This window comes from Vipera berus (assembly GCF_964194415.1).
Source record: "Vipera berus genome assembly, chromosome: 13".
NCBI classification, from domain to species: domain Eukaryota; kingdom Metazoa; phylum Chordata; class Lepidosauria; order Squamata; family Viperidae; genus Vipera; species Vipera berus.
The window spans coordinates 17,555,702-17,677,597 of record NC_138216.1 but is presented as its reverse complement, the minus strand read 5'-3'; the positions used below and the strand labels follow the sequence as shown (position 1 = coordinate 17,677,597).

Below are 121,896 nucleotides of genomic sequence, written 5' to 3'. Positions count from 1 at the left end.
CCTTCACCTCCATGTATCAGCAGCCACACAAATCTTGACCCAGGGAAAGGAGGGGCTGGCTGGGAACACTGTGGCTCTGCCGCCACACCCCGGGCTGCTTTCCCACCATTCGAGGATCTTCCTCGGGACACAGGCGGGACAAGGAGCCCCCGGAGCAGCTTCTGCACTGCATCCTGCCCAGTCTCAGCTTGGGGACTTCTCCTCGCTGCAGTAGCAGCCTTGGCTGAGTCCTCTCTGCCCAGGGCTGCCCTTCGCTTTTCCGGTCCGTGGGCGTCTCTGCCCGAGGCGCCGCTGGACCTTTACCTGTTGGTTAAGTCTTGCGGGAGGCCCCTGACCCGCCCCTGCCGACCACCGGAGCCGCGCAGGGGCTGTTCGGACTCGGGCAGATGGCAGCCGGCAGCCCCAGTCTGAATGGGCGGCAGCCCGCTGCGGGGATCCCGCTGCGGGGAAGGGGGGCCGTGGGCTGGACTCCTGGCGGGGGAGTCCCGCGGGCTTAGCGGCCTCGCTCCTTCTGCGCCGCCGGCTCTTCCCCTGCCCGTTTCCCTCGCAGCCAGGCCGGGCAGCCAGAAAGCCGAGCCGGGCAGGCGGAGGGGCGGGAGGGGCGGGGCGGCGGCTCCAGGCCGGGGCCGGACGGGAGCTGTCCGTTTCAGCACCCGCGGCCGGGAGCGCTCCTCGCCCGCCGCCTGCGCAGGACTCCCGGGGCCGGCCGGCTGCTGGCGCGGGAGGGGCTGCCGTGACGGGCTTCCTGCCTCCCTCCTCCCGCCGGCCGCGCCGCCGCCGCCGCCGCCGCCGCCTCCCCTCGCCGCCTGCTGCTCGGGCGGGCTGGCGCTGGCTCCGGCACACGCAGACCGCGCGCCGCGCTCGCCGGAGCCCTCCTCGCCTTCCCTCCCGCCGCCGCCGAGCCCGCCCGGGGATGGGGCTCCGGCGCCGGGCTGCTCCTCAGCCGCGCGCCCCGTCCCAGCGGGGCCGGGCGGGCAGGGAGTGCGCAGCGGGGCCGCGGCTGGCCGGCGCGGCGCCTACTCGGGGCTGAGCGCAGCCTGGCTCGGCCGGCCGGCTGGCCGCTGCCCGCCCGCCCGCCCTCGGGGCCATGCGCGGCGATGAGGATGTGTGAGCGCGGCGTCCAGATGCTGATCACCACCCTGGGCGCCTTCGCCGCCTTCAGCCTCATGACCATCGCGGTGGGCACCGACTACTGGCTCTACTCCCGCGGCGTCTGCAGGACCAAGTCCAGCGGCGACAACGACACCAGCCGGAAGAACGAGGAAGTCCTGACGCACTCGGGCTTGTGGCGGACCTGCTGCCTGGAAGGTAGGCATGCGGGCGGCGCGGCTCGGGCGAGGGGAGCCGGGCGCCGGGAGGGACAGGCCGCCGCCTCCTGGCCTCCTCCGGGCGCCTGGCGTGGCGCTCCCGGGCGCCATCCGCCGCGGAGCCAGGAGCGGAGAGGGCGCTCCTGGCCGCGCTGCACCTGTTGCCCCCGCGCGCGTGTCCGGCCGAAACCAGCTCGAAGCCCCGAGACGGAGGCTGCCTGTCGGAGTGCGGACAAGGCTTGCTGTATGGTGTGTGTGTGTGTGGGGGGGGGGGACTCAGCCTCTGCAGCCGCGGGAAGGGAGGGCAGCGGACGCGCTTAGCCTCTCTCCTGGCTCCTGGGCAGCTCCCCCTTCGTGCCAGTCTGCTGCGGGAGGGAGTTACAAAGGGGCTAATGCAGTGAGCCAGAGATCCCTCCTTCCTTTCTTCCTTTCTTCCTTCCTTCCTTCCTTCCTTCCTTCCTTCCTTCCTTCCTTCCTTCCTTCCTTCCTTCCTTCCTTCCTTCCTTCCTTTCTTCCCCCAGTCCTCCCCGTAGGCATCTCCTATCTGAGGGAAAAGCAGGGATTCCTTTATCTGTATGTTACCTGCTTGAATTCTCACAGTGCAAACAGCTACACACAAACAGGCACCACACAGCCAGACAACAGGCAGAGTGCGCGAAGAGGTGGAGCAGCAGGTTTGCAGGTCTGAAGCAAGCCCCTCGTGGCGGTTTGGTGCCTCCCTGTGAAGCCCCTGGCAAAGCAGGTTGCAGTCTTTTGTTTTAGGCTTCCTTGGAAGGAAGGCTGCTGTGAGCTAGACAGCCTCAACGTCCCCAAAGCTGAGCCTTGAAACATGCTTGTGCAGGTGTGTGTGTACAATATGTGTGTGCGTTCCTGTGTGTGTACGTCCCCCTCTGGGAAGCAGTCCTGCCTCTGCCCACTGGTCTTCCAAACCCTCCAGACAGAGGAGGTGATTCATCTTCCAGACCCAGACCTGGGGAACTTCAGTAGGAATCAGGCTGGGAGAAGAGGTCTGCTTCTTCCCACAGGCTCTTATGGAGGCAGCCCCCTCCCCATGGACCACCACCACATGGCTCAGAGGCCACTGGGCTCTGTTTCCAGTGAAACAGAACCTTCCAACCATCTTTTACAAGCGGCTCTTGTTCCAAGAGAGGAATGTTTGGGCAGAGGGAGGCACTCAGCCCAAAGACAGCCAAGGAAGCACAATAGGAGGCTAGCTGGGGAGACACGGAGGCTGGCAGTCCCTCATGCCTGGCCAAAGCATGGAAGTCGATGGGCAGCTGTAGAGAACCAGTTGAATATCAAACCTTCTGTAGAGGTGCATCAGATCCTTCAGCACATCCAGAGAGTGAGTGAAGATGAGAATGGCTCCCATTGAGTTAGAGATAATTCCACTTGTCACTTTCTTTCTTAACAGAGTCTTTAAATAGAATCTGTCTACTCACCTGGGCCTCACATTGTGTTCAGCTGCTTCTCCCCCCCATCTGCCCCACCTGAGGGGGGGAGGTTTTGGGTAGTTCAGTCCTTCAATTGCTTCCAAGTCTTTGTGACCCAAAGCATCGTTTCTTCAAGATTGTTCATCCATAACTACTTCTTAGAGTTCTTGAAAGCTCCCACCATCGGTCATAATATCAGCCACCTGGTCTTCACTTGGCCTCTTCCATTTTTCTAAGCATCAGAGTCTTTTGTGATTCTCGCCTTCAGACGATATGTCCAAATATTTCAGCTTTAGTGTCATTATTCCTTCTTCTGGTAAGCAGTGAGATTTTACTTCACCATCTGGTATTGACTTGCTTGTTCTTCTGGTGATCCAACATGTTCCCGACTATTTCTCCAGAACCACAGTTCAAAGGGTCGGTTTTCTTTGTTTGGCTTTTCTCATGATCCAGCTACAGATCCATACGTTACAACAGGGGAAACTGCAGCCCTGACGATATATTGACAGTGTGATATCTCCACTGTTCCATATTTGATCTAGATCTATCGTAGTTTTTCTCACAAATAGCAGATGTCTCTCTATCGGTGCTACAGTCAGCATCACAGTACATTTTTCTGCCTGGAAAGATAAAATGTGTGATCATTCTGCCTTTTTGAATTGGCATGATGCTTTTCCCCCACCCCCACCCCCACCCCGCAGCCCCATTAATGTTGAGCAGGAAAGTCTGGCTTTTGCACTCTCTTCATCTGCAAAAAAAAAACACCTCTTCCTCTCCACTAGTCATCAGCTTATCTCTGATTGTGGTTTCTCACAACCAAAATCAACTTCAATTGCTTCCAGCCCAGCATTTCTCATGCTTTATTCTGCTTATCTTTATGTGCAACCTAGACACATCCTTTTTGCAACTTCGGGCAGTTTAGTTATTCTGCATTTCATTCTAACTGTTGCTTCCTGGGCTATGATTCCCTTGCCATCCCCTTGGCAAGGGAATCATAGCCATGGGGCTTCAGGTACCCCTGTCCCTTCTATACAAGGCTTAAACATCAGGCAATTTTCATTCTGTACATTGCTGAAGTTTGAGTTGCAAAATCTTGAGCATTATATTACTAGAATGGGAGGTAAGTGTGCTTCCTTTTCATGCTTTGGGATTGAAGTGGATCTTTACTGATCTCTTGGGTACAGCTGCGTTTTTCATACCTGCTTACAAACAACATGTATTACTGCAAGCCCTAAACCTCCCTGCACCACAGTCATCGTGAGATCACCAGTACATCTCTGTCTAGCTAAGCGGCTTTGCATCACACCTGCTGCACCAGCTATAACACAGTCCTGGGTCTCATTTGGCAAGAGGCCAGAGGGAGGAGGGAGGCATCTCTGTTGCCTGAATCCAAGGCAAAGGCCTTCTTGCTGAGCACCGGCTGAGACGGGCCAGGCAGTTGGACGGGAACTTTTGTCTGCTTCCAACGGCTATTTCTTGGGGCCACCAAGCACAGTCTGCCTCTGTCTTGGCTGCGAGGGGCTCCTGGCTGTTTCACTAGTCTCCATGTTGTACACTTTGTAATGGGGAATAATCCTGTTCCAGAGAAAGGCTCGTCTGCTTGCAAGGGAGGGGAGAGGGAGCTGAAAAAAGCCAGCCAAATTGAGCTACGAATGGGAATGTGGGAATGCAGCCTTGTTTGTGCATGTGGCTGGAATAACTTTATGGACAGCACTGCAGATATGCTCAGAGACCGTGTCATTTGGGAAGCCAGCTGTTGATCGGCAAAGTAGGTACTTGCTTATGGCTGGGAACAAATCTTTTCTCACAAGGGGCTTGTGCTAGAGACAGGGCTGGTCTGTCAGAAGGATTGTCAGAAGACTGGAAAGGGCAACTTTGTGGAGGAATCTAAGGGCCTTCCTGGTGAAATGGGTGGGAGCAAGTGCTGGGGGGGGGATCGTGGGCGCTGAAGAGCTCTCTGAGCTGGGAATTCTGTTTCCAGGCTGTGAATGGCGCTCTGTGCAATTATGCCTAGACTGTTTCTAAAGAGCCCAGCCCTGAGAAGGCAAGGTGCCAACAGAGGAGGTTCAGGGGTTAGAGCTACTCAGAGGAGAACAAGGAACAGTGGAACAAGGGCTACCAGATTGGAGGGAGGGGAAGAAATCTAAGCCACTAGTAGATACTGGGCAGGAGAGACAGGAAAACCCAACTGTGCTGCTGACTAGGGAAAGGTTGCCATTTTGCAGCCTGGTGTGTAGGAGGCTGTCCAGGGGAAGCACGTAGGAGCATCCAGAGGAAGTCCGATCAGTGCCTTAACCCAGGGCAGCTTTGGCTCTGATGGATTGATTAGATTTTTATCCTTTATCGCTTTAGAAGTAACTGAAGGTGGTGAACATACCTAACACTCCTCTTATTTCCCCCCCCCCAACAAAAACAATCCTGTGAAGTGGGTTCACCTGAAAGAGAGTAACCGGCCCAAAGTCGGCTTGCATGCCTGAGGCAGGATTAGAACTCAACACTTCCTGCATTCAAGGCCAGCAGCTTCACCACGAGACCAAACCAGTTCTCTTACTTGTCTCCCTTCCGCTTGCCCAAAGGTTGGGTGGAGACTAAAAAGAATGTTTTGTACAGGTTCTTAATTAAAAGTAAATATAATAAAAGGGGATTCGTCTCTTGTGTTCCCACATTTACCTTGTCTGTTCAGTCCTGACATTTAAGAACCCCTTTCAGAGGTTCCCCAGAGCAGTGCCCAACACTTCCATCTCAGGTCTTCGGCTCTCCCTGAATGGAGCCCTAAACCGGACTCTGCCCCAGCCTTCCCAATGACCGGCCCGAAGGCCTGAAAGAGAAGCGCAGGGCAGGTAATCACCACCAATCCCACAACGTGATTTCTCGGCCAGGTTGGCCTACCAGGGGTCTCTGCCAGGGACTGGGCAGCCGACCCAAGGCGGGCACTGCAGCCTCTGTAGGCAGCTGGCGGCCCGGCCAGGCTCAGGAGCTTGTTCTGCAGACAAGGATATCGGTCCAGCATTGGGCAAGCTGGGTGGTGCTTCTTCTATTGTAGGCTGTAACAGGGCTGCCAACTTTTGAGGTAGCCTCTGCAGCTGTGCTCTGAAGAATGACGTTTGCCAAGCAGACAGCTGGAAAGGGCAGGTGAGGACGTGCAAAGGCCAGTTGCCAACAGGGCAGTGGTCTGTCGCAAGATGCGGCACCCCCTCCCCTTGTTCTCTGCCTCAGAAACCAGCTTGTTTTGTGGCCTGTTCACTGAGCCATTCCTTGGAAAGCCATGTTTGCCTCCAGCAAAATGAAGAAAGCAGGGCAGCGGTACTGCTGGAAGGAGGAGAGAGAGCAAGGGGGAGCTGGGAGCTGGCCAGGATTTTGCACGGCTCACCTGAGCTTCCATAAACAAGTCGGGATGGTGCTGGGACCCAGAGCCTCCCCAGCAGGCAGGCAGGCAGGCAGGCAGGTGGAGGTGTAGCTCTCTGCAGCTGGCATTTGTCCCTGCTCATTCCTAAGATGGGCCAGAGGAAGGCGCTTTCCCACAGGTGTTTCCCCAATGAGGTTTCATCAAGTACCACTGCTGTTCTGCAGAGATCTATGAACAATTGCTGGCTGTGAGAGCCAGGAATAGCCTCCTTAAACAAGATGGGCATACCTGGGAATATTATGTCACAGGGTCCAGTACATGCTGGACACATCCCTTTTCAGCGGTCCTTCTGCCCAGGTAGAGATGCTTATGTGGTATCCCTAAGCCTTGCGCCCTGTTGCTGCTGTCTCCATAGAGCAGGGTCTCCAAACTTGGCAACTTTAAGACTTGTGGACTTCAACTCCCAGAATTCCTTCCAGCTGAGGAATTCTGGGAGTTGAAGTCCACATCGTGAAAGGGCCATTGTTCCCCACCCCTGCCATAAAGAATGGCGTTCCCAGGATAGACTCTAGCTGTTCCATGGAGCCATATGAAGACTGTGGCTCCCTGTGGATGGAAAGGCAACCTATTTATTTTATTTATTAATTTCCTTATTAGTTTTATAAATGACTCAAGGTGGTTAACATACAGTACCTAATACTCCTTCTTCCACTTTTCCCCATGACAGAAGATGGGGGGAGAGAGAGGACTGGCCCAAAATCCCCCAGAGAGCTTTCATGTCTAAGGCTGGAGTCACCATCTCCCAGTATCTAGCTTGGCACCTTCACTATTACAACAAGCTGTCTCTAAAGTAATGTTCTGTTCTCAAGACCATTATTTGAGAAATAGTATTTGAGCTGAATTCCTTCTGAATTCCTTCGAATCTGCTCTGTCCAATGAACATGTCAACCATCCCACCGGCATGCACAGCAAAAGAAACTCCTGGGCATTTTTCTTTACCAAGAGTAAAACTTTACTGAGAAACCCATACAGACACAGAAGAAGCAAAGATCGTTCTAAGTTTCTGGTGTGAAATGCAGCATAGCAAAAACCCCTTTTCCTTCTCCGCCTACTCTCCACGGTCCACCAATCCAGGTTGAGCATTTTATTTCGGGGAAAACAGTCTGCACCTTTCAAAAGTCTTCAGGGTCTGACCTTGGGGTTGTAAGACATGCCCAGCCTGCAAATGGCTCACCTAAATTCCTTTTCTCCCTCCCAGCTCCCCACACATTCCAGTCACACCCCTATGCCCCCCTCCCTCCGCTTCTTTGTCGAGTGGACAGAAGCACCTTGCGAGTCAACCTTGAAATAAACCCTCTTGCACAGTCTGGTTCAGACCACCTGTTTTGCCAGCTGCATTCACATAGGAGGATGTCACTTTAATTCTTGCCTTTTCTTCTGCTTAGGAGAATGGCAAATCCAGCCAGCTTGTTAGGTTATGATTCATGATATTGTGCAATCCAGGAAACAAACCGGTTCAGTGGACGAGCAAAGCGTGTTGTGTAAACTCAGGGCTGTCAGTAGCCTGAGTAGCGCGAGGCAATGAAGTTTCATTGCAAATCGCCTGGCTGAGAAAAGAGCCAGCGTGATCTTGAAAAGGAAAAGTGTGGAACTCAAGTGGGACTACTTTGGACTAGGCAGACAAGAGATTCTGCCAAAATCAGAGTTCAGAAGACTTCATTTGGCTGCTTCTCAGTTCTGTGTCCTTCCGTGGCATTGTCTTTAGGTCCTTCCAAAATAGATGCATTTTGTAATTAATTTAATTTTAATTTAATTTAATAACATTTATATACCGCCCTTCTCCCTAAGGACTCAGGGCGGTTCACAGGGCAGAATAAAATAGCAAATACAAACATTAAAAAAGATTAAACAATTGCCCTAGTTAAAAACAATATAGATACAACGCTAAAAACCCCCAGAAAAATTAAAAAGCGAAAGATAAAACAACCCCAACACAACCCCCCTCAGGCTAGGCCGGCTTGTACAAACAAAAATGTCTTGAGATCGCGACGAAAGGAGCGAAGATCGGGCGCCGTCCGGAGCTCTACCGGTAGCTGATTCCACAGCTCCGGAGCGCCCACAGAGAAGGATCTCCCCCTGGGGGCCACCAATCGACATTCTCTGATCGGTGGCACCCTGAGGAGGCCCTCTCTGTGGGAACGCACAGGGCGCAGGGAGCTTGATGCCGGCAGCAGATGTTCCCTGAGGTACTCCGGCCCCATGCCATGGAGTGCTTTGAATACCGTTACCAGTACCTTGAATCTCACCCGGAAGACAACTGGCAACCAATGCAGCTCACGGAGCAGAGGTGTAACGTGGGAGTATCGGGAGACTCCCAACACCACTCTCGCGGCTGCATTCTGTACCAGTTGGAGCTTCCGAGTGGTCCTCAAGGGCAGCCCCATGTAGAGAGCGTTGCAGTAGTCCAGACGAGAGGACACGAGCGCATGAGTGACCGTGCATAGATCATCCCGGCTAAGATAGGGCCTCAACTGACGCACCAGGCGAACCTGTGCGAAGGCCCCCCTAGTCACGGCTCCTATATGATCTTCCAAGGTGAGCCGTGAATCTAGGAGGACCCCCAAGTTGCGAGCCCTATCTACGGGGGGCAATAATTCACCCCCCATAGCTAGAGGTGGAATGTCCGAATAAACCCGGGATGAAGATATGCAGAGCCACTCAGTCTTGTCGGGGTTGAGCTGGAGTCTGTTCCTCCCCATCCAGACCCGAACCGCCTCCAGGCAACGGGACATCACGTTGAGGGCATCACTGGGGTGGTTTGGGGTCGAAAAGAAAAGTTGGGTATCATCAGCGTACTGATGATACCCAACTCCAAAGCCACGAATGATCTCACCCAGCGGCTTCATGTAGATGTTGAACAGGAGAGGCGAGAGGACCGACCCCTGAGGAACTCCACAAATGAGAGACCTCGCGGTCGACCTCTGCCCCCCTGCCAACACCGACTGCGAACGTCCCAAGAGATAGGAGGAGAACCACTGTAAAACTGTGCCTCCCACTCCCAATCCCCTGAGACGCCGCAGCAAGATACCATGGTCGATGGTATCGAAAGCCGCCGAGAGGTCTAATAGGACTAGGACAGAGGAATGCCCCCTGTCCCGAGCCCTCCAGAGATCATTCACCAGCGCGACCAATGCCGTCTCCGTGCTGTGCCCGGGCCTGAAACCCGATTGGTACGGGTCTAGATAATCCGCTTCATCCAGGACCAGAGGGAGCTGATGCGCCACCACACTCTCAACAACCTTCGCAAGAAAGCGAAGGTTGGAGACAGGACGAAAGTTGTTCAATACAGCCGGGTCCAGAGCAGGCTTCTTGAGGAGAGGCCTCACCACCGCCTCCTTCAAGACGGTGGGGAAGATACCCTCACTCAAAGAAGCCGATATAACTGCCTGGAACCAGCTGCGTGTCCTCTCCCGGGCTGCATAAACCAGCCAGGAAGGGCACGGGTCCAGTAAACATGTGGTGGTGCTCAGCCTCCCCATGATCCTGTCCACTTCCTCCGGAGTCACAGAATCAAACTCCTCCCAGATGATATCGACAAGACCACCCGTGTCCTGATCGTCAGACTCTGCCCAGTCAGAGTCCAAACCGGTCCGAATCCGAGCGATTTTGTCCGACAGATGTTGGTTAAACTCCTCGGCACGTCCCTGCAAGGGATCCTCCCTCACCTCCTGATTTAGGAGGGAGCGAGTCACCCTAAACAGGGCAGCCGGGCGATTATCTGCGGACGCAATAAGGGTGGCGAAGTGGTTGGACCTCGCCTCCCTAATTGCAGCGAGATAAGACCTAATAAAGGCTCTTAGTCGCAATCGGTCGGGTTCGGATCGGCTGGACCTCCAACCGTTCTCTAGGCCCCGTCTCCGACGCTTCATCTCCCGGAGCTCCGCAGAAAACCATGGAGCCCGGCGGGATCTGCACCGGGTCAGGGGCCGCAAGGGTACAACTCGGTCAAGGGCCTCAGTGGCCGTCCTTTCCCAGGCTTCCACTAAGGCCTCGGCCGAGCTGTGAGCGAGGGAGGCAGGTGGGGACCCCAGCGCCGCCTGGAACCTCTGGGGATCCATTAAGCGTCTGGGGCGGTACCATTTAAGTGGTTCCAAACACCCACGGCGGGGGGTGGCAAAACGGAAGACCAGCCGCAGGAGATGATGATCGGTCCATGACAGGGGCATAATAATTGGAGAGCCCCCACCAAGATCATCTAACCACCGTCCAGACAAGAAAACAAGGTCAAGGGTGTGGCCTCCTTCATGAGTCGGTCCCATAATTACTTGCGTCAGGTCCATGGCCGTCATGGAAGCCATGAACTCCCGAGCCAACTCAGATGATCCTCCCAGCGATGGTAGGTTGAAGTCCCCCAAAACTATAAGTTTCGGGAACTCAACCACCAGCCCAGAGAGGACATCAAGCAGCTCAGGCAGGGCTGCTGCTGCGTGACTAGGCGAAAGGTACACCAGCAGCAAGCCCAACTGCGCACCAGGGCCGCATCTCAAAAAGAGAGACTCACACCCGACTGTCTGGGGAACGGTGGCCTCCCGCGGACACAAGGTCTCCCTCACAACAACAGCCACTCCCACAATTAACTTCAGTAGTATTTGCTTGTTTTACATGCTGGTTGCATTGGTTCTATTATTATTCAAATCAGTTTTATAATACATTCAACTGAGAGAGTATCAGCATCTATTTGCAATTTAACAAAACACAAAAGAATATAGAAAATAAAGATAGAAGACTTGACCAAAAAGAGGTGGGCTTTTTTCATAAAGTTTACTGGGAAATTGAAAGCAGATTTAGGTTTTATAAATTAGCCTGTGCAGAAAAATAGATTCTAAAGCTTCACTTAAACTATGTATATTCTTTACATAGGGAAATAAAACTATGGCTTAAACTTTTGTCTTTTAAAAAAATTGAATCTCAACATATGGTCACAGTGTATTTCCACCCCATACAGGGGTTGAAAAAGTAGGCCTACTACAGGTGATCAACAAAGAAATAAAACATAACTTTGTCAAACTGATGGCATTTTTATTAAAAGTACCACTTCACTCCACTCCTCACATCCCAAGGACCACGCAGCCGTATAGATTTGCACAAGACCTCGGGGAGCCCCAGTGCCAGAAGGAAACAGGCAATTCCAGAAAGAGAACTGGTTCCCAGGGAGAAGCAATTAGGGCCCAGGTCCTGGAAAAAGACACACACACACACACACACACACCCAAATAGCTGCAGGTGGAGCTAACAATCATTTAGGTTATTGTGGAGAGGGGGCAGGAGGCAGAATAACAGAGTTGGAAGGGACCTTGGAGGTCTTCTAGTCCAACCCCCTGCACAAGCAGGAGACCCTATATCACTCCAGACAATTGATTGTCTAAACCAGAGGTCTTCAAACTTGGCCCTTTTATGACTTGTGGACTTCAACTCCCAGAATTCCTCAGCCAGGTATGCTGGCTAAGAAATTCTGGGAGTTGAAGTCCATAAGTCATAAAAGGGCCAAGTTTGAAGACCCTTGGTCTAAACATTTCTTGAAAGCCTCCAGTGATGGTGCACTCACAACATCTGGAGGCAAGCTGTTCCATCCCTGCCTCCCTCTGTCTCTCATATATCTTACCTCTCTGTCTCAGAATCATAGAACCCCAAGACTGAAAGTGAACTTGGAGGTCTCTAACTAGTCAAACCCCCTGCTCAAGCAGGAGACCCTATTCCATCCCAGACAAATGACTATCCAGTCTTTTCTTTAAAACCTCCACTCATTAACTGTTCTCACTGTCAGGAAATTTCTCCTTAGCTCCAGGTAGGGTCTCTCTTTAACAAGCTTCCACCCATTGCTTCTTGTCCTGCCCTCAGGTGCTATGGGGAATAAATCGATGCCCTTCAGGTGTTGGAAGACAGCCATCATGCCTCCCCTAACCCTTCTCTTCCTTAGGCTAAACGTACCTAGTTCCCTTAAGCGTTCGTGATTTAGCCTCCAGAGCCCTTATCGTTTTTGTTGTTCTCGGAACTCTTTGTAGGGCCTCAGCATCTTTTTGAATCTGGTGACCAGAACTGGATGCAGTATTCCAAGTGTGGTCTCACCCTGTCACTTCCCGTGATCTTTATGCTATTCCTCTGTTCATGCAGCCTAGGACTATGTTGGCTTTTTTGGCAGCTGTAGCACACTACTGGCTCATACTTACATGGTTGTCCAATAGGACTCTAGATCCCTCTCACAATTGTTACTGTTGAGCCAGGTACCTCCTATATACCTATGCACTTGGTTTTTCCTGCCTAACTGTAGAAATTGCATTTTGTTGGATAGGCCCAGTGTTCAAATCTGTCAAGATCTTTCTGAATCTTGAATCTATCTTCCAAAGTGTTGACAATTCTCCCTTGCTTAGTGTTGTCTGCAAATGTGATGAGCACCCCTTCAATGCCCTCATCTAGATCACTTATGACGATGTTGCAGAGTACCTGCCCCAAGACCTGAAGTACCCCATTGCATGTCCCCTCTATGTAGATGTAACTCCATCGGGGATCACACAATGACTGTAGTTGGTCAGGCAACTGCAAATTGATCTGATGGTGATGCTATCTATTCCACACTGTTCTATCTTACCAAGAAATAGGCTGTGATCTACTTTGTCAAATGCCTTAGTGAAGTCCAAGTATACTATGTCCACTGCATTTTGCTGCTCCACTAATTTAGTCACTTTGTCAAATATGGCAGTAAGGTTTGTCTGGCATGATCTGTTTTTGACAAGCACGTGCTACTTCTATTACTTGCCTTTTTCGTTTCTGGGTGCTCACAAATGTTTTGCTTGATTATCTTTTCCAGGATCTACCCAGGCATTGATGTCAAGCTGATTGGTCTGTAGTTTCCTGGATACACTTTTTTTTTGTAGATTGGAACCACATCACCTTTTTTCCAGTCCTCTGGTAGTTCCCTAATGCTCCAGGATCTTTGAAAGATTTTTTTCCGTGGTTCTATGACCATGTTTGCCAGTTCCTCCAAAAGCCCGGGCTGCAATCCCTCTTGTCCTGGTGATTTGAACTCATCTAGAGTGGATAGGTGTTCTCTTTCCATTTTCTTTCCTATTTTGACATGTATTTCTATTCTGTCTTCTGCAGCATTGCTTTTGATAGGTTGGACTATATTTTCTTTTTGCATAAAGACAGATGCAAAGAATGAATTAAGCAGTTCCACTTTCTCCCTGATTTAAGTCCAGTATAGCTGACCCTCTGGTTCCCTCCTCTATCTTTGGGATGGCAGGTTTATCAGGAACCTGTTTAAGCTCCCGTTCTGTGTGGAATTTGTCTCCCAGTTGATGTCAGGATAAAGTCCCCCACGACTACTGTAGCATCCTTCCTGCACACCTTAACTAACTGATTAGCAAACAGTTCATCTGTTTCCTCTGTTTGGTTGGGTGGCCTGTAGTACGGCAAGGTCGTTCCATTTTCCTTTTATATTAACCTATAGGCACTCAAGAAGGTTTTTTTCATAGAATAGAATAGAGGTGGAAAGGACCTTGGAGGTCACCTAGTCCAGCCCCCCACTGAAGCAGGAGAACCTATACCATCTCAGACAAGTGACTGTTCAGTCTCTTCTTTAAAAGTTTTCGTCCTTAGTTTTATGTATTTCTGTAGAAATAGTTATTTCTTACATATAGTGTTACTCCACCTCCTCTTTTGTTAGGTCTGTTTCTTTTGAACAATTTAAATCCTTATATCAGTATGTTACAGTCAAGGATTCCATCCCACCAAGTTTCAGTAATGGCAACAATATCATACTTGCCTTCCTATACTGGGACCTCAGGTTTGCCTTGTTTGTTCCTCTTACTTTGAGCATTAGTGAATTGGCATCTGAATCCTTTTTGATTGATCCTGTGTTTGCACCCCACATCCCTGTTTTGTATCCGAGTTCCACTTCCTTCTCACCACTTGATTGTTTGTCTTGAAGTTTATGCATGGAATTCAGTCCTAAAGATTGTCTCCCTCCCCTTCCAATGTTAGTTTAAAGCCCCTCATATATGCCATGCCAGTTGTTTCCCAAACATATTCTTTCCAGTTCTTATGAGGTGTAGCCCATCTACTGCCAGAAGTCCTTCATGGGGGTAATGTAGATCATGGTCTAGAAGTCTAAATATCTCTTGATGGTTTCACCCTTTAAGCCAGTGGTTTACTTCTAAAATCCTCCATTCTCTTCATTGGATGTTGACCTTTCATTGGAAGTACAGATGAAAACACCATCTGTACCCCAGTGTCTTTGGCTTTCATGCCTAGCTGCTTACAGTCTCTTGATATTGTTTTCAGGTTCTTTGTTGTACTGTTTGTCCCCACATGAATGAGGAGAAAGGGATAATAATCTGTGGGCTTAAGTTTTTTAGTAAGCCTCAGTCGCATCTTTGATCTTTGCTCCTTGGAGACAGCATGCCTCCCTTGGTAGATTGTCTACAAATTGCTGATTCCATTCCTCCGAGATGAGAGTCTCCTAGCCCCAGGGCACTTTTTACTCAACATTTTATATTCCTGTTATTGACCTTATAGACTGATATGAAGTTTGGGATGTGTTCCTTCAGATAGTGTGAAAAAATACAAAAAAAATTAAAATAAAATAAAAAGAAAGTGCATGTTTGTGTATATGTATGTGAATATACCTAAATGAATGTACAGTGGATTTCTTTCTCAGCCAGAAAGACTCAGGATTCGTCTTCAGTGCCGGTACTCCATTGCACTTACAACCATTCAAAGTTAAAACAGCACTGAAAAAGCTGACTTGCAATCAGTCCTCACCCTTACGACTATTATAGCATCCCCAGAGTCACATGATCAAAATTCAGACACCCGGCAACCGATATGTTGCAGCATGCCAGAGTCGCGTCCTCCCCATCTGCAGTCTTACTAGCAGGTTTCCAACAAGCCACGCTAATGGGTGAAGCCAGATTTGGCTAACCACAACCTGATACACTGAACGACGGTGGTGATTTGCTTAACAACGGTAGCAAAAAAGGCAATGAAATTGGGCACAACTCCCTTAACAACCAGCTTACTTGGTGAAGGAAATTCTAGCCTCAGTTGTAAGTTGAAGGTGTAGTTCAGTTCTCTATAATGTTTTTTTTTTTAAAAAAAAAATTCCTCCTGGTGTAGACTTTAAGAAGAGGGATCTCCAACCTTGGCAACTTTAAGACTGGTGGAGTTCAACTCCCAGAAGTCCCTAGGTTGGAGACCCTGTTTTAAGACATGAGGATATATACAGGTCGTCCTCCACTTATGACCACAATCAAGCCCAACATTTCTGTGGCTGTTCGAAACATTTGTTAAGTGAATCTTGCCCTTTTGTGAAATTGTGACCTTGCTTGTTAAGCGAATCACTGCAGTTGTTCAGCAATTAACACAGTTGTTCAGTGCATCTGGCTTCCCCATCGAGTCTGCTTGTCAGAAGGTCGCAAAAGGTGATCAAATGATCCTGAGGCACTGCAGCCGTCATAAGTATGAGTCAGTTACCAAGCATTGGAATTTTGATCACGTGACCACGGGGAGGCTGCAGCGGTCGTAAATGTGAAAAACAGCTATAAGTCACTTTTCCCGGTGCCGTTGTAACTTTGAATGGTCGCTAAGTGAACTGTTGTAAGTTGAGGATTACCTGTGCATAACAAATCACAGGTCAGAAAGTGCAGATGACAACGAGTGAGATTGCACAAGAGGTCCAGTAGTTTGGGAAAATTCTACAAGCAACGTGCCCTTTGAGTCCTTGAGGAGGATGCTTCTGCTGCAAGGCGCTGCTAGAGATTAAATCAGACAATTTGCTTGAATGAAGCGCCTGGGAAGGAAGCTCAGGGATGTGGGAGGCTGTCTCTGACTAAGAAAGCCGATTTATTCTGTCCGCGGTGGGCCAAGCCTTTGCTCATCTTACTGAGATTCCTTTCCAAGCACAGACTCTTCGCTGTCTCTGCCCCCAATTTACTAAATATGTGGAGAGATTTCTGATGGGGAAGTTGTGATCACCATTAGCTTAATCTTACAGGAGACTGAATGTTAAATCCCCTTTAGGCTAAAAAAGTAACTACCTTGCATGTAGAAATCTAGCACATGTGGAAATGGATGCGCTAGAATTGATAGTCATGTGCAGGAAGCTGTTTTGTTTCTTTTTTGTTCTTAATGTGAAGGATACCGGAGATTTTTCCAAACAGCGACCCAATTCAATCCTATATAAAGCTCCCCTCAGGTCAAGTAGATCTTCCACATTGGTTGCGGAATGAATTGTCCTCTTAGAAGACCATCTTCTTTGCCCAACTTTTCAGATTCTGCCTTCCTCTTTTCTGGGAAGGCAGATTGGGGGGGGGGGCTCTATTCACTTTCAGTGCCAGGATTGCAGCCCACAGGAAGAAACTACATCCATTGCATCTCACCCTTGACAACAGTAGGGAGAAACTGCCCCAGATACAACCCCATATTTGGTGCAATTCTGGGGGGAAAAGACTGTGGTGGAATCATCCAACATTGGCAGTGCACAGTATGGGCACAAAACTCCAAGAGCCCCAGTAGCCATGCCCAGGTATTGAAAATGCTGCCATGGCTGCAACAGCCCACAAAGAGAAGGCAGTTGGTAGAAACCCCAAGCCAACATTTAGAAGCAGTAACGGTTGCTGGAATTGGGTGTGTGTAGTTTAACGAAGAGAAGGGTGAGGGGTGACATGATAGCAGTCTTCCAATATCTCAGGGATTGCCACAAAGAAGAGGGAGCCAAGCTATTCTCCAAAGCACCTGAACGCCGGACAAGAAGCAACGGATGGGAACTAGTCAAGGAGAGAAGCAACCTAGAACTAAGGAGAAACTTCCTGACAGTTAGAACAACTAACCAGTGGAACAACCTGCCTCCAGAAGCGATGAATGCTCCAACACTGGAAGTTTTTAAGAGGAGACTGGACAGCCATTTGCCTGAAATGGTATAGGGTTTCCTGCCTGAGCAGGGGGTTGGATTAGATGACCTCCAAGGTCCCTTCCAACTTACTTATTATTATTATTATTATTATTATTACAATATCATTATGCTGCAGGAAACTGTTCCTGAATGTTGTCTTGCACTGTTGTGCATAGGCCTCTCCAGCATTGTTGGTTGTTGCCTGCACACATGAAGGGACTCCTGAAGATCAAGTCTCTGGAAGGACACAGCAGCTACAGGAGAAGGATGTTGCAAGGAGACCTTATACTTGAGCCTTCTCTTCTTTCCTCCTGGTTCCGTAGTTGCCCCTCCTGGGGGCTAAGGATCCTGAAATATTAATTTGAGTTTTAACTTTATAAAATATACAGGAAAATGTCACATCTACCTCTTAGAGTCAGGCACCATCTACTCTCTGGCTCTACTACACTAGAAAATCCCCATTATCAAGCATTGCTTGATTAGAATTAGTCACAGCCTGATACGGATCTTGGCTTTCGGGAGGGGAGGGGAGGGGGGGCAGGGCGGGGAAGAGATGTGAGGGACCAGCAGGAAGCTGGACGGAACCTTCTGATCAAGCAGCATCATGCTGGGCTAAGCATAAAATCCTGCCTGCTAACTGGGGTCTTTCCTAATTCGTCTCTTCGTATGTATTGGCAGAACTCAGCAATGGCTCAATAATCAGCGGTCTGTGATTATAAGCAAACATAGCATCTTAGCTCTCATTATACCATCTGAAATTCAGACATAATGGCAAGCCACAAACTGGGAAATGAATTGCTCTTACCTGAAGAGCAAAGGACTCCTTGGCCATTTGAGTTCAGATCCTTGAACCGATTGCATTCTTGTGAACAAGGACCAGGAAACTCACCAAGATTGATATTTCAATAAGGACAGCCACAATTGCGCATTTCATTAACTGTGATCACTATCAGCATTACTCCCGTTAATTGCAGACTCAGAGGTTGAAGTGTTAATCATTTTGTGCGTGAGGTGGATTCATTTACAATCAAGGGGGCATTGCAAGGCTTCAGATTCAGGCCAGCCTTAAGGCCTGGGAAGAATACCCTGCAACATTTTGTTTGAAAACTTGTAGGAGATCCTACAATCTTCAAAATGTTCAGGATTTGTTACCCACCTCATTTCATACTCATATTGAAGTCAACGGATAATACATGTCAGACCTGCCCCAATGTGATCCCTTAGGAAAGAAACACACTGGACTCCATTAGGTTGAAGCAAAAGGTTCTTTTACTAAAAAGATGTTGGCTGTAGTAAGTTCAAGCTAGCTATGGTTTTCCCAGGCTCAAAAGATACAGAAAGGTCTCCCTTCATCCCAGCCTCCCCTTATGACCAGTCCATCTTCAGCCAATTGCAACTCACCGTGATGAGCCTTGGTGGAGCAGTGGGCTAATGCCTCCTTAAGTAACACCAGCTGCCTGCAATTAGTGCAGGTTCGCATCCCACCAGGCTCAAGGTTGACTCAGCCTTCCATCCTTCCGAGGTAGGTAAAATGAGGACCCAGATTGTTGGGGGCAATTAAGCTGACTTTGTAATAATGCCGCTTGGGGTGTGTGTGAAAGCCCTAATAAGCAGGCATATGCATAGAATGAAGGCTACTGCTAAGCTTGTAAGCCGCCCTGAGTCTTCGGAGAAGGGCGGGATATAAATGGAATTAAAATAAATAAAAAAATAAAAATAATCAGTATTCTTTCTCAGGGTGCCTGGCCTTGGATTCCAGTGCCAAGCTTCTCTGGTCTTTATCACCTGTCATTCGCCCCTCCCTATTTTGTACACACACAGCTTTATTTTCCATCTATCCTCCCCGCTTCTAGCCTTTGGTGGCCGGATGCCTGTGAGGCGCCAAGCCAAGCCTAGCAGACCTGACCCTACAAATGCTGTCCTCCACCCTACCTCATCTGCAGGTGAAATGAAGGTCAAGACCTGACACTGAACTCTGCTGGTGCCAGAAGAAGCGGCTGGCAGAAATGGAGCCTGGCATCCCCCTCACATCTGCAGAGCTGTGAGCACAGAAATGGCATGAGGCTGGAGAAGCAGCTCCATGTCCATGGGACACCCGGGGGTCTTCTGCAGGCCAAGAAAACCAAGGAGCAGCAAAGGAACCTTTGTGTTCCCAGAGCCTTCACGGGCATCCTCTGGGAATCCTGGTCCGAGATCATCATGAATCCCAACTCCTGCTAACGCTTTCTCTGGAGACACCATGCCCAACGTGGGCAAGCTGCAAGAGAGACCACATTTCAAAACAAAGTTTTTACATATCCTCTTTAAGCCTCCGCTCTGTGCATGTGATCCCAGAAGGTTTTTCCTTTCCTACACCATGAGCAAACAGCACAATTATCCTGGCTTATCATTTCCCTGTTACTCAAAACGTTTTTTGTCCTCTGGGTACTAAAGATAGGTGGTAAGGGAGACTCGGCCATCAGGCAGGCCAGAAAGATACAGAGCTTTTGGACATTTTGTTAGGACTTTGGAGCTGTTTTCTATCCATAGCAGAGAAGAGCAACAGGAAGTAGCAATTCCAGCAGAAAGAAAATTTCAGGTTAGGCCACTGTGGTGCCTACAAGTGATCTTGGTAAAGGAGTGCCCATGCCGCACCCCTGGGCAGACCCTCAGCAGGAAGAGAGGACGCTGAACCCAGCTGTGCTGCTTGCCAAGGACCAGTGAAGGACATCCTCGATCCTCTGCTGTTCATTCATGAGGATCTTCTCCCTGGAACTATCTTCTCCACAGTCCTGCCACTTCTCTTCTGAAGGAACTGGGCCACCATTCCACAGGAGAGACAACATGCTCTGGTTCGTCGTGAGGAGAGGCTGCAACAGGAACGCAGGTTTAAAGGACACTCTTCTTCTTCAGCCCTTTCACCAATCCCACTCCTGACTAAAGCTTGACAAATGGAACCCGTGCCACTTGATCCTACTTGGGCAGCCTCCAGATGAGTGTTTTGGCTTCCAGGATTTCCTAGCCAACACGGCCTAGGCCAGGGGTAGGCAACCTCGGCTCTTTTATGACTCATGGACTTCAACTCCCAGAATTCCTGAGTCAGCTGACTCAGGAATTCTGGGAGTTGAAGTCCATGAGTCATAAAAGAGCCGAGGTTGCCTACCCCTGGCCTAGGCAGAACATTTGGGGAGTTGCTGCATGGTAGGGAAGTCTACAGCAGGCCATCGCTACTCTCTTCTGCTGTCAGATCATGCCACAAAATGGATGCTAGTCAAGCAGAGGCTGTTTCGTCTTTGTCTTTGCTCTGATAACTGATCCCTTTAGCTATCCCTGCTTCTGACTCAGGAAACAAAAGAAGCGATAGACGTTCTACCAGCACAACACAGCTGAATATCACCATAGGAGGCAGGATTCCAACACCAATTTCATTTGCTGATGTGATAAATCAACCAGTACTACCGTAAGGGGACTGTGGTGGATATGATTGCCATGACTGCTACAAACTCACAAACATTGGCATGAAAATGGTAGAAAGAAGCAGGAGGGGATGAAAGCTGAGAAATGTACAAAGAGATTCTAGGGCAGGGGGGTGTCTGGCATGGGACGTATTCTTGCCAGATGGTTGTGATACGTTGTGCTGTGACACTTGACTGCTATCCGGATATTCGATCTTTGCGTGGATCTGCGGATCTCTCCCCTCTTTGTTCCATAAGGAGAAGCCATGCCAACTGTACACTTTGTAGGACTGCAAAGGCTGAAGGTTGCTGCTTCCTCACGCTTTAATCCATTCTCCCAGGCCAAAGATGTTGGAGAAGAAGACAAGAGGCTGAGTATCTCTTTAATACCTGGAGAGGCTCCTCAGTAATGGGGTTCTGGGGTTGTTGAGAAAACTGCCTTATTCAACCTAAGTAAAACATGATGCACCACACACACACACACACACACCGCATCCCAGGGCCAAGCATGTGTCACTTGGACAAAACCCACAAGGGCTTAACTGTGAACAACTTTTTGGTCAACCTGTTTTTCAGCAACCTATTCCTAAAATGAGACTTTAAAATATTCAAAATTGTCTAAGTGCCCTCCGATCGGGTCTCATCAGAAACTAACTGTCAGGACCCACCTCAATCCACATCTTAGGAAATAAGAACTCTTGGATGCAAGTTTAGTCCAAAAGGAAAATGTTTACTAGGATGGAATCGATTGTGAGAATACAAGACGGAATCTGAGAAAAGTTACATTTCAATCCTATATAAACCATTCCCATTCCAGCCCCTCCCCTCATCCATTTGGTCAGGCTGTCGTCAGTTGCTAGGTGTCAGGTCCTTCCATGGGAAAGGGAACTCTCCTTGGTTTTATGGTTATTGCTTTCCTTTTCAGTTGTAAATGAAGATACAATCCAGACCTGTCTGTCCCCCCTCCCTTCCCCAGTAAAACATCCCCTGTTGTTTGAAAATCGCTTTAGTAACCATCCTCTCCCCCCCCCTCGGAGAGATGGCAGAATCCCCAGAAATAGCACGTTGTTCTACCTATACAATTATGAAATGTGATATAAATGGATTCTGACATTCGGCTCTCCTTTCAGAAAAAAGATGAGTCCATCTGTGGGGAAAGAAAACATATAAATGTTAGCCTGGTTTGTTTGGATATTCTGTATGAAACCTCTTAAGCAGCTTAGGTGCTTTAACATGGAGTTTGTTAACCCACTCATTTTCTGAGGAGGGGAGGTGTTTCCATGCCACTAAATATTGTATCGTTCCATGGTGTTTTCTGGAATCTAAGATTTCTTTCACTTCAAAATGTTGTTCTCCTTCCACCATGATGGGGGGTGGTGGTGGTGGGATTTTTTCTCGTAGTGGTGATTGTTGTTCTCTCTTTAATAGACTGCAGTGGAAGGTTGGGTGTATTCGTCTAAGATTTTTGGGTAGTTCTAATTCAACTGTTACTGGGTTTATGATTCTTTTAATTGGAAAAGGTCCAATATATTTTGGTCCTAGTTTTTTACAGGGTTGGAGTGATTTCAGGTATTTTGTGGATAAATATACCATCTCTCCTACCCTGAATGGTGTGGGATCGGTTCTTTTTTTGTCTGCCTGTGTCTTGTATGCTTTTCTGGCATCTTCCAACGCTTTCCTAACGATCGGCCATGTATTTTGTAATTGAGCAATCCATTCCTTCAGATCAGGGATAACTGGTTCTTTTGGGGTTAGTTCTGGTATTGGGTTGAAACTCTGGCCTGTAGCTACTTGAAAAGGAGTGTAACCTGTGCTTGAGTGGACTGCATTATTATATGCTACTTCTGCAAAAGGCAGTAGGTCCGTCCAGTCGGACTGCTGAAAATTAATATAGCATCTCAGATATTGTTCAAGTATATTATTAAGTCTTTCAGAAGCTCCGTCTGTCTGAGGATGGTGACTAGATGACAGTCCTTGGGTGGTTCCTAAGAGGGATAAAAATTCTTTCCAAAATGCCGACGTAAATTGCACCCCTCTGTCAGATATGATGCATTGTGGTACCCCGTGCAATCTGTAAATATGCTGTACAAAAAGTTTTGCTAATGCTTTTGCAGTCGGGATTTTTTGGCAAGGTATGAAATGTACTTGCTTAGAGAACAGATCTGTGACAGTCCAGACTACGGTGTTTCCATTACATTCTGGCCGTTCTACGATAAAATCCATGGCTATTTCTTTCCATGGGGCTGAGGGGTTTGCCACCGGTTGTAACAGACCTGGCGGTTTCCTTTGCAGTCTTTTGGCCATCGCGCAAATTTGACAGCTACCCACATAGCTTTCTATGTCCTTTTTCATAGATGGCCACCAAAATTGCCTTTTAGTTAAGTGTAAGGTTTTTACAAAGCCAAAGTGTCCTGCTGATTTTGTATCATGGCACAGTTGCATGAAATTGATTCTCTGTGTGGCAGGTATATATAGCTTCTCCCCCACCCACGGCAGTCCATCTTTAATTGTGCACACATGTCTATTTTTCTGGAACCATTCATCACTTTCCAAAGATTTCCTGAATTCTATTCCAGTTTGGCTATCTACCTTCGGCTTCATTTTTTCTTGTGCCCTGGTGGTGACTGGTGCTGCCAGTTGTTGTTCCGGTACAAGTGGTTTAAAGTCAGTAACTCTTGTGCTGTTATATTGGGGCATGCGGGATAATGCATCTGCCAGGAAGTTCTTTCCCCCCGGTAAGTGTTTGAGAGTGAAATTGAATCGGTGAAAAGGTTGGGACCAGCGGGCTTGCTTAGGAGTGAGCTTCCTGGGCGTTTTTAGTGCTTCCAAATTTTTGTGGTCTGTCCAGACCTGGAAAGGTATTTTATTTCCTTCTAAAAATTGGCGCCATGTTAGTAATGCCCACCTCAACGAGAATGCCTCTTTTTCCCATATTGGCCAGCGTTGTTCTGTTTCTGTGAGTTTTCTGGATGTGTATGCGCATGGTTGCAATGTCCCCCCATCATTTTCTTGTAATAGTACGGCTCCTACCGCTACATCACTCGCATCTGCCTGTATTACAAAAGGTTTGTCGGGATCTGGGTGTTTTAGGACAGGTTCAGCAGAAAAAAGTCTCTTTAGCCTCTCAAATGCTGCTTGACATTCCATTGACCATTTCAGAGGCTGGCTGGGTTTCACGGGTGACCCCCCCATTCGTTTTCAACAAATTTGTGAGGGGCATGGCTATTTGGCCAAATGCGGGGATGAATTGGCGGTAGAAGTTTGCAAACCCCAGGAAACTTTGCAATTGCTTCCGTGTGCGGGGGGGGTGCCCACTCTAGTACTGCCCTGACCTTCTCAGGGTCCATTTCGATGCCCTCTGGAGATATGCGATATCCCAGGTAGTCGATTTTTTACTGATGGATTTCACACTTCGATAATTTAGCATATAAGTGGGCAGCTCGCAACTTCTTCAGGACTGCTCTGACTAGTTTGATATGTTCCTCTTTGGTTTCTGTGAAGATAAGGATGTCATCGAGGTAAACCAGGACCCCCTTATATAGGTGCTCTCTCAGCACGTCATTAATTAATTGCATAAAGACTGTGGGGGCCCCTTGCAGTCCGAATGGCAATACTTTGAATTGATAGCACCCCATTGGGCAGTTGAATGCAGTCTTCCATTCGTCTCCTTCCTTAATCCTAATACGGTAGTATGCTTCCCTCAGGTCTAGTTTGGCAAAAATCTTTCCTTTCGATAGGTGGGATAACATATCCTTCATTAGGGGAAGGGGGTACAGATTACATTCACTAATTGTGTTCAAATTTCTATAGTCCACAACCAAACGAAAGGACCCATCCTTCTTCTCCCTGAACAGAACCGGGGCGGCCACTTTGGGTTTGGCAGGCTCAATAAATCCTCTTTCTAAGTTTTTCTTTATCAATCTCTCCATTTCTGCCATTTCCCTTGGGCTCATGGCATACATCCTGGGTTTTGGGAGTTTTGCCCCAGGTTTGAATTCTATGGTGCAGTCTGTGGGGCGGTGGGGGGGAAGCTCATCTGCTCTTTCCTCACTGAAAACCTCAGCCAGGTCCCTGTATTCCTCCGGTATCTCTGGTAATCCCTTCTCTTTCCCCACTGCTGCTGTCTCCTCCCTCTGGGTTGGGGGGGTGCTTTTGGAGTCTACGTTCTTCTGCCCCCCCCTTTGGGAAGTTGAGTTCTGCTGTCCTCCAGTTTATCCCGGGGTTCCATTTCTTCAGCCATTCCAGTCCTAGGATCATTGGGCATTCCATGCCTGGGGCCACTATAAACGTTATGTCCTCCTCATGGGGCCCCAGTGATAGGTGGATTGGTAAAGTGGCTAGGGTGGCTGGTCCTCCCCCTGCTATTGTCCCATCTAATTGACTAAAAGAGATTGGTTGTTTTAGCCTCCTCACTGGGATGCTCAATCTCTCCACCAGCGTTTGGCTGATAAGGCAGCGGATGCACCCAGAGTCTATCAGAGCTTTTATTTTGGCTGCTTCAGGCATAGGGGAAGCTAATATAGTCACTGTCTTAAGTATGGGTGGAAGGGGTCCACTTACCAATGGTTCTCCCTCTGAGCTGTCTTCCGAGTTGTCCACCGTCCCTGCGGTGCAATTCCTGGCAGGAATTGTGGACTCTACAGCCTCTGTCCCCTTCATGGAAGATTCTTTTGTGTTGCCTTGGGGCTTCCCCGGCTTCTTGGAGGATGATGCCTCTGGTTTTCGTGGGGGGGCTTTTGAACGACATTCTGCAGCACGGTGGCCCTCTCTCCTGCAGTTGAAGCAACTTGTTGATTTTTTGGCTGTGGCTGGTGGTTTTTCCCCCTCGCGTGTTTGCTCGGGTGGCAGGCGGCCCCATGGTTTTCCTCTGCGGTGTCTCTTCAGTAGGTCTATTTCCACTTCCTCCGCCAGGATGTACCAGTCGTCGAGGTGGGGTGGGTCTCCTCGAGGCAGGCAAGCATCATACAGGTCGTAGTTCAGACCGTCTTTGAAGTGGCTAAGGAGGATGTCTTCTGGCCAGTTCAGCTTGCTGGCAATGGCTCGGAATTCTTGGGTATAATCAGCCACTGCTCGCCTGCCCTGCCTCACCGTTTTGATTCTCTCCCGGGCCTTACGGTCAGCCAAAGGATCCTCGAACCGTCGCCTCAAAGATGACATGAATCGGTTGAAGTCGTTGAGTTCTGGGGCGTTGGAGTCATGCAAGTTCACCACCCAGTCTGCAGCCGTCCCGTCCAGGGCAGATTGCACAATTCGGATGCGTGTTTTGTCACTGGGGATGTCCCATCCGTACTCTTCCATGTAGCTAAGGACTTGGGTTAGGAAACATCCCAGTCGTGATGGCTCCCCCTTGAATTTGACTTCCAGGGGCGGGAGTCTTTGGCTGGAGCGTTGTCTGCGCCATGGCCGGTATCGCTCCTCATCCTGGTCCCCATCTGTGGTTCTGGGGGGGGGGGTACTGCTGAGGCAGCAATTCCTGTTCCATTGGATGGCCCCGGGGTTTCAGGTGTTGGATCCCATCCGTTATCTTTCCAGTTGCGTCCCCAGGCGCTGCCTCGGTTGCGATTTTCAGCTCTCTCCTCCCTCAGTGAACTCAGGGTTGCTTTCATCAGATCAATGGCCTTTTCCAGGATCCGCTCCTCCTCGCTGGCGTGCAGGGAACTCTCCATCTCTTGCCTCCATTCCGGTTGGTGGTTACTACGCCTCAGGGTCGTTTCTCCCGAAGCCTTTTCCCACTCACTTTTCCTTCCAATGCCCATTGACCACCGGGGTTTTCGGTCGTACTGCTCCACCGCTTCTTCCCTGGGGGAATATGCTGCTTCAGCTTCCCATTGTCTCTGGGATTCCATTTGGGGGGAAGACTCCCCCTCCATGGGGCTTCCCTCCTCTCTTGCTTCGTCGCCGGACATTTTATTTGTTGCAAAGTCCCCCGGTAAGGTTTTCCCTTCCAGGTTGACTCTTAAAGCAGATTCCGTCTACTGTCAGGACCCACCTCAATCCACATCTTAGGAAATAAGAACTCTTGGATGCAAGTTTAGTCCAAAAGGAAAATGTTTACTAGGATGGAATCGATTGTGAGAATACAAGACGGAATCTGAGAAAAGTTACATTTCAATCCTATATAAACCATTCCCATTCCAGCCCCTCCCCTCATCCATTTGGTCAGGCTGTCGTCAGTTGCTAGGTGTCAGGTCCTTCCATGGGAAAGGGAACTCTCCTTGGTTTTATGGTTATTGCTTTCCTTTTCAGTTGTAAATGAAGATACAATCCAGACCTGTCTGTCCCCCCTCCCTTCCCCAGTAAAACATCCCCTGTTGTTTGAAAATCGCTTTAGTAACCATCCTCTCCCCCCCCCCTCGGAGAGATGGCAGAATCCCCAGAAATAGCACGTTGTTCTACCTATACAATTATGAAATGTGATATAAATGGATTCTGACACTAGCCTCTCGGTTCGAGCCCCTGCCAGATGTGCCTGGGGAGGGTCACCAACTGGTTGTTAGAAGAGTATTTTTTGTGTGAGTCCAGGTTGTTTCTGCAGCTGGGGCTGGGGCTTTCCTCTGAGCTCGTATAAACTGATATTAAACTTTTTTTTACAGATCGTACACAATTCTGTCAATAATTTCCAAGGTGGACAAATCATACAGTAACAAATTTTGGAAATGCCGTGAAATAGGAGTATTTTTCCCCCCACATGTGGTGGACATATAAAAGCACTCAAAAGGATTGGAAAGACGTACATGGTACATCCGGAGAATTTTAAAAATTAAATTTGAAATTAAAACACATTTTGCTAAGTATAATCCTAGAATGCATTAACAAGAGACACCATTGGAGATACATGCTTACAGCTGCTAGGATAAATTTTGCCCGGCATTAAATAATTACTTTTTTGAAGCAAGTCCTTTTACTTTTTTAGCATTACAAATAACCGTGCAGTGTAGACTTTTAGGAAGATCCAAAGCTTTTCATTATAAACCCTTTCAGGCTGACCGCGAGAGGGACTCCCCAAGGCCAGCTGTCCTCTGGCTCTCCTTGAAGGCAAAAGATGCTCCTCTTGGGATTACGCCACAGAGTGATGCTCAGGGCTGCTGCTGCAGCAGGCAAAACGTGCCATTATGCTTGGATTTTATGATTTGGGGCGGTAGGGTGGGGGAAAGGCAAGGTGACCTCCACCTGTCTGATGCACCCATAGTCATCCAGCTTGGTCAGCTCCCATCTGAAGAGCTGCCCCACCTGGTTTAGCCTGACTGAATACTGATAAGGGCATCCTGGGATTCTCCAAGAAAAAGCAAAGCAAAAAAGCATCCTAGTAAAGATATGGGGAAGCTCAGAAGATGTTTTCATGGCCACTATGAATCAGCTAATTGGGATCGGTTAAGCGAGACCCTCTCCGGCCATTCCTTAAAACCGGTCTTACGCCCAGTGAATGGGGCCAGCTGGGACCAGTGGTGACAAGTGCACATCCTACTCACCAGGGATGCCTGCAAGACATGGTCAAAAACATCAAGATGTTGGCCATGACGCTGGGGTTGAAGCTCTTCCCGCAAGCCTTTCTTCCTTTTTCTGCCTCCTGATTACCAAGGGTGGGGGGATCCTGAGGCCGTCTCTGGAAGGTGGGAAAGGCTGGCTGGGCAGTTCCTGCTGATCCAGTTTGGCTTTACCTGCATCCTGTGGTGCAGCTCGGCTACTTTCCCCTTGCCTGAACAGAGTGAGGGGTTGGAGGGCCAGGAATCGCTGAGTTATTCCTATGTGAAATCATCACCTCCTGCCCTCGTTCTGCTGCTGCTGCTGCTGCTGCTGCTGCTGCTGCGATTGGCAGTCCAGGTCACCCCTTACCCCAACCCAAGGGGAGCGACTTCTTTTGGCTGGGAAGCTGCCAGGAGGGCCAAGAGGTGCTCAGTTCTCTGAGGGAGCCACAGTGCACGGCAGGCAGGCAGACAGCAGCCACCTCTGCAGCTGCCAAAGACCAGGCAGAAGAGCAGCACTGTGCCAGAGCCGGTCCCCACATGCCTCACATACATCAAGGCTGTTTAAAAGGGAAGAAGGCGAAGCTGGCCTTGAACTGAAGATTGATTGGGTATTTAATCCGATCTTTGCTTGTCTGTCTGAGTGGCTGCAGGAGGAGGAGGAGGAGGAGGAGGAAAAGATGCCAGGAAAAGCCAGACGATTCCACCTTCTCCTCCAGCCTCAGCCATCTTGGCAGGGCTGCTAAAAGCTCTTCCGTGATGCTTTGGCTGCTGCAAAGGCCACCAGAGAAGAAGGGTCAACATCTCGGGTGTCCCTTCCCCATCCTCGGGACAAGGGAGACAGAAACCCTGCCGGCTAGGATGACTTGCATTCCTTCCACGCTGTAGCAGCCAAGAGGGCAGGGCAGGGGTTCAGCCAACCCAGCAGGGGGGAGCAAAGAAGTCAAGTGGGGGGGGTTTGTTTCCCATCACCAGTTGGGCTCTGCTATCGCTTCTTTGCTCCGTGGAACCCAGCTAAAAGAAAGGAAAAGGATGGGGAAAGGGGTGCTCTCTTCCATTTGGGACCACACCTGACCCCCTGCGTTTGTACTCTGCATGCTGTGATTTGGCCTTAGGGACATGGTGGCTCAGTGGGATAGGACGCTGAGCTTGTCAATCAGAAGGTAGGCAGTTTGGCGGATCAAATCCCGAGTGCCGTGTAGCAGAGTGAGCGCCTGTTACTCGTCCCAGCTTCTGCCAACCTAGCAGTTCGAAAGCACGTAAAAATGCAAGTAGAAAAATAGGGACCACTACGGTGGGAAGGTAACAGCGTTCCGTGCGCCTTTGGCATCTAGTCATGCCGGCCACATGACCACGGAGACGTCCTCGGACAAGCGCTGGCTCTTCGGCGTTGAAACGGAGATGAGCACCGGCCCCTAGAGTTGAAAATGACTAGCACGCTTGTGCAGGGGAACCTTTACCTTTACCTTTTACCATGGTCTCCAAGGAGACTGCCATGGCCTTAATCCAAGTTATGGGGTGGAAATCTTAGCCATCTCTATCTTCTAGGATTTCCAGAACAACATTAACCATCTAGGTCTCTTTTTCTATTTAACATGTTCTATGTTTGTTTATTATATTTATATGTCACCTTTCAAAAGATTGGCAGGTTGGTCTACCCAGCAGCTGTTTTATCTTATGGGATGCAAAGTTGGAAGAGGTGCTTGAGGCCATCACTTCTGTAGCTCATGGGTTCCATCATCCTGCTTCTCTTGCTGATCAGAAGCCTTTCCAAAAATTCAGTTCATTTCCTATAGCTTAAATCCATTATTTCATGTCCGGGAGTGTGGAACCATGAGATGACAGGATCTTTTTTTATGGAATAGCTTTGCAAATGTTTGAAAAGGGACCTCATAATTTATCTTGATCTTCACTCCTCCTCTCCTCTCCTCTCCTCTCCTCTCCTCTCCTCTCCTCTTCTCAAACATGCCCAATTTCTTCACAATGCTCTTCTTTGATAATCCTGACTGCTCATCCCTGTCAAGTTTATTGGAAGCGTTCTTAAGTGTGTGAACAGAATTCAAGAATATTCAGTTCAGTATGACAAATGCAAAACAAAGTGGAACTATATTTGCAATAATTTCGTGCAACCTACAATGGCACTTGACTTTTTTGCAACCACAAGAAATGGTTGGCTCATATTCAGTTTGCCATCAGCCACTGTTCCAAGAATTCTTGCTAACAAAGGAATCTCTCATTTTACAGTTTATGAATATACTTGGCATTTATCTCTGCTCAGTTTGATTCCATACTTTTTTAACCTTTTACCTAATCTGCCAAGATTACTTTGAAAGTGATTTCTGTTTTCTAGGGCAGTGGCTCCCCATTAAGAGGAGGATTTCCAGGGGAGAGATGATGACAGTCTCAACTGAGGCAGGGGGAGGGAGGGCAGAGAATTAACAGAATTAATAGAATAACTGAGTTGGAAGGACTTAGAGGTCTTCTAGTCCATCCCCCTTGCTTGAGCAGGCGACTCTAGACCATTTCACACAAATGGTAGTTCAGTCTCTTCTTAAAAGCCTCCGGCAATGGAACACCCACAACGTCCGAAGGCAAGCCATTCCACTGATGAATTGTTCCCACTGTTGGGAAATTTCTCGGTTCCAGGTTGCTTCTCTCTTTGGTTGCTTTCCAACCATTGGTTTCCTCGACCATGATCCCAGGGATGGAGAATCCACGAATGGGACATACCAAAGCTGCCCTGTCCCTATGGGAGGGAATCAGTATGGGCCTGTGTCCCACCCTGTGGCACTACTTGCTGCAGCACTCTCCAGCTGAATGAGGCGTCCGCGGACACAAACCTATCCAGTTTATAATGCCTCACGAAAGGGGAAGGCGAGGACCCTGTCGCTGCCTTACAAATGTCCTCAGTGGACGCCTGTGTTGCCCATGCCGCAGAAGTTGCGGTGCTGCGAGTGGAGTGAGCAGTGATATGTCTTGGAACTGACCGTGAATGAGATTGGTATGCCCCTGCAATACAAGCCCTGATCCACCTGCCTATAGTGGAGGCAGAAACCTTCTGCCCCATAGTAGAAGGCTGAAAGGAAACGAAGAGGGCTTCCGGCTTGCAAAAGGATGTTATTGTTAACTTTGTGGTTTAAAAACTGCATCAAAAATTGGGGGGAGTTCCCGTACAGAAAAAACAGCTCCAAAAAAACAGCTCTATCAACTAACAGAATACAGAATAATACAGAATACAAAGCTGGAAGAGACCTTAGAGGTCTTCTAGTCCAACCCTCTGCTCAAGCAGGAGAGCCTATACTCTTCCAGGCAAGTGGCTGTCCAGTCTCTTCTTGAAAGCCTCCCAACGACTTCTGGAGGCAAGAAGTTCCATTGGTTGATTGTTCTTACAGTCAGGAAATTTCTCCTCAGTTCTAGGTTGCTTCTCTCCTTTTTCAGTTTCCATCCATTGTTTCTTGATTTGTTTGTGAGGGACAGCAGGCCTGCTTGCTTCCTTCTGCTTTCTGGCGGGCAAAGGCTTTGAAGAGCCGCCAGGGCCAGGCGCTACAGCGCATGTCTTGGCGCCCACTTGCTCTTCTCACTCAGACACCCTCAATCCCAGGACAGCTCTGCCCGCTTTCCGCTGAAACCCACCCAGTCTGAAGGAAGGATTTCTCTTCCACATAAAATGCGAAGGAGCCTTCCGTGCCCCTGGGAGAAGGAGACAAGGCTGTTCAATTTTTGATGTTCAGATCTTTCCTTGGTGCCCCTCGGGCGATCAAGAACAAGGGATGTGGGCAGTTTTTGCCCTGGAGGCCTCTCAGTCTGTGGGGATTCTGGGGGGCCTCCAGAAAGGCTCAACAAAGGCCCTTCTGCTTCCCTCAAAACCTCCCCCCCCCGCATTTGGCTTGAGAACCCAAAAAAGGTCATAAAATGGGGCAAAATTCACTTAACAACTGTCTCAGCAACAGAAATGTTGGGCTCCATTATGGTCATAAGTTGAGGACTGCCTGTAGTCCAGTAGGACACCTAGATCCCTCACAGTTACTGCTACCTGTCAGTTACTGAGACAGGTACCACCTATTAGTTAAGTCGTTTTTTTAAAAAAATACTAGTGCTCCTTGATCTTCATTACTAGAGTTTGTTGGCATTTTCAGCTATCAGACAAGTGCAGCATTATCCAAGTTATGGGATTTCTGCCTCCAGATTTAAAGCATGCTCATAATCTGAGCTTCCCTCCAAATGCATTCTGCATTTAGGTTGAATGAATAAGAGACTTGTTTGATTGCGTTGCCAACTTGGAGTCAATCTATTTTGCCATGTTCCATCCAGACTGTGGCTTCCTGAACAAGAAATATTGTTGCTAATGCATGCTGGATTACAGTGAAATCAGCCTGGGCTTGGTTGGTTCTAGAAATGCATTGGATGCGTTGCTCACCTATGTTTACATGTTTCACAAGAGGATATAAAGATTCTCACATGCTGCATCACATAGGTGAGCAATGCATAAAAATGCAAGTAGAAAAATTGGGACCACTCCGGTGGGAAGGGAACAGCGTTCCGTGCGCCTTTGGCGTCTAGTCATGCCGGCCACACGACCACGGAGACGTCCTCGGACAAGCGCTGGCTCTTTGGCTTTGAAATGGAGATGAGCACCAGCCCCTAGAGTCGGAAACGACTAGCACGCATGTGCGGGGGAACCTTTATATATTATTTTGCTATCTGGTGAAATTAAGGATGTTATACATCCTTTGTTATACATTCGTTTGCCTGCTCTGTCAAGCCTCCTTGCTTTGATACTAAATGTAGATTTCCTTTCCCCAGCCTGACGGTCATTGTAATTCTCCAAATTTAGTGGTATAGTCTGATTAGAACCTTATTCATTCTTATCCTGTGAACCATATTTCTATAGATATTTCATCAGTTTCTACAGCCTTCCAATTTGGTAATGAATAGAATAGAATAGAATAGAATAGAATAGAATAGAATAGAATAGAATAGAATAGAATAGAATAGAATAGAATAGAATAGAATAGAATAGAATAGAATTAGAGCTGGAAGGGACCTTGGAGGTCTTCTAGTCCAGCCCCCTGCTCAAGCAGGAGAACCTATACCATTTCAGACAAGTGACTGTCTAGACTCTAGTCTCTTCTTTAAAAGTTCCAATTTTGCTTTTAGTATTAGCAAGAACCTGTAGTACTAATTCTTGTAAACAAGGAATATCTTATAAGGTATCTTGGTTGTTGACAGCTTGATTGTAGAGAGTTTCAGTACAGTCCTATCTTTTTATCTTTTTGAATCAGTTTGTGATCTATCCTTTAGCATGCCAATTTGAGACTTGAGTTTGGAGATCTCTTTGAAGATTTGTTCCATATCTGCCTCCATCATTGATGCCTTTACAAATGCTGTTGTAATACCGCTTTTCTGAAATTCTGTTGCATTACAACTCTCTGAAATTCTTTTTTAAGTTCCTTCCTGAGTTCTTGATCTTCTCTTCCTGGCAATTTTCCTCCTCTAATCTGCCATCCAGTTTGCTTCCTTCTATTTCTTGATCTTTGGCAGTTTCACAGTCACCCCTAACAACCTTGTTGATAGCGTTCCACACTTTGTCTGGTTCTCTACCGTCAGTCCCAGGTTAAGAACATCCAACTGAAGGGGAACCGCTGGATACGAATGCGCTGCCAGCGACTAAGAAAGGGCTGACAGCATTCTCTTTCCTGGAGTCTGTGAAACAGTGAAGCCACTCAAGGCTTTCAGGAACCATGGAAGTAGCACTTTAAATACACAGCCTGTTTTCAGCCGTTCGTCAGCTCGAGGAAGGACAAGACCATCCACTTTTTTTTAGTCATAGGCAGTCCCTGTGTAAGAATGAGTAAGAATGAAGCAGAAATCTGGGTAAAAGGCAGAGTTAGGGAACAAGGGATTGCCTGTATCTACAAGGCTCAGGACTTGAAAGCGATTCCCGGTGGTATAAAAATGGAGTGTTCTAGATCCTATCATGGGGATGGGGGAGGTCTTTCTCCTTCTGCTTTGCCTTGACCAGGAACCTGCACCCAAGCACCTGTTCCCCAGCGAGCCCCCAGCAAGCTCTTCGCTGTTAGAACTGAGCTTTCCACGTCCAATATTTCTGTGTGCTCTGCCCGGTGATGCCCATGTCTGAAGACATCGTTTGGGTTGTTAGCAATGAAAAAGTTATTAGCTTGGCAGAAACTGTTGAGTCATTTCTCCGCTTCCTGTCTGTTTCTTGGGCCACACAGTCCAACTACATTTTCCTCTTTCCAGCGTTGGCATTTCGGTCTGCAGTCAAAAGCAGCACATCTACTCTAGTAAGTTGGGGTTTGTCTGGTCTAGTGAAAAGAAGGATCAGGGGGGACATGATAGTAGTGTTCCAATATTTGAGGGGCCACGTTTGAAATGGGACAGGGTCTCCTGCTTGTGCAGGAAGTTGGACTAGAAGACCTCCAAGGTCCCTTCCAAGCCTATTGTTCTGTTCTGTTCTGCTTTGCTCTGTTGTGTATCATGCAGTCATTAAGCAAACCCAGCCACCCCATTGATTGGCTGGTAAGTTTGTGAATGATGACTATGGAGTCTGCAACCATCACAAATACATGCTGGTTGCATGTATTTGTCCATTTTCTGTATTCTGTTAAGAGGCGCTCCAGGTTGGGTGTGAAGGAGACCCCTCCTCTATTTGTCAGACAGCAGATTGCCTGCTGCTAAGAGGAAGGGAGCAGGCAGGAGAAGGAGCTTCTCCTACTAGAGAGAGAAATCGGGGAATGGGTGGAGGAAGGCTCAAGGAAAGAGAATGCTGTCTGCCATTTTTAGTCACTGGCAGCGCATTCATATCCAGGGCTTCTCCTTCAGCCAGATGTTCTTAACCTGGGACTGACTATAGAGAACCAGACAACCCAAACGGTGCCTTCAGACATGGACATCACCAGGCAGAGCACACAGAAATGTCATCAGCTATATTAGAGGTGAAAAGCTCAGTTTGAACAGCAAAGAGCTGGCCGGTGGCTCCTGGGGAACAAGTACTTGGGCGCAGGTTCCCAGTCAAGCCAAAGCAGAAGAACAAGATGCTCTGGAGCGAGCAGAGTTATAAAGAGAAGTAAATCTGGGGGGAGTTCGTGGGGGCAAGAGGAGGCCTCTTCCCACCCGCATGTAGGAGTCTGCACTGCAGCAATGAATCATGTTCCCAACCTGGATTCTGTGGGATAATTACAACCTACACAGGGTCGTTTAGAAAATTGAAAACAATCTAGAATAAGAAGGCACCAAACAAGAGGCAGAAAAGGATGGGCAATTTCCAACATTTGCAAGATTGGCATTTTCCATTCAGGAGCTCATGAATTAATCTCCAGGTTGGGGAAGTTGCTCTCTCTCCTTCCTTCCCCAGGACGGGCTGCCACAGGATGTCCTTTGGCCCCTTCCCTGCCTGCTTCCTTGGCAGAACCAATTTGCAGTGGGGGAAAAAACTGGCTTTCAGCTTCCAGCCTTGTCTGAATTCTTAATTTCCCTTTTTTTATACCCTTTTCCTGAAGGAAAAAAAATCTTGCAAGCTTTGCTGTTTTCTTCATTTCAGTCTTTTCCCCAACTTTGGACGTTTATCTGAGTCAAGGGATGGAGAAGCTTTTCCTGGAAAAGGCTGTTGAAGAAAAAATCTTCATCAGGGTCCAGTCCAAGCTGGGAATAATCAAAATGGAGACTGCTTTAGAAAGAAGGTTGTAGTTTATTGAAGAGGAGAGCCAGACAGAAAGATGGCTCTGGAAAAAACTGACCACATGTAGAGAGTTGCGAATTTTTATGCCTTCTTGAGCTTTTGTTTGGAGTTGTTCCTGTGGCATGAACTTTGACCTGAGTGAGTGTGCCTTTCTGGTATTCTGATGGTGGTGGATTAATCCTATTATGTCCCAAAAAGTCATATCCTGCTTCCCTGGGGCTGTGGCTGATGAGTGTTGGATTTTTTGGTGTGAGGGATTGTTGATTCTAGAGATCTTTCTTTCTAATCCCAGCTTCCTGAGGCCAATCTTTCTGACAAGATTATCAGATCTGTATTTCTGCAGACCTGGTTTCTGTTTGGGGCAGAGAGACTTTCTGCCTTTAAAGTCCTTTGGGGAAATATATTCTGCCTTTTTAATATTTCCCAAAATATTTCTGGATTCTTCCCACAAGGCAGTTATTGGGTCACAACTACGAATAAATCTTTTGGTAACATCGCCCAAGGATTTTGGACTCCCAACTGGCATTCTTTCGATCAAAGCAAATCTTATAAGTCTCCAGAAAATAAAAATAATTAAGTCCTACAGAAGCCTGAAATCTGACCTTTGTAAGGTAGTGTAGAGCCCTTTGTGGACTGAGGAGAGTCCCCCTTCACAGCTGGGAGAAGGATGGCCGAACCAAGCTGAGGGGAGAGTTGGTCTAAGCCAGGGGTAGGCAACCTCGGCTCTTTTATGACTCATGGAATTCTGGGAGTTGAAGTCCATGAGTCATAAAAGAGCCGAGGTTGCCTACCCCTGGTCTAAGCCAAGGGACGCCAAACCTGGCAACTGTAAGACTTGGGGACTTCAACTCCCAGAATTCCTCAGTCAGCATAGGTGCTATGCTGGCTGGAGAATTCTGGGAGTTGAAGTCCCCAAGTCTTACAGTTGCCAACTTTGGAGACCTCTGGTCTAAGCCCACTGCAATCCCTCATTACGTCTGGCCTCTCTTCTGCATGTTTCCAGAGGGAAGGTTTGGTGGGGGCACAGGTGGGGGTATCGGAAAATGAGTCCTCACCCAATGGAACACCCTCTCTCCACCCCAGATCCAAGAACCCTTATCCACTGATCCTTCCGGAGAGGACAGAAGGCCTGGCTCTTCCCCCATGGGCAGGGAGAGGGTGAGGTCGGGGTGAAATGAGAATGTCGGCTGCCTCTGAGAAGTGTAGTTGTGGCACTTTACTTGGCAAGAGGAGTGGATTTTATTGTTTTTGTTTTGTACATATTGATTCATTGGTTGGAAGTCAGCCAGAGCTCATCAGAAGATGGCTGGATGGCTACAGAAGTGTTTTAAATACGTAAATAAAATTAGGTTTCCAAAGAGAAACTGGCAGGCTGGTTGGAGATGCCCAGAAGACTGGGGCAGTGTCCTGCCAGAAGTGTCCCTTGCCTTCTCCCGGAGGTGGGTGGCAGGAGGGAGGGGTTCCAGACCCTTCAACGTCCCAACTGAGTCTTCCTTCTGGTGAGGGTCCAACAGGAATCCTTTTGTCTGGGCCGATATAAAATGCTAAAAGCCCTAAAGTGGACAACAACCAGTTGGACTGCTGTGTTTCTGTGAGATGCTGTGCCCAGATAAAGAAACCAGTCCAGGACAAATGCAACGGCCTAAGTCAATAATGGGTTCTGATTAGACATTAAACCATAAATGTCCAACCCGGTTGTAGCCTAGCTCAGCATTTATGCAAATCCAGGTGTTGCATTGAATTTCAAAACAAGTGCAAGCCTAGCTCAAGGAAAACTTCTCATCCTTGCAGAAATAAATTATGCATGTTGCATTACCATCTCCTGTTAATAATACTAATACTATCACAGCAACTATAACAACTATTATTTCTGCCCTTGAGGACTCCTTGGAAGCTACGGCTGGTCCAGAATGCAGCAGTTATAGAACGGAAGGGAAGAGGAGAGGAGAGGAGAAGAGAAGAGAAGCTGGAAGGGACCTTGGAGGCCTTCTAGTCCAGCCTCTGCTCAAGCAGGAGAACCTGTACCATCTCAGACAAGTGATTAACTAGTCTCTTTTTAAAAACCTCCAGTGATGGAGCACCCACAATTTCTGGGGGCATGCTATTCCACTAGTTAATTGTCCACACTGTCAGGAAGTTTCTCCTTAATTCCAGGTTGCTTCTCTCTTTGATCAGTTTCCAACCATTGTTTCTTGTCCAGCCCTCTGGACCTCTGGTGAATAATGTGACACACACACACACCCTTCTTTGTGGCAGCCCCTCAAATCTGGAATAATGCTATCATGTCTCCCCTGTTTCTTCTTTTCTTTAGACTAGCCAAACCCAAGACCTGCAACCGTTCTTCATATGTTTTAGTCTCCAGGCCTTTGATCATCTTAGTTGCTCTTCTCTGGATTTTTTCCAAACTCTCAACATCTTTTTTGTGATATGGTGACCAAAATTGGCTGCAGTATTCCAGGTGTGTGGTCTTACTAGGCTTTTATAAAGCAGCACTAATACCTCGCATGATCTTGAATCTGTGCCTCTGTTTATACAACCCAGGATTGTATTGACTTTTTTGGCTGCTGCAGCACACTGCTGCCTCATAGTCAAGTGATCGTCCACTAGGACTCCAAGGTCCCTCTCACAGTTACTGATTTTGAGTCAGGTCTCGCCCAATCTGTAGTTGTACCTTTTGTTTTTCCTGCCTAAATGTAAAACTTTGCTTTTTTCCACATTGAAACTCATTTTGCTGGATAGGGCCCATTGTTCAAGTCTGTCAAGAACTTTTTGGATCCTGAGTTTGTCTTCTGGGCTGTTGGCTACTCCTGTCAGTTTGGTGTCATCTGCAAATTTGATGAGTTCCTCTTCAATTCCCTCATCTAAGTTATTGATGAAGATATTGAAGAGTACTGGACCTAAGACGGAACCTTGTGGTACCCCACAGCTTCCTTCTTTCCATGTGGATGTAGTGCCATTGAAGACTACTCGTTGAGTATGGTTTGCCAGCCAGCTACAGATCCATCTGGTGGTGATGTTGTCTATTCCACCTTTTTCTAGCTTACCAAGGAGTAGATTGTGGTCTACTTTATCAATAGGGAAGCCAGTTTCATTTAACAACCATGTTACTAATTTAACACCTGCAGTGATTCACTTAACAAATGTGGCAAGAAAAGTCATAAAATGGAGCAAAACTCACTTAACAAATGTTTCACTTAGGGACATAAATTTTGGGCTCACTTGTGGTGGTGACTACCTGTACTGGGTTTTTTTACCTATAAAGTCCAGCATGGTGGAGGGCTTGGTTACTTGAGGAACCCCCTGTCTGTTGAGCTCAGCTAGAGTGGGCCAACTCCAGGTCCCATCAGTTCTGCAGGCTTGTCTTGCAAAACCCAAGAGGCGTCCTTCTAGGGCAGAATTCCTGCCCTGTGGAACAATACTCGCCTACGGCAGATTCATATTGATTTATCTTCAGTCTCTTGTCTACTTTCTTTGATATATGTTGTTTGCTGCCCAGAATTGCTATAGAGTTGGGTGGCTTCAAAATGGAATAAATAAACAAGCAGTAAAATTAAACTAAGGTAATTTTAAGGTAATAACTTCTTGTTAATGTCGTTTGCTTTTTTTCTAATCTTTCTATTGCCTTCTGGGAAGTCCAAACCACACTGACCACTTTACACTTCCTGACTACCTAATGATACCAAATTTATAACATTTTTCAATGTTCTTATAATGTGGCTATGCTGTAGATGTAATATAATGTGATTAAAGCAAAGGCCGCCTGTGGCACTCTGCTTAGCAAGCTAATGAACAGGGCAGATCAATGAAGTGGATCCATCAATGGCCCAGAAATAAAACTCAAAGAGTGCTCATTCAAAATTTCTCATCCAATAGGAATCACCAAGAGGATTACCAGAAGGATCACTTTACAACATTTCTGTGAAAGATTTGGAACACAAGGAATGGTTCTCAGTATTACCAGTGACACAAAATTAGCTAAGATATCTAAAGAACCTTGGTGGTGCAGTGGTGAGAATGCAGCATTGCAGGCTGACTCTGCCCACATTCTGGAGTTTGATCCTGACCAGCTCTAGATTGACTCAGACTTCCAAGGACAGTAAAATGAGGACCCAGATTGTTGGGGGGCAACATGCTGATACTGCAAACCACTCAGAGAGGGCTGTAAAGCACTATGAAGCGCTATATGTCTAAGTTCTATTGTTATTGCTAATACCTTAAAAACAGAAAATTAATTCAAAACAATGTAATTACAGGTTGGCTAAGAGTAATGGGATAAAATTTATCCAGGTGTAAAATGGACTATTAACATGATAATAGGCCTTGTGGAAAAAAATTGAAATAGTTTGTTGCACAATGAGCATCTAACTGCAAAATAAGATTTCTCGATTTTTAGATTTCATGAGCAAAAGTATCATTTCTAGCACAGTGGAGGTGGTTGATCAAGTAATAGATCCCACCTTCCCCACATGTCCTTGATTCTAATTTTTAGTTTTCATTTATATAGGTTTTAATGTGTATGTATTTTTAAGTCTGCATGCCATCCAGAGTTAGCTAATGGTAAAAAATAAATATGCAAATATTTTACATTAAAAATGAAGGTGCATTTTGCAGATTATGTTAGTGCCACCACAGAAAACTTCCTTGAAGCAATGAAAGCAGCTGTAAGCTCTTGAAGGCTTCCTGCAGCCGCTCTGAGAATAGGGTGGTATTTGGGCATGTGCATATGTTGTTGTTGGTAGTTGCGAAGTCATGTTCAACCTATCGTGACCCCATGGACAATGTTCCTCCAGTCCTTCCTGTCCTCTACCATCTTCTGGAGCCCATTTAAGCTCACGCCGACTGCTTCAGTGACTCCATCCAGCCATCTCATTCTCTGTCATCCCCTTCTTCGCTTGCCCTCAATCTTTCCCAGCATTAGGCTCTTCTCCAGTGAGTCCTTCCTTCTCCTTAGGTGGCCAAAGGATTTGAGTTTTACCTTCAGGATCTGGCCTTCTAAAGAGCAGTCAGGGTTGATCTACTCTAGGACTGACCGGTTTGATGGCCTTGCAGTCCAAGGGACTTGCAGGAGTCTTCTCCAGCACCACAGTTCAAAGGCTTCAATTCTTTGGCCTTTCTTATGATCCAACTTTCACAGCCAACTGGGAAGACCACAGCCTTGACTATACGCACTTGCATATATAGGCATGCAAACACAGAGACAGAGAAGAATAACCTGGAAAGACCCTTGAAGCAGCTGCACTCATTCTACAGGAGCTGCTAGATCCTTCAATATTCAGGGTGGCTGTAGGGGTAGATAGATGAAGTTCTACAATGGATCATGTACAAGAGGATTGAGCAGCACTTTGCTTATTGTCTCTTATTGCATAGTATGGAATAATGGATTTTTATTACAGAGAGGCAGTGGGGTTCAAGAGTGGGCCCCTGAGTCCGGAAGACAATGGATTCCCTTCTCTGGATAGTTTATCCAGAGGCTCTAAAGAAGCCTTTCTCTGGGCTGTTGTCATTGGGAGCCCTTTCCTACAGCCCGGGGTGGATTTAAGAACCTCTGGGATTCTCTGATTCTGAGACTGGAGGCCCTGTGGGAGCTCACCTGTCCTTCAGGATCCCCAAGATCAGGGGTAGGCAACCTTGGCTCTTTTATGACTCGTGGACTTCAACTCCCAGAATTCTGGGAGTTGAAGTCCACAAGTCATAAAAGAGCCAAGGTTGCCTAACCCTGCCCAAGACTAAAGAAACATTGGAGAATATGTCAGGAAATTCCATGAATACTCCAAGATATCCTCCATCTACACATCTCTCCTTCGTTCTGCAAGCAAGGTCTTTCCTGCTCTGACCACACACAACGAATATAGAGATCCTTGGGAGGAAACCAAAGCAGATACAAACCGAATAGCTTTGCCTTTTCTTGGTAGTAATCCTAAAGTCTCCCTTAAAAACCTACCAAAACAAGGTTATATGTGTGAAGAAAAAATGTAGGATTTTTCTTTGATGCCGTTCAAATCAATAACAAAGACTGAATGACATCCCAAATTTGAGAGCTTCGTGCAGCTTTTTTCACATATCTACTTCTAGCCATTACATAAATAACTTTATGTAATGTCTCAAATCTTGAAAGTAATCCTAAAAGCCCCACCAGGATCAAAGCGGCAATATTCTCTTACATTAGGAAGCAACATTTCTGGATCAGACATTTCAATTATTGAAAAGGACACTATGAACTTCTATGATTTGCCCGTAATTTGTTTCCTACATAGAACCAAATTCCTCAATTTATGACCTTTATTGTGCCTGGCAATTACAGTTGTAAGTTGTCACGGTTGTAAAGCAGTTTGTCACATGATTGACACAATTTCATGAGCCTTTTTTGCAGTGGTCATAAAGCAAATTGGCAGTCAGAAAGTGAATGCTGCAGTCATTAAGCAAACCCATTATTCGCTATGAACCTGGTTTTACCAAAAACTGGAGGTAAATCATGGTTATGTGACCATTGGGCAACGGAAATGGCTGTAAGTGCAGACCAGTTTTTTAGGGGAGAATCCATCATAACTTTGAATGGTTGCTAAACGACCAGTCATAAGAAGAATTACTTCAAACTTTCACCCCAAGGGTACATACTACCGCCATGAAGCTATCAAGATGACATCCTACTTATTTTAAAGTTGTTGTATACAGTATTCTCCCCCTTGAGTTCAGCTGTGCTGCCTCATGATGGCAGGAAGATCTTCCTGGAGGGAGGAGCAAAGAAGGTGAGGAGGAGTGAAAGCCTGTCATGGGTCCTCTTTAGGGTCACCCAAGACATGGAGGTCATCCCAGCTGCCCAGCTAAAGCAAGCATCACCTGCAGGGGGCAGCAGCGATAAGGAAGATGCTGGAGCAGAAGGTCACTTTAGCAAAGGCGTCCTTTCACACTGGACAAGTGAAGACAATTATAAACTACTACTGTATATTTTAACTATGGACAGAAGAGACAAAGGGATTGACTGGAAAGAGTGCAGAGAAGAGCAACAAAGATGATTAGGGAGCTGAAGGCTAAAACATATAAAGATTGGTTGCAGAACTGAGCATGCCTAGTCTCGCAAAAAGAAGGACTAGTAGTGACATGATACCAGGATTCCACTGTTTGAAGGGCTGCCACAAAGAAGAAGGGGGCAAACTATTCTCCAAACTGCCTGGAGGCAAGATAAGAAACAATGGATGGAAACTAATCAAGGAGAGAAGCAAAGTAGAACCAATGAGAAATTTAGTTCTAAGTTGCTCCTCTTCCTTCAAATATTGGAACGGGTCACCCCTAGTCCTTCTTTTCACTAGACGAGACAAACCCAGTTCCTGCAACAACAACTTCTCCTCCAAATCATCCAAATGTGATTGAAACAAGCAGCCCTACACGACACTTGACCAGCCACTGGACAGGAGCTCCTGTCCCACCAAAGCCTCAAGGAATTACCTGGTTTATTATGCCTAATGGATCTAAAAAATATATCCCTTAAAATTGATTACTGGAGAAGGATGCAGAGTCACGTGTGTAGTCAAAATGCATATTTGCAGTCCAGGGAAATGCCCACAAAAAATGAGGACAGGTGGTCCTCAACTTATGCCCTCAATTGTGACCAGAATCTCTGTTGCCAAGTTAAGGCAGTTGTTAAATGAGCCATTCCCGATTTTATAATTTTTTGCCACAGTTGTTAATCACAGCAGCTGTTAAGGCTGTTGAAATTTTCAAGATGTTTTTCCTCCTCAGATGTTCTTGTTTCATCTCTCCTGCTGCTGGCTGGAATTTACAGGGTATCAACATTGCTGAAAGCCCATCAGACTGTTGAGGATATTCCAAGATGATAGAGATGATAGATGGAGAGAGAGGGGGAGAGAGAGAGAGGGAGAGAGAGAAAGAGATGAGATGATGGATGGATGGATGCAAAATAGGCATGATTGCCCCAAACAAAGAAGCTAGAAACAAGCTAATGGCAAAGCACAACCACCAACCCAAAAGAGGGACTATTAAACACCAAACCTGTGAAACAGGCAACTGACACTAGTGTTATGCAATACGTGTTCCATGTATTCACTGATGCCCAAAGAACACCCAAACTATAAATGCATCAGATGCAAATTATGTGAACTACTACAGGAAAAGGTTAGGAACTTAGAGGCAGCTCTAGCCAAACCCCAAGGTATGAAAGAAAGCTCCACCCAAACCGAACCAAACAACGAACAAATAACTTCCAGAGGATTTGACCCTACCGATAATCCTTCGGAAGAAGACAAATGGAGGTATGTTACACACAGAAGGAAACAAAACACTCAAAGAAATAAACAGCATGCAGCAAACAAACCCCTTCTGCCCAAACCTACTTAACCAGTCGCAGCCCCACTAAAATGCAGCAATCGATTTCTCCCCTTAGATTGAAACATGCAATCCCACAGCCTCCCCCTCAAAGAAGACATGCAGACATCTAGCAAAGAAACAAGGTCAAATATCCCTTAAAAAGTCACCTTAAATATCCCTTAAAAAGCCACATCAACAAGCACACCTAAACAGAAAAGCAGCACAGACTGCAGCCCCCGCCCCCAAAAGAAAGTAGAGTGTTGGTAATAGGAGATTCTATCCTCAAAGGAACAGAATCATCCATCTGCAGACCAGACGTACAATCCAGAGAGGTATGCTGTCTCCCTGGAATGAAACTGGCTTCCCTGTTGATAAAGTAGACCACAATCTACTCCTTGGTAAGCTAGAAAAAGCTGGAATAGACAACATCACCACCAGATGGATCTGTAGCTGACTGACAAACTATACTCAAGAAGTAGTCCTCAATGGCACTATATCCAGATGGAGAGAAGTAAGCAGTGGGGTAGCACAAGGTTCTGTCTCAGGCCCAGTACTCCTCAATATCTTCATAAATGACTTAGATGAAGGAATTGAAGGGAAACTCATCGAATTTGCAGATGACACCAAACTGGCAGGAGTAGCCAACACCCCAGAAGACAAACTCAGGATCCAAAAAGATCTTGACAAACTTGAACAATGGGCCCTATCCAACAAAATGAGTTTCAACGTGGAGAAAAGCAAAGTCTTACACTTAGGCAGGAAAAACCAAAGGCACGAATACAGATTAGGTGAGACCTGGCTTAAAAACTGTAATTGTGAGAGGGACCTTGGAGTCCTAGTGGATGATCACTTGACTATGAGGTAGCAGTGTGCAGCAGCAACCAAAAAAGCTAATACAATCCTGGGTTGTATAAACAAAGGCATAGAACCAAGATCACGCAAGGTATTAGTACCGCTTTACAAAGCCCTAGTAAGACCACACCTGGAGAACTGCAGCCAATTTTGGTCATCATATCACAAAAAAGATGTTGAGACTTTGGAAAAAATTCAGAGAAGAACAACTAAGATGATCAAAGGCCTGGACACCAAAACATATGAAGAACGGCTGTGGAACTTGGGTTTGGCTAGTCTAAAGAAAAGAAGAAATAGGGGAGACATAAAAGCAGTATTCCAGTATCTGAGGGGCTGCCACAAGGCAGAGGGGGTCACATTGTTCACTAGAGCACCAGAGGAAAGGACGAGAAACAATGGTTGGAAACTGACCAAAGAGAGAAGCAGCTTGGAATTAAGGAGAAACTTCCTGACAGTGTGGACAATCAACCAGTGGAACAGTTTGCCCCCAGAAATTGTGGCCACTCCATCACTGGAGATTTTCAAGAAAAGACTGGACAATCACCTGTCTGAGATGGTATAGGTTCTCCTGTTTGAACAGGGGGCTGGACTAAAAGACCTCCAAGGTCCCTTCCAATTCTATTCTATTCTATTCTATTCTATTCTATTCTATTCTATTCTATTCTATTCTATTCTATTCTATTCTATTCTATTCTATTCTATTCTATTCTATTCTATTCTATTCTAAACATCCGGTCTGCACTAGCAAGAGCAGCTTCAGAATCGCCTGAGGGGAAGAGAGAAAAGGCTGGGTGGGGGAGGGAAGTGTGGCCCCTGCCTTACTCATGAGGAGGCAGGCTCAGAGCAAAAGATTCTGGGTCCAATAACCTTTGGCAGTGCTTTCCCTCAGAAAACCCACCAATGTGTCCACAGAAATTCCATGCAGTGCTTGTGAGCAACTTGGTCTGCCTGACTTGGAAGAAATGTATTTAACCATCACATTTGAGGATCCAGAAAGGATTAAAGGAACCAGCCATTAAGTTGATGCTCTGTAGTCCCGATGCATCTCCTGATGTATCCCTTGGTGCCACCATAACTACAACACCATCTGACATTTTATTTTTTTAAAGAGACTTTAAATCACTCAAGAAGCAGGCAGACCGCCAGCCTCAACAATCATCTTTAATTCTACGTTTCCAATGGGATTCATAACCATCCTTAGAAAATAAAAATGGTGGATAATTTCAAGTTCACTTTAGACAGAAAATATTCCCATTTGCCCCCCAAACCAGGAGAAAGATAGTCAACATTCAAAGGGGCACAGAGAACAAGCTATCAAATTGCCTTCCAGGACCATAAATGGTTGTATTTATTTGTTGGTTTGTTTGTTCAATTTCTACAACACCCCTCTCATCTAAGACACCCTCCCCATATTTTGTGGCTATGATAGCGCTATATATATATTTGGGGGGTTATACATGAGTGAAAAGTGGGACTGCTGAGGATTTTGAGTGCCACAGATAGAAGTGCTTGGCTACGGACTACTGTGGGGTGTTTCCTAGAAATGATAAGCATTTTAGGGTAGTTTATGTTTCCATTAAGCTCCATATTGGCAATCTAGAAAGTGTAGGAATTCCTTGGATTCCAGAATACCAGAATAATAGAGTTGAAGGGACCATGGAGGTCTTCTAGTCTAACCCCTGCTCAAGCAGGAAAACCTATACGATTTCAGACAAATGGTTGTCCAATCTCTTCTTAAAAATCTCCAGTGTTGGAGCACTTCTGAAGGCAAGTCATTCCACATTAATTAATCCAATTGTCAGGAAATGTCTACTTAATTCTAGGTTCTCTCCTCGATTAGTTCCCATCCATCACTTCTTGTCCAGCTCTCAAGTGCTTTGGAGAATAGATTGATCCCTTCTATTTGTAGCAGTCCCTCAGACTGCTCTCATGTCACACCCTAGTACTTCTCTTCGAACTATGCATACCCAATTCCAGCAACCGTTCTTCGTATGTTTTAGCCTCCAGTCTCCTAATCATCTTTGTTGCTCTTCTCTGTACTCTTTTTAGAGTCTCAACATCTTTTTTTAATGGTGGTGACCAAAACCAGATGCCATAATCCAACTGCGGTCTTACCAAGGCATTAATACTATTTTATAATGAGGGAGAACAAAGGAGATGCCAGGATTTTAATAAAGCTTTAAAAAGATTTATTAAGAAATTGCCTCATTTACAATTTCAGGAGAATACAACCGCAATCAGCTGGGTGTACCCTAATGGCAGGAAAGATTTGTGTTCTGGAATTTGACTCACAAGGAAGTTGGGAAAGGGGGGGGGAATCCTCGCATCAGTTCAGGGATAATAACAAAGGGAAATCAATGTATTTCCATTTGATGGTGAGGAAGGGATTAGAAGCTAAGCTTGTAAGCCGCCCTGAGTCTTCGGAGAAGGGCGGGATATAAATGGAATTAAAATAAAAATAAAATAAAAAGAAGCGAGTAAGCAAGCGCGCAATGGGGAATACACATTGAAAGAAATGCCTTGGCACTGGCAAACTTAACATGCTACTTGCCTGGCTGCTTAGGATACGAAAGGAAGCTTTTGGGCTGAAATTGACTAGGATCATGCCAATTTCATATAGCAGTGCAAACGGGCTGGGTGCTAATTAATTCATCAAGTTTGCAGAGTTGAGCTGATCTGCAGTTAGCACCTTGCAGGGAAGCACAGCTTGCCCAGAAAAGAAAAGCAGTTTAGGCAGAGACAGCTAGTCCGAGCAATCTCCCTCCTCTGCAGGGGAGGAAATTCTGGTAGGGGGATAAAGGGAGAAGAAAATATAAAAACTACAAGTTAGGTGGGTGGACTTCAACTATCAGAATAGAGTGTAGAAGGAAAAGTCTTTTTCAGGGTCCAGTCCAAGCCAGGAATAAGCAACATGGTGACTGCTTTAGAGAGAAGGTTGTAGTTTATTGAAGAGGAGAGCCAGACAGAAAGATGGCTCCGGAAGAAAAGAGAGTGAGCACATATAGTAGGGAGTGTTTTTTTACAACCTTTTGGACTTTTGTTTGGAGTTGTTTCCTGTTCCTGTTTGAGGCTTTGTATTTCCTGTGTCATGTATTCTGACCTGAGTCTGGGTGTGTCCTTTGGCGTCTGTGGGTTATGTCCTGCCTTAGAGTTTGGGTGGGGTATGTAGGTTTTAGGTCTCTTTGTCTTTCTAAGCTTCTAGCTGGAGGGCTCCAACCTTCCTGAATGGATTATCACCTCTGCATTTCTACAGAGCTGGTTTCTGCTTGGGGGAAGAGAGACTTGGGGCTATTAAGAAAAACTGGGCATTTTTTTCTGCCTCTTTAAGATCCTTTGAGGGAATATAATATTCTGCCCTTTTAATATTTCCTTCTTTGGGTGGGTGGGGGGCTGACTTCGCACAAGAGAAATGAAGTCCACCCATTTTCTGGCAGCCAAGAGTGAGAAATATTGAATTATGTATCTTATTATCAATGTATTGTTTTAATTTGTAAACTAAGTAATCAGGCCTCTCCAGACAATTCAGGGTTCATTTATTTCTTTCCAATTATCCTTTACTTTTGCAGGGAATACCTCTTGGAAGTCTTGATCAGAACATTCCTCCTTTCCCAGAAAATATCTCTTGTGCCTGTTTGACAAAAGAGTTAGGGTTTTCATGTGCTTTGATGTTCCACAAAGATAAATGAATTCAGCCTTTGTCTCTGAGGTTTATTAACTATTATGGCAGAAGCTCATAGGACATTGTCATCTTAGCTTTTTGAAAGAAATTAAAGCATCTGAAGGAACGAAATCAAATCTTGTAAGCAGTTTTTAATCTCAGAACCTGTTTTGAAACAGTTGTTTAGTTAGGAGGAGCCATGTAACTTAATACAGTCATTCATTTTTTGAATATATCTCTTCTAAAAGTATCTCTGATAAGGATGTCTGCAGGGCATGGTCCAAAAAGCCACGGGCAGGAGGTTGGACAGAAGACTTCCAAGTTCCCTTCTAACCTTATTATTCTACGTTGTAAGATGGTGGCCAAGACAATGATTGAACTTCAGCTTGTCACAACAAACATTAAAACCAAGCAGAGCTTCGATCATACTGTCAATGCTACCAATTTGGTTTTTGTGACTACACTTTGTGGACATCTCTGAAGAAGTCTCTTGGATGAGAAGCAAAACATCTTCAAGGAAAAACAATCCAGATGCCTTTTGAAAAAGCACCATGGGGACAACTATGATCTGGATGATTGAGAATCTCTATAAACATGTCCGATCTCTGTTGAGTTGCTTCTAATACTGTGGGATATTTTTCCTGGGCACCAATTTTTTCCATGCCTGTCCACAATTTTTTTCCAATTTTGCATAGTTTCTCCACTTTGGGGTGGCTCATGTTCCTTCTTATGGCCTTTGAGTGGGGTGGAGCCTTCTGAGAAGAATATCTGTTACCCTGTCCCATCCTGTCCCTAAGCTCCTGGCTGTTATTCCTTGTGGACAGGCACAAAATGAAGACTCTCCGTTCAGGGTCTGGATTTGAAGCATGTGGCAGTTTCCTTTTTGTTGTGTCCCTGGTGCCCACAGGGTTAACATTTGATTACAGACCCCCAAAAGTCTCTTGTCCTCCACAGCTACTTCAGAAAGCCAGCAAGCACACACACACCTTGGCAGCTCAACAACATTAGGAGGCACCAGTTACGCCTTTGTAAAATCCTACTGTTTTCTTTATTAAGAAGAGAGAGACAGAGGAGCATTAAATGTCTGGCATTTGCAGAGGAAGAGGGCATTTATTTATTTTTACAAGTAAAAAAGAAATATATGGGGGGAAAGGAAAAAAGCCATCATCTTAACAAAAAAGTAAAAACTAATAAAAAGGAGGAAACTAAATATAAACATAAAGGTAAAGGTAAAGGTTCCCCCGCACATGCGTGCTAGTCGTTTCCGACTCTAGGGGCCGGTGCTCATCGCCATTTCAAAGCTGAAGAGCCAGCGCTTGTCCGAGGACGTCTCCGTGGTCATGTGGCCGGCATGACTAGACGCCAAAGGCGCACGGAACGCTGTTACCTTCCCACCGGAGTGGTCCCTATTTTTCTGCTTGCCTTTTTAGGTGCTTTCGAACTGCTAGGTTGGCAGAAGCTGGGACGAGTAACAGGCGCTCACTCTGCTACGCGGCACTCGGGATTCGACCCGCCAAACTGCCGACCATCTGATCGACAAGCTCAGCGTCCTAACCCACTGAGCCACCGCGTCCCTAAATATAAACATATCCATCAATTAAAACTGTTTCTAATTCTGCATTAAAAAGATGGCTAATATTAGAAAGTTATCACTTCATCCATTCATACATCCACATAATTCATCCACCCAATTCTATAGTTCTCCCTTTTTTATGCACACATGGACATACCCAAGCCACCAGGTTTCATCTCCTGCTTTTTCAAATGCACAAACACATGCATGCGCACACACACATAAGCCAATTCACACACTCTCCTCATTTGCCCCTTGGCCCCCATTGGATATGGTCAAGGTCATGGAAGAAGCAGGGCCAACCTTACCTCTGAGTCTCATTGCAAAGGTCCCAGACTGATCACTTAGCCATTTGCCAGGCCAGACCTTTCTTGTTCTCCTGTACTTGCAGAGGCCCAACCATATGCACTAATATGTATATGCTTTATTGTATAGAGAATCGTGTAGAATATTTAGAAACGGACAAAGGATGACACCAAGTATTTTTTTTATTGAAAAGTTTTAAAATACATTTTAAAAACATAAACTCACTCGCTCCCCCCCACTTCCCCCCGTCCCGCTCCCCCCCCCCGACTTCCCAGAGCTGAATACAGGGTATAAACTTTAAGCAACTTAAGCTAAAATATGCTAACTAACTAAAAAAGACACTTTAAATTCTATCGCACTTTAACTCCTCTTAACATAACTAAATAACTAAATAATAATAACTAATTAATAATGCATCATATAATACTAATACCTATTCATATACTAAATGAAACTTTCTAGTCCCATATTTATTCTGAATATAATCGATCCATCTTCTCCATTCCAAAATATATCTCTGTTGCGATTGTTCTTTCAAATATGCTGAAATCTTTGCCATTTCCGCCAGGTTTGAAACTTTTAAAGTCCACTCTTCTATAGTAAGCAGTTCCTCCTTCTTCCAATATTGTGCTACCAAGAGTCTTGCTGTCGTAATTAAATTCAACATCAATTTAGTATCTATAACAGTACAATCTGTAATAATACCCAACAGAAATAACTGTGGAGAAAACCTTATCTTTTTCTTAAATATCTTCTGCATATTCCACCAAATTTTAATCCAAAAAACTTTAACTTTTTTACAAGTCCACCATATATGATAATAGGTTGCATCATCACAACCACACCTCCAACATTTAGGCTGGCAGTTCGGATACATACATGCTAATTTTTTAGGATCTAAATGCCATCTATAAAACATTTTATAAAAATTCTCTCTTAAATTTTGTGCCTGTGTAAATTTCACATTTCTGACCCATATCTTTTCCCAGATATCCATCGTTATGGGCTTCTGAAAATTCTGGGCCAATTTTATCATGCAATCTTTAACAAGTTCCATTTCTGAATCTATTTCTATCAGTGCATTATATATCTTCCTTATATGCGCTGGACTTTGATCTCTTATTTGTTTAACCAAATTTTCATCAGTTGTCGAAATACCAACTTTCTGATCTTCCTTCCATCTAGCTTGTAACTGCCCATACTGAAACCAAGTCCACACTATTCTTTCTTCTTTTAAAATATTAAATGGCTTTAATTGCCATACATTCCTTTCCATTCTAAGAATTTCTTTATATGTAGTCGCATTATGTTTAAATCCCACACTTATATTTTCTATTGCATGTTTAGGTATTGCCCAAATTGGTATTTTATAATTTAGCTTATATCGATATTTTTTCCCAACTCGCAACAGGGCATACCTTAATATATGTGTCTTAAAGATATTATCCACCTTCTTATCATATAATAAATATGCATGCCAGCCAAATAATAAATCAGATCCCTCAATATTCAATAATCTCCCTTGTGTTAGATTAAACCAATCACTAATTGATGATAAAGCCACAGCCTCATAATATAGTTTAAAATTGGGCATTTTAAGACCACCTCTTTCACGTACATTGCATTATCTTAAATTTTACTCTTGGTCTTTTCCCTGCCCAAACAAATTTATTAATACCTTTCTGCCATTCTTCCAAATTTGAATCTTTTTTGAGTATAGGTATCATTTGAAACAAAAATAAAATTTTTGGTAAAACATTCATTTTCACTGCTGCAATTCTTCCCAATAAAGACAATTGTAATATTTTCCAACTATCTAACGCTTTTTGTATTTTTAACCATAACAATTCATAATTATTTTTATATAATTTCACATTTGAAACTGAAAGATATACCTCAAAATATTTAATCTTTTTAACTATTTAAAATCCTGTTAATTTTTCTAGGACTACCTTTTGTTCTGTAGTCATATTTTAGGCAATATTTTAGTTTTTTGCGTAATTATCTTAAATCCAGAAACTTTTCCATATAACAATATTATCTCCATCAGGTCTACAACCGACTGAGTCGGCTGACTTAATGTAATAACCAAGTCATCCGCAAATGCTCTCAATCTATAATCTTGATCTCTTATGTTAATTCCCTTAATTTTATTTGAATCACGTATCTTAATCAATAATATTTCCAGTGTTAAAACAAACAACAAAGGTGACAACGGGCACCCCTGTCTTGTACCCTTTTCAATATTACATGCTTCTGTCAAACTACCATTAACTATTATTTGAGCTGTTTGCTTCTGATATATTGCTCTAATAGGTTGTAAAAACTCATCCCCAAACTCCATCTTCTCTAATACTTTAAATAAAAATTGCCAATTCAGTTGATCAAAGGCCTTTTCAGCATCCAAAAAGATCAACGCTGCAAAGACCTGGTTATTTCTCTCCAAAAATTCCAGTAAATCTACAATATGTCTCACATTATTTTTCATTTGTCTACCACTTATAAATCCTGTTTGGTCACTATGAATCATTTGCTGCATAACCTTCATTAATCTGTTTGCTAAAATTTTAGCAAATATCTTATAATCAGTATTTAAAAGTGATATTGGTCTGTAATTTTTGGTTTGGGTAAGATCTTGATCTTCCTTTGGAATCAACGATATAAAAGCTGTTTTCCACGATGGAGGCACTTCTCCTCCAGATTGAATCGTTCTAAATAATTCTTTTAGAGGTTCCACCATTTCTAACTGTAAATTTTTATAATAAATGGCAGTCAAACCATCTGTTCCTGGTGCTTTACCCACTTTTAATTGTTTAATTGCTAAAATAATTTCTTCAGCATTTATCAATTGATTCATCCCTTCCCTTTGCTCTTGTGTAAGTACAGGGATATTCACTTCTCGTAAATATCTATCTATATCTAAATCTTGAATTCTATCCCCAGCGTATAACTTAGAATAAAATTCAACAAAAGCCTTTTTAATATAATTCTGCTGAAACACCTCTTTTCCCTTGCATTCTATCTTATCTATGTTACGTGACCTTTGTTTTTTCCTTAACAAATAAGCTAGCCACCTACCCGGCTTATTAGCATTACAAAAAGTATTGTGTTTAACATACCGTAAGTTAGATGCCACTTGATCTGCCATCAACATATTAAACTGACCTCTTAACAAAGTAATTTTTTTTTAAAATTCCATTTATATCCCGCCCTTCTCCGAAGACTCAGGGCGGCTTACAAGCTTAGCAGTAGCCTTCATTCTATTTATATGCCTGCTTATTAGGGCTTTCGCACACACACCCAAGCGGCATTATTACAAAGTCAGCTTAATTGCCCCCAACAATCTGGGTCCTCATTTTACCTACCTCGGAAGGATGGAAGGCTGAGTCAACCTGGAGCCTGGTGGGATGCGAACCTGCACTAATTGCAGGCAGCTGGTGTTACTTAAGGAGGCATTAGCCCACTGCTCCACCAAGGCTCATTGCTTCCTTCGCCCTCTTATCAGATGGGTTCAAAATTAGAGCCTTCTCTTTCCTCTTGATTTCCTCCTCTAACTCTTTACACTTATATTCTAATCTACATCTATATTTATTATTCAAATATATTAACACTCCTCTCATATAGGCTTTACTTGCATCCCAAACCATTTCAATAGGAGTACCCTTATACATATTTATATTAAAAAATTCTTTCATCTGTTTTTTACATGCATCCACATTTTCTTGATATCTAAACAAATTTTCATTTAATCTCCAAGACCTCCTATCTTTCCTCTTTTTATCCAATTCCAACCATACTGGACTATGATCTGATAAAGTTCTTGGACATATCTTGATCTTCTTAACCCTAGAAAAAAAATCATTAGTAGTTAATACAAAATCAATCCTAGAAAAAGATTGATGTCGATCAGAAAAAAAGGTAAAATCTTTTTCTTCCAGATTTCGTTCTCTCCAAACGTCTCTCAATTCCAAATCATCTTTCATCTCAAAAAAAGATTTAGGCAATCTAGCATGATTTGGAGTACTTTTAAAAAGACCTTTTTTATCTTTCTGTGGGTCCAGCATGCCATTCCAGTCTCCCATCAAAATACACAATTTATAATCCCATTGCATTATTTTATTATGTAAAAATTTATAACATTCTCCTTGTTGTTGATTAGGTGCATATAGTCCAACTAAAAGTATTTTCTTGCCTTCTATTAAAAGTTCAATTATAACATATCTTCCTTGTTTATTGGCTTCAATTAGATTGGCTGTTAAATTCTTTTTTACATAAATAACTACTCCATTTTTCTTATCTGAAGCAGACGCACTAAACTGTACACCCAGTCTGGAATTTATCAAATATTTTTGGTCTGATACATGAATATGCATTTCCTGTAAGCACACAACATCATTTTAAAATTGTTTCAAATACTGAAATACTTTCTTTCTCTTTTGCAGGGAGTTTAATCCATTAACATTCCAGGTTAGAAACTTTGTCGCCATCTTTTGCGACCTGAAGCTTTCGGAGCGCGTCTTGCAAAACCACAAGCACCTGCCTCTTCGGTCTCGCTCCTCCCACTGCTTCACTATAAGTAGATTCTTGAGATATAATTGTGGATTTCTGTTCTTCTTGTTCTTGTCTCATTCGTCTGGTTGCAGCCCGCGTCATTCTTTGTTCCTTAACCTCTTCTGACGATGCCAGGGGCTGCACAATTTCCAAAGTTTGCTGAAGTTCTTTAACCATCCGTAAGATAACTTCTTCATCTCCCTGTATACTCTCCATTTGTGTCTGTTGCGCTCCATCTTCCTTCCTTCCTTTAAATTCTGGGGATGGTGGAGAACCTTTCAGTATATTAGAATAAAAATCTCGTGCCTTCAAAATTGTATTGAGACGATATCTCGTACCTGAATAATTCACCACCAAGCCTATTGGTATCTCCCATCTGAACTGAAGCTGGCATTTCTTTAATTCATCTGCCAAAAAAGTACATTCTTTCCTTTTCCTTAAAATTCTTGGTGGAATTTCTTTCAAGATTAAAACTTCTTGATCAGCAACTTTAAATCTATTATTATAAAAAGCTTGAATAATCACATTTCTGATCGATCTCTTTGTAAAATAAACAACCACATCTCTAGGTAATTTTCTTTGCCTGGCAATCCAAGAGTTAACACGAAATATTTTATCTATATCCCCTATAATTTCTTCCACTTGGCACCCCAAAATTGGTTCCAGGGCTTCTGCCAGTAACACTTTCAAATGTTCCTTTGGGTCCTCTTTCAATCCTCTTATCCTCAAAGCAAACTCCATATCTCTATATTGTATCATAACCACCTCGTCCTCAGTCTTATCCATTTTATTCCCAGCTTCTGACATTTTAGCATCCAATCTCAAATTATTTTGATACACCTCTTCCACACGTTCATCCGAATGCTCAATGCAAACTGCCAGCCCCTGAAAAGCCACTAAAATGTCCTCTCATATTTCTTTATTCTTCTCATTGATAAGTTCAGATATTTGCTGAGATTGATTTTTTAAAGCATCTTGTAAATCTTTTAATGTTAATGCGGGTGCAGGTGCCACGGGGGGGTGGCATCAATGCCTGTAATGAAGAATGCTGAACTGGTGACGCACCAGCACTTCTAGGAACAGAAGCTTTAGCTGGTTTAGAAGCCATTTTGATACCCAATTAATTTTCGTTGCGCACTTTCACTTTTCCACTCGGCTTGCAACTTTGTTTCTCCCCTATTAAATATCCAAATCCTTAAATTCACTTTTAGACCAATTTCAAATATTTTGCACAGAGTGACTTAAAAAAAAACACAATTTCTTCCTTCTCAGTCTTTATATTTTATGATATATTCCTTGTCCTTTTATTTTTCACTGACAATTCACTCCTGCACCATCTTTCTTCCTTTCTTTTAGTATAAACCGGAGTTAAAGATCATATACTTGCTGTTTCAACATTCTCCTGCACAGCTCTGCCTGCATCCAAGTAATCCAAAATACAATGTTGATTGCAGGGATGGTTGCAGCGCCCTGCTCTGTTCCAAAGCCTTGGAACAGAGGAGTCCCCGAGTCCAGAGCTAATTCAGGCTCCGGGAGAGCTCTCACCCTTCAACCCCCAGAATAACAATTCTAGGGGTCTAGGGGAGCTCTACCCCTACCTGAATGCTCCCCCTCCCCTCTTCTCCCGAGGGGGGTTTTTCCGAACCTCAAAACAGCTGATTGTCGCTGTTTTCGCAGTTCAACGGAAAACAACGGGGCTGACGGTCAAAACGGCCACCATCAACGGAGCCTTGCCACCCGGAAGTCTCAGGATGACACCAAGTTTTGATTTGATCCAAGAAGATCATAATTGTTATATTGCACCTGAAAATGATGTCTGCAAATATTGAAATGTGTAAAGCCATTTGCAAGTCATTCAGTTCCCAAACAAAACACTTAGATCAGGTTTTCGGTAAATATAAATGCATAGAAAGTGATTCTCATTCCATTTCTCATTCTGGCCAATTTGCTACTCTTGAATCTAAAATAGTCCAGACACCCAGCCAATCTGGCCTTGGCTGCCTCCTTGCCCTGGTCCAAGCCAGGCCATATCACCACTTGTCCCATCTTAGGGCCTCAGATAGCCCAGCAGCCTCACCTTTTTCCTTGCCTTTCTCCCTTCTGACTTTTTCCTTCCTAATGGCTATAGTGGCACAGCAAACAAGAACCATCTGAGCAGAAGCCATATGTTACAAAGTTGAGAAGGTGCGTGGAAAGAAGTGGAGGGCAGTGGACAGTTATTGGAGGTTCTCTATTTCTTTGAGAAAGGGCAGACAGACTGATTGGCAAAAAGGTAAAGGTGATTTTGTCCTGGCCCCCTAATAATAGGTGATGAGATCCTGTAGAATCAGAGCTATCAAATTCACACCAGGGAGGCTTTCCTGCACAAGAAAGCACAGATGGACCGCAGATGTCACAATTAACTTCCCATTTATGAAACTCTCCAAGGTCCCTTCCAACCCTATGATTCTGTCTTCTACTATGTCTAAACTCTCTGGGAAAAATTACAAACACAGGAGGAAGGGAGATGTTTTGGTCAGGAGAGGAAGAGGTCTAGTTGAAGAGCTTGATTTTCAGACATCTACAAATCAGACAGTCAGCAACAATAAACAGGAAATGAACAGTGATCCTCACATTGTCTTGTAATAAATCAAACATCCAGTAGTCCAGACCTACACGGGGCATAAGTCCAAGTTCAGGCAGTCCAGAGTTTGGGGAGAGGCAAAACTATGACTAATACTAAGGATTTTATCAGTCCTACTGCAGGGGGAAGGGGAAGGATGGAGAAGAAGAGGGATGGGCCAACCAAGGACAGGGTCTACATCAGTCCTGGACCAATGAGACTCTTTTGATTGCAACAAGGTCAACTTGGTTTGGCTGCTCTGATGTGTTTATTCTTTCCCGATCCTTCACTCCAGCCCTGTGTTTCTCAACCTTGGCCACTTGAAGATGGGTCTTCCTCCTCCACTTCAGGTGTTGAGGGAAAGTTCTGGTTCTTACTCTTCTGGCAGCCTCAACTGTTGTTATTTGATGATGCTGTAGTGTGTCTTTGATGTTGTCTCTCCATCTTCTTCTGCACCTCCATGTTCTTTGACCTTTTCCTCTTTTTCTATATGCCTTGCAAGGGACGGTGCGGCAGACCTTAGATTGCAAGAGTGCCACCTTATTGTCCTTTCACAGTCTGTTCTGCCCTGCCCAAGGCTTTTTAAATAGGGTGCTGAGGACCTTCTTTCCTTGCAGCCTTGCAAAAAGATTCTCTCTTTGAGGCCAGGCCAATAAACTCAACAAAAACCAGTGAACTTTGGCAGAAGGGGGTGATTTGTTTGTTTGTTGGATTTATATGTCACCCATAAAAAACAACACTAGATTAAAATGTTTAAAACCTAACAAATATCTTTAAAAGGATAAAAATCCCAATCAAGATATAGTTAAAAGATGGAGAGGGAGGGAAATTGCTGCAAATTGCTTCAAACTGGTTTATATCTATGGAGATTCTCAGTCATCCAGGTCATGGTTATGCCAAAGATGGTTTTTCAAAAGGCAACTGGAACAATTTGATCTTAACCTTTGTACTGTTTTAACTGTTTTTAACTTTGCCCTGTAAACCGCCCTGAGTCCTTCGGGAATAGGGCGGTATAGAAATCTAAGAAAGAAAGAAAGAAAGAACTTCTTTGTGTTTCCTTGAAGATGTTTCACTTCTCATCCAAGAAGCTTCTTCAGTTCTGACTGAAGGGTGGAGGATAGAAGGATTTATATTCTTTGAAGTTGTTTGGTTGTTAGCACTCTTTCTGCGAGTCATCGAGGCCACTTGGAGGTTTATCTGGGCCTTCAGGATCACTTGAATAGTGCAAATGGGTGTGAACCCTTCATGGAACTGTCTTGTAAGCAGGAGAGAGGTGATGTCATATTCCACTCCTTCTGTTGAGGGCACAGATAAACCTCCAAGTGGCCTCAACAACTCTCAGAAAGAGCGCTAATGACCTGCAAGGAATATAAATCCTTCCATCCTCCACCATTCAATCAGAACTGAAGAAGCTTCTTGGATGAGAAGCGAAATGTCTTCCAGGAAAAAAAAAGAAGTCCAGCTGCCTTTTGAAAAAGCATTTTTGATTCAAAATGGCTTGCACTGAATTAGGACTGAAGTGGTGTGACATTAAAATTTCCCAAAAAAGAAACAAAGGGAAGAAGACGGCAGATTGTGAATGCTACCTACGGCTGATCATTTGCAATAAATTAAAAACCAGTTTCCGAGAGAATCTCAGTTGCTACCAACCACACATATCACAACATCCTCCAACACAATATCCTCACTGAGTGGCATGCAAAGATAGTTGTGCAGTTTTGTTGAAGCACTCCCGTGACTGAAGCTGCTTCCATTCCGACCTCCAGTTTCACTAAACCTTGCTCGATATTCCTCTAAATTATCCTCGGTGGCCACATCCTTCCCACCTTCACGGCCTTGGGAGGGGCAGCCTGAGGGAAATCGCTGCTTTAAAAAAGCCAAGTAGAAATGGGAAGAGAAAATTAGAAAGCCTTAACCTAGAAGTAAAAGAAGGGGAAGTCAATCCAAAGAGCCGAATGGCAGAACCGCGGGAGATGCAAGTTCTTCCTCACGAGGAGGGTGATAAGAGAGATTATTGATCTGTGGTTGAAGAAGGATATGAAGAGGGGGGTGCAAAGCACTAGGAGAGAAAGGGGGGGTGCAAAGGCTTTGTGATTGCAGCATGAAGGCGTGTAAATAGAAAGCAGTTTGGACCATTTAGTCAGTGTTTCTCAACCTTGGCAACTTGAAAATGTCCGGATTTCAACTCCCAGAATTTCCCAACCCTCACATGAGGGCTCTGAACCAGCCCTGCTCCTCCTGAGTCCTCCCGGCTATTCCTGGGCAGTGTGGCCAGCGGCCGCTTTATTCCAAATTCCTGGTTTACTCGGGAGGAGACAGGGGACAATCCCCTACTCCAGTAGCTTAGAGATGGGAAAAAGGGGCGGGGCTAGGGTTTCCCCAGAAGGAGTATCACTGATCCCTGGAGGATTTAAATCTTCATGAGGTATCTCACCGTCCAAGAATAGGCGTGAATCAAAAACGCACCGAAGGAGAAAGGATGATCTTAACTCTCTTATCAGCTGCAGAAAGCTCTCTCTCTTTCTCTCCTCTCTCTCTCTCTCCCTCTCTCTCTCTCTCTCTCTCTCTCTCTCTCTCTCTCTCTCTCTCTCTCTCTCTCTCTCTCTCTCTCTCTCTCTCTCTCTCTCTCTCTCTCTCTCTCTCTCTCTCTCTCTCTCTCTCTCTCTCTCTCTCTCTCTCTCTCTCTCTCTCTCTCTCTCTCTCTCTCACACACACACACACACACACACACACACACACACACAGTGTTACAACACCCCATAGGATCGTCCTTAAAATCAAGCGAAAAACAGTCAACCTCACATCTAGCTTCACTGATGCTCCCCTCCTCCCAAGGAGATACGGGACAAAAGTCAAAAACCGGAGATTCCCCTCCTCTCTCTCTTGATTTTCCTGGCTTCCACCCTTGGATTAGCACCCTTGGATTTCTCCCTAACTTTCTGTGTTTGAAGCCCTTGAAATCGGGTGCCCCCCACTTTCTTTCTAGTCTGCTAATGAGGCCAGGAGCCACGGCTTTTGTCTGGGACGAAGGAGGAGGCCAGACCGTGTTTGGCCCCAGCAGTGGGGGAAAATGGCCAAACCTATCTGTTTTCCCAAATCTTTTCCTTTCAATTTCCCTTTTAATTGATTGGTTTCAATTTTACATTCAAGCGTTCTGGTTTTATTTTAAATGTCATATAATTATTTCATCATCATTTACCTTTTGAGCACTCGTAAAGTTAAGATTAGTGACCGATGAAGGTAAACCCCACTTCAGAAATAGTTAAAGGCCTCTTTTTTAAAATCTCAGTGTGCACAGCCAGCTTGCTTCCCAGTGGCTCCCCTGTCCAGGTTCTTCTAGAAGTCAGGTTGTCAAGCACTATGGAGCAAACTGCTGCTTTGAGAAGGTCTCTAGTCATCTCCAAGTGCTCTGTAGTCAGACTTGTTCTCTAGACCTAACTTTTGAATGGACATGCTTTGGTTGATCTACCAGAGGGCCTTCACCAAGCCAGCAAAAGGTCTGGGCAGCCCTGCAAGGAGAGAATTGGAGTGGAAACAGCAACCCTAGCAATCGAAATGGAGGCTGCCCCCACAGCCATACAGACACTCCTCTTTTGGATCTGGCCAATTCATCTCTTTGCCTAATCTCATCAGACGCAATTTGACCCTTCCTGCTGTAGTACACAAAGCCCCTGCCGTCTCATCTCAACCTCCCCACCAGCTCACAGCCCAGGAGTAGCCCTTGCAAGGAAACTGCAACCCAGAGAAGTCCAAACCTTCCGTCTAACTCAGCTGAGGACCACAATATTCAGTCTCCTTCACCATAAAGATCTCCAGCTCTGCTGCCCTCCTGAAGGGGCCATTTTACCTTGCAACAAAATAATCCCAGATTCAGGGACAATGACCTGCCCATCTTCCCCAAACTGGCCAGACAATCTGGCCCCCAGGATTTTCTGCCTTGTAGACCTCATTGTTCAGGGTCCCTCTTTCTTGTAAACGAGGCACCCAAGGACTGCTATCCTCCGTGTTGTGCTTTTTGCTTCAAAAATCCCATGACAATATTAGGCAGATAAGGTAAAGGTTCCCCCGCACACACGTGCTAGTCATTTCCGACTCTAGGGACCAGTGCTCATCTCCGTTTCAAAGCCGAAGAGCCAGCGCTTGCCCGAGGATGTCTCTGTGGTCATGTGGCCGGCATGTCTAGACGCCAAAGGCGCACGGAACGGTGTTACCTTCCGACCGTAGTGGTCCCTATTTTTCTACTTGCATTTTTACGTGCTTTCGAACTGCTAGGTTGGCAGAAGCTGGGACAAGTAACAGGCGCTCACTCTGTTACGTGGCACTCGGGATTCGACCCGCCAAACTGCCGACCTTCTGATCGACAAGTTCAGTGTCCTAACCCACTGAGCCACCGTGTCCCTTTATATCTATATCTATATCTATATCTATATCTATATCTATATCTATATCTATATCTATATCTATATCTATATCTATATCTATATCTATATCTATATCTATATCTATAAGGTAAAGGTTCCGCCCCACATGTGTGCTAGTCGTTTCTGACTCTAGGGGCCGGTGCTCATCTCCGTTTCGAAGCCGAAGAGCCAGCGCTTGTCCGAGGACGTCTCCGTGGTCATGTGGCCGGCATGACTAGACGCCAAAGGCGCACGGAACGCTGTTCCCTTCCCACCATAGTGGTCCCTATTTTTCTACTTGCATTTTTACGTGCTTTCAAACTGCTAGGTTGGCAGAAGCTGGGACGAGTAACAGGCGCTCACTCTGCTACGCGGCACTTGGGATTTGACCTGCCAAACTGCCGATCTTCTGATTGACAAGCTCAGCGTCTTAACCCACTGAGCCACCGCGTCCCCTATTAGGCAGAGGCCAGGCCCAAATTTGCCACCTCTCTCCTGCTTCCAGGAATATTTCCCCAAAATACAATGTAAATTAGGTAGAATCAGACAGAGGGAGAATCGCATCAGTGGATCAACAATACCCATGTCCCAGGTTGATAGCCATTTCCATTTTCTCGCTCATCTGTTGGTTGCGAGCTTAATCCTCTTTCAAACTCAGTCCCACATCTGCCTGTGTGTAAAGGCACATCCAGTTAGCTGTTGTCAAAAGGATGAAGGATCAAGAAGGAATGTCCATGCCTTAATGGCAGATCATCATGTTTCTGAGCACTTAAAAGGCCAACGTGGGAGGACAAAGAAGAACCTGGAACTCCAGGTGAACAGATCTGCCTATTTTACATGGGATGATAAAGAGAGATCCTGAGTGAAGTTCTGCAGAGTTGTTTTGGTTCACCCCCCACCCCAACTCTCCTGTTCTCCCTCATTGCTCTTTTTAACAGATCTTAACAGTCAGTGGATCTCTGACTTCCTTTCTTGGAGATCTACTTGGTTTGAAAGAATGTACTGGCTTTATAATAATGGAAAAATTCTCCTCACTTCAAATTCCTTCCAGATAACCCCAGCTCAGCAGCTCTTGGGGCTGGTTCCCACATGCACTTATTTCTGGCAAGACTAACCTTCTTCCTTGCCTTGTCCCATCACAATTCAGAAGCCAAATTGCCATTTGCAACCTTCCCCCACCCCCATCGCCAAACCTCCACCTCTGCTCTCTCGTTCCCTCTTTTTCCAGAATTCTCTCCTATTTCCTCCTCTTCGGGGCAAACAAAAGCCACAGGGATGGGTCAGAGGTAGCAGAAAGGTCTCGCTTGCCTGCTTCCCCGCCCCTCCTGAATTCCCAAAACAGAGAGCAGAGTACAAACAAACCAAACTAAAAGTAGCAAGAATGCAGACATCATACTAGAAAAAATAGCTTTTAAAACTGTCCAACCAGCCAAATTCCTGTATGGATCCCAGGTCTTCATTAACATCTCTCCCATTCAGCTCTGTCTTTAAGGGCTTTTCTACTGTCTGGTCAGGGCTGTCACTACAGATAAGGCAGGTGCTACACATGCGAAACAGGAGATTTCCCCCTCCCTCCAGAACTTCCCCACCCCCAAGAGATCCAGAGTAAAGCCGGGGGGACCCTGTTGCAGCCATGCACTGCTAGCTGCCTGCGTTCTTCTTCAACTGGGGCTCCACTTCATTATTGACATTCATTCCTTGAAGCCATCTCAGCTGCTAGAAGAGCAGCCTTGAACCCGGCACTAACATTTCAAAAGAAGAATTGCACTAAGCCTCCGTCCTAAAATGCATTCTCCCTTTCCCTGAATGTATTTTCACACCAAATCAAATATTGCTTTCTGCCCAAATGCACACCTTAAACTTGAATTATGTACTTTTATGGCTGCAAAAGATTATTCTGAAACTGTAGGAAAAGCTAAGGTAGGGGCTAGGGTTAGCTTAGCTCAACTTGCTTGTGGTACCCAAGAAAAAGTCTGACGAATTGAGGCAGGTTGTCCTGTTCCCTTAGAGAGTGGGATGGGTTAGGGTGTGCACTTTTGAATGCACAACTGTGGTGTTGCAGGCGAGCAAGCAGCAGCAATAGACAGCCCTAAATCCGGCAGCTGCTGTGGGTCCAATCTGAAGAGCCTCCTTGCCCAGTTGGGAAGCAATTTTCTCTTTGCTTAACTATCATCCTACGGTGTTTCCTACAAAATCTGAGAATATTTCTGGATGCTACATGACTAAGCCGTTGCTATGGGAACCATTGTAGAGTTTTAATGAATAGGGTGGAGTGGTGCTTCCTTAAGAGTCCAAGGTAAATATCATGGATAAATTGGACGGGTGCCATCATGAGACCAGGTGATGGGCAGCAAGGGAACCCCCTGAGGGCCATCTCTTGTGGTCTCAGCCTGCTGGCCACAGTCCTGCCTCTCCAGGACAAATTTCCTGACAGAGTGAACAATCAACCCGTGGGACAGGTTGGCCTTCAGAAGTTGTGGGTGCTCCATCACTGGAGGTTCTCAAGAAGAAATTGGACAGCCATTTGTCTGAAATTGTATAGGATCACCTGCTTGAGCAGGGGGTTGGACTAGAAGACCTCCATGATCCCTTCCAGCTCTATTATTCTTTCTATAATAACATGTATCCATCCCATCAAGCCCAAAGAAAGTCCAGAATGCTGTGGGATCTCCTGCCATGGGCAGAGATCTAGACTAGAAGACCTCCAAGGTCCCTTTCCTGGAGGGAAGACCCTGGAGGTCTTCTCTTCTCAGACCAGGCAAAGTGGCATCCAGGCTTTGCTTGAACTCTCCAGGGATGGAGTCCCCAGGACTCCTGAAGCCAGACTGATGTTTTGATACTTTGTGGCTTTCTTTTATATACAGTATATAAAAGAGGGTTAGGACGCTGAGCTTGTCGATCAGAAGGTCGGCAGTTTGGCGGGTCTAATCCCTAGTGCTGCGTAGCAGTGAGCGCCTGTTACGCGACCCAGCTTCTGCCAACCTAGCAGTTCGAAAGCACTTAAAAACGAAAGTAGAAAAATAGGGACCACTACGGTGGGAAGGTAACGGCGTTCCGTGCGCCTCTGGCGTCTAGTCATGCCGGCCACATGACCACGGAGACGTCCTCGAACAAGCACTGGCTCTTCGGCTTTGAAACGGAGATGAGCACCGGCCCCTAGAGTCGGAAACGACTAGCACGCATGTGCGGGGGAACCTTTACCTTTACCTTATATATAATAAATTTATTAAACATTACAATTGAAAATATATAAACTAATACAAACTAATAAAAAGAAAAGAAAAAAGAAAAGAAAGAAAAGTGATATAGTAAAGGAAAAGAAATATATAAAAATTCCACAAGAATAAGGAATTTTAGTAACTTATCACTGCTTAAATACAACAAAAGATCTCTTTTCCCATAACCCATCTCTTATCCATAAGCTAATCTTTAAAGCCTCATCATTCAGGTCTGATCAGCAAAAGTCCATTGAAGGTTGCCAGAGATAACAACACATCCATTTTAATATTGATCAGACAAGCCAGTTTTATATTTCTTCCTTTTATTTTAAACAATAGGATCTTTAATCCTTTCAAATATTCTCAGAATTTGGATTTTTTTTCATCATTCCTTTGTTCCTTCTCACAAAATTCTTCAAAGCTTTAACAAATCTCTCTTGTAAATCCAATCTAGAAAAAATATACAGGTCCTTTTAGGGGGGATTGCTTTTTTGTATATCCTTTTTATACATTTTTAATTTGTCAGGTTCATTTGTCTCTCCAGTGTAGCATCTTTTTCCACATAATTCTTGTAGCCTATACTTTTTAAATCCACATTCAAATCAGTCAATGTTGTCATGTAAAACTTGGTTTTCTTAGCTTCTTTTAAACACAATCTATCTATCTAAGTCCATTGTTCACAAATAATCTTTAACACAACCAATGCTAAATATCTTGCTCCACTCTGTATTAGCAAATCAAATTGAAATATTTTTCTCCTTTAAATGTATGTTTAGTTCCTTCTGGTTCTATCTAGGATCCGGCCTTCAAAGTTCTGTCCTATTATATAATTATTTAAGAGTTCAAAACAACCTTCCCAGGAGAAAATTCTTATAACTAATTTCAAAATCTTATTTCAAATCATTAGTCCATTTGTAATTCTCCAAAATCATTGTTCTAATCACTCCTTTGCTGTTAATTCCAAAACAATTGCTCTCCTTGGTTCTTAAGCTTTTATTTAAAACTTCTTTCATTAAGGATTGAAGCAAATCCACCCAGTGCAAAGGTTCGTAATAGCTACAAAATATTAACAAGCAATTTCCACAAGTGATTAGGAAAGGAGGTATACAAATCCAGCATCCTTAAAAATGCTGGCTGTGGTAGGAGCAGAGATGGTGTCCCCTCCTTTCCCAGAGTTCTAAACCTTGTGGTCTCCTCCTAAGGAGCAACCATCTGGAGTGCTCCCCTTGTCCAGAAAGGATCTACGAAAAGCTGGTCTACTCAATGGCTCTTGCCTGCCTCCTGCCACAGACTTTAGATCCGGTCTCAGCAGAACTATTTTCCATTCATCTGGAACTGTTTCATGACTTCTAGGGTCAGAGAATTCCTCCTTATTTTTAGTTTGTCTCTCCCTCCCTCTTCTCAGAATGAGAAAGAATTCTTTGACAAAAGAGTAATCATTGTTTTTAACCATGAGAGCGATTGGCCAGCTGACCGAGAACAGGATGGTGCCTTTGCATGGATCCTGGTTGAAAAGGCTCCCATAAGCCTTCTCAGCCCCAGATGACCATTGGGTGACCAAGGGACTTTTTTGGTAGTATTTTGCTAACATCCAGGCTTTTTGCTTTCTTCTGGACTTTTCTTCCCCTCCGTAAGGCAAATTTCCCCAATTTGGCTACCCTTCAGTTGCATCAGATTTCTATTCCCCAAAACCACCCTGGGTAGGGATAATGGGAACTGAAGTCTTCCCTTGTACCCTCTGCACCATAACTGGATGCCAACAGACTGGGAGAGATGACCTAAGGACACATGTAGACTGGCAGCAGTTTTGCAAAGGTCATCAAGGTGCCTCCCAACATGCACCAGATTCTTGGAAAACAAACCAGAGATGCCAAGCTGGAAGTCGGGGCCTTCCGTGTGCAAAGCACTTTCCTGAGTTATGGTGGCCTTGTCGTATACTCCCTCTGCATCTGGAAGAAGGACGCCTGGAGCCTTGGTGTGGGTTGCCCTAAGAGCAGCTGCAATCCATCAGGAAGCCAAACTGCATCTGCTTTTCCAGCAAGTTCACTGGAGCTCTGTGGAGTTGAGGGGGAAAGATTTTTTTTTTCAATCTTGCCTCATCCTGATCCCAGCACCAGATTCCCCTCTGTTGTGCAGAAGTTCAAACAATACTTTCTCTATTGCTTCAGAAACAAGCCAGGGGAATGATGCCCTGGGAGATTTGTGCCACTCCAGTTATAAACGTGTGTGTGTTTTGCAAAGCCAAACAGGCTGGATGCCATTTCTGGTGCCTTCCTGTTGATGACCTCAAGGTGTTTTTTCAAGAGGCAGCTGGACTTTCTTGTTTTTCTTTGAAGACATTTCATTTCTCATCCAAGAAGCTTCTTCAGCTCTGACTCGATGGTGGGAAATGGAAGGATTTGTACTCCTTTCAGACAGCTGATCATTTGCATTCTTTTAGAGAGTCATTGAGGCCATTTGGAGGTTCATCTGTGTCCTCAGAGTCATCTGAGTAGTGCAAATGTGCATGGAATCTTCTTGGCTGCAGGATGTTTTCACTGTCGAAGACAGGCGCAGGCTGTTGGGGATGAGTCTGCGTGGTCTGCATCTCAGACTGAAGCGCAAATGGTTCCTGTAATCTACAATGTTTTCTGGAAATCTATTCATACTCCCACACCATTTGAAGGGTGTTCATCCCAAAGTGCATAGCTAAATATCTATGGAGATTCTCAGCCATCCAGGTCATGGTCGTCCCAAAGGTGCTTTTTCAGGCAGCAACTGGACTTTCTTATTTTTCTTTGAAGACATTTCCCTTCTCATCCAAGAAGCCTCCCCATCCAGTCAGAGCTGAAGAATCTTCTTGGATGAGAAGCGAAACGTCTCCAAAGAAAAATAAGAAAGTCCTGAAAAAGGACCTTTGGGAAAACCATGACCTGGATGACTGAGAATCTTCATAGACATCCTCCTGTTGGTTAGCTAGAGGGTGAACTGACTGCTTCATATTGCACATATTGCATATTGTGCTTTGAAACAGGGGTCCCCAACCCCCAGGCTGTGGAACTGGGCTGCAAAGTGGTAGGTGAGCCCATGTGCACTTGAAGCTCCACTTGCATGAGTAACAGGTGCTTGAGCTCACAGCTTCACTTGCACGAGTGGCGGGTGCTTCCACACAAATGTCACACAAATAAAGCCGTGCGTGTGCACACACCTACCACTCATCAGAGCAATCCCCTCTCCCCCATTCTGCAAGAGGCCGCCTAGTTGAAAAGGTTGGGGTCCACTGCTTGGAGGTCACTGTCAGTGATAGCCAAAGTTAGCTTGCGACAAATTCTGAGGACTTGGGGAGCAAAATGGAAGAGCACAAGAGGTCCCCGAGGAGGACATAAGTGCTGGTGAGTTGTCTGGCAAGCTTCAGATGACAGTTTTCCCACTTCCTACCTCCTCCCCTGCCGTCCCCCAACAATTCTCTGATTCCCCCCAAACACTCTCTGTGATCTGCAGGAAGTCAGCGAGCACCAGGTGCGTCACTGCTGCTTCTTCCCTCCCAACTGCTCTGGCAAAGTTCATTGAGAAGGTGGTAGACAATAGAGGAAATGCATGGGAGGGGTAGATAGATGTGTAAAGGTAGCTTCCTACCTTCCCATCCACCCAGCTCCCCCCAAAACAACCCTGTCTTGCAAAACCACCAGTCTTCAGGACTGGCATTGTTGCCCAGCCCTGAGCTCAAGTGGGCCACTGCTCTGGATAAGCCAGTTCGGGAGTTGAACTGTAGACCGTCCCCAGTAAACCTGAATTGTGCAGAGTTTGGTTGGGGTGCTGGGTAGGCTTTACCGGCAATGAGCAGACTTTGGAAAGTCAGACTGCACACAGTGGAAAGGGTTCTGTTAAAAAATGTGCATGCGTTTCGTTCTGCAGCATGTCCTTTCTCTGGCAGCTCCTGCCCAGGTTTCTAAGCAACTCTCTACTGTGGAGGGGAGGCTTCTTCAGGAGCTCCTCTGTGGGTGGCCGTTGCTTGATGGATCCCACTCGCTTCTCTTCTCAGTGTAGGAGGCCAACGTGTTTGGATGGGCGCAGTCAGGCTCCCAAGCTCTCACGTCTTCATGCCGTCCCACTGGAGCAGCCGCTCGCAAGGTTGATGGATGGAAGAGACCACAGGGGGATTACACCTGCAGAAGGAAGCAGGGAAGCCCATCATCCAGAGACGGAAGTGACCTGAGATATTTTCTCAAGAAAACTGCAGTTTTGAAGTCCCCTCTTTGGCTCCAAATTAAATATATAAAACTAGCCATATGTCCAGAGGTGCTTTGGTTTATGCCCAATGCCTCCCGTAATCTGTGCTGGGCCCAGCTGGTTCTGTTCTTCAGCTGGTTCCAGGAAGGAGTCTTTGCTTAAGCTCATTTCCCCTTGCTAAAACTGGGGCAGAGCTGACTGAGGAAGACTTAACTCTTCTCCTCCCCTCTCAGTCTTCTTCACTTGACCTTCATTAAAAGCACAGAATCCGGAGACCCGAAAGCCGATGGTCTATGGAGATTCTCATTCATCCAGGTCATGATTGTCCTAAAGGTGGTTTTTCAAAACGCAAGTGGACTTTTGTTTTTCCTTGAAGATGTTTCGCCTCATCCAAGAAGCTTCTTCAGTTCTGACTCAAAGAGGGCATCTGTATTAAGACTGAACATCCCTCTCTCAATGGGGGGGGGAATGCACACCCCCTATCACCTGTTTACAACACAGTCCTTTCAGCAGCTCCAAGAAGGCTCCGCATCCATTTGCACTATTCAGATGGCCCTGAAGGAACAGATAAACCTCTAAGTGGCCTCAACAACTCTCAGAAAGAGTGCTAAAGACCAGAGGACTGCAAGGAATTTAAATCTTTCTATCTTCCATCATTCAGTCAGAACTGAAGAAGCTTCTCGGATGAGAAGCAAAACGTCTTCAAGGAAAAACAAATTCCGGTTGCCTTTTGAAAAAGCACCTTTGTGGAAAAAAACTTATTGTGTAACTGTGACAGGACAAACTCTGTGACGGGTAACCTTGAAGGGGATGTTCACTGGCTCTGGGCATTGAGGTCCTCTGAGTATCCAAGCATTTTTGTAGCCCAAAGTGTCATTGTAGAGCTCACCTAAGATTGCCGAAATATTACAACTTAGCATGCAAGGCCTGTGTGCACCATCCATCAGACTGGTTATTAGAAAATGAGTTGTGCAGCTTAGCTCTCTTGTGGGAGTATTTACAACGGAACAAGCTAGAAAACAAAGGAAGCAGTTTAAATAAGAGTCTGGGACCGAAAACCACAAAGCTTCCCTCCTTTAGGGACTTTTCCTTTCTTTTCTGATGTCTTATTCCCCAACATCCCTTTATATTTCTCATCTGTCCTGACTGGGAATTTGTGTGGATCCTCTTTCTGCTGCCTTCCACCCACACCTCTCCTGGAACAGCTTTTTGGCCTTGGATTTCGACCCTGAGCAGCGTGAGATTCCCAAATCAGGAACCCAGAGCATGAGCAGAACACTTGGATTCCCACAATGGACGAATGGCTGCAAAAGTGGACGGAGTTAGCAGAGGTGGCTAAATCGACTGCTTTGATTAAAGAAAAGAACACAATAATTTTGTTCCTACTTGGAAACCACTTCTGGACTTTGTGCTTGAGGTGTCAAAAAAATGAAGCCTTGATTTGGTGTTTTGCTGATTAGATAGGTTTGTTGTTAGAGAAGAGGCTACTATATACTATCATATAAAAGTTAAAAAGCTGAGGTTATCTTACTCCCTTATTCTACTGCACCAAAAAGAGTCGGAGGTCAATACTTTCCTTTTTCTTTTCCCCGACACATTTCTCTCTCCCCCTTTTCCTCCCTTATTTTCCCATTGTTTTCATTTTTAATTGTACTTTTCTATTTCATACTTTGATAAACTAATAAAACATTAACCGTCCAGGAATACAGAGCATGAGCATGAAAAATAGAAAGCAGAGCTTTCCCAGGTGGAGGAGCGATGGCCCTGCTCCAAGCAGAAGCTCTGCATTGGCCCCCATGTCCACGCCTTGTGGTCTCTTCCATTCCTGGATACAATAAAAGTTCCATTTCTGGCTGCTCCGAAGGTGCTTTTTCAAAAGGCAACTGGCCTTTGTTTTTGCTTGAAGACATTTCGCTTCTAATACAAGAAGCTTCTTCAGTTCTTTCATAACTGAAGAAGCTTCTTGGACGAGAAGCGAAACGTCTTCAAGGAAAAACAAGAATGTCCAGTTGCCTTTTGAAAGGAATCTCCACAGACATATCTGGCTGTATTGCTCGTGCCTCTGGGAAGCTTCTCTGCAATTCATGCTTTGGGGGTCCTTGGCAGGAGCTGCTGTCTTGCTCTATGATGGGTGAGGTGAGGTGTCTGGGCTGTTCTTCTGAATGGCTAGTAGTCCACCTGAGAGAGGTCCATGTTTGGGTAATGGTAAACTTTGATGCCAGCAAGCCAACCCACTCCATATTTGCCTCCAGAGCAGTGGCCTAGTGGGACCATTAACATGCTCAGCAGGCATGGTTGATGCAGTCTGCCTGCACTCACAGGGATGGAGGCTGCTTTTGAGAAAAGCCTTTTCTTGCTCATTGTTCTGGTCACCACGGCCTCCCTGGGACATTGTCTCACCTCCTTCTCTGGCTTCTAGGAACAGTCTTGGCAACCATCTCCAGCACTAGACAAGCAATTGCCTTCTGATTATAATAAGCGCCTCGCTTTGATTCTCCCTAATGCTTCCACCATGCGATTGCCTTCTGAAAGGGGCAGCGGGTCTGCCCACCCCACCCCCCAAAATGCCAGAGGTTTGGAGCCTCCAAAAAGATTTTCTATGAACCCAATAATCTGAGGATAGCTCAGGAGATGTCCTCACAGTCTGTGTGGAATACTCATGCTTCCTTTGCCAAGCTGGCTTATAAGGAGGAACTGTCTGGTGTAGGAAAATGTCCACAGAGTTTGATTCTGCTCTGGGAGGTTGGTTCAGAATTAGCTGTAGACTTGGGGAAGGAGAGTTTGGGTTGTTGTTGTTTTTTGCAAGCCAAGTTGAAATGTTGCTTAGGGCATCAGAATAGCAATAGCACTGAGACTTATCTACCACCCCATAGTGCTTTACAGCAGTCTCTGAGCAATTTACAATGTCTGTATTTTGCCCCCCAACAATCTGGGTCCTCATTTTACCGACCTCAGAAGGGTGGAAGGCTGAGTCAACCTTGAGCCAATCAGGATCGAACTCCAGGCAGTGGGCAGAGTCATCCTGCAATGCTGCATTCCAGTCACTGCGCCACCAGGGCTCCTGAGAATCAGCCCCTGATGGTCCAATTCTTCGAGGGTGCTTGTATGCTCCAGAATTATATTTTGATTTATAGCCCCACTGAAGCCGAACACAGCCCTAGATTTCCTAAGGGCCCAATGACTACCTACCTGTGGCATTATATGAATTGGCATGGGGTGACTCTGGGGTCATTCTGTTCCCGGAAATAGCCACAACCTCACTGACACAGCCCAGATTGTCAGATCTGCCCCAGTCTGATCCCTTAGGAAAGAAAAGCCCTCAACTCCATTTGATTGAAGTGAAAGATACTTTTACTAAAAGTCAGGCTGGATCTGAGTTTCCTGCACATCATTATTTTCTTCATTCACCATTCCTCCCTCGATGACCAGCCCAAATCCAGCCAAAGCGATGCCACCAAGATGTTCTGGGAATACTGAGGTGTTTGGGCTGGTACATTTCCATACTCAAGGTAAATGACCTCTTCCTCAGCTGTCATAAATAAATGTGTGTGTCATAAATAAATATTGCCCATTTGTCCTCCCCAGTCCTTTGATGGCAGGATGCCAGTGAGGCACCAAGCCAAAGATGGTGGTCCTTATATGCTACCCTCCCCTTAACAGGGACGTTAGTCCTGCAGAGGAGAAAAGAGGAGAGAGGGAAACATAACAAATATATGATTACATAAACAAATGACTGGTTTGTCAGGATATTGGTTGTGGAAACGTTTTATGAGGTTAGATGCTTGAATGTGCTTCATGTCCACCCATTGCCTTTCCATGCAACTAAGTACTGGAGTTTCCCACAGTGCTTACGGGAATCTAATATGTCTTTAACTGCAAAGTGCTGTTCACCCTCAATCATGGGAGGTTAAGATAGTGTTGGCGGTAGCGACCATAGTGGGGAGAGGATTTCAGGCTTAAGGAGGCTGCAATGAAAAATTGGGTGACTACGTCTAAGGGATTTTGGCAGCTCAAGACATTGGGTTAATGATTCTCTTAATAGGGAAAGGACCAATATACTTAGGTCCCAGTTTTGGGGAAGGTTGTCTGGATTGCAAGTATGTAGTAGACAGGAAAACACAATCTCCTATTTTAAAGTCTTTAGGTTACATGTATTCTTTATCTGCTTGTTTTTTTATATGATTCCCTTGCTTCTTCTAGCATTTTTCTCATCATTGGCCAGGTGTTTTGTAATTGCATAATTCATTCCTTCAAAGATGCAATGAGAGGGGTGGCTAGGGGAAATTCAGGCATGGACGTAAAGTCCTGTCCTGTAGCTACTTTGAATAGGGTAAAATCAGTTCTGCTATGCATGGAGTTGTTGTAAGCCACTTCAGTGAATGGGAGAAGGTCCGTCCAACTGTCCTGCTGTTAATTAGCATAACACCTTAGGCAGGGCTTTTTTTGTCATAGAACACCCAGAACGGAGTTCTGGCACCATTTTTGGATGGAACCTTGTAAGGTAGGCAAGGCGGGTTGTATGACATGTGTGAGTTCCAGCACCTTTTTTTTTTTACAAAAAAAGCACTGACCTTAGGTATTGTTCTAAGATCCCATTTGTACATTCACAGCCTCCATTGGTTTCCGGATGATGACTGGAACTAAACACCTGAGTTGTTCCCAAAAGTTTTAAAAACTTCTGCCAGAACGTTGAAGTGAATTACACTCCACGATCAGAGATTATTTACTATGGAGCACCATGCAACCTATAGATATGTTCCATAAACAGCTAGGGTGTGTGCAAGAGGGATTTTTTGACAAGACACAAAGTGTACTTGTTTAGAAAAACAGATTGGTTATCACCCAAATATGTTCCCCGAACCTTCGTGGAGTTCTACTATAAAATCCATGGAAATTTCCCTCCATGGGGCATTGGGCTCTGCCACTGGCTGGAAAAGTCCTGGGGTTTTTCCCTGCCATCGTTTTGCCAAGGCACAAACTGGGCAACTGGCTACATAGCTTTCAATGTCTCTTTTAAGTGATGGCCACCAAAATTGCTGTTTGATCAAATGTAGGGTTTTTAGAAAAGCAAAACATCCCACAGTTTTAGAGCCATGGCTTTTATTTAGCGTTAGTAATCACTGACTTTCGGGAATGTATAATTTGGCTCCTACCCAGGCTAGACCATTCTGCATCATACATTCACCTTTGTGGTCTTGGAACCGCTTGTCATTTTCTAGCGCTGCCTTTAGAATCCTCTCTACACCCTTGTCTATCTGGGGCTTCATTTTTGCTTGCACCCAGGTGATTACTGGTGCTGCAAGCTGGTGAGATGAAATGACTAGCCTCACCACTTCTGGCTTAATGCTGTTATATTGTGGCATTGTGTACAAAGCATCTGCTAGAATTTTTTTCCCTCCTGGGCAGTACCACAAGGTGAAATTGAAACGGTTAAAATATTGAGCCCGGCAGAACTGCTTGGGCGACAGCCTCTGAGGGGTTTTAGGGCTTCTAAGTTTTTATGATCAGTCCACACTCAAAAGGTGTTTTTCCCCCTTCCAGGAAATGCCTCCAAGCTAGGAGCACCCAGCATACCGTATAAACCTCCTTTTCCCAGACCATCCACCACTGTTCAGTCTCAGAGAGTTTTTTTGAAGTATAGGCACATGGTTGTAGGGCACCCTGTTTTTTCATTGCAAGCACACTGTCCCCACAGCCAAATCACTAGCGTCTGCCTCAATTATAAATGAGGCATTAGAGTCCGGGGATTTTATTCCCGGCTCAGCTGCAAACAAGCATTTAAGTTTCTCAAGCCCTAATGGTGCAGAGGTTAGAATGCAGTACTGCAGGCTACTTCTGCTGACTGCCTGCTGTCAGCAGTTTGGCAGTTCAAGTCTCACCGGCTCAAGGTTGACTCAGCCTTCCATCCTTCCAAGGTCGTTAAAACGAGGACCCAGATTGTTGGGGGCAACATGCTGAATCTGTAAACCATGTAGCCAGGGCTTTAAAGCACTGTGAAGTGGTATATAAGTCCAATTGCTACTGCTATTAGCATTCCATGGTCCATTTCAGCGGCTGGCTGGGCTCTTGCAATGAAATGAACAGGGTGCCCGACAACAACTGTGTGCCTATACTGCTGTTACAGAGGAGACTTTTGGCACGATGCACTGCACTGCCTCGGAAGATTTCTACCACAACTGATAGCAGACCTACCCTTTATGTCAACTGCTTAAAAAGATGCTGCTCCACAATGAGGACGCGCAGAAATGAAGCTGTCAAGGATGTGAAACTTAACCCAAAGCTCAATGCTGGCATTCTAAAATGTCAATGGATGCAGTGACTGTGGTGTAGGCAGAAGGAAGGGGGCAGGATGGTTATTTCTGTGATGATTAAAAAAAGAAACACTCAGAAAATACTGAAGCAAGCCCGGCAGCCCTAAACGCAGAGAACTGAAGATGAGCTGTTGCAGGGCCATGACCCAGTCAGAACTTTTTTAAGAAGGCCGCAGGCTGAGAGTTTGGCCTCAAGAAGCAAGCCCCACGCCACATCTCGGTTCGCCTAGAATTGAATTTGGAGGTGCTTTGTGGTAACAATTTTTTTCCTTGGTAGCCTGATCTGTAACCATGGTGTCAGGTCCCTACCAGAATGCTGCCATTCCAGAGGGAGGGGGGAAAACTAGTTGGGATTGAGGGTGTTTCTACTTTTGCTTTGATGTTTCTGCATGGGAATTGAGGAGAGGGGAATGAGCCCCCTGGGTCATCTGGTTTGACTCCTTTCCAGCTATCTCCTGCCTGCTAGCAAGGTCATTATCACCTTTTTGACTGGGAATTCTCACAGCATCTTCACGCCAGCAGATTGTCTCCTGAGGGACTGGGCATTGGGGTGGGGTTTGGACAATGGGAAATTCAGCTTAACGTTCTGCAAGGGAACTTCAGATTCTGCCTGACTTCTTTGCAATCACTTTTGGTAAAAGATCCTTTCGAAATAACACTTGTTTCAAGACTCGTGCTTTCCTGAGAAGATAGCTGAGGCGGGACCTTACATTAGGTGGAATCTGCCAAGTGCTCAATCTGGAGAGGCACCTGCCCTACCGTGGGGACCGTGCAAATGATGTCTAACCAAGGCAGCGACCAGGAGGAATTCAGTGCTGGGGGGAAGCCTCTGCTAAGGCCCACCCAGGCACAAGATCCGCCAGACGGACAGAGGAAGCTACCAGCCTTGGGACTTGTCTAAGCCAAGATGGTCCATAAGCATAGGGAACAGAGATGGTTGTGAAGGGCTGGCTCCTCACCAAGGGAGGACCAAAGGGGTCACCCTCACCAGGGGCAGCTGCTGCCATTATCTTAGTTAACAACATTAACTGGGACTGGAATTTCTGTTCCTAAATGATGTAGTCCTAAAGCCCTACCAAACGTGATGGCATTGGTTAGCAACAGGAATCCCAGCACTCAGTCGCAGTTGTTTAACAAGGATTGTGGCTCATTGAGTGAGTCCAGGGGGCTGGCAGGCAGGCAGGTAAATGGCTGCTACAGGTGAGGGAGAGTGTGAGCATCTTACCAGAGTAATTCACATCTTTCTGTGCCAGTTTTGCTTGGAGGGAAGTTTACAAAAGACGATCCTAGGACCAAGGAGTTCTGCAACCATCGTAAGTTGAGTCTGCTGTCAAGGGTCCAAATCTCAATTACATGACCAAGGCGAGTCAGCAAGTGATGACTCCCCTGCTTAAAAACCACTATGGCTAGATAGTAGTCTCATTAAGAAGTTGTAACAGACATTGCCACACAATTAATGGAGGGGAGAGAGAGATTACAAGACAAGACAATATTACAAGACAATATTACTCATATTGCAATTAGCTCTGGTAATGCAGAAGGCAACTGAGAAGCAGAAAAAAAATGCAAACTGATAGGTGAATTCAAGCAGAGGAAGATCACTTTATCTGTTTATGGTTTTTTTTCCTTTATAGAATTATAAAGCAATCCCAAGGCAGCCTTTAAGTCCTGCCAACGCAGCCCCAGGCTAACTGCCACGATCTCAGGAACAAACATGGTTGTTTGCTGGCCTGATTTCAGGGGAGTTTGTGCAGGAGCAAGTTGGTTGTGCAAATTTGTCCATTGTTATCACCATCATGGGACGCATGTCTGAGCAAGATTGTCTCCTGGCCCAAGGGCAAAAGTTAAATTAGATGGCCAAAAAGGATGATCAGAAGCAGGACCCCAAAGGAAGCGAGCGCTAGGCAGCCAGGGCCAAGAGGCCCTTGCGCTCTGTCCAGAAATGGGGTCAGGCAACTGCTCACGATGTGGAGAATTGATCCCACCGCAGAGCAGCCTTCACCTCCAGCCCCAGGAAGTCCCTTGTCTTCACCCAGGGAGCGTGATTGCTGCACATGGCCGAGGAGAGAGTCTGTGCGGGTGGGAGCTGCCCCAACCCGGGCAGAACCATCACAGATGCTCTTAGACGTGACCATGGGGTCACTTCAGAGTTAGGAAATGGGGAACATCCATGATTTGGTTTGTCATTGTCTTTGTTTTGTGGATTATGGCTCCAACTAGACAGATGTTACCTGCACAGCAAAAGCCATCTTTTGTGCAGGGGGAGACAGAAGGAGAGAAGTTACAACCGGGGGAAGCAGCTCAAGCTTGCAAGCAACTTAGAGATTTATGTTATTAAAAATAAAGCTACGCTTGCTTACTGGAAAGCTCCTGGCCAGGTACCCAAACCAACCCCGGTTGTCTTTGCTAGGCCTGGGGCTGGTCCAGCTGCACTAGGGTGGCTCAGCGGTGGGGGAGGAAGGGGGGGGGCTTTGCTTTCAGCCTCCTTAACCGAATTTCGATTGAGTTTCAGAGAGATTGCTAAACTTTGCTGTCTCCTCAAGGAATTAATCCTGTTACAACAACAATATCAATTTAAATAAAGAAATCAATTTTAAGCAGAGGAGCCGCTCTGCTGGAAAGTTAGGAGTAGGTGATGGGGGTGGTAGTCCAGAAGGAGCTCAGCCAGAAGGGGATGGACCAAGATGATGGTCTGAAGGAGTGTGTGTGTGTGTGTGTGTGTGTGTGTGTGTGTGTGTGTGTGTGTGAAAGTATGCTTGTAGTATGTTAATTTCAGCCCACCTCAAGCAACCCTGGAATATAAAACCCATGATGCACAATCCACACCACCATTGGTTAATAATTGCATGAGTTGTACCAGGTGTGATTAGGAATTACCGGCAATGCGGTCCCAGCAGACTCAGAACCTTTGCACCTGGGGGTGATTTAGAGGTCCAGGTCTATCTGTATGTTGGAGCTTTCTTTTCTAATTTTATGGAACTCTTTTAAAATAATTATTGTGGATTCTCCAGAAGAATTGTTTAGAATTTCGAATGGGGAATCAACAGCTAAATGAATTCTGGAGATGGGTCTGTGATGCTTGCCCACCTTCAGTGGTGGATGCAGGTCCATTTTCTCTTTCTGTACTTGCTGGTGAGGCACAGGGTGACTCTGCACAACTCCCAGGGGGGTGGGGTTGCTAAAGGGGCCAGAGGTGGGTGATGACGTCAAGGAGTCCCTTATTGCACAGAGAGCTCACTGTGAGCTGCTGGGCTGGCTTGGAGCTCAACCACCTTGGTTAAAAATTAGGAATGGCAGTACTTTAACCTTGCGCAGGGTTGTAGAATGACCTGAAAGGATGGACGGTGACTTGGCATCCTCTTTCTCCACTGCTGGAGCCAGGCCAAGAGACCGTGTTATCCTGAGATGCAGAGGCCTTCACAGTCCTGGCTGGCCTGGTCCAGCATCCTGGTGCTTACGAGAATCTTACATCCCCACCCCGTTTTTTTCCCCTCAGGGACTTTCCGAGGAATCTGCAAGCAGATCAATCATTTTCCAGAAGATGGTGACTATGAACAGGACGCTGCCGAGTATCTCTTGCGTAAGTTGAGGGATCCTGATGGGGTAAGAAGCGGGTGACTCAGTCAGGAAAGGCTGTCTCATTCACATGTGGGGCAACCACACGGTGGGCCCAATGGGAGGGGGAGTCAAATTGGGGTGTGCCCAAATCCTGTTTTGCAACTCTTTTCTAAGCATTCTAAAGCAGTGAAATAACGACTGAAGTTTACCTTTGTTCCTAATTTCTGTTTTCCAATAATCGAGGGGCTGACACCAAGAAGAAGGTCCATCACCAGAAGTCAGGACAAGAAGCAACGGAGGGAAACTCCTCAAGGAGAGAAGCAACCTAGAACTAAGGAGAAACTTCCTGACAGTCAGAACAATTAACCAGTCGAATGGCTTGTCTTCAGAGGTCATCAGTGCTCCATCACTGGAGTTTTTTAAGAAGAGACAGCCATTTATCCAGAATAGTAGACGGTCTCCTACATGAGCAAGGGGTTGGACTAGAAGATCTCCAAGGTCCCTTCCAACTCTGTTATTCTGCTGGAGCAGATAATCCAAATAGTGTCTCTAGCCTTTTTCTCAAACCCAGCACGGGTGATGCACTAATACCTCAAAGTGGCTGGATTGCTCTGCTGAAAGAGATAACAGTCTGATTACACCATGCAGGGAGGGTGGTCAAAACAGTCAAGAATAGAATAACAGAGTTGGAAGGGACCTTGTAGGTCATCTAGACCAACCCCCTGCCCAAGCAGGAGACCCTACACCATTTCTGATAAATGGCAATCCAGTCTCTTCTTGAAAGTTTCCAGTGATGAAGCTCCCACAACTTCTAAAGGCAAAACTGTTCCATTAGTTGATTGTTTTTGCTGCCAGGAAATTTCTCCTTATTTCCAGGTTGAATCTCTCCTTGATCAGTTTCCATCCGTTATTCCTTGTCTGGCCTTCAGGTGCTTTTAAAAGTAGATTGACCCCCTCTTCTTTTTAGCAGCCCCTCAAATATTGGAACACTGCTGTCATGTCTCCCCTGGGTCTTCTGTTCACTAGACTAGCCATGCCCAGTTCCTGCAACCGTTTTTCATATGTTTTAGCCTCCAGTCCCTTAATCATCCTTGTTGCTCTTCTCTGCACTTTCCCCAGAGTCTCAACATCTTTTTTACAGTGTAGACACCAAAATTGATTGCAGTATTCTAGGTGTGGTCTTACTAAGGCTTTATAGAGTGTATTAATACCTCACGTGATATTGACTGAATCCCTCTGTTGATGCAACTTAGGATTGCAGTGGCTTTTTTAGCTGCCGCCGGACACTGTTCACTCATATTTAATTGATGGTCCACTAAAACTCCAAGATCCCTCTCACAGTTGCTGCTTTAAGCCTGGTTTCACCCCACTCTATAGGTCAGGTCCCCAAATCCTTATTCTTTTCCTTGTATATATACTCTACTTTTAGGGCCTGCCATTCTGCGGGTGGGGGGGAGGGAGAGCTTTGTATTAGCTTGGGATAACTTTCGCTTTCTACTCTCTCTTCCTGCCTCTATCCCTTTGAGAAAGGAGTGTGTTTCCCTTATCAGGGTGACTGTGCCAGTTACCCGCACATCGTGCCACCTGTGGATTGGCTGGATTTCAAATGGACATTAAGACTTTGGTGGGAGGGGAAATATTACTTGTTTAACTCTTCCGTTTCAGTGGGTGTTTCCCCAGATCTCACTTGACTTCTTCCCTACTGTCACTGACCCCTAATAAAAGCATCCTTTTGAGACAATGCCTGTTTCAAGAGTTCTGCTTTCTTGAGTGGTTAGTCTAAGTGGGTCCTTACCCTATATGTGTACTTTGGGTTTTTCTTGCCTAAGTGTAAGACGTAATCAAAGACTCTGTGCACATGTGACACCTGCAAAATGGACTTTGACTGCACAGTCACCGCTGCCATCTTGACCCCTCTGCAGATGCTCCTGCCATGCTGGGGAAGTCTCTGGCCTGCAATGGCCTTGATCCCTGGGCCAGCTGCAGCTGCCCTCTACTGACCCCAGCCATCTCCTTTTCTCCCTCCAGGTGCCGTAAGAGCCTCTAGCATCTTCCCCCTCCTCAGCGTGGGTCTCCTGTTCTTCGGGGGACTCTGCGTGGCGGCCAGTGAGTTTTACAAGAGCAAACTCAATGTCATTCTGAGCGCAGGCATCTTTTTTGTTTCCGCAGGTGAGTTCCATTTTTACGCAATTCACCATGTTTGACATCAGCCTGGATCATGAAATAAAGTTGCAACGTTAAGTACTATGATTTCATATTGGGGCATTTTCCATATAAATAGAAGTGGATCACATAGCAGATTATAAAAAAAACCAAGCTAAGATACAGAAGGGGGAAAAGACATGGATCACACCTTGCACTAAGCTATGATTTGTTTTAACAAGCCACAATGATTGTTTTCATGCTTTAATTCATAATTCATTGCTTAAGCCACAGCTGGCTGTTCTTAGCACTAAGCCCTAACAGCCTGCAGTCACCATGATTGATCCAATAAGGTAAAGAAATCACATTTGGACATTGCCTGTGCGAAGCTAGACAAGGGAAAGCATAAAAAAACTGTTACATGAGGCCAGTTTTCCGGGCTTTACGATTAACAAACTGCAAAAGTAAAAATAAACTCAAGTCTGGAATTGCAAGACTCAGAAAACAGTGTTTTCACAAATAGGGGGCTCTGCAGATGTCACAAAAGGAGGCAGAAAGAATGACATCATATTTATGTTGCCCTTAGAATGTTCATATATGCCTTTGTATGCTTGTGACATGTTTAATCACGGCCTCCCACACTTTCAAGGTCTCATCCGTGGAACACCACCTTGTCCCCATAACTGAAATGCCTTTACGTTTTCCCTATTGCTTCTCCCATTCCACGTCTGAACCTTTGTGGCCTTTTTAACAGAAAATTCAGATGCAACTTTTTAAAAAACAGATTCAGGAGATGCTGGCCCACGCTGGACTTAGAGCAGAGTTTGTCATCCATTGCTTGTTCTTTTTCCTCTTGAAGTCACTTGAATTTTTATTTATTTGTCATATTTAATAACTACCCAGCTCCCTCATGGAGCGATTATGGGTGGTGACCCACCCCATTGCTGGTTTTCCTATCTGGACAGTGGTTTGATGATCTGGGAGGGGGTACGCCAAATACTGTCCCCCTGTCATGATACGATCATCACCCCCTACGGCTGGTCTTCCGATACGCTACCCCTCACCGCTGGGCTGCAGAGCCGACCAGGTGGTTCCGCCCCAGGCGCCTAATGGATCCAGAACGGTTCCAGACGGCGCTTGGGTCTATACCTATCTCCCTCACCCACAGCCCGGCTGATGCCTTGGTGGAGGCTTGGGAGAGGGCTGCCACCGAGGCACTTGACCGGGTTGTACCCTTGCAACCCCTGATCTGGCGCAGATCCCGATGGGCTCCATGGTTTTCTGTGGAGCTACGGAAGATGAAACGTCGGAGACGGAGTCTGGAGAGCTGTTGGAGATCCAGCCGGTCTGAATCCGACCAATTGCGAATAAGATCTTTCACTAGGTCTTATCTCGCAGCGATGAGGACGACGAAGTCTAATTACTTCGCTGCCCTCATCGCGTCCGCAGATAATCGCCTGGCCGCCCTGTTTAGGGTAACTCGTTCCCTCCTTTCTCAGGAGGTGAGGGAGGAGCCCTTGCAGGGGCGGGCCGAGGAGTTTAGCCAGCATCTGGTGGACAAAATCGCTCAGATTCGGACCGGTTTGGACTCTGACTGGGTAGAGTCTGACGGGGAGGAATCGAGCAGTCTTGAGAGTATTATCTGGACTGAGTTTGATCCTGTGACTCCCGAGGAGGTGGACAGGATTATGGGGAGGCTGAGCTCTACCACCTGTTTATTGGACCCGTGCCCTTCCTGGCTGGTTTATTCAGCTCGGGAGGAGAAACGAGGCTGGTTCCAGGCAGTGATATCTGCTTCTTTGAGCGAGGGTGTCTTTCCCGCCGCCTTGAAGGAAGCGGTGGTGAGGCCCCTTCTCAAGAAGCCTGCCCTGGATACAGCTATTTTGAATAACTATCGTCCAGTCTCCAATCTTTGCTTTTTAGCGAAGGTTGTTGAGAGTGTGGTGGCGCATCAGCTTCCTCTGTTCCTGGAGGAAACTGATTATCTTGACCCGTACCAATCGGGTTTCAGGCCCGGGTACAGCATGGAGACGGCATTGGTCGTGCTGGTGAATGATCTCTGGCGGGCTCGGGACAGGGGTTGTTCCTCTGTCCTAGTCCTATTAGATCTCTCAGCGGCTTTTGATACCATCAACCATGGTATCCTGCTGCGACGTCTCAGGGGGTTGGGAGTGGGGGGCACTGTTTTGCGGTGGTTCTGCTCCTACCTCCTGGGCCGTTCGCAGTCGGTGTTGATGGGAGGGCAGAGGTCCTCCCCGAGGCCTCTCGTTTGTGGAGTTCCTCAGGGGTCGGTCCTCTCTCCCCTCCTGTTCAACATCTATATGAAGCCGCTTGGTGAGATCATTCGTGGTTTTGGGGTGTGGTATCATCAGTACGCCGATGATACCCAACTTTTTCTTTCCACCCCAAACCAACTCAGTGATGCCCTCGACATGATGTCCTGTTGCCTGGAGGCGGTTCGGGTTTGGATGGGGAAAAACAGGCTCAGACTCAATCCTGCCAAGACTGAGTGGCTGTGCATACAGGCATCTCGAGTAAACCATTCTATTCCATCTTTAATGATGGGGGGTGAGGTGTTACCCCCCGTCGATAGGGCTCGCAACTTGGGTGTCCTCCTGGATTCACAGCTCAGCCTTGAAGATCATATAGGAGCCGTGACCAGGGGGGCTTTTGCCCAGGTTCGCCTGGTGCACCAGTTGCGGCCCTATCTGGACCGAGATGCCTTGCGCACAGTCACCCATACGCTCGTGACCTCCCGGTTAGACTACTGCAATGCTCTCTACATGGGGCTGCCCTTGAGGACCACTCGGAGGCTTCAACTGGTGCAGAATGTGGCCGCGCGAGTTGTGATGGGGGCTCCCCGATACTCCTAACACCTCTGCTCCGCGAGCTGCACTGGCTTCCGGTTGCCCTCCGGGTGAGATAAGGTGCTGGTGATGACCTATAAAGCCCTAAATGGCTTGGGTCCTGGATATCTGAGGGAACACCTGCTGCCGGCATCAAGTTCCTTTCGTCCTGTACGCTCCCACAGGGAGGGCCTTCTCAGGGTCCCGCCGGCAAAGGATTGCCGGCGGGCAACACCCAGGGGGAGGGCCTTCTCTGTGGGCGCGCCTGCCCTCTGGAACCAGTTACCCGTAGAGCTTAGGACTGCCCCTGATTTTCGTTCGTTCCGCCGGGACCTGAAGACCTGGCTCCTTGAGCTTTCCGGCCAGGACTGAGGATTTTTTAATTTTTTAACTTATTGTAATTGGGTTTTTAATCAGAGTTATAGGGGTTTTAGATTTTAATTAAGGAAAATGTAATCTATTTTAATTTGTTATTAATTTTTGTATTGTAATGTTGTTTTAATTGCCTTGTGAACCGCCCTTGGTCCTACGGGAGAAGGGTGGTATATAAGTTTAATAAATAAATAAATAAATAAATAAATAAATAAATAAATAAATAATAAATAAATAAATAAATAAATAATACCATATCAAAAACAAAAGGATAAGGACATCCACTGGCTCTGTTGGTTCCGTGGAAATTCATTATGGCTCATGAGAGATGAACTTCCCTCTCCATGAGGGATCTGTTGCTCCCCTTCAGAGTTTTGCACAAAACAGATCCAGGCCACATCTACCATATGTGGACTTCCCTCCCGGTGTCAAAAACTATCAGGAAATATAGTTCTCCTGGTATCACAACAGAAGCACTTTGCGGGATCTCCTCCATTGCCAGGGAAGTCTGGATGAAGGAGGATGATCCTAAATAGATCCAGGCCTTGTCTTGATCCAGAAATACCATGCACACCAGCTTCAGGCTTGAATACCTGGCCGGTGATGATTGCTTTCTGCCACTCACCTCCAAGTGGTGAAGCAGACGGGTTGCATAATGGAAATTTATAAAGTCACAGGAAAGTCACTGGAGACCTATTTATGGTATTGATACTAGAAAGCTGTCTGCAGTTGATCTGTGTAAGAGGTGGTTGGGGGTTCTGGGGATTGAATTCCAGAATCTTAAGGTTGCCAAGACTGAAAAACATGGATCAAGAGCATCAGAAAGACAGTAACTAAAGTTACCACAGATGCTGATCTTGAGTGTATCACTTTTTTCAGACTCCAGAGCCCCAATTTATGTTGCGCCACTCTCTGGTCTTCCTTTCAGGGCTCAGCAACATCATAGGGATCATAGTTTACATCTCGGCCAATGCGGGGGACCCCGGGCAGAGTGACTCCAAGAAGAGCTATTCCTATGGGTGGTCTTTCTACTTTGGTGCCCTCTCCTTCATCATTGCTGAGATGGTTGGTGTTGTTGCTGTCCACATGTACATCGAGAGGCACCGCCAGATCCGGGCCAAGTCTCACTCCGTGGCCCTCCTGAAGAAATCCACCTTTGCCCGCTTGCCCACCTACCGGTACCGGTTCCGACGGCGATCCAGTTCCCGCTCCACAGAGCCACGGTCGAGGGACCTGTCTCCCATCGGCAAAGGCTTTAATACCATCCCGTCCACCGATATCTCCATGTTCACTCTTTCCAGGGATCCTTCCAAGGTGACTATTGGGACTTTGCTGAACTCAGAGAGAGATCACGGTTTTTTACAGATCCACAACTCCCTCCCCAAAGAGTTCAAAGAATCTTTGCATAACAACCCAGCCAACAGACGAACCACGCCCGTCTGAGCCGAACCTGTCCCTGGATGGCCTTAGATCGGACTGTTGGAGATGCTGTGTACAGAGGTGTATCATTGAGACTGCATGTGTGATCCGCCCTTCCCTTCGATGGCGTAACCAGCAAAACCTTGTTTTTAAAGAGTAACCCTTGCTGTGCTCCCTCTCCACAGGCAGCCTAGATCTGAACCGGATGCCCTTCGGGTTTCATATCCTAAACTGCCAGTTGTTTGGCCGAGCGGTTGCGGCCTGGGCCTGAAATCATCGGGGCCCTCAAGAACCCACCCTCTTCATTCGGTTGCCAAGGCAGAAGATTGGGCTTGGCCTCGTGCCTGCTGAAAAAAGGACCCCAGGAATGATTCTGGGGGTGACCGCTCAGAGGCCCATCAAGAAGGCGGGAAGTGGTGCTGGGCCCCATGGATTTTCCTCCCCCACCCATCCCACTCCCTACCCCACCCCCATCACCACAAAAACAGCCTTGGACTGTGGTCTCCATCCAGACATAGCATCGGGGGGGCGGGGGGGAATCCAAGCATGAAAACGGGGAGCCAAGTGCTTCTGAAAGACTTGGGCGATGCCCCCCTCTTTCCTTTGTGGACGCCTCAAAGGAGGCAGGCTCTGGGGGTGAGGCTGTCTGTTCTTGTGTGCATGCATTAAACAGCCTGGAATCCAATTCCCTCCCACATGGCGGGAAGAGAGGTGGCTCTGAGCCGTCTTGGTGGGCTTTGGAAGGGCTCTGTATTCTCTTGCATATTCAACACTCTTTGTCAAGGTGTAAGGGGCAAAAACGCCCCCCATTCCTGCCAAAGTTCTCCCACCGGGCAAGCATTTAATGTCACCCTGAAACGATGGCTCTGTATCTAGGTAGATGTTTCACAACACATCTGCTTTTCCAGATTTGTGTACCGCCTATGCCGTGGGATGATCTGAAGCACCTGAGATGTTAAAGGGAAACCAATAAAACCCCATTGAATCAGTCCTTGTGTTCAAGTGACTCTTTGTGCAAGGAAAAAGGGTCCTGATGGGACGGGGAATGACGTGATGCCAGGGAAGAGAAGTGGCACAAAGCAGACGAGACTATTTCAAAAGGGCCCAACGAATAACGGAGTTGAAGGGACCTTGGAGGTCTTCTAGTCCAACCCCCTGCTCACGCAAGAGAGCCTATGCCATTCCAGACCTGTGGCTCTCCAGTCTATTTTTAAAAGCCTCCCGTGATGGAGTACCCACAACACCCAAAGGCAATTTGTTCCACTGCTTGATTGTTCTCACTGTTAGGAAATTCCTCCTTAGTTCTAGGTTGCTTCTCTCCTTGATTAGTTTCCATCTGTTACTTCTTGTCCTGCCTTCAGATGCTTTGGAAAATAGGTTGACCACCACCCCCCTTCTCTGTGGCAGCCCCTCAAAGAAGAGGGGTCAACCTATTTTCCAAAGCATCAGAATAAACTTGAATTCTGTTCCAATCTATCTGGGAAATCAAATTTGCAGCCATGGGGTTTGTTTTTTTCCAGCTTTGGCTGCATCTAACTCGATGACGAGAGTGGCCAAGAATAGCAGCAGGGCTTTCATGCAGAGAAGAACAACTGAGGAACATCTATTTCCTTGGTTATTCCACAGCGTTTTGGGTAGCAGCCTTCTGAGGATGAAGGACTGGTGGGTTCAACAGGGGTCTTTGAGCTGGTTCTGCATTTTTCCATCTGGATTCTTCTTTTGATCCCAGAAGACCCTTGAAACCTTTTTGCTTGCGCTAAAAAAATAGGTTGTCATTTCTCTCTGAATCTTCTCAGGAGCAGGAAAGGACAGAGGGGAAAGTAGTTCAATCTGAATTTTAATAGAATTGCCCATTTCACACCTTTAGAAAATCTTTAGAAGGGAAATCAAATGCACCTGTGCACCAAAATTCATCCTTTCCTGAAGTGAGAAGACAAAAGGTACATTTTGTACAATGTGTGCACAAAAATGCAAATTTGCTGAAGTACCTAAAAGCACACCCAATTTGGGGGAAGGGCCAGGAAAACATTTTTTTTTTTGCACCTTCCTTGTGTACTTAGTGGCCTAGAATGCTTTGGAAGATGAGACCTATCCTGCCATGTTTCCTTGCCACATGCTAGGAGATCAGCCAGATCCAGAAAGATCTAGTAGAGGTGACCTTATCAATATTTCCCTCTGGTTCCTGTGAATGAAGAAATACAGGGCGTCACTAACCCACGGTCTTTGCCAGGGGAAACTGCTATGGGCACCATGGCATCTTTGAAAAGGCCCACACCATTCTTGCAACCGTCTTTTAGCCAATACAAAGAAAACTCAGATTTACACCTCTCAGCATTATGAAACACACACCCCCCCCTGCTTTTCTAACCCAAGGGATCCTTTCTGTAGATGGGGCAAAAACAGTCCACCCCCTTTATCTACCACCCTTAGCCAGGAAGACGATTGAATGGCCACCTGTGTGAAGAAGCAAAAGACGGAGAGAGTGGAGGGTTTAGTGTTTGGTTAGTTGGCTAATTTGTTTTAAGCTGCTGGAAACAAAAGGTTGGACCACCATGAGCTGGCACGAATAAACCCTGTTTGGCTTTCCTGGGCAAACATGCTCCTTCCTGCTTCATAGCACAGTAGAAGCGAAGGAGTGTGCCAATACTGAGCTGAAGCTCAAGTGGAATTTTTATCAGGCATTTTATGAGAAGCTCACTTTTCTTTGATAGGCATCAGTCAGGAGGAATCTGGAAGCTCCTCCTCAAGCTAAGGAAGTATATTAAAAGGCAGACGCTGTGAGCTACAGATCACCAAAGCTTCTGCCTTTTAATAAAGGCTTGTTTGTTTATGCCACCCAACTCACCTACCGTAAGTGACTCTGGGCAGTTTGTTCATTGGATCTTGCTTAAGCCAAAGAGTGATCCATGAAACCAAGTGGTCCTCCTGATTCTCATTAGTAGAAGGAACATGAATCAACAGTTGTTCAGATTAAACCTGTTTGTCCAAACAGGGGCTACCGGACTCCTTCTGAGTTTGGGCTACCATGCAGTAACGTGGCTGTCCTCTGATCATGCCTACTGGATAGGCATATATCCATTTCATAGATTAAAATTTTATTTTTTTAAAATAAAAAAGTAAAATGCATCCTCCTCCAGTAGACAAAATCAGAGCGAGGTACCGGTCAACCCAGAAGCAAAAGTCCCCACCCCAAACTGCACACCTACACCATCAAGAGGCCTACAGCCCAGTCCAGGGGAAGTTGCACCCATTTTCCTAGAAATCACCAAACCCAGCAACTCCTTGCTAGGACATCTGTTTTCTGGCCATTGTCCAGCCCCAGCTGAGCCCAAACATCTTCACAGCCAATGGATCAGGACAGAATACCACCCCATGTGCCATCCACTGCCACCTCCTCTGGACTGTCCAGTGTCCTTGTCCAGCTGATTACTCAGAGCATGTGGAATCAGGCTTCCTGGTGCAAGAGAAGGTTTCCTATGCTCAAACCAGCTCAAAATGGTTCTGGATCATTCCTTTCCTCCAACAGTGCTTGAAAAGGCATCACAGCCACCTTTCTCAGCATGATGAGTGCCGTGGGGGGGGTGGGGGGGCCATGATATCCACCTCAGTTCCTGCCATCCTTCATGTCCAGAGGAGGAAAGCAGGAGATCGCTTTCCTCTCTTCCTCACTAAGGAGGGTGGGCCTTCAGGGACCCAGTGGGCTTCAAATCTGACCCAGGATTAAACTCAGATCTCCCAGCTATACCACGCTTCTGTGGACTTGTGGGCAGCTGTTGCTAAGTAAGATCTCAAAAGCTGGAGTGGCAGGGACGTGGCAGGTGCCACCACGTGATCTGTCAGAGGTTGACAGGGCTCCTTCCCACTCCCGGAGCAACACACACAATGCCACCAGTTTCAAAAACCAAGGCAGACTTTGAGAGATGGCGTTATTTCTGACCAAGAGTATTTTGGATCAAGTTCCTGCGTACTTCTTAAGACCCACCCACACTGAGAAGGTGCGAGCCATTGCTGAGCAGAAAGGCCTCCTCAGGCCATGCTGAAAAAGAATCGGAGAGCCCGTCCACCCTTCTACCCAATCTTTAGAAAAATCAGCAGAGAAAATGGTGGGAATTGGCTGGATCAGCCAAGACAATATCAAATTTCCCTTTGGGTCAGAGGCCCTGAAGACCTGCTCCCCCTGCCTTCAGGCCAAGAGGCATCTGTGTCCTGAATCCTGTCATGCCCTCACTTCAGCCCTGCTCCCCTCCACTAACCTCCTGCCCTATTTATTTATTAAATTTATATGCTGCCCAACTCACTATCAAGCAACTCTGGGTGGCTAACAAACATCATATAAACAGAGGTGCAAACATCAAAACAGTAACTATTAAATAAACAGAAATAAGTTAAAAGCAGAAGACAATGGGGTGGGGGTGGGATCTTCTTCCTAGTCCAGTGGTAGGATTCAGCCGGTTCGCACCACTTCGGCAGAACCGGTAGCTAATTTTTTGTTGCCCAGGCCCAGAATGGACATCCGGAAGCAGCATCCACACAGAGAACTGGTTGTTCACATATTTGAATCCCACCACTGTCCTAGTCCACCAATTACCTCCAGTGCGGAGGCTCCCCATTGGGGTCCCAGTATTAAGGCACCTTCGGAAGCCAAGAAGCTGGAGCAGACTCACCTTGAGGGGCATGATGTTCCAGAGCATGGGGGCCATGCCAGAAAAGACCGTTATCCTGGGCCCCATCCTGGGACAAGCAGCTGAAAAGGGACCATGGAGGCTAAGGTCTTCTCTCGCACATCAACACAGGCCTGCCTGGCCTCCTCTTTCTCTCATTTCTCTCACTATTCACTGTGCCTCTGTTGTGTTGCCATTTCCCCAAGCCCAGACAAGGAGCAGGTGGTCCTTAGCTGGGTGCTTTTGAAGTAGCCCTTTGCCCCTTCTTACCCCACCCAGGGCAGTTCCTAGAGCAAAAGCCTGGGCTTCTGAGGGATTGCATGGAGGCATCGCAGGGATCCATGACTATGGGGGCCTGGAAGAGATGAAACTGGGGGCATGGGAGAACAGCAGCACCTGTCAGGCCAGCATCCCAGTTTCCTGCCAAGTCAACCAGGGAGGGACAGAGAGAACACCACCCAAGGGATTTCCACAAACTCTCTTGGCCATTCAGCCATTAACCCATCAAAACATCCTGATCGGCTCAAGCATCACCCTCTGGGACAAAGAGCCCCCTGCCCCTTTTCTCCAGGAGACCTTTCCCCAGGATAAGATGGGCCACCTGACATCATTGGACATTTTCACATTGCAGCCAGCTTTTTCCATCGCACAGTCCTGTGTGTCCTTGGGACATGCTTAGCATGCAGAGCCTATTAATATTAAAGGCCATATTGTGGCCAGTGACAAGTTTGGGCTGCTGCTGGTGAAGCATAAAATAAGGAAGCGTTGCCCTGGCTGGGTGCAGCCTGCAGGAAGAGTCCTGGGTGGAGGAAGAGATGGGCTTTACGGGGGAGGGGACAGAAGGGTCTCCTAAGTGACCCCGATGACCAGCTGTGAGTGACACATGGGTCTGCACTGCCATCTCACTGAAACCGTGGAGTCATTGTCATTATGCCCTTAGGGCAGTGTTTCTCAACCTTGGCCACTTTAAGACTTGTAGACTTCAACTCCCAGACTTCTCCAGCCAGCCTGCTGCCTGTGGGATTCTGACAGTTGACATCCACCTCTCTTAAAGTAGCAAAGGTTGAGAAAAACTGCCTTGGGGTCTCTCTCTCTCTGTTGCTCTGCTTTGGAGCAGGGGTCTCCAAACCTGGCAACTTTAAGACTTGTGGACTTCAACTCCCAGAATTCCCTAGCCAGAAAAGCTGGCTGGTCCCTTTGGAAGCTGCAGCCAAAACCTGGAGTGCAGGTCACAGGGGAATGTATTCTGTGGGGCTCCTTTCCCAGTTCTGGGATCTCTGGAATAGAGGCAAGAACAGAGGAGGAGGCGTCGGAGGTCAGCCCTCGGCACTTGGGCAGGGTGGGAGGCAGGGTGCCCAAGGGAGGAGGATGCTGGCATTCACTCCCAAGAGAGAACCAGATGTTTAGTGGGAAAGCCAGGGCTCCAGGGCACACGAGGGGGTGGGTGTCAGCCTGCAATGGAACCCTTTGCAGCTATTTCTCTCCTGGTGTCACATGGGGAGCTGTGTGGGACTGGCAACTCTGGGAAGTAGGTGGACAGCTGGATCGGAAAGTGCAGCAAGGTGGCAGCAGGAATATGGCACCCAGGTCATCTGGAGGAGGCAAACAAGCTGGCTAGACAACTTCAGTTTGCTTGCAGATATGTGCAGCTCCGTATTTTACTTTTCACTAAGAAAAGTACCATTTCCTAATACCTGCTTAAACTGGGATTGGAGCATCTAGCAAATGAACACCACATTACAAAAAAAGATGTTCAGACTTTGGAAAAAGTACAAAGAACAGCAACTAAGATGATTAAAGGCCTGGAAACTAAAACGTATGAAGAACGGCTGCAGGAGTTGGGTTTGGCTAGTCTAGAGAAAAGAAGAACTAGGGGGGACATGATAGCAATATTCCAGTTGTTGAAAGAAAAATCTTCATCAGGGTCCAGTCCAAGCTGGAAATAAACAAAATGGAGACCGCTTTAGAAAGAAGGTTGTGGTTTATTGAAGAGCAGAGCCAGACAGAATCGTGTCTCTGGGAAAGGTGACCACATGTAGCTGGCATTGGTGGGTTTTTATACCTTCCTGGGCTTTTGTGTTTGGAGCTGTTTCCTGCTCCTGTGAGATGGTATGTCCTGTGTTAGATTTTTTGGGGTGAGGCGTTGTTGGTTCTAGGGACCTTTGTCTTTCTAATTCCATCAGCTCTGAGCTTCCTGGCTTCTGTCTTTCTGAAAAGATTATCTGCATTTCTACAGACCTGGTTTTTGCTTGGAGCAGAGAGACTTGGGGGTTTTGGTTTCTGCCTATTTTCTATTATTCCTTTGGGGGAACATATTCTGCTTTTTTAATATTTCCCCAAAATATTTCCTTCTCTAGGAGGGTGGGTGCTGACTTCCAACACAGTATTTGAGGGGCTGCTGCAAAGAAGAGGTGGTCAACTTATTCTCCAAAGCACCTGAAGGCAAGACAAGAAACAATGGGTGGAAACTCATCAAAGAGAGAACCAACCTAGAACTAAGGAGAAACTTCCTAACAGTGAGAACAATCAACCACTGTCTTCAGAAGTTGTGGGTGCTTCATCACTGGAGTTTTTAAGAAGAGACTGTATGGCCACTTGTCTAAGATGGTATAGGCCGGTCTTCTGCTTTAGCAAGGGGCTGGATTAATTTTTATTTTTTTTTAATTTTAATTCCATTTATATCCCGCCCTTCTCCGAAGACTCAGGGCGGCTTTACAAACTTAGCAGAAGACCTCCAAGGTCCTTCCAGCTCTATTCCTATTCTATTCTATTCTATTCTATTCTATTCTATTCTATTCTATTCTATTCTATTCTATTCTATTCTATTCTATTCTATTCTATTCTATTCTATTCTATTCTATTCTATTCTATTCTATTCTATTCTATTTCTATTTCTATTCTATTCTATTCTATTCTTATTCTTATTCTTATTCTTATTCTTATTCTATTCTATTCTATTCTATTCTATTCTATTCTTATTCTATTCCTATTCCTATTCCTATTCCTATTCTATTCTATTCTATTCTATTCTATTCTATTCTTATTCTTATTGTATTCTTATTCTTATTCTTATTCTATTCTATTCTTATTCTATTCTATTCATTCTAATTCTAATTCTATTTTCACCTTCCAGTGCCATCATTCCCCAGGCTGCCCACTGTCCACTGTCCACCAATCCAGGTTACGTATTTTATTTAGGGAAAACAGTCTGCACCTTTCAAAAGTCTGACCTTGGGGTTGTAAGACATTCCCAGCCTGCAAACAGCTCACCTAAATTCCTTTTTTCCCTCCCAGCTCCCCACACCTTCCAATCACACCCACGCTCCCCTCCTTTAGCTTCTTTGTTCAAGCTGCCAGCAGAAAGAAGCACCTTGCAAGTCCACCTTGACACATACTCGACATCCAGCTTTCCTGGACATGGCTTTTATTTAGCATTTCTGCTCTATTGCCTGGGAAGAAAAAACTTCAGCAAATGTGTGATATTGTTGCAAAGCAGCAGAAGAGCCAGGGCAGCAAAGGGCAATGTTTGCCAGCTATGAACCTTGGGAAATTTTCTGCCTCCCTGCCTGTTTGGATCAGCATCTGGAGCTGCACTAGGATAGGTGCCTGCATGGGGACATGTTCATGGCTGGAGTCCATGGCTGAATCCAGTTCTGCCTCTGGCCTCTTTTTCCAGGTGAGCATGAGGTGGGAGGATCCCCCATGGGAGGGGGCAGCTTCTCCTACTCAACAGGAAGATCCAGGCTGACAGCATGAACAGATTTTCCTGAACTTGAGAAAAGCAAGAGGGCCAGAAAAAGATGGTTCTCTAGAACTAGTTGGGTTTTACTGTCCTCCCGGTGCTTTTCCTGTTGGGAATCTTGCTGGTCAAGTACATGCTAAGTGTCCCCACTTGGTCCTTTGGGAAGAAGTGGTACATCAGATGCACTTCCATGCAAGGAAGGGACCAGCAGGCTGGACAAGTGTGCAGTTGGAGAGTTTTAAGCAATCCTACATTCAACATGTATTTGCAGCCCTGCAGCATTTGGGACGCGGTGGCTCAGTGGGCTACGACGCTGAGCTCGTCGATCAGAAGGTCGGCAGTTTGGCGGGTAGAATCCCAAGTGCCACATAGCAAAGTGAGCGCCTGTGACTCGTCCCAGCTTCTGCCAACCTAGCAGTTCGAAAGCACGTAAAAAATGCAAGTAGAAAAATAGGGACCACGACGGTGGGAAGGTAACAGCATTTCGTGCGCCTTTGGCGTCTAGTCATGCCGGCCACATGACCACGGAGACGTCCTCGGACAAGCGCCGGCTCTTCGGCTTTGAAACGGAAATGAGCACCGGCCCCTAGAGTCGGAAACGACTAGCACGCATGTGCGGGGGGAACCTTTACTTTACAGCGTTTGGGAAGCTTTTGCTCAAGGGTCCTATTGGCAGCACCCCTGGGTCAGGGGATCCTGGAGTGGAAGAAGGCATTCAGTTTCAAGCAGGAACCAGAGAACAGGGGGCTCCCTGGCTTAGACACCTCCAAAAAGGGGGAGACCTTCACTGCTCTGGATCACTGGGTCCTGTCAGATCTGCCGTAACTTGGTCTTTTGGCAAATAAGTTGTTCTCCCCCCCCCAGGTAAATACCGCAGTGTAAAATTAAAGCGATTTATATGGAAGTTTAGTGCATGAATACTTAGTTCTAGCTTAATGTCAAACTTGCCCTAACTTGGTCGGTTAGCAAAGAAAGACCCCCGCAACTCCACTGTATAGTGCAAGGTAGATTTTTACTAAAAGTCAGATGGATCACAGTAAAGCAAAGCCAGGACTAAGTATTCATGCGCCAAACTTCCCCATTTAACTTTTCTGCAATTAGACCTTTCCCAATTCGTCCCCTTTGCAGACCCATTCTGTCCAATTAACTTTTAACAAATTGTTTGGGGAACAATCTCTTCCACGGTGGGCTAGTTGGTGAGCCATTAGCTGTTATATTCCGCTCCCCATAATTTGATCTTGGGTTGTTATCTCTGGAAGATACGGTGAGTGGTCTGGTTTTCCCTCGCTCCCCTCCGCCCATAATCTATGGCAGATTGACAGCTACATTTGCAAAGCTCAGCATAAGATGGCAGTTCTGACAAGTCCACTCTTGAACTGTGAGGAGGTTTTCCTAACTGGCCAAGAAACTGCCATCCCATCATTTAAAGCAGGGGTCTTCAAACTTGGCCCTTTTATGACTTTTGGACTTCAACTCCCAGAATTCCTCAGCCAGCCTCTCCAAGGCACACTGGCTGAGGATTTCTGGGACTTGAAGTCCACAAGTCATAGAAAGGCCAAGTTTGAAGACCCCTGATTTAAAGCCATTATTCAATGTCCTGTTCTTTGAGACAGCAGTATCCCTCCACGTACATGGAATGTGACTTTCCTCCCAGTCCTCTCCGCAATACTATTTCCATTCCTCTCTCTTTGTAGGATTTATTTCCTTCTGTTTTCCATAAATTAAAGCTCTTCTGCTGTGTTTCGACAAGCTGCTATGCCTGGTTAGTTAAGGAATGGGGCTCTTCTGTGACAAATGAAAGCTATTCATGCAAAGGTGTCCCACCCAGGTGACATGTCACTTGCGGTGGTGGTGGAGAGTTGGGATCACAGGCCAACTGCTGCTCTGCCACACATGTGTGTTCAGGTCCCCAGACACTTGACTCAGTCACTGAGGTGGAGATACCGTAAGTTGACAAGCGAAACAGGAGATTGTCCTCACACCCCACATTGGGTCTCAGGCAGACTGGCAGCTCCATCTACTAAAGCAAAGAAAATGTAAGTCTTCCCAGTCAAGAGCCTTACAAAGTCTTCTTTAACGAAATTTCTTCAGATCACGGTTTCTCAGCTTTAGCCACTTTAAGCTGGGTGGGCTTCAATTCTTAAAATTCTGGGAGTTGAAGTCCACACACCTTAAAAGTTGCTGAGGTTGAGAAGCACTGCTTTCAGCAGGTGAACTGTTTTGTATTTAGAATTAATTTGTCCCCACTACACTTGTATGAACACTTTTTTAGTTTCCTTTTAGCAGCAGCTGGCAAGAAGGAAATTCTTTTACCGATAATGGCTGTTTAAAAAACTGTCTCTTGAATCCTTATCAGTCTGGGAATCCATCGCCATCTGTACTCGCCCTACCAATTATCAGCCAGGCTATCTTTGGACTGGTTTGTCACCTGGACTGGCTATATAGTAGTCATTCACTCCAGTTCCCAAATACCCTCCAGAAATAAAGTCCTGTGCCAGCAGCATCCAGGAGTACCCAAAGGACTATGGAAATGATCTCTGAATAAGAAAAATCACTCACGCAGACACCAAAAAAGTAACACATAGTAGAAAGCACAACAACAAGACCCAAGGGTGCTTTTCAAAAGCCAACTGGACTTTTCTGATTTTTTTTTCTTTGAAGGCATTTCGGTTCTCATCCAAAAACCTTCTTCAGAACTGGAAGCAGCTTCTCAGATGAGAAGCAAAACGTCTTCAAGAGAGAAAAAAAACAACTCCTAGAATTCCGAAGAAGTGAAGAAGCTTCTTAGATGAGAAGCGAAACGCCTTCAAAGAAAAAACAAGAAAGTCCAGTTGCCTTTTGAAAAGACAGCCTTGACCTGAATGACTGAGAATCTCCACAGACAAGTTCTAGGACATTATTTGAAGGGATCAAAACACAATATTATAACAGTGCAGGGAAGGGATATGGAATTGGAAGTTTATGGAGATCATGGTTGTCCCAAAGGTGCTTTTCCAAAAGGCAACTGGACTTTCTTGATGTTTCCTTGAAGATGTTTCCCTTCTCATCTAAGACATTTCTTCAGTTCTGCTTCCAGAACTGAAGAAGCTTCTTGGATGAGAAGCCAAGTCCAGTTGCCTTTTGAAAAGCGCCTTTGGGACAGCCATGACCCGGATGACTGAGAATCTCCACAGACACAGCGGCAAGAAAATTCTAAACCTCTAATTCGTTTGAGATGAGACCAATGAGATACAGCCGGTTGGACCTGGTTGCTTTCCTGGTTGGATCAGCTAGCCATGAAGAGATTTCTGTAAATGGCACATTCACCCATATTTGAAAGACCGCTGAAGACATAATGGTTGAATGGAAAGCATCGGGCCAGCTTGATCCAGGCAGAAGCATCTGCAGCAGCGAGGGGCTGACCTCTCCTGCAGACCAGGCTAGAACAGCCTGGGAGGAGAGTAACCGCCAAGCAGAAGAAGGCAAGATCCCTGCCACATCCAGAAGCAGCCGGTGGGAACACAGCAGGAGCAGCAGCTATTCGTGTAAAAGATTCATACTGCAGAGAGTGATGGGAAAAGAGGAAAAAGCGACAAAGGACAGCTAAAAACCACAGCTGTGAAAGACACACTGAAGCTGCCTCCTGGCAGGGGCTGGCTGGGAGGACACAAAGGCTGCCATGACATTGCGGGGTCAAGAGAATCAGGATGAGAGCTGCAATTGGGCAGTTAAAGACCTGCCCCTTTTTTGCCCAGGACGGGCTACGTTCATGCTCTTCCCTCTGACATCTTGACCTTTTTGACCTCCTTTGGCAGGCTGCACAATATCCTGCCAAAATGCTGAGAGGCCTCTTCGAGCCTTGCAGGGGGGAGGGATGCAAGGCTGAAGCAGAAGCTCCCAAGAGCTCTGGCGTCCACGCACAGCATTTCATGCCCAGCCATCACTCACAAGGCCCCCTCCCCAGCAAGGAATGGATCGTGGCTTCCTCCATCTCATCTTTCCATCCAACCTTCCCCAGAATCTTTCAAAGATGCTGGCAGCTCAGTTTGAAGCTTCGTTTCTTCCAAAGTGCAAAATTAGTGCTCGCTTTTTTTTAATGGCAAACAAAGCCCAGCTACAGTAGCTCTACTGGAAAACTGCAGAGGGAAACTCTAAGAGGAGTGAGTTGGTAAGTTTATTTTGATGAAATACAATAATTACCAGCCTTAGCAGCTGTTGCTATTTAAAACAAGAAAAAAGCAAGCTTTGCACTGAAAACTGTTTTGTAAACCAGTTGCACCGGCAATCTGTTCCAGGCAAACCAGCCATTATGAAATCCGTATAATAGCAGGAGCTCATTACAGAAAAGTTAAATTGCAAATCATATTCCCCCACCCCACCCTTTCTGTCACTCACTTTCAAAAGCAGAGAGATGAATGCACAATTTTGTCTCAAAGAGAGTTTCTTAATTTCGATCTGGCTGCCAAACGACACCTCACTCCAAGCTGCAGCTGCTCGGGAAGGCTGATTGTCCCTTCCAACAACAGGAAGTTCTCTTTTTCAAAGTGAGGATTCAGAAGCAAAAATAAAACAGAAGTTTGGAAAATTAGTCTTTCTTTCAAAGGCAAACTGCTTTCAGCACTCAAGATCTTGCCAAGAGCAAATTGCTCTGTGTTGCTCTCATTTACAATGTTTGCTGTTCTTCATCCATTAAATCTAATAGATGCGCTGCAAGCCCAGCTTGGCCTGTTTCACACAAAGTACAAAACAAACCCGCGGCTTCGTTAACCACATTTCACTGAGATTAACTGACAAATTGCCAGGTTTACAGCCAAATTATAAATCATGGCTTATAAAAATGGCGGGGTTCATACAAGCCGCCTAGAGTAGCCCCACGGCGAGATAGGCGGCAAATAAATTTGCCAAATAAATAAATACAGCGAATGACTGCAACCCCAATTTAAGATGCAAGGAAACAAACTGCAGGTGGCACGAACACAGCAGTGTCCTTGCAATGCTTTTTCATATCCCAAGGAGATTTTTTTTTTTTAACAAGAAACGAGTTGAGGCAATCTGAAGGGAGATGGATCCACGTGAAGCACCGGCTGCCTGTTAACCATTTTTGGTTATCATATTAAAGTGTTAATTACGTTTCCTTTTCGTTGTTTATTTTGTTCTATGATTTTGCTTCTGTTTACTCTCCTTTCATTTCCTTCCTTTTTATTGTTGTAACTGGCCCAGAGTAGCCCAACAGGAAGCAAATAAATTTAACAAATAAATAAATAATTGCTGTGCTAAGCTTTGGGCTCCATGCCAAGCCAGGTAAGGAGTTGTGTGAATTCGCCCAAAGGGGACATGGCGGGGAGGGCAGGGGGAGGAATGTGGGGGGGCAGGGGGGAGGAATGCTGTAGTGTATTCGGATGCTTTTGTGCAGTGCCTCTCAGAGGCTTGGAAGGGGGAGCAGCAGGAAAGGGAAAGGGGCCGGTTCACCCTTGGGGTCCCTTGTGCTAGAGCAGATGGAAGTTGTGCCCCAGAGTAAACAATCTGCTTCTTTTTCCAGTACCTCCCTAGAGAAGCTTCCAGTTGCATTTCTTATTTAGATTCAGATTTCTGAGATCTGTTTATTGGCAGTTAATAATCAAGAGATTTCAGAAGCAAGAAAAATTCCTCCTCTGTCTGGAAGAGAAAGATAATGTCTATTTCCCACTTTGCCTCTTGTGGGTAATAAATACAAGATTGCACTGGAAGCTTTTAAAAAAAATATTTTTTTTGTGCCCAAAGTGATTGTGGTAGCTAATCATCGCAAATTTTGCCAGCAGGAACAGAACGGTGGCAAATCTATTCTCTAATATTTCACTCCTTTGAGGACGTGACGGTCCCAGGTGAGTTTGAGATCAGAGGAGACGAACCGATTCCAGAGCAGCAGGCTGAGAAAAGATGTCTGCTTCTTCTTTGGGGATGTGGCGCTTGGAGATGGAGCTGCCTTTGCAAGAGGCCAGGTGCCTGCCGGCAACCAGGAGCAGGAGAGGCAGGATGAGGCCCAGGCAGAGGCCTCAAAGGGGGGATCCGATGATGATGGAGGAGGAGGAGGAGGAGGAGGAGGAGGAGGAGGAGGAGGAGGAGGAGGAGGAGGAGGAAGAGAAATGGATTGGTCCTCTGACCAAGCTGACAAATGGAAGCGCTTGCTTCACAGAAGATGGCATTCTAAAGTGATGCCCAGCCAGGATGGCCCAAGGCAAGCAGAGGAAACTCAGACACTTTGCCAAAATCTGCCCTAGGAATGAGTTTAACCATCAAGTGGGCGATACTGGTTTTATTCCCCACGCAGAGAAAATTATGTTCAGGATTACAGCAGTGGATATCAAAAGAGGCAGAAATAACAACAACAACAAGAACAAGAACAACAACAACAACAACAACAACAACAACAACAACAACAATAATAATAATAATAATAATAATAATAATAATAATAATAATAATAATAATAATAATAATAAAGTTGGAAGGGACCTTGGAGGTCATCTAGTCCAACCCCCTGCTCAGGCAGGAAACCTTATACCATTTCAGGCAAGTGGCTGTCCAGTCTCTTCTTAAAAACCTCCACTGTTGGAGCATTCACCACTTCTGGAGGCAGGTTGTTCCACTGGTTAATTGTTCTAACTGTCAGGAAATTCCTCCTTGATTCTAGGTTGCTTCTCTCCTTAATTAGTTTCCATCCGTTGCTTCTTGTCCGGCCTTTGGAGAATAGCTTGACTCCCTCTTCTTTTGTGGTAACCCCTGAGATATTGGAACGCTGCTATCGTGTCCCCCCCTAGTCCTTCTCTTCATTAGACTAGACATACCCAATCCCAGCAACCGTTCCTTATATGTTTTAGCTTCCAGTCCCCTGATCATCTTTGTTGCTCTTCTCTGTACTCTTTCTGGAGTCTCAACATCTTTTTTACATCGTGGTGGATGCTGGATGCTGCTAGACTGGTCCTCCCTTTATTGCCAGAGTCAGTTTGTGTGCAAACTCTGAGGAAGGACTTGCCTAAGGAACAGAAGCAACAGTCAGGGTGCTGTTTGAAAAGTCACTTTTTTTTTACAGGGAGACTAATCTGTAAAAATAAATTGGTGATATTCCTGCTCTTGGGAGAGAGAGATTTGCTGCGTTCAGTTTTGGGAAGTAGATGAATAGCTATCCCCCCTCATCTACAGCTCAGTTACACCAGCCAGGAGAGAGTCAGGAATGTTATCCATAAGCTGAAAAGCCCTGGCAATTTCAGAGGAACTGAAGAGTCATCCAAAGGAGTTGCCCCTGGAGGAGGGAGGGAGGGAGGGAGGGGGGAGGGAAGAGACATCTTTCTGTGGATTTGAGGAAGCCAAAGAAATATCCCCTTTCTGACACAGACTTTTTCAAGCTTTGATTTGCAAAGCGCAAGCAATCTGGGTACCGAACAGAGATCTTACAGCATGCATTACACGTGATGGATTTAAACTTGTCTCCTATGGGCTTGATTCTACCTACATGAAGTATACTTTAAAACAAAAACATAAAACAAATCAAGACACGCTACATAAATAGCCCTGTTAATTAGGGCCAAAAGTTCAGTGGATTAAGTGTGTGTGTGTGTGTGTGTGTGTGTTTATGCACACATTTTACAAAATGCTAGGAGGGAGGTGGCAGAACACCTCGGCCAAGCAAGCCAGTTCCAGGGCCCTGGGCCATAAGACACAAAGCTCCTGTCCTGCTCACAGCCAGCCAGCCCTGCCGGGGTCTCTCCCCAGACCCTCCAGACAGGCTGAGATCAGCCTTGGGACCATGTGGCTGCACCTGATAGAGCTTCCTGGCAAAGATGGCCCTTTCTCTGCTTTTCAGGGCACAATGTCTGTGATTCTGCACGCCAGGAGGAGGGCCATGGCTGTTTAGATTCTGCCACACGGCTGGGCAAACAGGAGAAGAACACGAACATAATCTGAGGTCAGCTTTGGATTGCATTAAGACAGCAGGCTCAGGGCTTAATTTGGAAAAATGTAGGTGGAAACAAAAAGAACTTTCCTTTTTGGGACAAACAATTTCAAAACTGGGATTGAAGCCTAACCTGAACACGTGGTGGCAATTTCAGAGGGGCATCCTCTGAGGAGATACAGACACAACACTTTGCGGGGGTGGGGGTGTTGTCTTTCCTCTAGTATGAAAAAAGTGTTTCAGATTAGGTGCTTGGGGGCAGGGATTTAATTGTCATAACTGCCCTCCAGAAGCTGTTTGGGGAATTCGAATTTGGGGTGGAGAGTATTGCAGAGACAAATTTTGAGAAGGGAAGGAGCTGCTTGCTAAAGACCTTATTTGACCATGTTTGGTGACCAAAATTCTTCTGATTGTGGATCAGGAGATACATTTGCACAATTACGTGATGGGAGAACCCAGAAAACTACTGCATTTACATCTGAAGCACCCACTGATGCCGTAGGAAATACTCAGCTACTGGGGGGGAAAAGTTCCATTTGAAACAATGGAAGATTATTGAGGGCTTCTCATGTTTAAATGAAGTCCCCATCATAAACTTTTGACAGCACTACTGGCTAGCAAAGGAACTGGACTGCTGTCACAGGCAGTCAAATTGTTATATTGCTCATATGGGAAGCAGAACTGCCACGAGTATCTACTGATTGTTTATCCCAGTTGTTACCTTTGGAGATCTTCCAGGTAGTCCTCAACGTATGACACAATTGGGAGCAGAATTTCCATTGCTAAGCAAGGCAGTAGTTAAGTGAGTCACACTTATGATTTTTTTGGCATGGTTGTTAAGCGAATCACTGCAATTGTTAAGTGAATGTTAAGTAAGACCACACCTGGAATGCTGCATTCAGTTTTGGTCAACAGAATATAAAAAAAAGATGTTGAAACTTTGGAAAGAGTACAAAGAAGAGCAACAGAGATGATTAGGAGGCTGGAGTTTAAAACCTATGAAGAACGGTTGCAGGAATTGATTTTGTCTAAAAAAGGTAAAGGTAAAGGTTCCCCCGCACATGCATGCTAGTCGTTTTCGACTCTAGGGACCGGTGCTCATCTCCGTTTCAAAGCCGAAGAGCCAGCGCTTGTCCGAGGACGTCTCTGTGATCATGTTGCCGGCATGACTAGATGCCAAAGGCGCACGGAACGCCGTTACCTTCCCACCGTAGTGGTCCCTATTTTTCTACTTGCATTTTTACGTGCTTTTGAACTGCTAGGTTGGCAGAAGCTGGGACGAGTAACAGGCACTCACTCTATTACGCGGCACTCGGGATTCGACCCGCCAAACTGCCGACCTTCTGATCGACAAGCTCAGCATCCTAACCCACTGAGCCACCGCGTCCCTACTGATTTTGTCTAGTCTACTGAAAAGAAGGACCTGGGAGACACGATAGCAGTCTTCCAGTATCTCAGGGGCTGCCCCAAAGAAGAGGGAGTCAAGCTAGTCTCCAAAGCACCTGAAGGCTGGACAGGAAGCAATGGATGGAATCTAACCAAGGAAAGAACCAACCTCGAGCACTGAGGAGAAATGTCCTAACGGTGAGAACAATAAACCAGTGGAGGAGCTTGTCTTCAAAAGCTGTGGGTGCTCCATCCCTGGAAGCTTTTAAGAAGAGACTGGACAGCCGCTTGTCTGGAATGGTGTAGGGTCTCCTGCTTGAGCAGGGGGTTGGACTAGAAGACCTCCAAGGTCCCTTCCAAGCCTATTGTTCTGTTCTGTTCTGCTTTGCTCTGTTCTGTATCATGCAATCATTAAGCTAATCCAGCCATCCCCATTGATTTGCTTGTCGGAAACTGGCTAGTAAATTTGTGAATGATGATTATGAAGTCTGCAACCATCACATATACATACTGGTTGCCAACCACCCAGATGTCTGACTCAAGTGACCATGGGGATGCTGCAACAGTCCTAAATGCAAGGACCAGTCATAAGTCATTTTTTTTTCACTACTGTGGTCACTTTGAATGGTTGCTAAATGAATGGCTGTAAGTTGAGGTCTCTCTGCAGCTGTTGAACTCTGGATACTGCCAGAAGAATGGCAGCAAACCTTTATATGGTTGGCACACAAGGTGTGAGAACAAAGCAAAGAAGGTGCAGCAAAATCATGTGCCAGCAAAAAGAGAGTTACATCATTACACAGTGTGCCTCTTCCAGGCGCTATTGATGTTGTGAGTTCTTTTGACAACAGGTGGATTGTCATTACACATAGAGCTGGCAATCAAAATGGTTTTCACACCACAAGGCACTGTGACCACAGCTACTGCATTTCTTTCTCTTGTTTTTAATAGGAAAGGAATCCTTAAGTTGGCCTCCAATCTTGGTTTTCTTAAAAGAATAACACAGCTGGAAGGGACATTGGAGGTCTTCTAGTGTCAAACCCCCTGCTTGAGTAGGAGACCCTGTGTCATTCCAGACAAATGGCTGTCCAGTCTTTTCTTAAAAGCCTCCAATGATGGAGCACCCACAACTTCTGGAGGCCAGCTGTTCCACTGGTTGATTGTTCTCACAATCACGAAATTTTTCCTTAGTTTTACGTCGCTTCTCTCCTTGATTAGATTCCATCTATTGCTTCTTGTCCTGCCTTTGGGTGCTTTGGAGAATAGCTTGACTGCCTCTTCTTTGGGGCAGCCCCTGAGGTATTGGAACACTGGTATCATTTCACTCCTAGTCCTTCATTGAAAAAAAAGTAATATTGTACATGGGAGGTGTAATTATCCACAAGTAAATTAAGACTTTTAGAGTTCACTGGAGTCCAAAGATCACTTACAGACAGCAGAGAGGAAAACAATGGAGGATGTTTATTACTGAGTCTTTATGGAGCTGCACATCATGCAATGACAGAGACATCACCAGCAGAAGTCTTGCACGGGGAAAAAAGTGTTGGCCTTGGATGGCTAATATATTCAAATAAAATAAATAAAATAAATAAAATGAATGAAGTGTTACAGAGATCTGAGTCCTAAGCAGGAATGTAATGTGAAAAAACCTCTCAGACTTCACCCTCCTCAGTTCGCTTTAGGATAAAGTCATTTGGGGAGGTTGGGGGAAGCCCATTCTGACTTGAAAGATTCTGTTGCTCTAACCATATCATCAATATAGTTTTAATATTCTATTCTATTCTATTCTATTCTAATTTTATTCTATTCTATTCTATTCTGTTCTATTCTGTTCCATTCCATTCCATATTCTATTCTATTCTGTTCCATTCCATATTCTATTCTATTCTATTCTATTCTATTCTATTCTATTCTATTCTATTCTATTCTATTCTATTCCATTCCATTCCATTCCATTCCATTCCATTTTCTATTCTACTGTATTCCATTCCATTCCATTCCATTCCATATTCTATTCCATTCCATTCCATTCCATTCCATTCCATATTCTATTCCATTCCATTCCATTCCATTCCATTCCATTCCATATTCTATTCTATTCTATTCTATTCTATTCTATTCTATTCTATTCTATTCTATTCTATTCTATTATTCTATTCTATTCTATTCTATTCTATTCTATTCTCCTCCACCCCCTGGGGGAGGCTGCCCTTTGGAGAGATCTGGAGGCCCAGGACCTTTTTTGGGGCCCTGGCTGCTGTCTGAGCTGAGCGTGTGGCCAGCTGGGTCCACTTCCAACTTACTGGGTCCAAAGTCCTGTCAAATCCCACCACTGCTGCGTTGCATTCTGCCTAAAATATTCCACTTTAGGCCTGAGCGCATAACATATAAACATGAAAGCACTTATTATCTTTTAATCACCAGCTTTGTCCTCACCGCTTTTAGCAGTGCTGTTATGTTCCCATCAGGATGAAAATTAATTTGTCATTTCAGCAGTATTTTTAGGAAGGTTTGCATCTCCTCCGCTTTTTCTCCCACTCCAGAGGAGGGTGCCGGGGGGGGGGGTATCCTCTGCATTCCCCCCTTTCTGCTTCCACTGCACCTCCACCTCCTGGGCCTGGGGAAGCCCCGCCGCAAAGGCTGCTGGTCAAGGAGGCTCCTGCATCCCCTCTCCAAGGTCCAGGAACATGAGATGGAAAACTCTTGCCAAGCTTCTCCTGGAGAGAACAATAAACTCAGCGATAAACTTTTGAAACAGCCACCAGTATTTTTTTATTTCTTCAAAGAATTTATACGGCTGCCTATCTAAAACCAAACAATTCTGAACAGCTAACAAAGCACAGGCATAAAATAACACACAACAGCCACCAGGCAACACCTCACCAAAGGGTCCCCAGGAAACCCTTTCAAGGCACAGCACAGAGAAGGGGGCACCCAGCCGGTGTCTCTTCAAAAGCAGCACGCCTTTGGGCTGCTGGGCCACATCTTGAAATCAAATCTCTTCCCCCCCCCCCGCCCGTGACACAGAATTTAAAAGCAAGCCCTGCCTCAAGAGCCTGAATTGGCTGGATTATCTCCAAATCCTGAGAGCTGAGCTGGTCAGAGTTGGGGGGGGGGGTGTTGGTAGGACCGGCAGAGAAGTGGGGTAGCCTCATTGGACCTGCTGCTCAGTCCCAGGAAAGCTGAAGGAAGGGAGGGAAGGAGAAGCCAAGATAGTGAAACTGGCAGGGCTCTGGAAGGTATAGACTCTGATTAGGAGATAAAACTCCTGGACTTACTATCTATCTATCTATCTATCTATCTATCTATCTATCTATCTATCTGTCTGTCTGTCTGTCTGTCTGTCTGTCTGTCTGTCTATCTATCTATCTATTTATTTATTTATTTCCTGCCTTTATTATTTTTACAAATAACTCAAGGCAGGGAACATATCCAACAACCTTCCTCCTGCTACTTTCCCTACAATGACAACCCTGTGAGGTGGGCCGGGCTGAGAGAGAGAGAGGGACTGGCCCAACGTCATCCAGCTGGCTTTCGTGGCTAAGGCAGGACTTGAACTCACGGTCTCACACTTTCCAGGTGCTCCTTGACTTACAACCATTTGTTTAGCAACCATTCAAAGTTACAACAGCACTGGAAAAAGTTACTTACGTCCATCCAGTCCTTGCATTCCTCTTTGCACCCCCCGAGGGTCTATCTCTGAGTGGCGCAGCGTCCCTGGCTCATGAGACCACCGTTTGCAACCTTCCCAGCCAGCTTCTGACAAGCAAAGTAAGGGGAGAAGCTGGATTTGCTTAATGGCCACGTGATGCACACAGGAACTGCAGTGATTTGCTTAATGACTCCTGCAAAAAAGGTTGTAGAATCCAGCATGACTCACTTAACAGCCCCCTTGCTTAGCCAAAGAAATTCTGATCCCAACTGTGGTCATTGGTCAAGAGCTACCTGCACTCAACCCTCCCACCCCACCCCACTTCCTTTTCCCTGGGGAAGTGAAGTTTTAGCACTGTATAGTACTTGAAGCAACCCCAGCACCAATTGCAGCCGCAGCAAAGGTGCAGAATACGGAACCCTTGGCAGCCCCCGTTCTGTCTCCTGCAAAGAAATCTCAATCAGAAGAGAGCTGGAAGGGACCTTGGAGGCCTTCTAGTCCAGCCCCCTGCTCAAGCAGGAGAACCTATACCATTTCAGACAAGTGAATGTCTAGCCTCTTCTTAAAAACCTCCAGTGATGGAGCACCCACAACGTCTGGAGGCAGGTTGTTCCACTGGCTAATTGTCCTCGCTGTTAGGAAGTTTCTCCTTAATTCCAGGTTGCTTCTCTCCTTGATTAGTTTCTATCTGTTGCTTCTTGTTTTGCTTTCTGGTCCTTTGGAAAATAAGTTGACGCCCTCTTCTTTGTGGCAGCCCCTCAGATACTGGAATACTGCTATCATGTCTCCCCCAGTCCTTCTTTTCTGGGACTGGCCAAAGCCAAGTCCTGCAGCCATTCTTTATATGTTTTAGTCTCCAAGCCTGGTTCATGGTTTGGCATGATCTGACATGATCTGGCTCTCGTGAAATGGCTCTTCACTCTGATTTGCACTCTGGGCTGAGTGGGGTGACTCAGTCAAATCTTGATCTTCAATGCTTTGCACAGCCCTACTGCAAATCACTAGTCTTAGAACAAAAGGGTAGAAACAATGATGAATTAGTCAAATTTGGGGATACATTGTGATCTAAATGAATTCCTTTGAATTTCCCCTGATTGTAGTAGCAAGTTTTCAAAACAAGAGAGATTGTATTCTCCCTGAGTACAAAGGATTTTGCTAATCACGCCTAGCCACAAATATCCCTTCATTTGCAAGGTGGGCGAGAGGGTGTTGTCTGCAGTTGACATTCTTGGAGGACACAGATTCTCTTGACTCTTTCACCTGGGTTCAGGCCTGCTTTTTGTATACACAGAATGAGACACAGTAGACACCCCAGTAGATGACCTCTTGTGGGAAAGACCCAGGCAATGTGGCTCTATTGATCTTGCTTGCGTTCTTTCTGACAGGATGTCAAGCTTGAAGCTCGCTTTAAAATTATTGCTGCTTAGCTTGCCAATGAACTTGTGAGGAGGATGGGGAATTGGAATGCAGGCTACAAAGAAGGCAGACCATGAGAATCAAGGACGATTCAACAGGTGCCTGGCTTGATTCAGATACATTTTCTCATAACAATATAATTGTACCTAATTGGACAATGTGACCCATTCATGAATGGGAGGGGAAATTCCATTCTTTTACTATAGGGGTTTGGGCTGGGGCTTGCCTGAACTGGTTTTGCTTTCATACATGCCGAAATGATGTACTCAATAAAGTCTTACATTGAGAGATCAGAGTGTCTCAAAAGTATTTGTTTGGTTGGGTTGGAAACTTGACATAGGATGCTATTGACAATGGTACTCTCTCCGGGGGCTTTGGTGACTCAACCTGTACTTTCAGGGCCCAGGTTTCTCATGTCTACACTTCTACTTCCTGATAGAAGTGCTCCTGGTGACTATTCTGTCTCCAGTGGTTCTTACTATCTGTATGAAAAAAGGTTAAGAGCTGGAAGTCACTCATATGACCCTCAGCTCTCTTTCTCCATAGTATCTGGATCAGAGGGTGATTCAGAGTGTGTGCATCACGAACTGGTGTCTGGACGCAGAGATGCAGTGGATATGAACCAATAAAGAAACACAATCTTAACTAGGTCCTAAGCATCTTTGGGACTAGATAATCAAACAACAAATCAGCGAACACCTTGATGCAAACAAAGTCATCACTAAAAGTCAACATGGGTTTGTCAAAAACAGATCATGCCAGACAAATCTTATTGCATTCTTTGACCAAGTGACAAAATTAGTGGACCAGAGGAATGCTGTAGATATAATTTACTTGGACTTCAGTAAGGCATTTTGTAATGTAGTACAGGGGTGTCAAACTCAATTTCATTGAGGGCAGCATCAACATTGCGGTTACCCTCAGGGGGCCAGGTGGGCGTGGCCAAGGTAGGCGTGGCTAGAGTGCGTATGGCCTACTGGGTGGGCGTGGCCAGCTCTGCATCGTTCGCATCAAGGGTGCCTATGGGGGCCTGGTCAGGAGTGGGACACATCTGAGGGTCTCTGGCAGAAGGAGGGTCTCTGGGCCAGGGCCAAGGCAGTGGGGGCGGTTCCCTCACTGTTTCCAGAATGGCTTCGCGGGCCACATGAAACCACTTCGCGGACCGGATCCGGCCCCTGGGCCTTGTGTTTGACATGTCTGATGTAGTGGGTCCAACGCAAGGAAGAGACGCCAGCCGGAGTACGTGTTCAGCTCTTTATTGGGGGAGTAGCGTACTCAGGAACAAGGGTTACCTGGCCTCCTTAAATACCTAGCCAGGTAGGCGTCCAGCTAATGGGGTTGGCCCTAGGTTTCCCGCCAAAACTGGGGTTCCCACCAAAACCGTCCAGGCCAACGCCCCCTAGTGGCTGTTGCCATGCAGATACCTGCACTGGATACATAACACCCGTCCCCCCTTAGAGAAGAACCACATGACAACGGTAGAACCAACATTACAACTATATACATAACTATGAACAATGTGTACTGATACAAATGCAGCTGTTGGGTGGTCATTTGCACACATAGTCCGCTAAGTATGCCGGTGCCCTGTGGGGCCTGGTGGACCGTCTGGGCGTGGCTTGGCCCTGGACTTGGACAGTGGGCTCGTGATGCCTTTGTTCTGGGTTGAGCAGGGTTGGTTGCAGGAGGCCATCCTCCTCTAGCTCTGGTTCCGAGTCATTTTCGGTTGGACTGACCTCCCCTGGGGTGTGGCTGTCCTGTTGGCCGTGGGTGGTGTACTCAGGGACCCTTCCTCTGAGCTGGTCAATATGTCGCCTTATGTGTTGATCCCCCTCCATCCCCACAATGTAGGAGAGAGGCCCAGTTTTCTCAACCACAGTCCCTGGAATCCATGGATGCCCTGCCCCGTAGTTCCTTGCCCAAACCAGGTCCCCCACGCTGAGAACCCTGTGTGACGATGCTGATGATGAGGGCCTATCCATCTCTGCTGCCACTAGGTCGGGGTGCAAACGGTCAAGCTTGGTGATGAGGCGCCATCCCCATCGTAGTTCTGCTGGGCTCTTTCCGGTGGCAACACATGGTGTAGTGTGTTGGGCAAGCAGAAATTTCGCCAATCTGTGGTGCCAGTCCCCGCTAATGATGCGCCAGAGTGCGTCCTTGGTCGTCCTTACCATCCGTTCAGCTTGCCCGTTAGTCGATGGGTGGAAGGGCGCGGAGGTGGCGTGTCTAATCCAATTCGCCTTCAAGAACGCCTGGAAATCATTAGCGGTAAACTGAGGCCCGTTATCAGACACAATTACGTCGGGGAGGCCGTGTGTGGCAAAGAGGGCTCTGAGCTCCTGGATTGTCCTTGCTGAGGTCATGTTGGGGACAGGGACTACCTCCAGCCACTTAGTGGCTGTCCACTACAACTAAGAACAGTTGGCCCTGGAACGGCCCCGCATAGTCAATGTGAATGCGGGACCAGGGTGTGTGTGTGGCTTCCCACCTGTGTACTGGGGCGTGAGGCATTTCTGGCCTAGATCTCTGGCATGTGTAACAGGCCTTGACCCGTTCCTCAATATCCTTGTCCAGCCCTGGCCACCAGAGGTAGCTTCTGGCCAGTGCCTTCATCCTAACCACCCCTGGATGTCCCTCATGTAAGGATTCCAATACCCTGCCCCAGACTGCTGTGGGGATGATGACCCTGCTTCCCCAAAGGAGACAACCCCGGTGCATGGAGAGCTCGTGTCACCTGGTGAAATAGGCCTGGAACTCAGGCCCCGGAGACTTGTCCTGCCACCCTGTGCAAACCCATGAGTGTACCCTGCTCATGATGTTGTCAGTGGCTGTGCTGCTTGCAATGTCCTTGGCATGTACTGGGCATTCTGGTAGTTCCTGCAGAACTAGGATCTGTGTTGCTGGTGCCAGGTCTGGTTCAGTGGTGTCAATGGGTAGCCTACTTAGGCCGTCTGCGTGGCCCATCTCCTTCCCTGGCTTGTGCACCAGCTTGCAATTGTAAGCTGCAAGGAAGATGGACCACCGGAGCATTCTGGGGGACAGTATTTGGGGTGTGTGCTTGTCTGTTGTGAACAGGCCTAACAGGGGTTTGTGGTCTGTGTAAACAGTGAACTCCCTGCCATACAGATAATCGTGGAACTTCTTGATTCCTGCCACGATTGCCAGGGCTTCCCTATCAATTTGGGCGTAGTTCCTCTCTGCTCCAGACAGCATCCTGGAATAGTAGGATATAGGGATTTGAGTCCCATTAGGCTCGAGGTGACTTAGTACCGCGCCCACACCATAAGGGGATGCATCACACGCGATGCATATGGGCTTTCTTTCAATGAAATGGGTTACTGTGGACTTATCAGACAATAGTGCCTTTAAGGCTCTGAAACTTTGGTCGTGGACGGAAGTCCAGACCCATGCTGCCTTCTTGTCCAGTAACCTGTGAAGTGGCTCTGCAATGGCTGCCTTGTGTGGAATGAATGTATGATAGAAGTTAAGCAGGCCCAGGAATGCCTGTAGCTCTGCCTTGTTCTTAGGTGTAGGTGCCAGTTTGATTGCCCTCACCTTGGACTCTGTGGGGTGGATTCCCTTGGCATCTACCCTGAATCCCAGAAATTCAGTGGATTGGACACCAATGCTGCACTTCTCCCTCTTCAGTTTGAGTCCAGCAGTGCGCAGCCTGGTTAGTACCTCCCTCAGCCTACCTGCCAGTTCTTCAGCTGATGCTCCTGCGATCAGGACATCATCAAAATAGGGGCAAACCCCTGGAATGCCCCTGAGCGTCTTTTCCATGATCTCCTGAAAAATGCCAGGAGCTACGCTGATCCCAAACTGCAGCCTGTTTACCCTGAACGCTCCCCTGTGCGTCACTATCATCTGAGCATCCGCCGTTTCCCGGGTAACCGTGAGTTGCTGGTACGCCTGTGCAAGATCGAGCCTTGCAAAGATGGTGCCGCCTTAGAGGGAAGCGAGAACGTGGCTGACCATGGGGACCGGGTACGCGTGCGGGGTTAGGGCGCGGTTCACCGAACACTTGTAGTCGGCGCAGATCCTTACCTCCCCGTTGGCTTTTAGTGGGGTGACTATCGGGGTCTCCCACTCCCCCCCATCTACGGGCTCTAAGATTCCCTGGGCCACCAGCCTATGCAGTTCGCACTCGATCTTGTGCTTGAGTGCGAAGGGAACTCGCCGCGGCCTGACCCTAATGGGGGGAACGTTCGGGTTTAGCTTGAAGGAGATGGGGGGCTCTGTGTACCTGCCCAGCGTCCCATCGAAGACGTCTGCAAACTCTTTGCAGACGGCCTCAATGGATTCTCCCTGGATCCAGTGGATCCCGGAGACGGTGATTCCCAGGGCCTCAAACCAGTCTAGGCCGACTAGGCTGGCTCTCCGGCCCTCTACCACTACAACCTCCAGGTGCTCTTCGTGACTCTTAAACCCCACGGAAAGCGTGGCCTCCCCCTTTACCTTGACCGGCGAGTTTTGGAAATCGGTCAGGGCTAATTTTGAAGGCCGTAATTTAATCCGCTGCTTGCTCCGGCCGTTGATATAGTTAAGGGTCTCGTCCGAGATGACGGAGACCGCTGATCTGGAGTCAAGCTCCATGCTGCAAGGAATGCCTTGCAAGCGGATTGTTAGTCTAATTTTTGGTTTGAGCAGCCGGCGGCTACCCGTGTGGTGGATGGCCAGCCAGCTCTCAACATAGCCAATTCTTAATTTGGTCGGGGCCCCAGTACCTTCGAACGGCGATTCCTCCGGGCGCAGCTCGTGGATCTCTTCTCGTGGGCGGCAGCTACGACAGACCGTGGCTATGTGGCCTGTTTTCTTGCAGGCCCAACATGTGGCCGACTGGTTGCGGTGGCTGGCGGTCGCATTGGGGAAAAGGAAAAGATTCCTCTTTTCCTTCAGCGTGCGGCACGTTCCCCCAGTGACTTCAGCTCTTCTGTCGGATGCATCCCATCCTTGTCGCCACTGTAATGTAGTGGGTCCGACACAAGGGAGAGACGCCAGCCGGAGTACGTGTTCAGCTCTTTATTGGGGGGGTAGCGTACTCAGGAACAAGGGTTACCTGGCCTCCTTAAATACCTAGCCAGGTAGGCATCCAGCCAATGGGGTTGGCCCTAGGTTTCCCGCCGAAACTGGGGTTCCTGCCAAAACCGTCCAGGCCAACGCCCCCTAATGGCTGTTGCCATGCAGATACCTGCACTGGATACACAACACATTTGATAAAGTAGATCACAACCTACTACTTGATAAGATAGAAAAATGTGGGTTAGATAGCATCACCACCAGATGGATTCGTAGCTGGCTGACAGGCCATACTCAGCGTGTGGAACTGCATGCAGTTCCTCAATGGAACTGCATCTACATGGAAGGAAGTGTGTAGTTGGGTGCCCCAAGGCTCTGTTCTGGGCCCAGTGCTCTTCAATATCTTCATCAATGATTTGAATTAGGGGATAGATGGGGTACTCATCGAATTTGCAGACGACACCAAGCTGGCAGGAATAGCCAATACTCCAGAAGATAGGCTTAAAATACAGGAGGATCTGGACAGACTCGAACACTGGGCACTATCTAACAAAATGAAATTCAATGGTGAAAAAAGTAAGGTTCTACATTTAGGCAGGAAAAATCAAATGCACAGGTATAGTACAGGGGGTACCTTGCTCAATAGGAGTAACTGTGAGAGGGATCTCGGAGTCCTAGTAGACAATCACTTCAATATGAGCCAGCAGTGTGCTGCAGCTGCCAAAAAAGCCAACACAGTGCTAGGCTGCATTAACAGAGGGATAGAATCAAGATCAAGTGAAGTACTAATACCACTTTATAATGCCTTGGTAAGGCCACAGCTGGAATACTGCATTCAGTTTTGGTCACCACGATGTAAAAAAGATGTCGAGACTCTAGAAAGAGTACAGAGAAGAGCAACAAAGATGATTGGGGGACTCGAGGCTAAAACATACAGGGAACGGTTGCTGGAATTGGGTATGTGTAGTTTAATGAAGAGAAGGGTGAGGGGTGACAGGATAGCAGTCTTCCAGTATCTCAGGGGCTGCCCCAAAGAAGAGGGAGTCAAGCTATTCTCCAAAGCACCTGAAAGGCAGGACAAGAAGCAATGGATGGAAACTAATCAAGCAGAGAAGCAACCTAGAACTAAGGAGAAACTTCCTGACAGTGAGAACAACTAACCAGTGGAACAACCTGCCTCCAGAAGCTGAGAATGCTCCAACACTGGAGGTTTTTAAGAAGAGACTGGACAGCCATTTGCCTGAAATGGTATAGGGTTTCCTGCCTGAGCAGGGGTTTGGACTAGATGACCTCCAAGGTCCCTTCCAACATTATTATTATTATTATTATTATTATTATTATTATTATTATTATTATTATTATTATTATTATTGTTGTTGTTGTTGTTGTTGTTGTTGTTGTTGTTGTCGTTGTCGTTGTCGTTGTTGTTGTTGTTATTTGTTTATCAATTACATTTCTCACAGTGGCTGTCAATGAGATGATTCCAAAAGATTACCAAGAGCTTCAGTAGGAAGTACATGATTTTTTCCTCTTTGAAATTATGAGCCAACTATGAACAGCACTCAGTGATTGGAATTATAGATTATTGGGAGATATGGTCAACCCCCACAAGGGCTGACAGTGAGGCTTTACAAAAGCAAATCCCAGGATCATCTGAAAGATTTTGCTTCTCTGCCTGAGCAGGGGGTTGGACTAGAAGACCCCCCCAAGGTCCTTTCCAAGTCTGTTATTCTGTTATTCTTAGTGATTTGCTGAAATCAAGGTATACAATGTCCACTGTATTCCCATAGTCAACTAATCAGGTCACTGTTAGAAAAAATAAATCAGATTTAGTCTGTCATAAGAACTATTTAGCATGCCAAATAACTGGAGAATAAATATTCCTACTACATTCAAAAGGCAGAAAAGGGGGATTTAGAATCATAGAAACCTAGGGCTGGAAGGGACCTTGGAGGTCTTCTAGTCCAGGGGTCCTCAACTCCCAGTCTGTGGACCAGTACCGGGCCACAGCATGCCAGCAACCAGTCCGCACAAACAAGCAAAGCCCCATCTGCGGGATGCAGGCAGCACACAAAACCACACACTCTCCGGTCCGTGGAAAAATCTTTCTCCACGGAACCGGTCCCTGGTGCCCCAAAGGTTGGGTACTTCTGTTCTAGACCAATCACCTCTCAAGGCAAAAGTCCCAGACAAATGGCTTAAAGCCCATCAGTGATGGCACAATCACAGTGCGGGAGACAAGCTATTTCACTAAAAAAAAATGTTCTTACTGTCAGGAAATTCATCCTTATTTCCAGGTTGGATATCCCTCCAACAAGCTTCCACCCATTTCTCCTTGTCTTGCCCTCAGGTGCTGTGGGAAAGAAGTTGACCCTCTCTTCTCTGTGACTGCCCCTCAAGTATCAATAAAGGAGAATATTTGTAGCTCTGGGTTGAAATGAGGGGTCCTTGGTGATCTCTGAGCTTGATTTGTTTTCTGGCAGATGTTTCATTATCACTGATGATGTTAACTAGTTTGGTGGATGAAATGTCTGCAAGAATACCACCATTCTCATAGAGCACCAAGGAGCCCTCAGCCCCTCAAATATTGGAAGACAACTATCATGTCACCCATCATCCTTCTCTTTGTTAAGCTAGACGTACCTAGTCCCCTCATTTATTCATCCTATTATTCATCATCTTTGTTGCTCTTCTCTGCACTCTTTCTAGGGTCTCAGCATCTTTTTTGTATTATGATGACCAAAACTGGATGCAATATTCCAAGTGTGGTCTTATCAAGGTATTATAAAGCGATAGTAACACTTCTCATGATCTTGATTCTATCCCTCTGTTAATGCATCCTAGGAATGCATTGGCTTTTTTGGCAGCTGCAGCAGACTGATGGTACAAATTACATTTAGCAAATTATAGTGTAGTCAGGTAAAGAGAAACCTGGAAGATTCTAGACTGGACTGGACTAGACTAGACTAGACTAGACTAGAGATTGTTTATATGTGAGAACAATGTGTTACTTATCAGACCACCGTGGAGGTGTGTTGAATGTGGTCTCAGACTTCTGTCATTGCTCTGCAGGCTAACTACATGGGGCTGCCCTGGAGGACTACTCGGAGGCTCCAGCTGGTGCAGAATGCAGCCGCGCGAGTGGTGGTGGGGGTTTCCCGATACTCCCATGTAACACCTCTACTCCGTGAGCTGCATTGGCTTCCGGTTGTCCTCCGGGTAAGATTCAAGGTGCTGGTTACGACCTATAAAGCTCTACATGGCATGGGTCCGGGTTACTTACGGGAGCATCTGCTGCCGGCATCAACTTCCCTTCGTCCAGTGCGCTCCCAGAGAGAGGGCCTCCTTAGGGTGCCGTCGGTCAAAGAGTGTCGACTGGCGGCCCCCAGGGGGAGGGCATTCTCTGTGGGCACGCCAGACCTTTGGAACCGTTTGCCGGTGGAGCTCCGGACGGCTCCCGACCTTCGCTCCTTCCGACATGACCTAAAAACATATTTATTTGAACAAGCCGGCCTGGTCTGATGGGTTTAGGGGTATTTTAACGTTTTGTATTAATCTATTGAATTGGGCTATTGTATTTAATATTTTTTTAAATTTTTATATATTGTATTTTATTGTATTGCCCTGTACACCGCCCTGAGTCCTTCGGGAGAAGGGCGGTATAAAAATTAAATTAAATAAATAAATAACTCTCTTAATATATTGTGAGCATTTAACAATGAAATATACAACTGCCACAATTTCTAATTACCAGATTATTTGTGTGGGCTGGATGACATGACAATTAAATGAATATGTAGCCAGCTCAGAATGACACGTAAAGATGAACCAGGCTCCTTCTTTGACTGAAGACACAAACTGACTGATGACACAAAGTTCAGACTCAGGTTCTTCCACCTGAATGAAGAGGCAGGCTTCTGAACGCTTATGAAATTTGCGAATGACTCATAATTTGGTGGGAGAGCTAATATTCTGGAAGACAAAAGTGAAATTCAAAAGGATCCAGACAGATGGGAGGGCCAGGCGAAGGTCAGAGAATGAAACACAACCCAGACAAATAGATGGGATTGACGACTTGGAAATGGTACTTATGTAAAAGTCCTTGGTACAGGAGTTGGTTGCAAGCTGAATCTGAGCCAAAATATAATGTGGCTTCAAAACAAAGAAAATTTAGGTGGCATCTACAGTGTTTCTCAAATCAGAGGAAGGAATCACTCCACTTTATCTATGCAGGAAGTCAAAGACACTTATGAAGAGAATTAAAAATATAAATTGACAAAGCAGTATTAAAATAGCAATGCCAAAGGAAGTTGAAAACCTAAATCACAAACTATCCAGCAGGTTTGCAAATCACCCAGCTCGGTGCCTGCAGGAACAGCCTCTTCCTGAAGAGAGCAGGTCTGGGGCTACAGGGACCTTGGGTTGGGGAGGGGGTGGAATTGCTCTTCCAAGGGGCAGGAATGGGACCTGTGAGGGGACATGGGTTTGAAGGGACCTGGAGCATGCCAACCCTGTCAAATCTGGCAGGATAGATGGGGATAATCGGAATCCTGCAAATATCCAGGCCTTAAATTGTCATAGGCTTTATAGATGACAAGCAACGTCTTGCGTGGCAGCTGGAAGCCAAATGGCAATCAGTACAACTCACAAAGCAGAGATGTCACATGGGTAAATAGGAGCTGGGAAATGGTCAGATCCCAAGGAACTCCCCAAAGTAAGTTAAGGCAGCCAGGACAGGGTTAACGGAGTCCTTAGTGGGGAGACATCGGAAGTGTCCTGGCAAGATGGGCAAGCAAACACATTTAATAAATAAAAGTGTTCCCCATAGGTGAAGTTCAGTTGAATTAGAAAAAGTGAGCATTGTAAAAAGTAATGAGAGTCTCAACATGAAGGCAGAATGTGGACAGAAGCTACTGAAAGCAGAGCCAAACTGTGGCTAGTTCAACAGAAGAACAGCTGGCTTGGAACCGGATGGCCAGCAGATCACAGGCACAACCGAGGCTGGTGGAGACGTGGGTGGAGGGCTTTTTTTTGTTTTTTTTTTGGGGGGGGGGTTTCCAGAGGAGAAGGAATGAGCAGATCGCTGTCAGAGTGCATTGGAAGAATAGGAACAGCAGAATAAGGTTTGAATTTGCGCTGGTTTGAGCCTTGCAGGTGCCCTGGGTGGACATACCTGCCTCCATCACCAGGTCATTGCCTGGGCTTCACTGCCAAGTAGGCTGCCTTCTGCACCAGGGCATGAGTCAACCTAGGTGTGGTAGAAGCCCTGGCTTCATGACCTGGTTCAGGAGACATTGAGAAGGAATGGAGAAGTTGGAAGGATAGGAGAAGGAATGGAACGTTGGACATGGCTCTGTCGTGGAGAGGGCCGGCTCTCTTGGTGAGACCCACAGAGGGTTGTTGGAATGAGATTCCTGGGGAGGCGGGCCAGGAGTGCTCCTTCCCCCCAATCCCGGGCAATTTTTCCCTCCCTTGTTGTTGTTGTTAGCTGCGAAGTCGTGTCCGACCCATCGCGACCCTATGGACAATGTTCCTCCAGGCCTTCCTATCCTCTATCATCTTCTGGAGTCCATTTAAGCTCACGCCTACTGCTTCAGTGACTCCATTCAGCCACTTCATTCTCTGTCGTCCCCTTCTTCTATTGCCCTCAACCTTTCCCAGCATTAGGCTCTTCTCCAGTGAGTCCTTCCTTCTCATTAGGTGGCCAAAGTATTTGAGTTTTAGCTTCAGGATCTGGCCTTCTAAAGAGCAGTCAGGGTTGATCTCCTCTAGGACTGACCGGTTTGATCGCCTTGCAGTCCAAGGGACTCACAGGAGTCTTCTCCAGCACCACAGTTCAAAGGCCTCAATTCTTTGGCGCTCGGCCTTTCTTATGGTCCAACTTTGTCTGCCATACAGTGCAACTGTGAAGACCATAGCCTTGACTGTACGCACTTTTGTTGACAGGGTGATGTCTCTGCTTTTTAGTGTGCAGTCTAGATTTGTCATGGCTTTCCTCCCAAGGAGCAAGCGTCTTTTAATTTCTTGGCTACAGTCCCCGTCTGCAGTGATCTTGGAGCCCAGGAAAATAAAATCTGTCACTACCTCCATTTCTTCCCCATCTATTTGCCAGGAATTGAGAGAGCCGGATGCCATGATCTTGGTTTTCTTAATGTTTAGTTTCAACCCAACCTTTGCACTCTCCTTCTTCACCTGCAACAAGAGGCTCTTTAGTTCTTCTTCGCTTTCTGCCATTAGAGTGGTATCATCTGCATATCTTAGGTTGTTGATGTTTCTCCTGGCAATCTTAATTCCAACTTTTGATTCCCTCTCTTAACTGCCTCCAATCACCGATACACACACCCCGTGTCCAATCAGGCTGAAGCAAGGTGTTTTCAGAAGGGTCACTTCAAGCATAGGTTGCTATGCAGCTGTCTTCTTCTCCCAGCCAGGAGACCTTGAAGCAGCATCTCGGGGAGAGACAGCAGTTTTGCTTTCCCCTTTCCAATATTCCCCCCTCCCCAGAGTCCACGGCAGACCGTCACCACACGGTAACGAAGCAGAAGCAAGCGTGAGCCGGCAGCCGGCACCGTGGCTCTGAGAAGGAAAGGAGGGGATTGGAAGAATGGGGCTGAGAGTGGAAGATGATCACTGAAACCAATTACCAGGAAGAGCAGTGAGTGACTTTGGATCTACAATCCAAAGTGGCTATAGAGAAGTTGGGGTGGTGGGGGTTGTGTTATGAGACATCTGGGGGTAAGATTACAATGAAAGATGGATGGCATTCCTTATATGCACGGCAAAGGGACGGGGAAGATGGAATCTGAGGACAGGACGAAAGAAAGGATGAAGACTGGCACAGTGACAAGCAGAGGGAAATATGGTGGAAGGCAGGGTGGGGACTCACCATTTGAGACCGTTTCCCTCTCCTGGCTGCCTGCCCTCTCGCTGACAATTGTTCTCTAACTGGTGTTTAGGGGTGCCAGAAATAAATCTTCCCTCTTCCATTATTCAGCCCTGGATGAGTGAGCGGGCCCAAGGCCGGGGGGGAGGGGTGCGCCTCTCTCAGGAGCGTGTCCATACTTGGCACCAGCTGCAAACAAGGTGGCAGCAAGAGCAGAAATTCAGGTGAGTTCTAGTCCTGACTTAGGCATGAAGCCAGCTCTGTGTGCTGTCCCAGTCGAGCACCCACAAATACACAATGGGGCTGTTTTCCTCTTTTCTAGTGGCTTGTATGCACACACACACACACACACACACACACACACACACACACTTGCAGTAGAGAGACAAGTTTCCCCTCAAAATATTTAGCTTGCAAGAATTCCACGTCACAGGAGAGGAGTTGGGTGGAGGGAAAGGCTCAGACCCTATATAGCAGAATCATCAGCCAGTCCGGGTTCAAATCAGGGTTGCGAGGCTCACAAGTCAAGGCACACGGAGTGGGAGTTAACAGGCACTTGTCACCAATGCAGAGTTTGCGCTTACTGCTCTGTTTAATAGAAGCAGGCCTGGTGTGGCTCATTTCTGTGCAAGCAGTCTTACCTTTGCTCTACTCTCTTTGCAGCCCTTGCATTGGGAGGGGACAATAGTTCCCCCCTCATTTTCAGAGAGGCATGGGGGCGGGGCCTGCTCCTCCCCCCCCCCCCGGTGCAGCCAGCAGTCCATCCACTGGGGCTGGAACTGGCTAGTTGTCTTCGGCCCCCTCCACTGATTCTGAATCTGGGCCCACCAGGACGCTGGGTGACCCTGGGCCAGTTGCTCGCTCTCTGCCAAGGAAACCCCAGCAGTTTCCTGGACACAAAAAGTGACTCAAAGGCACCGCCCATCAAAAGGAAAGAAAGAAAAGATAGAGCCCTGGTGGCACAGTGGTTAGAATGCAGTATTGCAAGCAGTTCGATCCTGACCAGCTCAAGGTTGACTCAGCCTTCCATCCTTCTGAGATCAGTAAAATGGGGAGCCAGATTGTTGGAGGCAAGAGGCTGACTCTGTAAACTGCTTAGAGAGGGCTGTAAAGCACTTTGAAGCAGTATATAAATCTAAGTGGAATTGCTATTGCGATAGGTACAACACATATAAAAACTGGGTGCGACTTTAATTGCTCCGCCATGGCCCCCATCTTGATTTTTTTTTTCCCATACTCCGCAGATAACCTTGGTATGGAAG

General features: G+C 46.3%; 1 protein-coding gene across 1 annotated transcript; it reads left to right on the top strand.

Annotated features, from left to right (window-relative positions):
• Positions 1-1,097: 1,097 nt before the first annotated feature.
• Positions 1,098-86,267, top strand: CACNG3 (calcium voltage-gated channel auxiliary subunit gamma 3; the record flags this gene model as incomplete). Its single annotated transcript, XM_081337795.1, has 4 exons — positions 1,098-1,308; positions 79,129-79,212; positions 81,219-81,359; positions 85,479-86,267. The coding sequence occupies 4 exons, from the start codon at positions 1,098-1,100 to the stop codon at positions 85,991-85,993; spliced, it is 951 nt and encodes a 316-aa protein (XP_081193921.1). The 3' UTR covers positions 85,994-86,267.
• Positions 86,268-121,896: the final 35,629 nt, after the last annotated feature.